Source organism: Hyla sarda, chromosome 6 (genome assembly GCF_029499605.1).
Source record: "Hyla sarda isolate aHylSar1 chromosome 6, aHylSar1.hap1, whole genome shotgun sequence".
Classification (NCBI taxonomy): Eukaryota; Metazoa; Chordata; class Amphibia; order Anura; family Hylidae; genus Hyla; species Hyla sarda.
Genome location: NC_079194.1, coordinates 272,093,025 through 272,216,227, shown reverse-complemented (window position 1 = coordinate 272,216,227; position 123,203 = coordinate 272,093,025). Strand labels below are relative to the sequence as shown.

Genomic DNA, 123,203 nt, shown 5'->3' with positions numbered 1-123,203 from the left:
AAAATTTGATTTTTAACACCACAATGATTGTGTTACTCCAAATTTTTCATTTTCACAGGGTGTAATAGGAGAAAATAGACTGCACAATTTGAAGCCCAATTTCTACCAGTTAAGAAAACACCCCATATGTGGATGTTAAGTGCTCTGCTGGCGCACTACAGGTCTCAGAACAGAAGGAGCGCTATTGGACTTTCGGAGATAGAATTTTGCTGGAATTGAAGTCGGGGGCCATAGACATTTACAAACCTCCCATGATGCCAGAACAGCAGAAACCCCCCACATGTGACCCCATTTTGGAAACTACACCCCTCACAGAATGTAATAAGGGGTGCAGTGAGCATTTACACCCCACTGGCGTTTGACAGATCTTTGGAACAGTGGGCTGTGCAAATGAAAAATTAAATTTTTAACGGGTGATAACGGGTTAAAAACGGCTATTAGAAAAATCCCATGGACTATGCTGGGATTTTTTAACGTGAAGTGAAGGAGTAACAGTGAAGGAGTTTAAGGCGTACCCGTCAGATCCAAAAAAAAAAAAAACTTTTTTAATACATCACTCACTACCTAATCCTGACCATGTACATCTAATTTGTTTATGTCTAGCACCTTTATTTTTTTATTACTTTTAATTTGGGGAGTAGTTGTTTGACTGGCTTTTTCTATATGAAATACTGAAAATTTTCAAATGAAAGCAATTGCAAAACCTTTTGGTTTTGCATGCTTTACAACATATCCAAAGTTTTTGTATCTGACAGTGCCAATTTAACCCCTTAAGGACGGAGCCTATTTTCACCTCTAGGACGAAGCCCTTTTTTTGCAAATCTGACCACTGTCACTTTAAACATTAATAACTCTGGAATGCTTTTAGTTATCATTCTGATTCTGAGACTGTTTTTTCGTGACATATTCTACTTTAACATAGTGGTAAATTTTTGTGGTATCTTGCATCCTTTCTTGGTGAAAAATCCCAAAATTTGATGAAAAAATTAAAAAGTTTGCATTTTTCTAACTTTGAAGCTCTCTGCTTGAAAGGAAAATGGATATTCCAAATAATTTTTTTTTTGGATTCACATATACAATATGTCTACTTTATGATTGCATCATAAAATTGACGAGTTTTTACTTTTGGAAGACACCAGAGGGCTTCAAAGTTCAGCAACAATTTTCCAATTTTTCACAAAATTTTCAAACTCGCAATTTTTCAGGGACCAGTTCAGGTTTGAAGTGGATTTGAAGGGTCTTCATATTAGAAATACCCCATAAATGACCCCATTATAAAAACTGCACCCCCAAAGTATTCAAAATGACATTCAGTAAATGTTTTAACCCTTTAGGTGTTTCACAGGAAAAGCAGCAAAGTGAAGGAGAAAATTCAAAATCTTCATTTTTTACACTCGCATGTTCTTGTCACCAAAGGTAAATATAACCCTACATATATAGTAGGTAAAGGTATGTAATGGTAATTATGACACCAAAAAGAGAACCATACCACAGAGTACACAGCAAAGTAATAGAATATACAAAATCAACTTTATTAATACAATTTAGTAATAAAAAAAAATTTCAAATATTAAAATTGGAAAAGAGAATAAATAGGCACTGGTGAACATACAAAGATGTAGGGAAATGGTAGGACACAAATACATCAAAATATGCAAATATCAGGAGTAAATGCCACAACAGCTGGTAGGATACAAGGGTGCTGCCAACCAAAACTATGCAATAAAGGGTGCCAAACCATACCTACACCTGAACCCCAAAGATAGTTTCGCTGTTATGCCGCTTCTTCCCCTGAAGAAGCGGCATAACAGCGAAACGATCGTTGGGGTTCAGGTGTAGGTATGATTTGGCACCCTTTATTGCATAGTTTTGGTTGGCAGCACCCTTGTATCCTACCAGCTATTGTGGCATTTACTCCTGATATTTGCATATTTTGATGTATTTGTGTCCTACCATTTCCCTACATCTTTGTATGTTCACCAGTGCCTATTTATTCTCTTTTCCAATTTTAATATTTTTTATTACTAAATTGTATTAATAAAGTTGATTTTGTATACTCGCATGTTCTTGTAGACCCAATTTTTTAATTTTTACAAGGGATAAAAGGAGAAAATGTATACTTATATTTGTAGCCCAATTTCTCTCGAGTTAGCACATGCCTCATATGTCTATGTTAAGTGTTCGGCGGGCGCAGTAGAGGGCTCAGAAGCGAAGGAGCAACAAGGGGATTTTAGAGAGTACGTTTTTCTGAAATGGTTTTTGGGGGCATGTCGCATTTAGGAAGCCCCTATGGTGCCAGAACAGCAAAAAAAAAATTAAAAAAAAAAAAAACACATGGCATACCATTTTGGAAACTAGACCCCAAATTTCAAATTTTTTAAATGGTTAATAGCAGAAAAGACCCCCACAAAATTTGTAACCCCATCTCTTCTGAGTATGGAGGTACCCCATAAGTGGACCTGAAGTGCACTGCGGACGAACTACAATGCTCAGAAGAGAAGGAGTCATATTTTGCTTTTTGAGAGCAAATTTTGCTCGGGGGGCATGTTGCATTTAGGAAGCCCCTATGGTGCCAGAACAGCAAAAAAAAAAAAAAAAAAAACACATGGCATACCATTTTGGAAACTAGACCCCTCACAGAATGTAATGAGGGATACAGTGAGCATTTACCCCCCACTGGTGTCTGACAGATCTTTGGAACAGTGGGCTGTGCAAAATTTTTCATTTTCACGGACCACTGTTCCAAAGATCCGTCAGACACCTGTGGGGTGTAAATTCTCACCGCACCCCTTATTACATTCCGTAAGGGGTGTAGTTTTCAAAATGGGGTCACATGTGGGTGTGTTTTTTTTGCGTTTGTCAGAACCACTGTAACAATCAGCCACCTATGTGCAAATCACCTCAAATGTACATGGCGCACTCTCCCTTCTGGGCCTTGTTGTGCGCCCCCAGAGCACTTTGCGCCCACATATGGGGTATCTCCGTACTCGGGAGAAATTGCGTTACAAATTTTGGGGGGCGTTTTTCCCTTTTACCTCTTGTGAAAATGAAAAGTATAGGGCAACACCAGCATGTTAGAGTAAAAAAATAAAAATTTTTACACTAACATGCTGGTGTAGACCCCAACTGTTCCTTTTCATAAGGGGTAAAAGGAGAAAAAGCCCCCCAAAATTTGTTAGGCAATTTCTCCCGAGTACGGCGATACCCCATATGTGACCCTATTCTGTTGCCTTGAAATACGACAGGGCTCCAAAGTGAGAGCGCCATGCACATTTGAGGCCTGAATTAGGGACTTGCATAGGGGTGGACATAGGGGTATTTTATGCCAGTGATTCCCAAACAGGGTGCCTCCAGCTGTTGCTAAACTCCCAGCATGCTTGGACAGTCAATTGCTGTCCAGAAATGCTGGGAGTTTTTGTTTTGCAACAGCTGGAGGCTCCATCTTAGAAACACTGCCATACAATACGTTTTTCATTTTTATTGGGGAGGGGGGTGGTAGGGGGGGCAGTGTACGTGTGTATATGTAGTGTTTTACTCTTTATTTTATGTTAGTGTAGTGTAGTGTTTTTAGGTTACATTCACACTGGCGGCAGATTACACTGACTCTCCCGCTAGGAGTTTGAGCTGCGGCGGAAAATTTGCCGCAGCTCAAATTTGTAGCGGGGAACTCACTGTAATCTGCCGCCAGTGTGAATGTAGCCTGTACATTCACACGGGAGGGGGGGGTCAAAACTACAACTCCCAGCATGCACTGACAGACCATGCATGATGGGAGTTGTAGTTTTGCAACAGCTGGAGGCACACTGGCTGGAAAACCTTGAGTTAGGTTCTATGACCTAACTCAGTATTTTCCAACCAGTGTGCCTCCAGCTGTTGCAAAACTCCCAGCATGTACTGATTGCGAAAGGGCATGCTGGGAGATGTAGTTATGCAATGGCTGGAGGCACGCAAGTACAACTCCCAGCATGCCAAGACAGCCTTATGCTGTTCCTGAATGCTGGGAGTTGTAGTTTTGCAAGATTTAGAGGGGTTCAAGTTGTAAATCACTGTCCAGTGGTCTCAAAACTGTGGCCCTCCAGATGTTGCAAAATTACAACTCGCAGCATGCCCAGACAGCAAACTGCTGTCTGGGCATGCTGAGAGTTGTAGTTTTGCAACATCTGGAGGGCTACAGTTTGAGACCACTTAGTGATCTACAACCTGAACCCCTCTAAATATTGCAAAACTACAAGTCCCAGCATGCCCACACAGCAAACAGCTGTCTGGGCATGCTGGGAGTTGTAGTTTTGCAAATCTGGAGGGCCACGGTTTAGAGACCACTGTAAACTGTGACCCTCCGGATGTTGCTAGTCAACAACTCACCTAGTAGAACCGGGAAGCCGCCGCCGCACGTGGGTGATCCCCGCATGGAGGATCGCGCTCCGGGATCCAGGTAGGGACCTTCGGCGCTGACCTTCCCTGGACGGTTCCCCCGTTTTGCCCGGACACCGATAGGTGGGTAAAGCGGGGGAACCAAACTTTAACCCCCCCCTCCCCCGGTATGCTATCGGTCGGTCGCTCGGCCGACCAATAGCAGGGATAGGAGGGGTGGCACCCCTGCCACCAAACTCCTATCCCTTTAGGGGGATCGAGGGTGTCTCTGACACCTACGATGCCTCTTATTTTCCGGGTTACCAGTGACCCGGAATCGCGCAGATCGCAGGTCTGAATTGACCTGTGATTTGCGCGCATCGCGGTCATGGGGGGGTCTCAGGACCCCCCTCGGCGATGTGCCGGGATGCCTGCTGTTAGATAACAGCAGTCATCCTGGCCCGATCACCGCTACCGGTGACGCGGCGCTCCCGGAAACCCGCGACGTACATGTACGTCGCCGCGCGCCAAGTCACACTTCCCGACGCCGTACATGTACGTCGCTCGTCGTGAAGGGGTTAAAGGGGTACTCCAGTGGAAAACAAAATGTTTTAAACCAGCTGGTGCCATAAAGTTAAACAGATTAATATACTTCTATTTAAAAAAGCTAATCCTTCTAGTACTTATCAGGTGCTGTATGCTCCAGAGGACGTAGTGTAGTTATTTCCAGTCTGAACACAGAACTTTCTGCAGCCACCTCTGTCTGTGTCAGGAACTGTCCAGATAAGGAGATATTTGCTATTGGGATTGCCTGATGGTCTGGAAAGCATGACACGGACAGAGGCAGCAACAGAAAGTACTGTGGTCACACAAGAAACAGCTACACAACTTCCTTGGGAGCATACAGCAGCTAATAAGTGCTGAAAGGATTAAGATTATTTTTTTTTTTTTTTTTTTTTTAAGAGAGAATTTACACATCTGTGTGACTTTCTGGCAGCAGTTTATTAGGAAAAAAAAATTTTCCTCCCCATTAAGCATGCATAAGCGTGTTCCCAACATTTTCACAAAAACCCAACATATTTACTAAGGTTTCCACATAAAATGTGGTGGATTTGAGATGAGGAAAACCAGACAGATCAGAGCATGTGTAAAAAAAGCAAAGTGTAGGAAAAGTGAAAAATGTAGGGAAACCTTAGTAAATACCATGGAAAATTAGTTGTTGGGAATGAAAACCCACAAAGAAACCTACACTCCACTCTTAGTAAATGAGGGCCATTGTGCGTGTTCATGTATTGTTTGGATCACCAAGGCAACAACGTGTGATGTCACATGTGAGACAGTCTACTACTTATCTTGTAGAACTACAGATTATGGACAGCTGTTGAGAAAGTCTTTGGGCAGGGCAGGATGCTTTGATGTTCACAGAGTGCTCTTAAACCCCTTTAAAGTCACCAGTTTTGCATCTGCAGCTATGCAAAAAAAAAATAAAAAATAAATATTATAATATATATATATATATATATATATATATATATATATATATATATACACACACACACATATATATATATATATATATATATATATATATATATATATACACACACATACATACATAGATATATAATTTTTTTTTTTTCATATTTATACTACCATCTGTAAACAAAAAAAGTGATGCCCATTTTTCTTTATTCAGTCCATTTTGTCACTACCTATAAAATGCAATGTTTAAAATGTACAGCACAAAATTAGCATGTAACATGTACACAACTGGCGATAGGTTATTTTTGCTAACAAGTATGGGGTCAATACGAAGGAGAAGTAATCCAAGTAGACTTACAAAAGTTGCACAAAAAGCAGATTTTTGTATATAGAGAGGAAAAAAAGAACAAGAGCAGCACTCGTATAGTGCGGTAAATGCAGGGGTTAGAGACAGCTGGATGTAGAGAGAAGGTATTAGAGGCTCGATGCCTGCTCACCTGGATTGGTTGTGCGGGCAGGCACAACACTGGAAGGTGCTTTATTATACTAGATATCGGGGTGCAGCCAGCCGTCTGTCCCGCTGTGGCGGTGGTGTGGAGACCATGAAGAGGTACTTGGCAGGAGGGTTGTCTGGCAGAGCTAGCCTCACTGGCAGGTGGAAAATACTACTTGGATGCTTTCCGGCGCAATGGACATGAGGAAGGAAGACACACCTCCAAAATGCATTGTCCTATACTGTACTGCCTTTATGCTGATAATAAAGACAATACTGAAAAATACATCAAGACTCCGTGGGATTGCACCGGCAAGGATCCAAGTCTGATTTTCCACCTGCCAGGCTACCCTCCTGCCAAGTACCTCTTCACTGTAAGCAGATTTTTGTGGGACATTGGGCTGTAGGCAAAAAGCTACAAACAATCTTACAAAAGTGATTTTCAGTTTTTACTTTGCAGTGGTCAGGGATTTATCAAGTGCGAAAGTCAAACAAAAAGGAGCAATCCCTCCAAAACACTATAAATGTAAGCCAGCCCAGACCTGGCTTACAAAAGGGCTTTGGAGAGTGGTATTTCATATTCCCCCATCGGCAGCAGTGATTGGCTCATATCACGGGACCCGGTGGGGAATATGAAATTACAGTAGGGGAACAATATATCAGTAGCGCCATGATCTGATAAAAGGAGTATGGGCTGGCATCACTCTGCAGCCACCCGGGCCTCCCGCAGCAGGGCCAGGGAATGTGCAGGAGCAGTGTCCCTGCCATCCCTCAGCACAGCAGTACATGATATGAGGAGTAGCCCACAGCGGTAAGGGATGGCAGGGACAGCTCCTGCACATTCCGCAGCCCTGCTGTGGGAGTCCTGGGCGGCTGCAGAGGGATACCAGCTCGGGCTCCTTTTTATTAGATCATGCTGATTTATTCTATCCTTTTATGCAAGTTCATATTTCACGCCAGGTCCCTTGATTGGCTGGGACCAACCGGCTAATCACAGCTGCCGGCGGGAAATTTTAACTTGACAGACATACTCTTCCCCGCTGGAAAACTGGCCGGCCAACAATGCACATTGCCGCTCACTTCCCTGGCTTGCTAGTTACCTGCCCATGCCGCACACCCTTACAGTGAGGCCATGCTGGTTTTAGTCTTGCGGAATGGGCAGATGGGAGATGTGCGGGCTTCCTTGGCTATACTGTACCTAAACTATAACTCCCATCATGGAAGTTGAAATTTAGGAACAGCAAGACTCCATCTGTTGCTACACTACAACTCCCATCATGGGAGCTGTAATTTTGGAACTGGGTGCCTCCAGCTGTTGCTAAACTACAACGCCCATCATGGGAGTTGTAGTTTAACAACAGCTGGAGTCTTGCTATTCCTAAAATACGGCTCCCATCATGGGCGTTGTAGTTTACCAACAGATGAAGTTTCGCTGTTCCTAAACTACAACTCCCATCATGGGAGCTGTAGTTTAGGAAAAGCGAGACACCAGCTGTTGCCAAACTGGAGGCTCACTGTTGCCAAGTTAATATTTCTTGACAGCCAAAGGCTGTCTTGAAATTATGAGGGTTGTAGTTTAGCAACAGCTGGAGGCTCCCTGTTTGGAAACAGTTTTTAGAGGCGTTCTGCTGAGGGGAGAGCGCCATATATGTACTAAGCTATTTTTTTGTGTTCTTACTTTAGATCCATGCATGCAGAGGACTACCTTGATAACCTGCAGTTTTTTTTTGTTTAATCTTAATAAAATGGTTAACGAGGGCTTGAGGGGGGAGTTTTTTAGAATAAAATTTTTTTTTTTTTTTTAAATGTGTTTTCTTATTTTATTCACTGTACAGCCTTAGAGGTGGAAGCTGGCTAATAGAGGGAGTCCATTACTAAGCCGGTGCTTAGTGTTAGCCCTAAAAACAGCTTGCACTAACCCCCAATTATTCTTCTTCAGGTAACCACCGCTACAGGGAAGAGCCAATACCAACAGGCATCAAAAATAACGCTTCTGGGTCTAGGCGGTAACAAGCTGGTCCTTGCCCACCCTGGTAACATCAGACTGTTGCTGTTTGGTTGGTATCTGGCAGAGAATTACAATGGGGGGGGGGGGGTGAACAACGCACTATATATTTATTATGATGATGTTCCCCCCAATGGTAGCTCAATTTGTTACTTTGCTTACTCTTCACTGAGAATGTGTTCACACTTTCTCTGTTTTTAAACTGCATTCATAGAATTTAAAGGCCAAAACAGCCTGAGTGTGTGAACATACCCTAATGGGTACGACTTCTCAGAAAAAAAAAAAGATGCACTCCCCACGTCCTATAGCAGGAAGAAACTTCTTTATTAGTTGCAGTGTAGTAACAAGCGAGACCCTGGCAGCCAGTGCGGGAGTGTGTGCAGGATGCTGCAGACTTCTCAAGTGTGACAGTTGTTTCCCCCGCGCATGCTGGCTTCGTCAGACCACACCTGTCAGTGACGTCGACCTTGGTAAAGAACTAAAGGTTATTTTGGACCATACGTTCCCTCAAGTCTTATAAGGAGTGTGGAAGGGTCCCAAGGGGGCTCCGAAATTACAAGGAGCTCTCACAGTTTCTAGATAACCCCAACTTTAATCGCCAAATAGGATAAGATTCACTAAGAATATTCATTAAATATGCTGAATTTGGTGTTTGAACAAAATGAAGTAGATTACATCACAGTAACAGAACAACTAGGGAAAGCCAAGTTGGAACTTCGCACCAGAATGACTGAACAGCAAAGACAAAGTTTAAAAAAAAATAAAATAAAAAACACGACAATAAGCCAATAACCTTACAGAGTACAATTAAAGAACAGAAAATTGATAAAATATCTCCGAGATAAAACCCACTTCGACGCTGGTAAAATTTTCAACAAAGGAAACACCCTCAATAACCCAAAATCCTCTAGAAAACCCTGGACACACTCCCGCACTGGCTGCCAGGGTATCGCTTGTTACTACACCGCAACTAATAAAAGAAGTTTCTTCCTGCTAGCGGACATGGTGAATGCATCTTTTTCTTTCTGAGAAGTCGTTTACATTGTGTTATGTGCACTACAAGATAGCACCACCAACAGCAGTTTAGACATCACCGTGTTTAAGTTGTCCACACCACGGCTCGGGGAACATTAAGCACAATTATAACCGGTGGTGCTCAGTATTGCTGTGCCTGTCCTACATTCATTTAAGATACCCTTATGGGTAATGATGATGTAGTTAAAAATTTATATACCAATAATGATAAAAAAATAAAAATACATAAACTTTACTTTGGGTGTCCTTGCAGTCACAGGAAGGTAAGTAGACATACAGGTTCATAAGGGGCTTCTAGTTTGTCATTGTGACTCCTATGAATGAATGCTTACACTGTTAAGAAATTAATATTTTGATTACCTGACTTTTATAATATTACGGCTATTGGTGTCAATTTCATACATTTGAAGATTGCATTAGTCGTTTATTAATGCTCTGCTAATCTCATAGAATGAAATGTTGTAGCTGAGCCTTTAAGAAAAATAAAAAGGTAAAATAAATATGATACATCAAGAGAACAAAATATACTGGTTTGTAACAAATCAGCACACAAACTAAAACATTTATAAAGAGATTTTTAGTGAGTATATAGAATATCATACATGCTGGTTTGTCCAAAATATATGACAAATGGTCATGGCTTCAAAAAACTTTGCATAAATCATAGTATAAGAGCATAAAAGACATTCTGCAAAGCGTTCCTTTCTCTTCTTATCAGACACTTCCCTTTGCTTATCTTTCATGAACTCAAAAATTAGCTCAATTCTAGGAGCTCACCAAGACACCAAGTTATATACTGCTCATACAATGGAGAGGGGTGATGAGTGGGTTCAGAGAGATGAGACAGACTGCAAAGAGATCTAACTATTAGATCTCACCAAAGGATCTACAGTTTAAACAGTTTACTACTGCTCTATAATGTCCTCCATGCTGCTGCTTCTTAGGGTGTACTGTATAGATATAGAAGAGCAGGATCTGTGTGTGTGTATACATATAAAAGTGTATAGACCGAGAAGCTAGTGTAGAAGACAGAGAGGCTAGTGTCAACCACTAGCTCAGGGACAACTGAAAACTAGAGTAGAATTAGCAGAGCAAAAAGCTGATGGAAGAGGTCATATACAAGTTATATAATGACAAGAAATAGTGCTACTCCTCATATAGACATAACTTTTACAGATAAGCTATCTAAAACAACAGGTAAGCTTTAGGCTAGGTTTCCACACAGGTCTTTCTGGCATTTTTGGAAAACTGCCACTCAAATTTGAGCCGAATTCAGAAGTGCATCCAGCAGAGTGTATTTCCGTTGTTTCCCTTTATATTTTCCTTTTGAATACACTTCTGGCTTTGCCTCAAGAACTGCAAAAAATTGTGTGGAAAAGTAAGGGGAAAAAAATCTTCACCAGAGTAGATCTGTATGGCTAATACAGATCTACTCCGGCGAATAATTTTTTTTCCCTTACTTTTCTCATGGTGAAGATAAACAAATGTCCTTCTCCTTGTATTACTAGGTGGCTTTCCTTGTTCCCCCAATGTACTCCCCAAAGTGACTAGTAGATTTACACAGAGATTGCTGCGTGGACCAGACTCACATTAAACATTTCATAGTAACAGACTGACTTTCAATCCACACAGCAAGCGCTGTTTTAAACAGCTACAGGCAACGGAAACAGCATCTTATCAGGGAGATAAACCCCATCAGTAAGAGGGGAAGAGTAGGGCAGATGGCTTGTCCTAACCATGGTAATGCCTGAACAGAGAAAAACTTTTCCTGGAGCAGTTCTTTCACAGAAGTACATACAGTAAAACCACCAAGGAATAGCAAACATAATAAAGACAAAAAGGAATTTGACAGTTCATTTAAAAGCCTGCATTCAAAAAGTAAACTCATGAATTTGGGTAGAACAGTGCAAAAAAAGAAAAGGTTGATGAAAACTTTGTCTCCTCTATAAAATGTATAAAGCCCAATTTCTGCAATCAGTTACAGACCCCATGGTAGTTTTTTTTAAAACCAAACTTCTTCTCAAACTGATGTTAATTCCACAATGACTGGGCCAGCACAATCTGAGTTCCAGTATGACCAAGATGACAGCAATACTATTGTGTTTCAGCAGACCTCTGCTCTCGATCCTCTTGATCCAGGCATGTGAATGTATGTAGCTCAGCTTTAATTCTGCTGTGTATAGTGCTTTCATACAAATACATTTCATTTCATGGAGCCCATGAAAGATGCAAAGTCAAGATCCAACATAGAGTTTAATGATTCTCCATGCTGCAAGTCAAAAATTCCATTCATTAGTGCACTGTCAAGCCTTTCTGAATTCTCATTTCCACCTGCCTCCTCACTGGGTCCAGTGGCCATTAGCCTAGTAATTGATTCAGGATAAGCCATAAGGGTATTCTGGCTAGTTCCACTCTCATGAAGACCTTGTGAAAGAACACTTGAAGACTGGGATTCACTGAGAAGTTGTCCAAAATCACTATTGTCAATAGAACTAAGACTTGTACAATGAGTGTCAGGGTCATTCTGCAGCATGTTAACTATATCAAGATTTCCATCATCTGTAAAGTGTGTATAGTCTAACACAGAGTCCAGACGTTCCTCTACTGATGCTGAAGGCTGTAGTACAGAAGGTAGAGGGGAGAATCCCAGGTTGCTGAAATCATTCACATTTACAGTGAAGAGAGGAGGTACAGAATTTCCAGTGTCAGTTTTCACCACAGGATTAGAGAATTGAGAGATTGATGGAGTCATCTGCATAGGCACCGGAGGGTCTCTCCGAATAGGTGTGGGTAACGGTTCTGAGAAAGAGAATATAATAATTACATTGGAACCTAGGTAAAAAGTAACAGTTCCCCCAAATGTCCGATCCCAGTGTATGATAGCTACTAGAGATTAGCGAACTTACAGTAAATTCGATTCGTCACAAACTTCTCGGCTCGGCAGTTGATGACTTTTCCTGCATAAATTAGTTCAGCCTTCAGGTGCTCCGGTGGGCTGGAAAAGGTGGATACAGTCCTAGGAGACTCTTTTCTAGGAATGTATCCACCTTTTCCAGCCCACCGGAGCACCTGAAGGCTGAACTAATTTACGCAGGATAAGACATCAACTGCTGAGCCGAGAAGTTTGTGACAAATCGAATTTACTGTAAGTTCGCTCATCTCTAATAGCTACCAGGCAATAGACTACTGCCAGCATCCTTGTCTCCAATTCTGCCTGACCCTTTCTGAAATCTTACTGACTCATGTAGGCCATCCTGCCAATTTGAACCTGTGCTGCTTACCTCAACCATCTGTATTGGACTAAGTCTTTACCTTATTCCCTGGGTACCATTCTCAGTCCCTTTTGTGTAAGGCTCGGACTGCTGACTATACAGTCATGGCTGTAAATGTTGGCACCACTGACATTTTTCAAGAAAATGAAGTATTTCTCACAGAAAAGGATTGCAGTAACATGTTTTGCTATTCACGTTTACTCCCTTTCTGTGTATTGGAACTAAACCAAAAAGGGGAGGAAAAAAAAGCAAATTGGACATAATGTCAAACCAAACTCCAAAAATGGGCTGGATAAAATTATTGGCACCCTTTCAAAATTATGGAAACATTTGATTGCTTCAAGCATGTGATGCTCCTTTAACCCCTTAACGACGCTGGACATAAATGTACGTCCTGGTGAGCTGGTACTTAAAGCACCAGGACGTACATTTATGTCCTATACATAACCAGGAGCATCGGAGCGATGCTTAGGTCATGCGTGGCAGGTCCCAACTGTTCATAGCAGCCAGGGACCCGCCATTAACCCCTCAGATGCCGTGATCCATACAGATCACGGCATCTGCAGCATTGCGGTCACTAAAATGGATGATCAGATCGCCCGCAGCGCTGCCGCGGCGATCTGATCATCCAGAACGGCAGACGGAGGTCCCCTCACCTGCCTCCACTGCCTTCCACGGGTCTTCTGCACTGGTCTGCGATCGAGCAGACCAGAGCAGAAGATGACCGATAATACTGATCAGTGCTATGTCCTATGCATAGCACTGAACAGTATTAGCAATCAAATGATTGTTATAAATAGTCCCCTATGGGGACTATTAAAGTGTAAAAGTAAAAAAAAAAAAGTAAAAAAAAAAAAAAGTGAAAAACGCCCTCCCAATAAAAATGTAAATTGTCCCATTTTCCCTACTTCACTCCCAAAAAGTGTAAAGATATTTTATATACATATTTGGTATCGCCGCGTGCGTACATATCCGAACTATTAAATTAAATGTTAATGATACCGAACGGTGTGAATGTAAAAAAATTTAATAAAAAAATTTTTACAAAATATCTGCTTTTTTATAAAAAAAATTCCCAAAAACATTTATAAAAAAAAAAATGTATTAAAAAAGTTTTATATAAGCAAATATGGTATCAATAAAAAAGTACAGATCACGGCGCAAAAAATGAGCCCTCATACCGCCGATTATACGGAAAATTGAAAAAGTTATAGGTCTTCAAAATAGGGGGATTTTAAACTTACTAATTTTATTAAGCAGATTGCGATTTTTTTAAGCGCAACAGTAATAGAAAAGTACGTTATCATGGGTATCATTTTAATCGTATTGACCCAAAGAAGAACGAACACATGTCATTTTTACCATAAATTGTATGGTGTGAAAATGAAATCTTCCAAAAATTGCAAAATTGCAGTTTTCTTTTTAATTTCCCCACACAAATAGTATCTTTTGGGTTGCACCATACATTTTATGATAAAGTGAGTGATGGCATTACAACGGACAACTGGTTGCGCGAAAAACAAGCCATCATACTAGTCTGTGGATGAAAATATAAGAGTTAGGATTTTTTGAAGGAGAGGAGGAAAAAAGTAAACGTAAAAATAAAATTGTCTGAGTCCTTAAAGCCCAAATAAGCCGAGTCCTTAAGGGGTTAAACTCACCTGGGGCAAGTAACAGGTGTGGTCAATATAAAAAAAATCACACCTGAAAGAAGATAAAAAGGAGAGACGTTCACTTAGTCTTTGCATTGTGCGTCTGTATGTGCCACACTAGACATGGACAACAGAAAGAGGAGAAGAGAACAGTCTGAGGACCTGAGAACCGAAATTGCGGAAAAATATCTCAATGTTCCAAAGATCTAGATTTGCCTTTGTCCACAGTGCCCAACATTATCAAGAAGTTTGCAACCCATGGCACTGTAGCTTATCTCCCTGGGCGTGGACTGAAGAGAAAAATTGATGAAAGGTGTCAACGCAGGATAGTCCAGATGGTGGATAAGCAGCCCCAAACAAGTTCCAAAGATATTCAAGCTGTCCTGCAGGCTCAGGAAGCATCAGTGTCAGCGCAAACTATCCGTCGAAATTTAAATGAAATTAAACGCTATGGCAGGAGACCCAGGACAACCCCACTGCTGACACAGACATAAAAAAAACAAGACTACATTTTGCCAAAATGAACCTGAGCAAGCCAAAATCCTTCTGGGAAAACGTCATGAGAACAGATGAGACCAAGATAGAGGTTTTTGGTAAAGCACATCATTCTACTGTTTACTGAAAAAGGAATGAGGCCTACAAAGAAAAGAACACAGCACCTAAAGTGAAATATGGTGGAGGTTCAATGATGTTTTGCTGCCTCTGGCACTGGGTGCCTTGAATGTGTGCAAGGCATCATGAAATCTGAGGATTACCAATGGACTTTGGGTCGCACTGTACAGCCCAGTGTCAGAAAGCTGGGTTTGCATCTGAGATCTTGGGTCTTCCAGCAGGACAATGACCCCAAACATACCTCAAAAAGCACCCAGAAATGGAGGGCAACAAAGTGCTGGAGAGTTCTGAAGTGGCCAGCAATGAGTCCAGATCTAAATCCCATTGAACACCTGTGGAGAGGTGTAAGAAGCTTATTGATGGTTATAGGAAGCAACTGATTTCAGTTAATTTTCCAAAGGGTGGGCAACCAAATATTAACAAGGGTGCCAATAATTTTGTCTAGCCCATTTTTGGAGTTTGGTGTGAAATTTGCTTTTTTTCCCTCCTTTTTTGGTTTAGTTGAATAAACATGTGTATAGCAAAACGTGTTACTGCAATCCTTTTCTGTGAGAAATACTTCATTTTCTTGAAAAATTTCAGGGGTGCCAACATTTACGGCCATGGCAGTATGCATACTTGCCTGACCCCCTGGTGCCCTGCATTGGAGCCATTTGGTCTGCTGGGACAGCTGCTACCCATACAGGGATCCTGTTTGAGATGCTTCTGGGTGTGGCTCCAGAGTGACAGCAGTCAGAGGCTCCTAGCTTTCAAATTTCTTGTTGTTACTGCTGTGGGATACTGTGATTTAACCCCTTAAGGACCACAAATTTTTTTTGCACATCTGACCACTGTTACTTTAACCCCTTAAAGACCGAGGGTTTTTCAGTTTTTGCATTTTCGTTATTTCCTCCTTGCCTTTAAAAAATCATAACTCTCAATTTTGCACCTAAAAATCCATATGATGGCTTATTTTTTGCGCCACCAATTCTACTTTGTAATGACATGTCAATTTGCCCAAAAATCTACGGCGAAACAGAAAAAAAAATCATTGTGAGACAAAATTGGAAAAAAAAACCCTGTTTTGTAACTTTTGGGGGCTTCCGTTTCTACGTAGTACATTTTCCGGTAAAAATGACACCTTATCTTTATTCTGTAGGTCCATATGATTAAAATGATACCCTACTTATATAGGTATGATTTTTTTCCAGAAGTACGATAAAATCAAAACTACATGCAGGAAAATTAATACGTTTAAAATAGTCATCTTACCCCTATAACTTTTATTTTTGCGCGTATGGGGCGGAATGAGGGCTAATTTTTTGCACCGTGATCTGAAGTTTTTAGCGGTACCATTTTTGCATTGATAGGACTTATTGATCGTTTTTATAAATTTTTTCATGATATAAAAAGTGACCAAAAATGCACCATTTTGGACTTTGAAATATTTTTTTTGCACGTACGCCATTGACCGTGCGGTTTAACGAACGATATATTTTTATAATTCAGACATTACCGCACGCGGCGATACCATATATGTTTATTTTTATTTACACTGTGTTTTGTTTTTTTATGGGAAAAGGGGGGGGGGGGGGTGATTCAAACTTTTAATAGGGAAGGGGTTAAATGATCTTTATTCACTTTTTTTCACTTTTTTTGCAGTGTTATAGCTCCCATATGGACCTATAACACTGCACACACTGATCTTTTACATTGATCACTGGTTTCTCATAGGAAACCAGTGATCGATGATTCTGCCGCTTGACTGCTCATGCCTGGATCTCAGGCACTGAGCAGTCATTCGGCAATCGGACAGCGAGGAGGAAGGTAGGGATTCTCCTTTTGTCCTGTAAGCTGTTCGGGATGCCGCGATTTCGCCACGGCTATCCCAAACCGCCCACTGAGCTAACCGGCATACTTTCACTTTCGACGCAGCGTTCAACTTTGAACGCCGCGTCTAAAGGGTTAACAGCGCGCGGCACCGCGATCAATGCCGCGCGCTATTAGCCATGGGTCCCGCGTTATAGATCGGGAGCGGACACATGACGTTCCAGTATGTCATGTGTCCTTAAGGGGTTAAAGCATTAATAACTCCCCATGGGATGCTTTTACTTATGAATTTGATTCAGAGACAGTTTTTTCGTGACATATTCTACTTTAACATAGTGGTACATTTTCATCAATACTTGCATCATTTCTTTGTTTCATGAAAAATTTCATGAAAAGTTAGAACATTTCGCATGTTTTCTAACTTTGAAGCTCTCTGCTTGAAAGGAAAATAGACATTCCAAATAAATTATATATTGATTTACATTTACAATATGTCTACTTTATGTTTGCATCATAAAGTTGACAAGTTTTTACTTTTGGAAGACAAAAGTTCAGCAGCAATTTTCACATTTTTCACAAAATTTTCAGAATCAGAATTTTTCAGGGACCAGTTCAGTTTTGAAGTGGATTTGAAGGGCCTTCATATTAGAAATACCCCATTATAGAAACTGCACCCCTCATAGTATTCAAAATGACATTCAGAAAATGTGTTAACCCTTTGGGTGTTTCACAGGAATAGCAGCAAAGTGAAGGAGAAAATTCAAAATCTTCATTTTTTTACACTCGCATGTTCTTGTAGACCAAGTTTTTGAATTTTTACATGGGGTAATAGGAGAAAAAGCCCCCCAAAAATGTGTAACCCAATCTCTCTCGAGTAAGGAAATACCTCATGTGTGGATGTAAAGTGCTCTGGGTGTGAGGGCTCAGAAGGGAAGGAGCGACAATGGGATTTTGGAGAATGAAATGGTTTTTGGGGCATATCGCATTTAGGAAGCCCTTATGGTGTCATAACAGCAAAAAATAAAAATAAAAACCCACATGGCATACTATTTTGGAAACTACACCCCTTAAGGCACATAACAAGGGGTCCAGTGAGCCTTAACACCCTACAGGTGTTTGACCACTTTTCGGTAAAGTCTGCTGTATAAATGAAAAAAAAAAAAAAAAAATGTTCACTAAAATCCTGGTTTTTCCCCAAATTTTACATTTTTTCAAGGGGTAATAGGAGAAAGTGCCCCCCCAATTTGCAACCCCATTTCTTCTGAGTAAGGAAATACCCCATGTGTGGAGGTCAATTGCTCTGCTGGCGCACTACAATGCTCAGGAGGGAAGGAGCGCCATTGAGCTTTTGGAGAGAGAATTTGTTTACAAAGCCCCCCCCCCCCGTGACATGGGGTCACATGTGGGGGAGGGGGGGGTCTTTTGTTCTGGCACCATGGGGGCTTTGGCAACACACGTGGCCTTCAATTCTCATAAAATTTTCTCTCTAAAAGCCCAATGGAGCTCCATCTCTTCTGAGCATTGTAGTTCGCCTGCACAGCACTTTACAAAATGGGGTCACACGTGGGTATTTATTTTTTTGCGTTTATGTCAGAACAGCTGTAAAATCAGCCACCCCTGTGCAAATCACCAATTTAGGCCTCAAATGTACATAGTGCTCTCACTCCTGAGCCTTGCTGTGCATCCGCAGAGCATTTTACGCCCACATATGGGGTATTTCCATACTCAGGAGAAATGGAGTTACCAATTTTGGGGGTCTTTTTTCCTTTTACCTCTTGTGAAAATAAAGTATGTGGCAACACCAGCATGTTAGTGTGGTTAAAAAAAAAAAAAAAAAAAAAATGTTACACTAACAGGCAGGTGTAGACCCCAACTTTACCCCATATGTGGCCCTACTTTTTTTCCTTGAAATAAGACAGTGCTCCGAAGTGAGAGCGCGCCATGCGCATTTGAGGACTAAGTTAGGGATTGCATAGGGGTGGACATAGGGGTATTCTATGCCAGTGATTCCCAAACAGGGTGCCTCCAGCCGTTGCTAAACTCCCAGCATACCTGGACAGTCAGTGGCTGTCGGGAATGCTGGCAGGAGTTGTTTTGTCAACAGCTGGAGGCTCCGTTTTTGAAACCCTGCCCTTCGATACGTTTATCAATTTTATTGGGGGGGGGGGGGGGGGGGGACAGTGTAATGGGGTGTATATGTAGTGTTATACCCTTTATTATGTGCTAGTGTAGTGTTTTTAGGGTACATTCGCAGTTGCGGTTGTTTACAGCGAGTTTCCTGCTAGGAGTTTGCGCTGCGGCAGAAAATTTGCTGCAGCTCAAACTTGAAGCAGGAAACTCACTGTAAACCCGCCCGTGTGAATGTACCCTGTACATTCACATGGGGGGGGGGAACCTCCAGCTGTTTCATAACTGCAAACCCAAGCATGCACTGACAGACGTGCATGCTGGGAGTTGTACTTTTGCAACAGCTGGAGGCACACTGGTTGGAAAATACTGAGTTAGGTAACAGAACCTAATGGAAGGTTTTCCAACCAGTGTGCCTCCAGCTGTTGCAAAACTATAACTTCCAGCATGTATTGATCGCCAAAGGGCATGATGGGAGATTTAGTTATGCAACGGCTGCAGGTACGCAACTACAATTCCCAGCATGCCGAGACAGCCATTTGCTGCTCATGAATGCTGAGAGTTGTAGTTTTGCAAGATTTAGAGGGCCACAGTTTAGGAAACACCGCACAGTGATCTCCAAACTGTAGCCCTCCAGATGTTGCTTGGCAACAACTCACCAGCTTCTGTAGTCAGCAGGATCGCTGCAGGCAAGGGACCTCCACCGCCAATCACACCACAGTTCCCCGTTCTGCCCTGACTACCATGGGTGGGCAGAACGGGGGAACAAAATCTTTAACACGCCATTTGGTATTTATTTTAGTAAACATATTTGGTATCGCCGCATGTGTAAATATCCGAACTAATATAATGTTAATTATCCCGTACGGTGAACAGTGTGAACGTAAAAATAAAAATGTAAAAAAGGCCAAAATTGCTGCTTATTTATAAAATTTTATTCCAAATAAAATTGCTAAAAAATTATTATAAGTTTTATATATGCAAATGTGATTTAAAAAAATGTTAGATTTTTTTAAAGCTATATAATAGAAAAGTATGTAAACATGGGTATCATTTTAATTGTATTGACCCACAGAATAAAGAAAACAGGTCTATTTTACCATAAAGTGTACAAAATTAGCAAAATTTTCCCCACTCAAAATGTTGCGCCATACATTTTATGGTAAAATGAGTGATGTAATTACAAAGGACAACTGGTCGTGCAAAAAAACAAGCGCTCATACTACTCTGTGGATGAAAATATAAGAGTTGTGATTTTTAGAAGGCAAGGAGAAAAAAAACGAAAACGTAAAAATAAAATTGTCCTTAAAGGAGTACTCCGGCGTGCACTTTTTTCCTTATATCCCATCCGGGCTGCAAAATAAAATCAAACACACTTTCTCTTACCTGCCAACGAGCCCCCGGAGCTCCGGTACACTCCGGCACAGGTGTTCGGTCCCCGGGCTGTATTCTTCTTACTTCCTGTTAGCCTGGCACGTCACACGGAGCTTCAGCCTATCACCGGTCGCAGCGATGTCCCGCCTCGGCCGGTGATAGGCTGAAGCTCCGTGTGACATGCCGGGCTAACAGGAAGTAAGAAGAATACAGCCCGGGGACCGAACACATGTACCGGAGCTCCAGGGGCTCGTTGGCAGGTAAGAGAAAGTGTGTTTTCTTTTATTTTGCAGCCTGGACGGGATAAAAGGAAAAAAGTGTGCGGCGGAGTACTCCTTTAAGGCCCAAACGGGCTGAGTCCTTAAGAAGTTAAGTACCATGATATTTGAGACAGATTTATTCACTGTATCCCAGCCTATTATGGGATAGCGTATCCAAACTTATTATGTAGGACAGTGTTCAGAACACAATAATATTAGTTTCCACTTAGTATGTAGGTCAGGCACTTTTCATGGTACACATGCTTAGCTTGGTAACACAATAGAGGCTTATCAATGACCTCTGCCCGTTCAGCAGTAATGGGGCTTAGCAGCAGGATTACAGTGTTGCCCAATTTGGGGAGATCACATACTATACACCCACAGACCTCCCCCTGCTGTCATCTCTAACACAGAGAGAAGAAAGTCTGAGGGATGACGTTGTCTGATAGGCAGCTAAACAGTAGGACATGTATGATGAAGACTTTAAGCAACTTTTTAATTTTGTATTTAGGAAAAATACTAAGGATGTATGTATCGTGTGTGTGTGTGTGTGTGTGTGTGTCAGCACAAAGTTGGCCATTGCCTTTAACTCTACATGTGACAATAGAATATTTACTTCAAAGAAATATTGTTTGTCAACATGTTGCCTTGTCATCTTCTGCTTGCCTGTTGAACTGAGTAAAGGCAGGAACTCAATTCATCAGGTGATTAGTACAAAAGGCTTGTGCCCTTGTACTAAAAGAGTTTTATTTTCCTATTTTAATTAAAACTATTTACCTTTTCTAAACTACCTTTTCTAAACTAACCTTTTCTAAACCAACTCAGATTACATTCCCTATCTACTCCTAACACCCCTCCTGCCCTTAAATTTTACCAATCTTAAAAGGACAAGTCTCACAGTAAAAAATTGTTCAGCTTTTAGTGCAGAATGTAAAGTTATATAGGTTTGTAAATCACTTCCATTACCAATGCTGCTTAGAAACAAGCTTTTTCTGCATTCTTCTGTCTGACAGGAAATTCAGCTGTTCCAGGTTTTCATGACTTGCGACCCCCTATTCAGGCTGTTATCAGCAGCATCCCGGGGGCCGTGACGTGACAATTACCCAGAAAACCCCTGTGCTGCAGAGAGCTCCCTGTGCAAACAGGCTGATTCTCTCCCCTCTCCTTGCTAATGTTTTTACACTGAGAACGGAGGAGAGGGGGGAGGGAGCTGCCAGCGTAGACCTGTCACACTGAGAATGGAGGGGAGGGAGAGAGTAGAGCTGTCACACTGAGAATGGAGGGGAGGGAGAGTAGAGCTGTCACACTGAGCACTGGGGAGAGAGGAGTGCAGGGCAGAGAAGGGGGGAGGTGATTGTGCCACTGTAAAGCTGTTTCACTGAGAGGAGGAGGGAGTGATTTTACAGTGTAAAACTGCAGCTTCAACTCCAGGGTCCCTCTCTCTGAGCACTGAGATTAGTTTGTTTCCTCGTGGCCACCCTGCTGTATAGGGCTATGATTGGAGCTCAGTGCTATGTGGGAGTGAGCTAGCAGAGCTGTGGGAGTGACTAACATAAGTTAGGGGTGGTAAGCTCTCTGCTCAGGCAGCTGAGAGCAGGAAATGTGAGCAGTGCATGCAGGGAAATGTAGTCTTTGAGATCACAGGCATAGCCACCATAACCAGGAAGTAACTGGAATTTATGAGCTGAATAGACGGTGAATGGGGGCCGGAAAAAAAAAAAATCACAAACATGTCAGAGAGGTGGTAGGTGAATATACTATGGAATGGCTAGGTATTTTATTTTCTTTGCTGCATGGGATATCTCCTTTAAAAAGCTCTATGTCATACCTTTCCCCTTGCTCACATTGTGTGAGCTCTGGGCAGGAGAAAGTGGGTGTCCCCCAGCAGGTGCGACGTCACTGAAGCCTGCTAGAGCTGTGCACCCACTTCCTGAGTTTGGTCTCCTGCCTAACAGAACAGTCACCTAAAAAAATAATAACGTATTGAGGTTTTCCACCTACAGATCGATATGAGGGCTTGTTTTACACGCTACCAATTTTACTTTGTAATGACAGTCATTTCACCACAAAATCTACAGCAAAACTTTGGGGAACAAAATTGAAAAAAAAAAAAATTTTTGTAAATTTTAGTGGCTTCCGTTTCTACGCAGTGCACTTTTTGGTAAAAATTACACCTTATCTTTATTCTGTAGGTCCATATGGTTACAACGATACCCAATTTATGTAGATTTTATTTCATTTGACAAAAAAAAAAAAGATTTATATATATTTAAAATAGTCATCTGACCCCTATACATTTTTTATTTTTCTTGTACATGGGGATGTATGCGGGCACATTTTTTGAACCGTGGTCTGTAGCTTTTATTGGTACCATTTTTTTTCATGGACTTTTTGATCGTTTTTTTACACTTTTTTTAGTGTACACAAAATTACCAAAAAGACGCAATTTTGGATTTTAGTATATTTTTTACTTATATGCCGCTGACTGTGCAGTTTAATTAACATTATATTTTTATAGTACGGACATTTACGCACGTGGTGATACTACATGTTTATTTTGCTTACATATTTTTATATGGAATTTGGGAAAAGGGGGGGGGGGCGATTTAAACTTTTAGTATGGAAGGCGTTACATCACATTTACCTTTTTTTAGTCCCCATAGGGGACTATAACAATCAGTCCATTGATTGCATACACTGTTCAATGCCATAGCATAGTATGGATCAGTGTCATCTATGCTTGATTGCTTCAGCCTGTAGTGCCTGGCTGGAGCATCAAGACACAGATCGGACGGTGAGGAGGCAGGTATGGGCCCTCCAGCTGTCCCCTCAGCCGATTGGGACCGCGGTGGTCTCAATCAGCTATGCTAAGCTGCTGGGAATGCTTTTTTTTTTTAAAGTTTTAGATGCCGCAATCAACTTTGATCGCAGAATTCCCGCAATCAGTGATGTCAGGCATTAGACACGGGTCCCAACCATTGATGATCCCAACCAAATATGATGTGGGGTCAGCTCATGACCTAGCGTCATGGCAGGGGAGCGGGTACAGGGCGTACATGTACGCCCTGCATCCTTAAGGGGTTAACAGCAAGTAAATTGCAAAGTTTCTTAAAATTACATAAGGAACAATATGATAAGTTTAGTTTTGTGACAGGTACTCTAACCAAAATCCTACAAAACACACCTGTTTTTGTAATGCTCCGCACTGGAACAGCAATTCTTCGTTGATTCTTTACTTCAGCCCCTAAAAATCAGAAATCAAATGTAAATTTTTTAAGTATGCATTCTCCCCTGTTGGTTTTAGTTCCAGTTGCTGCATTTTACATGTATTTTTACTATGGTCACTACACTGGTCAAAGTACTAAGATCACGCTTTTTTTGATACAAGGGGGGGGGGGGGGGGGGAGTGAGGATTTATGTAAAAGCAACTTTACAGACAACATCCCAAAAGGAAAGATTTATACAGGTGTACATCATGCGTGGTCTAGGTCTAAGGAAGTGTGGTTCTCCAAGCGAAACAGCTGTAAACCTACATTAATTTAATAGTTCTTAAGGTGGATAAAATAAGACCAGAGTCCATCAACTTCAACCTATATCCTTATTTTGTCCGTACTGTGTTGATCCAGAAGGCGGCAAAAAACCTTATGAGACTGATGCCAATTGCCTCATACCAAGGGGAAAAAATTCCAGACTCCAAATATGGCATCGGAATAAATCCCTGGATCAGCATTCTGTCCATATAGATCTAGTATCCATAATCTGTGATGTTATTACTCTCCTGAAACACGTCCAGGCCTCTAAAGGTTGTTCCACATGCCAGGTTTCACGTATTAATATTGTCTAAACTGACAATTTATCCTTATTAACAGATGTAAATGGCATGTATATAATCTAAACATATTTTGGTGACAGACACCAATTGCAGGAACAATCTTACCAGCAAAAGGGCTTTTTTTCACAATATGCTTGAAACTTTCCAAAGTTCTTTTTCTTTTTTCGTCAATATGATGTAGATCACCTGGATAACAACATACAAGACACAAAGCATTGCATAATTTCTACTTTGTGGTGAAGTGGTGAGGTAAAGTAAAATTTTATGTATTAAAAACATTGAAATAATCTTAGAGGTTAACCCCTGAAACATGTGAAAGATGGCATGTGGCCTACCCAAACAAATTGTAATTTTACTGCCATTTAATAGCTTAAAGTGTCCTGATCAAACTCCTTTTAAAGTTTCTTGATATGTCCTTTCGTTCCTGAGATATGAGGGTGATGGGCATGAACTTCCATTTTAAAAACGGGAGTGAATATTAGGAGATGGGTAGGATTTTACAGTCAGGGGGTGTGAATATTGTACATTGAGGGGTGCCTTATATACATACTATGACTGTATAATCGCGTCCATAACCTTATATGTACTTCCATTATAAAAATTAGGTTCACGCCCATTTGACCGATTCCCTGAACTGTCAGACAAACTATCAAACCTCATATCTCGGAACGGAAGGGTGTATCAAAAAGCTTTAAAAAAAAAAAAAAACAACAAAAAAACACACACACACACACGCAATCAGGGCTCCCATATATATTTAAGGATAATATAATCTACATTTTTTCCAGGGTTGGCCACAGGTCCTCTATAAGAAAAGATGTTAGGTGTTCTAAGGAATCTTACCTGTATGCCCATGCTGGGCAACATGAAAAAGCTGACCGGCTCCTTTCAAGAGACTATGTTCAGTGTTTTAGGTTACCTAATACAACATTTGTGGTGAAGACCATATATTGGGGGAGTTAAACAAAAACTGTAATAGTAAAACACTTTGCTGCCCATAGCACCCAATCACAGCTCAGTTTTTATATCTCAAACAGGTCTGGTAAAACAAAAGCTCAGCCGTGACTGGTTGTCATGGAAAGCAACACCAGTTTTTTTCTAGTCTGGTAACTACAGACTTAAAGGGGTACTCCGGTGGAAAACTTTATTATTTTTATTTTTTAAATCAACTGTTGCCAGAAAGTTAAACAGATATGAAAATAATTTCTATTAAATTCAAATTCTTCAATTTCCTCTGTAGCATACAGCAGCTGATGAGTATTGGAAGGGTAAAGATTTTTTAATACAAGTAATTTACAAATTCTGTTTAACTTTCTGGCACCAGTTGATTGATGGAAAACATTTTTTTTTTTTTTTTTTTTTTTTTTATAAGAGTACCCCTTTAATGGATTTTCGGGCCTAAGACTACTGATGGCATAACCAATTATGTAGTTTTAGGTAAAATTTATGCAGAAACACTAAAAAACCCTAAAGGGTTTACTTCCAGGCACCACTGTAAATATAGGGGGAGATTTATCAAAGCCTGCCCAGAGGAAAAATTGCCCAGTTGCCCATAGCAACCAGCTTCTTTAATTTTGCAGAGGCCTTGTTAAAAATGAAAGTAGCAATCTGATTGGCTGCTATGGGCAACTTTTCCTCTGGGCAGGTTTTGATAAATCTCCCCCATAGAGTTTAGCTGACTAAAAGATATTTTCTTTCAGAGCATAATAGACTCTAGTTGAGCGATTAACTTTGGCCAGAGTAATTTTATAAGTATAATCTAAATGCTAAATTGGCCTCACACAAAACATGGTTAAACAGTTAAGCAGAATAAGCATGTTTAAAACTGCATATTCAGACTCCATACGTTTTTTTCTCCCCCCATCTATGGGGCAGTTTAAGGGCCTATTTTCCGCACCATGTTCTATAGCATTTATTGGTACAGTTTTGATGTAAATTGGATTTTAATTTTTTTTGTTTTACATATTTTAGGAGACAAAAATAATCTCTCTTGTTTAGGCAGTTCGTAATTTTAAAAAGCAATTATTAGATTGCTTATACTTATCAATCATATCGATGCTCTGCTAGTAGAGCCTGCCAGCCATGCCGGAATTACCCCACTGAGCCACGATGGAACTCTGCCTCAGTGATTTCACGAAAATAGCAGTTTTTTTTATTTTTTTTTTCAAATCCCCCAGCCATGGAGAATTTATCTTTTTTGTTGTGGACAAATCCTTTATTATACACAAACTTCTATTTCTAATTGTTTGCTACCTAAACATTTTGGTGCTTTTACCATATATCACCAATATCAGATAATGATGGCCTGTCCTCAGCAGGGATGTGGAATTCTTATCGCCCGACGCCCGGGACAAGCAGTACCGGAACGCCGGGCAGGTGATTTCTACAGGCATTTAGCCCTGCTTCGGGCAAGCAGCGTTAAATGCCGGAAGAATTCACACGTCCGCTCACACTGTTACTGTACTTGCATCTCCCTGCAGCAGTCTATAACGAGACTTCCTTGCAGGGATGCGCACGATTGGTGACGTCATCACAAATGCAGCTCAGTACGTCGGGACGCTAACGTCCAGTGCGGCGCCTGTGATGACGTCACCTATCGCGCGCATCCCCGCAAGGAAGGCTCGTTATAGACTGCTGCAGGGAGATGCAAGTACAGTAAGTGTGAGCGCACCTGTGTGAATTCAGAGTGAGTGAGATAAACTTGCCCATTATGAGGACCTGCCTGATCACCAGGGTAAAACTATATTCCTAACGGTCTAGTAACAAAAGTGACAGCCGAGCCCCTGAGCCAGCCGGAGCACACATGGGGCCGGAGTACAGGTAGCAGGGGATTAGAGAGGAGGGGAGGTTTGGTAAATAATGTGGGAGAGGAGAGGGGGGGTTGGGCTGAAATATAATGACATGAGGGGCATCAGAAGGGAGGGGGGGTATAATGACACTGGGAGCATCAGAGAGGGGGGGGGGGGGAATATAATGACGCAGGGGGCATCAAGGGGGGGGGGGGAATATAATGGAGCAGGGGGCATCAAAGGGGGGGGGTAACATAATGGAGCAGGGGGCCCTACTTGATCCCTACCTGATAAGGGGACATACCTACCTGAAGGGGGACTACCTACTTAAAGGAATACTGTAGTGCAAAATAACTTATCCCCGTAAGTGATAGATCGCGGGGGTCTGACCGCTGGGACAACCCCCCCCCCCCCCCCCCATCTCTTGTATGAGACCCCAGCAGACAGCATGAGGCCCCAGCAGACGGCATGAAGGGAATGTTCCATCCCTGCATGACACTGCTGCTGAAATGCCCCCTCCATGTATCTATGGGATACATGGGGGGGGGGGGCATGTCGGTCGCTGCGTCATGTGGACAAGCCCCCATTCCTGCCGGGGTCCCTTACAAGAGATTGGGGTGGAAGGGTTTCCCAGCGGTCAGGATAAGTTATTTTGCACTGCAGTATTCCATTAATGGGACGGACTTCCTTATCAGGGACCCTATCCACCTAATGGGTTGACCTACTGGTCTGTCTTATATTTATTAATAAAAGACCTTATTTACATACTATTTGGGTTAAAATTATTTTGTACCAGGACAAGTGGATTGTTATGAGGGACAAATAGATTCTGCTCCGTTTTAATCCCTTGGACAAGTAGTTTAAAAAAAAAAATTCCACACCCCTGCCTCAGGTTAGGCAGATAATATCTGATTGACAGGGTGCTTACACTCGGCACCAAAGCCAAGTCCGCCGTTAAGGGGAGCTGCAGCACTCAGATATACGCTGTGTATCTTAGCCAGAAACTTCGTCTCTGTACGTTTTGCAATAGTGGCGCAGTGTAATGCAGATAGTTAAATTAAGCAGTTGTCTTTATAGAAAGTGTGTGTGTATATATATGTTGTGTGTAATACTAAAATATATATTATATATATTTATATTTTTTATAACAGGTTTTATTTGTGATGGTCAGAAGAGTGAAAATGAACAAAAATTTGCTAGTCTCTAATAATGTCCTCAACATACCTTCATATGGTAGATACTGAAATTCCATTGGTTCGCTCACTTCCTTGTCAGATGGCCTCCTCAACTGCATATGGACTTTTACAGGCTGTCGGATTTCTGGGTCTTGGTAAGGAGGTGTCTTGAAAACTATAGCTACCTGTCTGTGAACATCAGCTTGCGAAAATGATCCCCGTCCTTCCCAGTTTCCATGTACAAACACAACCTCAATGTCTTCTAGGAAATGAAAAATATGAAAGTTTTTGGGGGTTTTGAAAATTACACTTTACATTCATTTACATTTAATTTTTATCTCTTTTTAAAAAAGCAGGACTCGTACATAAAACCCTTTTGTTCTATAAAATTATACCCTTTTGTTCTATAGCACAAGCAGCCACATAGTGAAGTCTACATAAAAGGACTGAAAAAAGTAAAAAACATTTAGCAGATTCTGTTCCATGTTGGGGGTAGTAGTGACAAGCTGATTAAAATGATTCTGACTGCCGATCAATATACAGCAGCCCCTCAAGTTACAATATTAATTGGTTCCAGGATGACCATTGTATGTTGAAACATTGTATGTTAGACCAGAACTCTATGGAAAACTGGTAATTGGTTCTGAAGCCACCAAAACGTCATCCAAAAATAGAAAAAAAGTGAGGATTAAAGAAAAATAAGTAGATAACTAATATAGAGATAAAGCAAGTCTTTACATATAAATGTAAGAAGGAGCTGCTGGGAGCTTTAAATCACTGTCTATGTAGAGGACATGAGCTTCTTCAGGGTCCTATATAAGTACATACAGTGTCCCAAAAAAAAGGTAAAATGGAGCCGCCCTCAACTGGAGCAGCGATCACTGGCACAGGTAAAAAAAAAGTAGTACATAACATGCAGTACCTCCCTGTACTGTAGGGGGCAATACCAGGCAGCCAGTCAGTGCATGCGCTTCAGTAATACAGATGCCCATTCTGATTAGTTCTTCCAGCCATTGACATGTTTCACAGATCTGGACTGTCCGTAGCATTGTATGTTGAGTCTGGTTTCAAGTTACAATGACCAAAAAGACCATTGTATGTTGAAACTATTGTATGTTGAGGCCATTGTAAGTTGAGGGATCACTGTATATTAATACTTATATATTTATATATGCCATTTCTAATGCTGAGAAAAAAAAAAAAAAACATTTGTTACATATATATCCAGCTTGCTATTTGCTTGCAACTAAGATGAAGACCTTGGAATGATGCCAGGAAGCCTGAGATGAGACATCAGAGGACAAAACATTTGAAGAAGATACAGATTGTATAGAAGGGCAAAGATGTGGGGTTTTCCAGTTTCAGAGTGAAAGAGCCGCATAAATGAACTTTGGCCAAGAAAGAAATAAATGCTTAAATATGCTAATACATACCGAGACAAAGCTCAAATAACCAATCAAAATATAACATTATGATTTGAAGTGATAACCCTCCCCTTTTTTGTCAAATGTAAAAACAATGCACTCCCGTGTAATAAACAGAACTCCTTGGGGCAGCTCCTCAGCCAGTATGCTGAGAAGGAGATATTATACCAACATTCTGTCTGGTGTGTATTCCTTGTGTCGGCACTCAGCAGTATACAGCAGCAGTCACTCACATTTTAAAGGGGTAGTCCAGTGGTGAAAAACGTATCCCCTATCCTAAGGATAGGGGATAAGTTTGAGATCGCGGGGGGTCCAACCGCTGGGGCCCCCTGCGATCTCTCTGTACGGGGGCCAGGCTCTACGGCCAGATAGCGGGTGTCAACCCATGCACGAAGCGGCGGCCGACACGCCCCCTCAATACATCGCTATGGCAGAGCCGGAGATTGCCGAAGGCAGTGCTTCGGCTCTGCCATAGAGTTGTATTGAGGGGGCGTGTTGGCCGCCGCTTCGTGCGGAGGTCGACACGCCCCCTTACCGAGGGCTGTCGGGGCTCCGTACAGGAGATCGCAGGGGGCCCCAGAGGTCGGACCCCCCGCGATCTCAAACTTATCCCCTATCCTTAGGATAGGGGATAAGTTGTTCACCACTGGGTCACCACTGGACTACTTCTTTAAGGCCTTATCCGCACCCATCCTTGACAGCAGTACTGGGGCTGAGGGATTGATCGAACTGAGTCTCACTTCTGAGAGCTGATGCAATCAAAAGTTATTAACCAGGGGAGCGTGTTGTATTTTCAACTCCCCTGCAATGTATAGAGTGTGTTTTACTTTCATTTTCAAATACCCTACTGGGAGCCCTGAATGGCCAGCATAGAGAGGCCATTGAGGGCTCCGGGCGGGGTTTTTAAACTTCTACTGTGGATAATAAATTTATTCCCCCCTCCCCGACTTTGTATATACAATTTTTATTCTCACCCAATGTGCATATTTAACAATTCCCTCGCTGCCTGCTCCTCATCTTCTAATGCAATAACAGCGCACAGTGGGGACACGTCAGTCCATTCCCCGCTGCTCATCTCCGTTCCTGACAGATGATCAGCGGGGGGGAATGGAGGGACATGTCCCTGCTGTGCGCTGTTATTGCGCAATCAGAGCGCACAGCGGGAACATGTCAGTCTATTCCATGCTGCTTATCACCGTACCCGACAGATTAGCATACTACACTATGGCATAATAAATCTTCACTGTGCATTACTGGTCAGTCATGTATGAATCTCTCGCCCTATAAGAAGCAAGAAGTTAGAGCAGGTGCAGCGAAGGAAGGGCATAAAAACCTGAGCTGGGAATATCCCTTTAAAGCTAGGTTTTCACACAGGTTTTTTTCTGGTGTTTATTTTTATTTTTAAACTGTCACTGCAGTTTTTGAGCCTAAACCAGAAGTGTATTCAGAAGGAATTGGAAATATAAAAAGGAAGGACTTCTTCCTACAGGATCCACTTCTGGCTTTGGCTCAAAATCAGCAGTGGTAGGCTTTACAGCAAGTCACCATGGAAATAAGCATAATAGAATAGTCTGGATGAGACCCAATTTGTTTGTATGGGAGAGGTTTCTGTGTATGCTCCATGACCTGACCTGTGCAGTAATCATTGTGTAGGGAAAATGAGGCTGAGCTATAAACAATGGATATTGTAAATAGTATTAGTAACCCTATCTGCCATGAGGACACTGTAAATAATCTGTTACAAACTGTAAACTTTACAAAAGGATACACTCAATATCTTCTTTACTGGAATGCTAATTAGAATTATAGATTTTTTTATTTAATTTAACTGTGGATAGATGTTAAGAGGTGTTCATGGGAGAAAAAGCATCTAGTGGGTATTCCACTCATAGACAACTTATCCCCTATCCAAAGGATATGGGATATTATGTCTGATCGTGAGGGCTCCCTCCCCCTCCCATAGACCTGAATTGAGGGTGCGTGACGTCACGTCTCCAGTCCCAGAAACTCAGAGGTTTCCGAGACTGAAGCAGCAGCCAGGCACAGAATTGCGGGTGCTGCACCAAGATCACGGGTGGGTCCCAGCAGCGGGCCCCGAAAAGCAGATATCTTATCCCCCTATCCTTTGGATAGGGGATAAGATGTCTATGGGTGGAATACCCACTAGTTGCTGTTGTTTTACATGTGTGTTGGATATCCCATTAAGAGCCTCTGAGACCATTTCTATTAAAGGGGTATTGCAGAAATTTTTTTCATTTGACTGTGCTACAGGGGCTGTAAAGTTAATGTAGTTCGTTAATATAATGTTTGTACCTCTGTTTCAGGTGGTCTCGCCATTCATATTTTTTCCCCAAAGTTAATTTTCAACAGCAATGAAATTAGTGTTGTCTCAGGTTTTCCCAGGTTGCAGTGAGCCCCGAGACATTACATCACTAGTCAGGTGATGAAAGGGAACCTGTCTGCTTCAATGGATGGAGCGACCGCTGGGTTAGAAGGGAGATTATTCTGCAAGGAATTAGTTTTGTAACAGCTGGAGGCACTCTAGTAAGAAAACACTGGTCTATGGCATTGAAGGGACCACAGGTGTGTTTCACTGGGTGGGTGGCTGATCTGTGGAAGGGAGAAAAGGGACCACACACCTACAAACAAGTAATTATTGGACTTTTAGTTGAAGGGAGGAAACTCCAACAGGAAATAGCCAGCTCACAAAAAGACAGCCAAATCGTTATGGTAATAATAAAACTTAGCCCCAAGACAAGCACAGATCCTTCCTAAGCATGCCTAGCACTATTTGGTTTAGTAAAATGCTGGAACAAACTATTGTCAATTGAATCCATCAAATGCAGCTAGTCACAGTCATTTTCTTTGTTCTGCTCCTAAGATACAGCAGAAAAAGTTAAGTTCCTAACATAGATTTAAAGCAGCCCTTATAAGCTTAAATATGTACAACAGCAACACACAAATAGAAACATTAAATACATATATGAATATACAGTACCTTTCTGCACTTTATCACATAGCAAAAATATCTCATCCCCTCCCAAGCAACTTCCAGAATTCTTGTTTACTCTACAAATCTTCAGTTCAGCAGTGTTAGGTGCTCCTATAAGATCAAATAATAAAAATGCAAAACTAAGCAAATAAAAAAAAAAAGTTTAAAAAAATTGTTATACAATATCAATTATAGTTAATGGGGTATTCCAGAGTTTGGACAATGACATTTTTTATATTATTGCCATAAAATTTGCATTTTCTTAATATAATTTATTTAAAAATTGTTTGCTAAATATCAGTATACGACATAGTCCTCTAGGACATCAAAAGTAATGATTATCACAATTCATATTATCATTCTTATGTTCACTAAGCCAAAAATAAGTACTAAGTACTCTACTTGTAATCCTTGCTCACCAGAAAAGTGTAGAGCATACACTTCAATAAATGGATAAAATATTTTGTTAAACATTAAAACACGAGACTTCACAGACTGTATTTACCAACATACAATATGAAGCTTAGGGCCCAATATTAATACAGTAGTATGCACCATTATTTACACTACTATCATGTAGGGCTGGGCGGTATACCGGTTCATACCGAATACCGACATTTTTGTGCTGCACGATATGAATTTTAACCTATACCGCAATACCGGTTTGGCCCCTCCCCCTCAGGAATGAATGAATTAGCCCAGCGCTAGGCTATCCCCACATTGGGGAACTAATCATATGTTGCCCGCAAGCGCTGTTCTGCCCCCCAATTAATTATCAGCCCAGCGCTGTCCCCATCCCCATCCTCCTGTTTGTTGCAGCCGCCAGCGCTGACACTCTATACTAGTGGTCTTCAACCTGCAGACCTCCAGATGTTGCAAGACTACAACTCTCAGCATGCATGCTGGGAGTTGCAGTTTTGCAACATCTGGAGGTCGGCAGGTTGAAGCCCACTGCCCTATACTGTGCGGTATCCCTCTGCCCGGGCTGCAAAAAACAAAATAAGCTTTATCTTACCTCCCGTTGGTCAGGTACCGGCCTCATCTGCTTCCTAGGGAATGGAACGTTGGTCAGCCCATCACCGGCCGCAGCGACGTTCCGCCTCGGCCGCTGATAGGATGAGCCACACTGTCATGTAAGAAGCCGTCCAGAGCTCCTTACATGATAGTGGGCTCAGCCTATTAGCGGCCGAGGCGGAACATCGCTGCGGCCGGTGATAGGCTGACAGCTGTCCGACGTCGGAACATGTGTTAGTTTATTTTGTTTACCTTGTGTCAGCGCCGGCGGCTGCAACAAACAGCACGAGGTGGGCTGCGCTAGCGGGTGACGTGAGTATTTACCCCAATGTGGCTCGCTGGGCTGATAATTGGGGGGGGGGGGGGAAATACCGTTATATACTGTGGAACCGCCGAAAGTCACAAAAATACCACGATACACATATTTGGTCATACCGCCCAGCCCTACTATCATGTATGAAAAATGTCCAAAAAATATGATCTCACTATATTCACCATACCATAAATCAACCCGTTGCCCTACACTTTTGTGACAGTATGTATAATCATATATCAATCATGAATCTAATAAAAGTCACTAATGCTATATGGACAAATACTGGAATAGGATCATTAGAATAACCCAGAATAGTGTCCACCTACTTCACTGGACCTCTATCATAACATAAGAGTTAGTGCAATAATATGCATGGTGGCAAAATTACTCACATATTATATTGGTGCCCCACAACCCCAACAGTTACTGTTTCGGCGCCTTCCTCAGGTGGCTCTGATATGTCAGTCATCCCCTTCCCCTTATATGTAGCAGATATATTATTTGGGCAAAACTGTAATATCAACGTGCTAATGCTTGTTAAATAAATGATCTAAACTCCTGGAATTCATGATGATATAAAGCGCATGACACAAAACTGTGACAAATATAAAGTGACAGTGCATTACTATTGTATATTGGTACATACTGTCTGAAGTCTCATGGGTTTTAATGTTTAATAAAATTCTGTTTTATCCATCTATTGAAGTGTTTGCTAAATATGTAAAAACCTTTAAAAAGGAGTAGACTACAGAAAAGTATCTTGAGTCTGTTGTGCCCAGGCTGGAAAAAAAAAATTTTTTATATTAAAACTTTAACTCACCTTCCTCTGTTACGCCCTAGTGCCATTACAGCTGTTGGGTCTTTTTCCTTCTTCCGTGTGCATGGATCATCACACTGAGCTCAGCCTATCACCAGCCAAGGCGCGATATCTCTGCGATAGGTTGAGCGCAGTGTGACGATCCGTGCACACAGAAGGAGGAAGAAGACCAGAGGAATGAACAGCTGTAGTAGAGCTATTGGGGAACAGAGTAAAGTGAGTTAAAGTTTTTTTTTTCAGCCCGGGCACAACTGACTCAAAAAACCTTTTCAGTAGACTACTCATTTAATATTGAAATTGACAGCAGGTACACCCACACTAAACCCGATACACAGGGTTATAGTGCAGGTTGACCGATTACAATGAGGTATAAAATTACTCAGAACCATGGTTCAGTTCCAGAGATACTAGTTTAGCTTTGTGCATGGGAGGCGGAACACAGTATACCCGGCATTCCTGCCCCCATCACCTCAGTACAGATACAGTGGAGCAAAAAAATAATTTAGTCAGCCACCAATTGTGCAAGTTCTTCCCTTAAAAAGATGAGGGAGGCCTGTAATTTTCATTATAGGTATACCTCAACAAAATCACATTATCTGATTTTTATAGAATTTGCAAATTATGGTGGAAAATAAGTATTTGGTCAATAACAAGTTAATCTCAATACTTTGTTATATACCCTTTGTTGGCATTGACAGAGGTCAAACGTTCTCTGTAAGTCTTCACAAGGTTTTCACACACTGTTGCTGGTATTTTGGCCCATTCCTCCATGCAGAGTTCCTCTAGAGCAGTAATGCATTGGGTTGGTCTCTGGGCAACATAGACTTTCAACTCCCTCCAAAGGTTTTCTATGGGGTTAAAATCTGGAGACTGGCTAGGCCACTAGGCCACCTTGAAATGCTTCATACGAAGCCACTCCTTTGTTGCCCGGGCTGTGTGCTTTGGATCATGGTCATGCTGAAAGACCCAGCCACGTTTCATCTTCAATGACCTTGCTGACGGAAGGAGGTTTTCACTCAAAATCTCACGATACATTGCCCAAGTCATTCTTTCCATTCCTTTACACGGATCAGATGTCCTGGTCCCTTTGCATAAAACCAGCCCCAAAGCATGTTTCCACCCCCATGCATCTCAGCATTCTTTCTCCTACAAACACAAAGAGTTGAGTTTTTACCAAAATGTTCTACTTTGGTTTCATTTGACCATATGACATTCTCCCAATCTTCTTCTGGATCATCCAAATGCTCTCTAGCAAACTTCAGACGGGCCCGGACATGTACTGGCTTAAGCAGGGAGACATGTCTGGCACTGCATAATTTGAGTCCCTGGCGGCGTAGTGTGTTACTGATGGTAGCCTTTGTTACTTTGGTCCCAGCTCTCTGCAGGTCATTCACTAGATCCCCTGTGTGGTCCTGGGATTTTTGCTCACCACTCTAGTGATCATTTTGACACCACGGGGTGAGATCTTGCCTGGAGCCCCAGATCGAGGGAGATTATCAGTGGTCTTGCAGGTCCTCCATTTTCTAATAATTGCTTCCAGTTTATTTCTTCACACCAAGCAGCTTGCCTATTGCAGATTCAGTCTTCCCAGCTTGGTGCAGGTCTACAATTTTGTTTCTGGTGTCCTTCGACAGCTCTTTGGTCTTGGCAATAGTGGAGTTTGGAGCCTGACTGAACTTGTTATCAGTATAAAAGACACCTGTATACAAGCTCAAAACAGGTGGCATTAATACAGGTCACAAGAGGACAGAGGAGACTATTAAGCAAGATTTCTGGCTCTCACAGACCTGTAACTTCCTTGTTTGTAGGTTACCGAGGAATTTACCTATTAATTCATTAGAAATCCTACAATAAGCTTTCCTGTATTCTTTCCCCCCATTCTGTCTCATAGTTGAAGTGTACCTGTGATGAAAATTACAGGCCTCTCATCTTTTTATGTGGGAGAATGTGCACAATTTGTAGCTGACTAAATACTTTTTTGCCCCACTGCATGCCCAGAGGCTTATCAGTGCAAATGGTATAATACAACGGGTATTTCAAGAACAGGACTGGAAATTCAGTAAGCGATTACTCATTGTAATTCAGTTCACCTGCTCTAACCCTGTATATTGGATCTAGTGCCGCTGTAAGTTTTCCTTAATAGAAAAAAAAAAAGCCAGTAGGAGTAGTCTTTCATTTTGTCATCTGACCCTGGTCTGACCTAATAGTAGCAAATAATGGTTGGATTATTTCCCTGACAACACCAAAAAGTATGCACCTTTTCGCTCTTATCAAGAAAACGTGTCAAGGATAACGGTATCAATATTAAGTCTGTAATGATGGAAATAAGAATAAGATCAAGTTAGCACGTTACCTATCTGGTCAATACAAGACTCTGTCTTCCCTGTCCAAACAGTGGCTAGAGCCAAGCTACATGAATGGCTTGGCAAATCCATTTAGAAATGGAGTCAGTATAAAAATGTCCTAGATATTGCATCCCTTCTTAAATTCAGCATTTGAAACCACACACCTGACTAGGTGACCAATCTACATATTTCCATTCCGTGTAGGAAACAAATGTCATAAATCAGACCCCCTCAGTTACTGGATATAAAAAATAAAAGGGATTTCAAAAGATGTATCCTATAATAGAAAGTGACTTACTGTTATCATAAATGGGCTGAGAAACCACAAACTGAAGTGGAACGAGCACTCCGGTCTGATCACGAATGTAAACTTGAAAGCAAAGGCAGACTGTATTTAAGTCATAGTCAGACTTCAGCTCTTCAACAGAGACTAAAAAAAATAAAATAAAAAAAATAAATAAATAAAAAAAACAACATTATTATTATTATTATTATTATTATTATTATTATTATTATTATTAATAATATACTATTTAAAACAAAACTGTAAAATAAATAGGATCACAAGACAAGTGTATGTGGTACAATTATGCATTACCATTAAAAGGATTATTATTTGTCCGAATTCGTTGTGAGATAGCATCATCCACTTCCCTCTTTTTCACACATTGAATGCCCAAATTCTGAAAACTAATTAAAATACATTAACATACGGGAAAGAAGAATATGAAAAAAAAATCCATCTTGAAAGGATACAATATAACAGACTGTATTAAGGTCAAGTAAACCTAGCCTGTGATGGTGAGCAGAGATTAGATACCACAAGAGTGCATTCTATTTTACATTTAGTTTTCATTTTACATTTAAAAAAAATTAGTTGTTGGGTGAATTCAAAAAACAAAAAAAAACAACATTTGGGGCTTCTGCTTCTATGCAGTGTATTTTTCGGTAAAAATGACATTTCTAAAGAATGTTGTATTCTTGAAATTGTCCCTAAAAACACTTATTTTTCTGTATACAGTGATGTATGAGGGCCAATTTATTTTTTTTTTTTGCGCTGTGACCTGTAGTTTTTATTGGTACCATATTTGTTGTGATGGGATCAACCCCACTGAGGAGCGGGGATTTTTTTAAATTTTAGACACCACAATCAACATTGATCACTGCGTCAAAAGAGTTAATGCACGACATTGCCCGCATAGGTGATGGCCAGAATTAGCCAAAGGTCCTGGCAGCTGATAGACATGGACAATCCAGCTGTGACACACACTCAGCTCCTGAGCGTGCAACACGAACGGGAGCAGTCGCAGGGCATACATGTATGCCCTGTGTCCTTAAGGTGTTAAAAAGGCCTCTGAAAAATTAAAGAAGTATTCTGACTGGTGGGTTTAGGCAACTGCACAAATATTTCTCTACACAGGTATTTCCCTCATTCTGCGGGTAAACCTGATTAAGAAAAAGTCTGTGGTCTGGTTCCCAATTTATAACTCCTGTTGCCAATATGTAAATTTCCTGTTGTGCGCAATGGAGTCGAGAGCTGGCTTTCCATGTCTACTGGCCTCAGTCCCCTCTGCTGCATATTCTCTTCACTCTCCTGTCCGCATGACGGGAGAGCCTATTCCCACTTGAGCACTGCTGCCTCGCTACACCCAGACGTTGAGCTAGTTGTGCTAGCAGAGCACGGTGCTCACATAGGAATAGACTCTCTCCATCTTTCATCGTCCTGCGGCACCAGTCACATTGGTTGGCATTAAGTCACTAGTAATCCTAAGGCAACAAATGCAGTAGTTTGTTGGAAGTAGCTGACATAAACCTAGACACAACTACTGAATTCTCAGTTGTCATTTTGACCTGGTGCCTGGGATTTGTCGAGCCCTGCCCTATGGTATGTTCTAACATTATGGATGCTGCACCTGGAGAGACCCACAATATTAGAACATACCGTTGTTTGTGTCATTGGAGGATTGATAATTTAGAATGTCAATATTTACCTGTGAATATTACGATCGGGTGACAAGTCAGCCTCATAATAACCATCTTTGCAATCCTTTCCGACGAGTTCATGAGGATGTGGTTTATAGGGTGCATCTTTTGTAACCAAAGATATCCTTATACGGGCTGGTCCTTGGTAATTATTTATCTGTAAGTAAAAATTCATAAGAAAAAAATAAATAAAATCTATCATCTTTCTGCACTGATCACAGCACACATTACAACACATTTTAAGGAGGAGAATTTTGTTTTAAATGAATGTACAATGTTTATAATTTGGTTTAATCTACAGCCAGCATATTATAAAAAAGGACTCAAATTGATTTATATAGTTTAATAGGAAAAAGACCCTTCATAATAAATCTGAACCAGCATTCACTTTTAGCTTGAGTAGAGTGAGCAGTCCAGCTATCTCTGCGCACACACAGTGAAGAGAGAATATTTCATTTAACTCCTTAACGACCACGGACGTAATTGTACGTCCTGTTTGGCGGTACTTCGCGCACCAGGACCTACATTTACGTCCTGTGTATGACCGCGAGCATCAGAGAGGTGCTCGGGTCATACGCTGCATGTTCCGGCTGCTAGCAGCAGCCGGGGATCTGCCGGTAACTGAGGCATCTGCTGCAATGCACACGTTTAAATAGATGATCAGATCGCCTGCAGCGCTGCCGCGGCAATCCGATCATCTGTAATGACGGACGGAGGTCCCCTTACCTGCCTCTGTCCGTCTCCTGCTCTGGTGTGAGATCGAGCAGACCAGAGCAGAAGATAGCCGATAGCACTGAACAGTATTGGCAATCAAATGATTGCTATAGATGGTCCCCTATGGGGACATAAAAAGTGTAAAGAAAAAAAGGAAAAAAAAAAAATTGAAAAATGTGAAAAATCCCCTCCCAATAAAAGTGAAAATTGTCAGTTTTACCCATTTTACCCCCAAAAGCGTAAAATATAAACATATTTGGTATTGCCGAATGCGTAAATGTCCAAACTATCAAAATATAATTTTAATGATCCCGTACGGTGAACGGCGTAAACGTAAAAAGTCCAAAAATGCTGCTTTTTTTGTCACATTTTATTCCCAAAAAAATAAAAAAAATGATCTAAAAGTTTTATACATGCAAATGTAGAATCGATAAAAAGTACAGATGACGGCGCAAAAAATGAGCCCTCATACCGCCCTATACACGGAAAAATGAAAACGTTATAGGTGGTCAAAATAGGGCAATTTTAGATTACTGATTTTGTACAAAAAGTTAGATTTTTTTTAAGCGGTACAAAAATATAAAAGTATCTAGCCATGGGTATCATTTTAATCGTATTGACCCACAGAATAAAGAACACATGTAATTTTTACTGTAAATTGTACAGTGTGAAAATGAAACCCTCCAAAATGTGCAAAATTGTGGTTTTCATTTAAATTTCCTCCATAACAAAAAATATTTTTTGGGTTCGCTGTACATTTTATGTTAAAAATGAGAGGTTTCATTACAAACTACATTTGGTCCCGCAAAAAAAAAAAAAAAAAAAAACAAGATCTTATATGGGTCTGTAGATTGAAATATAAAAGTTTTGGATTTTAGAAGGAGAGGAGGAAAAAACGAAAACTCTAAAATAAAATTGGCCTAGTCCTTAAGGTTAAAACGGGCTTGGTCCTTAAGGGGTTAATAAGTTAGAAGTAACATTAAAACTATTTTTGAAAAATACTCAATCCATTTGGCTCTTCATATATAACATGCTGCAAAAAAAAAAAAAAATAAGGATCTTGGGTTGTCATGCCCTCTGTATGTAGTGGAGTGTTTACCAACCAGGGTGCGTCCAGCTGTTGCAAAACTACAATTCCCAGCATGCCTGGGGAGCAAAAGGCTGAGCATGGCAGCCAATATGCACAGAAACAGCAGACTACCACAGGTTAGGTAGACATGGTGCAGTTCGATTCTCTTTTTCCATCTATTTCTAGTACTGACATAGCCAAAGTTGTTAGTACCCTTTGGTTAAAGTCAGAAAAACCCACAATGCTCCATTAAATAACTTGAAATAAACAAAAGTTAAAAAAAAAAAAAAAAAAACACATACTGAAATGTAAGTGATGAAAATCAGACATTGCTATTGAATTGTGGGTCAACTGAAACATTTTGAAAAACGAAATAATTAAATGGTCCTGGACAAAAATGATGGTACCCCCCAAAAAAACATAGGAAATAAATTGACAGGGACAGGGACATAGGCCGGCCGACTGATACGTGTTTAGAGACACCTATTTAAATAGTCAAAAGTAGTCACTGTGCTGTCAGGTATTATGGCCTGTACCACACAGAACATGGACCAGAGAGTTGTCTCAGGAGATTACAAAGAAGATTATAGACAAAAGTTAAAAGAAAAGAATATAAACCCTTCTCCCAACACTTTGATGTTCCTGTGACTACAGCTGCAAATAATTTTCAAAAGTATAAGGGTCACTAGACTAAATAACCTTCCTGGACATGGACGCAAGATGAAAAGGCTAAGGCTGTTTCCTCTCAGTCAGTGATTAGGAGAGCGGCGCTGTGACATACATCCTGCAGAGGCTACTCTCTGCAGCACCTGGAAGAAGAAGACACATTGGCCTCCAGACAGAGCGCTTTGACAAGGGAGACCTGCGGGGAGCCACAAAAGGTACTGTGACAGTGTGGAAAGGAAAGGGTGTATTTCCTTAGCTAACCCTGGAGAAACCTCCACCTGTGGCCTAATTAATGAGTTAGCAGAAAGGGGAAGTGTGCTTAAAAAGGAAGACCGACAGAATAGTTGGGGATCTCACTAAAAAGACAGCAAGATGGTTGTAGGGGAGAGGCAGGGGTCCTGGTGAGGAACACACAGCCCGAGCTGTGAGTATCCCCAAAGACTGATGTGGACAAGTTACTCAGCAAGAGGTTGCAAATGCTGTGAACAGTGAGTAGAAGGTTGCAGGAGGCATACGTTTAACTGGCCAGGAAAAAAAAACACCAATTGCTAGGGCATGCTGGATTGTTTAGTTTGTGACTAGATGGTCTAGGGTTTTGTTTGGTTCCTGTCTTTGTTTTTATTTATCCTGCAACCTGTCTAATAAAGCTGGCAAGGGGCCAGACTTGCATAAAGTACTATGACGGTTTATTGTGATTGAAGTATAAAACGTGTCCTGTGGCTGTGTCAAGGACGATCCCAGAGCTATCCCCAGGGAGAAATCCTTGCAGTACGTATAAGCCGTTTTCAATTTTAATAGCAAGCCTCTGCCCATAGGTAGGGGGGAGAACCCCCCCCACCCCCCCCCCCCCCCAGACTGCAGGTTAACAGTAGCATTTCAGAAGCACTTCTTGCATGTGACTAAGCGCAAAAAGTTTTACCCTCAGAGGCTTACCCCACTCTAGTACCACATCTAACAAATGGGTAATGGCTACTCCTTTACCCACAAGTACTTAGAATCTTAAAGGGGTTATCCAGGAAAAGAACCTGAAAGTAAGCTATTTACACAACTACATGAACACTTGCCCGTCTCCAGCACTCCCATAAAGATGCATGGAGGGGTGTGTCGACCTTGCTCCATGCACAGGTAAAGTCGAGGCGCCGTTTGGGAGACCACTTATTAATTTATTTATTTATTTTTTACTATCAACTGGTGCCACAAAAGTTAAACTGATTTGTAAATTAAAAAACTTAAAATTAGGTGCAGCTCACAACAGAAGGACCGAGGCAGTCAAAGCTAAAGCCGGACCCCACCGGCAACAATAATAAATAACAATGAAAATCTATAGCTTATGCCTCTAGGACCTCACCAATGGTGCATAATGGTGTGGGCAATAATAGATATAACCGCGTTTGCTCAGAGATTGTTTTATAATTCAGATTATAAAAATTATGTAAAACAATGACAAATAACACATTGGCACTATCTAAAGAAAATCCCACTGGGCCCTAGTGGAATATCCAAAATAGAATATAAAAAAATAAATAAATTTAAAACTGTGTCAGATATTCCGTGTTCAATCCCTATTACCCTCTTTTCCCTTTTGTGCTATTATCTGTTTTCCACCATTGCACATTTTTTATATACATACTTTTGTACACAATTTTTATTTCATATATTTTATTTTTAATTTCATTTTTATTTATTTTCATTTATCTAATTTTATGTTATTTTTACATTTTTCCTACATTACATTCCTACTTTATTTTTATATTTTTTCTACATACCATTCTTTACCTTTTTTTCATTTCTATTACAAGCACTCATTTTTTTCATTTATCTATGTCCCTGAATGTGTCTATTTAGTATAACAGTTTTTTACTGTTCTGTTCACAGTGAATCCATGTTTATCAGTTGTAGTTAATTGATCTATCGTTTATTTTACATTGTTCCACTGTAAGCAACATGATCGATACCAGAGTTAATAGGGTGTGAATAACGTCCTATTTTATTATCCGATTTTTTAATTGTCAAAGAGCTGCTCCACTCCATTATTTTGCTAGACCTAAGAGTCAATCCATTATAATCCAAAGACCGTGCTTTCTTAATTGTCATTAACCACCATCAGGTGTAAATTTATTACAAAAACAGAGTTACTATTAAATTTTATCATATACACATTTCTACTGAGGAAGGGGTCGCAGGTTCATGTTTCCCACCACCCAGAAACGCGTTTAGGAATTTGGCACTGTTCACACAGCCATCATCAGTGTCCATCTGCAAACACATATGTTTTTGGCAACAGAAGAGTTAAACCAGTCTTATTCCGCCTTGCCTGGCTGCAACTTTACTATCTATTACATCGCACAGCCTCACCTCCTGCTTCCACGTGGGACGCCATCCCCGGACCTTCTACCGCTCCCGGCGTACCATCACCGCCAGACCCGTTGTCACTCCCGAGCAGACTGACACTCCTGCCGGAGTGCCAGACCAGTGCCATCTGTAGTAAGCCGGCCAGCGAACGAGGTCCCCAGCACTGAAATCTGCTGTATGCTCCTCCGCCATCGGAGCCCACGGTACGCAACATCTATTTGCGCCCCCCTGCCAACGGGGCTGCTAAGGGAGACGTATTAACCTGTGCCCCACTCCATCATATTGGGGCATATGAGGAACACAAGGCTGCGATTCATTCACCAAAATCTATCAAGCCAGAAGCAGTGGTGAGAGATACTCTGTATCATCCATTCATTTTTTGATCAATGACTTTTTGTTACATTTGACTTTGTTAAAAAATTATTTTGCCACAAAACCAGATATCCATCTACACCTTTTGCGGATTTTATTTTTATTATTTTTTTATCTGCAGACTCATGGACTCATTAGAACACTAATTCATTTTTATATTTATTATTTATTTTTTATATTCTATTTTGGATATCCCACTAGGGCCCAGTGGGATTTTCTTTAGATAGTGCCAATGTGTTATTTGTCATTGTTTTACATATTTTTATAATCTGAATTAAAAAAAACAATCTCTGAGCAAACGCTGTTATATCTATTATTGCCCACACCATTATGCACCATTGGTGAGGTCCTAGAGGCATAAGCTATAGATTTTCATTGATTTGTAAATTACTTCTATTTAAAAATCTTAATCCTTCCAGGGTTGTTGCAAGGATTTTTACCATCCTAGGCAAAAGCTAATCTTTCCACCCCCTTGACTCCGCCCATTGGCTACACCCATTACTACAACCTTACTACTGTGGTAACCCACCGTAACAAACCTTCTCATGTAATCTCCTTACTACTGGCGTGACACTTTATAACTAAACTCCTCCTCATGTAATTACCATACTATTCGGATGACAAGCTGTAACATACATACATACCGTATATACTCGAGTATAAGCCGAGTTTTTCAGCACGATTTTTCGTGCTGAAAACGCCCCCCCCCCCCCCCCCCCCCCTCGGCTTCTACTCGAGTGAACTCTCCGCCTGTCAATCTCTTGTCAGCGGTCTTCAACCTGCGGACCTCCAGATGTTGCAAAACTACAACTGGCAGCATGACCGGACAGCCATCGGCTGTCCGGGCATGCTGGGTGTTGTAGTTTTGAAACCTCTGGAGGGCCACAGGTTGAAGACCACTGCGGCCTTAGTCTTCATCCAGGCCCCCCCTTCCCCCTTTTGTTTTGTACTCCCCTCCCCTCTCAGTTAGGGTGAGCTGGTCCGGGCCATCTATGCTGCAGGGACCGTCGGGTGGGGATGGTTAGTAGTTTGCGGGCTGTCCATTTTCACTGGGGGGGGGGGGGGGCCCTCTTCTCCGCTCTGGGCCCAGCCCCGGACTAGTGACATTGCCTTGGCAACGCAAGCAAACGTCACGTCGTCGTCAAGCCAAAGTGTGTCGTCGTCAAGCCAACCTCACAAAGCGCGGAGAAGAGGGCCCGAAGCGCTGAAAAGAGGGCCCCCAGGTGAAAATGGACAGCCCGCAATGACTAACCATCCCCACCGGACGGTCCCTGCAGCACAGATGGCCCAGACCAGCTCACCCTAACTTCCCGCCGAGGGGAGGAGAGTACAAAACAAAAAGGGGGAGGGGGGGGGGGGCTGGATTATGACTAGGGCTGCAGTGGTCTTCAACCTGCGGACCTCCAGAGGTTTCAAAACTATAACTTCCAGCAATACAAGGCAGTGATGGCTTTCTTTAATAATGGTGACTAGCTAGCCTCCATGAAGGCTGGGCAAATGCCATCAGTTGTCTAGAGAAAATAGAATCCACTAGTTTAATGATTGCTTGACAAATCTACTTGGGCAGCTCTAATTTGATGTTACACTGAGTTCACAGAGCCATCAGCAGAAAGTAACAGGCTGGCATTTAACGGTGTGGGGTAAGTGCATGGGTAAACTGCTTTAAGCCACATATTAACACAGTAAACACCAGCATGGAACCACTACACAATATCAGCTATGTAACACTATATTGCCCTTGTAGTAGTGTCTCCAGAGGATCCACTAGTTGGACCCTACTTTTAAGTGCATAATAAGATTTGAGAAGTAATAAAAATTAGTACTGACCTTAATAGTGGGATGTGTTTTAGTTGTGTCTGTACTCCGCTCTCCAGGAATGCTTCCAGCAGAACGCCCCTCACACTTGTATCGAAATCTCATACCACGCTGCTTTGGCTGTTCAATGATCTCCACATAGGGAACGGAAGGAGGCACACTTTGGCCTGCATAGAGATTAAAGAAAAAAAAAAAAAAAGACATAAGGACCCTTCATATTTAAAGAGAAGACACACAAATGTATGAGGGAGGATAAGAAAACCAAGATAAAGAGAGAGAAAAACTAAACACTTCAAGACGAATAATATTTACTTACTTGAAACAATCCAGTCTTTTGTAAAAGAATTTAACAGATCTAAAAGAAAAAAAAAAAAAAAAAGTGTGAAAACCACTGAATTAAATAAATACTGTATGACAGACAGCACACAACAGTACAGAAATACAACGTTTTAAAATGTCAAGTACACATTATCTTTTCCAGGACCAAGCTTTATTTAAAAAAGATGGTAAATTAATTTTTTCTTTTTTTTGGGGGGGCACACATGTGGTACCAAATCAGAACCATTTAACCTGTATATTACAAATCCAAACGTGTACTTTGAATCTTAACAAAAGGTCTATTTTTTTTCTTTCTACTTCATCTCCTGGATTTAGGTCAAATCACCCCTGTATGGAATTTTATTGTAGGCATAAGGTCTGATTAGGAAAGGACTATGGAGACAAGCAAGTGACAGGTAGCTGGGATAATGATATATGAAGGAAACTTACTGTATTTGTATCCCAGGGCTAAACTCATCATTCAATTTGAATTAATTTAACCCCTTAACGACCGTGGACGTAAATGTATGTCCAGGAGCGGCGGTACTTCGCGCACCAGGATGTACATTTGCGTCATGTACATGATCGCGAGCATTGGAGCGATGCTCGGGTCATGTGTGGCAGGTCCCGGCTGCTGATAGCAGCCAGGGACCCGTCAGTAATGGCCAACATCCGCGGTTGCGTGTATAACCCCTCAGATGCCGCGATCAATACAGATCACTGCATCTGCGGCAGCATGGCTACATTTTCAGCTAATCTGATCAGCCGCAGGGATCAGATCAGTTAACATGGAGGCCGGAGGTCCTCATCTGCCTCCTCTGCCTTCCCAGCTTCTTCTGCTCTGGTGCGAGATCGAGCAGAAGATAGCCCATAACACTGGTCAGTGCTATGCCCTATGCATAGCACTGAATAGTATTAGCAATCAACTGATTGCTATAAATAGTCCCATATGGGGACTATTAAAGAGTTAAAATTAAATCCCCTCCCCCAATAAAAAAAGTGTAAAATGTCCCTCCCCCCCCCCCCCATTTTACCCCCAAAAAGAATAAAAAAATTATTAAACATTTGGTATTGCAGTGTGCGTAAAGGTCTGAACTATTAAAATATAATGTTAATGATCCTGTAAGCTGAACTGCATGAAGTATAAAAAAAAGTTTTATACACACAGATATGGTATCAATAAACAGTACAGATCACAGTGCAAAAAATGAGCCCTCATACCACCGCTTATACGGAAAAATGAAAACGTTATAGGTCTTCAAAATAGAGGGATTTTAACCCCTTAAGGACCCTTGACGTACGCGTACTTCATGACACCCTGGTACTTAAGGACTCATGATGTACGCGTACGTCATGGACAATTCCGGCCCCCGCTGCGCACCGGGTGGGGATCGGACTGGGATGCCTGCTGAAATCATTCAGCAGGCATCCCGTGCAAAGGCCCAGGGGGGGGTCATCACCCCCCCCCCCATGTCGGCTATCGCGGCAAATGGCAAGTAAATTCACACTTGCGATTTGCACGATTACGAGTCTATGGTGACCCGGAATAGAAGGGGGATCGCGGATGTCCATGACACCAACAACCCCCTGAAGAGATAGGAGTGAGGTGGCAGGGGTGCCACCCCTCCTATCCCTGCTATTTGTGGTCTAGACGCGACCACCAATAGCAGATCGGGGGCGGGGGTTTACTTTAGTTTTCCCCGTCCTGCCCACCCACAATAGGCGGGGCAGGACGGGGAAATCCGACAGGGATCGGCGCCGAAGATCCACTTACCGATCCGGAGGCTGCGGGCGACGGAGATTGGCGGGCGGCGACGTCGTGAGGCTGGATCCGACAGAAGCCGGTGAGTTGCCTAGCAACATCTGGAGGGTACAGTCTGAGACCAGTAGATAGTGGTCTCTAACTGTAGCCCTCCAGATGTTGCAAAACTACAACTCCCAGCATGCCCAGACAGCTGTTTGGGCATGCTGGAATATGTAGTTTTGCAACAGCTGGAGGGCTACAGTTTGAAACCACTATATAGTGGTCCCTAAACTGTAGCCCTCCAGATCTTGCAAAACTACAACTCCTAGCATGCCCAAACAGCTTTTTGCTGTCCGGGCATACTGGGATTTGTAGTTTTGCAACAGCTGGAGGACCACAGTTTGGAGATCACTTTGCAGTGGTCTCTAAAACTGTAGCCCTCCAGATGTTGCAAAACTGCAAATCTCAGAATGCCCAAACAGCTGTCTCGGCATGCTGGGAGTTGTAGTTGCGTACCTCCAGCTGTTGCATAACTACATCTCCAAGCATGCCCTTTGGTGATCAGTACATGCTGGGAGTTGTAGTTTTGCAACAGCTGGAAGCACACTAGTTGGAAAATACCGAGTTAGATAACAGAACCTAACTGAAGGTTTTCCAACCAGTGTGCCTTCAGCTGTTGCAAAACTACAACTCCCAGCATGCACGGTCTGTCAGTATATGCTGGGAGTTGTAGTTTTGAAACAGCTGGAGGTTTGCCCCCCCAGGTGAACGTACAGGGTACGTTCACACGGGCAGGTTTACAGTAAGTTTTTTTTGCTTCGTTTGGGCTGCGGCAAATTTTTTGCCGCAGCGCAAACTCCTAGCGGGAAACTTACTGTAACCCGCCAGTGCAAATGTACCCTAAAAACACTACACTACACATAATAAAGGGTAAAACACAACATATACACCCCTTACACTGTCCCCCCAATAAAAATTAAAAACGTATTGTACGGCAGTGTTTCCAAAACGGAGCCTCTAGCTGTTGCAAAACAACAACTACCAGCATTTCTGGACAGCCAATGAATGTCCAGGCATGCTGGGAGTTTAGCAACAGCTGGAGGCACCCTGTTTGGGAATCACTGGCGTAGAATATCCCTATGCAATCCCCAATTTAGTCCTCAAATGCGCATGGCGCTCTCACTTCAGAGCCCTGTTGTATTTCAAGGAAACAGGCTAGGGCCACATATGGGGGTATCTTCGTGCTCGGGAGAAATTGCACTACAAATTTTGGGGGGGGCTTTTTCTCATTTTACCCCTTATGAAAAGGAAAAGTTGGGGGCTACACCAGCTGGTTAGTGTAAAAAAATAAAAAAAAAATTACACTAACATGCTGGTGTTGCCCCATACTTTTTATTTTCACAAGCGTTAAAAGGAAAAAAAAAAAAAAGACCCCCAAAATATGTAACGCAATTTCTCCTGAGTACGGAAATACCCCATATGTAGGCGTAAAATGCTCTGCGGGCGCACAACAAGGCTCAGGAGTGAGAGCACACCATGTACATTTGAGGCCTAAATTGGTGATTTGCACAGGGGTGGCCGATTTTACAGCGGTTCTGACAAACGCAAAAAAATATCCACATGTAACCCCATTTTGGAAACTACACCCCTTACAGAATGTAATAAGGGGTACAGTGAGCATTTACGCCCCACAGGTATCTTACATTTTTCATTTTCACATACCACTGTTCCTAAAATCTGTCATTTTTCATTTGCACAGCCCACTGTTCCAAAGATCTGTCAAACGCCAGTGGGGTGTAAATACTCACTGCACCCCTTATTAAATTCTGTGAGGGGTGTAGTTTCCAAAATAGGGTCACATGTGGGGGGGTCCACTGTTCTGGCACCACGGGGGGCTTTGTAAACGCACATGGCCCCTGACTTCCATTCCAAACTATTTTTTCCCAAAAGTTTAATGGCGCTCCTTCTCTTATGAGCATTGTAGTGCGCCAGCAGAGCACTTGACGTCCACATATGGGGTATTTCCATACTCAGAAGAGATGGGGTTTCACATTATGGGGGGCATGTTGTCCTATTACCCCTTGTAAAAATTGTAAATTTGAGGGAAAACTAGCATTTTAGTGGAAAAAAAATAAAATCATTTACACATCAAACTTTCACGAAAAGTCGTCAAACACCTGTGGGGTGTTTAAGGCTCACTGGACCCCTTGTTATGTGCCTTGAGGGGTGTAGTTTCCAAAATAGTATGCCATGTGGGTTTTTTTTTTTTTTTTGCTGTTCTGGCACCATAGGGGCTTCCTAAATGTGACATGCCCCCCAAAAACCATTTCAGAAAAACTCACTCTCCAAAATCCCACTGTCGCTCCTTCCCTTTTGAGCCCTCTACTGCGCCCGCCGAACACTTGACATACACATGAGGTATTTCCTTACTCGAGAGAAATTGGGTTACACATTTTAGGAAGATTTCTCTCCTTTTACCCCTTGTAAAAATTCAATAACTGGGTCTACAAGAACATGAGAGTGTAAAAAAATGAAGATTTTGAATTTTCTCCTTCAATTTGCTGCTATTCCTGTGAAACACCTAAAGGGTTAAACCTTTTGAATGTCATTTTGAATACTTTGAGGAGTGCAGTTTTTATAATGGGGTCATGTGTGAGGTATTTCTAATAAGAAGGCCCTTCAAATCCACTTCAAAACAGAACTGGTCCCTGAAAAATTTCGATTTTGTAAATTTTGTGAAAAATTGGAAAATTGCTGTTATACTTTGAAGCCCTCTGATGTCTTCCAAAAGTAACAACATGTCAAATTTATGATGGAAAAATAAAGTAGACATATTGTATATGTGAATCAATATATAATTTATTTGGAATATTCATTGTCCTTATTAGCAGAGAGCTTCAAAGCTAAAAATTTCAATTTTTTCATAAAATTTAGGAATTCTTCACTAAGAAATGATGCAAGTATCGACAAAATTTTACCACTAACATAAAGTAGAATATGTCACGAAAAAACAATCTTGGAATCAGAATGAAAGGTAAAAGCATCCCAGAGTTATTAATGTTTTAAAGGACAGTGGTCAGATGTGCAAAAAATGGCCGTGTACTACAGTGAAAATTGGCTGGGTCCTTAACCTCTTAAGGACGCAGGGCGTATGGATACGCCCTGCATCCCGAGTCCTTAAGGACGCAGGGCGTATCCATACGCCCGTGGGAATTCCTGTCCCCACCGCTAGCCGGTTGGGGACCGGAGCCGGATGCCTGCTGAAATTGTTCAGCAGGCATCCCGGCATATCGCCCAGGGGGGTCATTATGCCCCCCCATGTCGGCGATCGCCGCAGATCGCTGGACAATTCAGTCCAGCGATCTGCGGCGATTCCGGGTCAATCGGGTCTCCAGTGACCCGGAATTACTGGCTGTTCGGGGCCGTCTCCGACGGCCCCGAACAGCCAGAGCCAGCAGGGGTGAGGTGGCACTGGTGCCACCTCACGATCGCCCTGATTCGTCGGCCGGATTACCGGCCGACCAATCAGGGCGCCTGCTGCGGGTGTCACTCCCGCACCCGCTCCGCCCCTCTTCCGGAGAGCGGGTGCGGGAAGACGACCCCCGGTGCTGGGGACCCCGATCCCCGGCGTCAATGTTGGGATCGGGGCCCCAGGAGAGACGGCGGCGGCGAGGGACAGCCTGCGATGGAGCAGCAGCAGGAGGTGAGTTACAGCCTCCTGCTGTTGCTTAGCAACAGCTCCCAGCATGCAAAAAGGGCATGCTGGGAGCTGTAGTTATGCAACAGCAGGAGGCAGACCACCACATCTCCCAGCATTCCCTTATGGGCATGCTGGGACTTATGGTTTTGCAACAGCTGCAGGCACATTTTTTTCTATGGAAAAGTGTACCTTCAGCTGTTGTATAACTACAACTCCCAGCTTGCACAAACAGCTAAAGTGCATGCTGGGAGTTGTAGTGGTGCATCTGCTGGTTGCATAACTACAACTCCCAGCATGCCCGTTGGCTGTCAGTGACTGCTGAGAGTTGTAGTTTTGCAACAGCTGAAGGCACACTGGTTTTGAAACACAGTAAGGTCACAAATTCCGTGATACATAACCAGTGTGCCTACAGCTGTTGCAAAACTAAAACTCTCAGCATGTACAGTCTGTCAGCGCATGCTGGGAGTTGTAGTTTTGCAACAGCTGGATGTCCCCCCCAATGTGAATGTACAGGGTACACTCACATGGGCGGAGGATTACAGTAAGTATCGGGCTGCAAGTTTGAGCTGCAGCAAATTTTCTGCAACAGCTCAAACTGCCAGCGAGAAACTACTGTGAACCCCCGCCCGTGTGACTGTACCCTAAAAACACTACAGTACACTACCACAAAAAAATAATAAAAAGTAAAAAAACACTACATATACACATACCCCTACACAGCCCCCCTCCCCTCCCCAATAAAAATTAAAGCGTCTGGTACGCCACTGTTTCCAAAACGGAGCCTCCAGCTGTTGCAAAACAACAACTCCCAGTATTGTCGGACAGCCGTTGACTGTCCAGGCATGCTGGGAGTTTTGCAACAGCTGGAGGCACCCTGTTTGGGAATCACTGGCGTAGAATACCCCTATGTCCACCCCTATGCAATCCCTAATTTAGGCCTCAAATGCGCATGGCGCTCTCACTTTGGAGCCCTGTCGTATTTCAAGGCAACAGTTAAGGGTCACATATGGGGTATCGCCGTACTCGGGAGAAATTGGGCTTCAAATTTTGGGGGGTATTTTCTGCTTCTACCCTTTTTAAAAATGTAAAGTTTTTGGGAAAAGAAGCATTTTAGGTAAAAAATTTTTATTTTTTTTACATATGCAATAGTCGTGAAACGCCTGTGGGGTATTAAGGTTCACTTAACCCCTTGTTACATTTCCCGAGGGCTCTAGTTTCCAAAATGGTATGCCATGTGGGCTTTTTTTGCGGTCCTGGCACCATAGGGGCTTCCTAAATGCGGCATGCCCCCAGAGCAAAATTTGCTTTCAAAAAGCCAAATGTGACTCCTTCTCTTCTGAGACCTGTAGTACGCCAGCAGAGCACTTTTCACCCCCATATGGGGTGTTTTCTGAATCGGGAGAAATTGGGCTTCAAATTTTGGGGGGTATTTTCTGCTATTACCCTTTTTAAAAATGTAAAACTTTAGGGAAACCAAGCATTTTAGGTAAAATTTTTTTTTTTTTTTTTTTTTACATATGCAAAAGTCGTGAATCACCTGTGGGGTATTAAGGTTCACATTACCCCTTGTTACGTTCCCCGAGGGGTCTAGTTTCCAAAATGGTATGCCATGTGGGGTTTTTTGCTGTTCTGGCACCATAGGGGCTTCCTAAAGGTGACATGCCCCCCAAAAACCATTTGACGCTCCTTCCCTTCTGAGCCCTCTACTGCGCCCGCCGAACACTTTACATAGACATATGAAGTATGTGCTTACTCGAGAAAAATTGGGTTTCAAATACAAGTAAAAATTTTCTCCTTTTTACCCCTTGCAAAAATTCAAAAATTGGGTCTACAAGAACATGCGAGTGTAAAAAATGAAGATTGTGAATTTTCTCCTTCACTTTGCTGCTATTCCTGTGAAACCCGTAAAGGGTTAAAACGCTTACTGAATGTCATTTTGAATACTTTCGGGGGTGCAGTTTTTATAATGGGGTCATTTGTGGGGTATTTCTAATATGAAGACCCTTCAAATCCACTTCAAACCTGAACTGGTCCCTGAAAAAAAGCAAGTTTCAAAATTTTGTGAAAAATTGGAAAATTGCTGCGGAACTTTGAAGCCCTCTGGTGTCTTCCAAAAGTAAAAACTCATCAATTTTATGATGCAAATATAAAGTAGACATATTGTATATGTGAATAAAAAAAAAATTTATTTAGAATATCCATTTTCCTTACAAGCAGAGAGCTTCAAAGTTAGAAAAATGCAAAATTTTCAAATTTTTCATCAAATTTTGGGATTTTTTACCAAGAAAGGATGCAAGTTAGCAAAAAATTTTACCACTACGTTAAAGTAGAATATGTCACGAAAAAACAATCTCGGAATCAGAATGATAACTAAAAGCATTCCAGAGTTATTAATGTTTAAAGTGACAGTGGTCAGATTTGCAAAAAATGGCCGAGTCCTTAAGGTGAAAAAGGGCTCAGTCCTTAAGGGGTTAAGGGGGTTAAACGTACTAATTTGGTTAAAAAGTTTGCAATTTTTGCAACATTAGAAAAGTATATAATCATGGATATCATCATTTTAATCGAATTGACCCACAGAATAAGTCATTTTTACTGTAAATTGTACGGTATGAAAACGAAACCTTCCAAAATTAGCAAAATTGTGGTTTTTAATTTCCCCCACACAAATAGTATTTTTTTGGTTGTGCCATAAATTTTATGGTAAAATGAGTGATGTCATTACAAAGGACAACTGGTCTTGCAAAATCAAGCCCTCATACTAGTCTGTGGATGAAAATATAAAAAAAAAGTGTTACGATTTTTAGAAGGTGAGGAGGAAAAAACGAAAATGCTAAAAAAAAAAAAAAAAAAAAAAATTAAAAAAAAAAAAAAATGGCCTGGCCCTTAACCCCTTCAGGACTCAGCCCATTTTGGTCTACAGGTCTCAGACAATTTTATTTTTAAGTTTTCGTTTTTTCCTCCTCGCCTTCAAAAAATCATAACTTTTATATTTTCATCCACAGACTAGTATGAGGGCTTGTTTTTTGAACGACCAGTTGTCCTTTGTAATGACATCACTCACTCAATTGTATGGCGCAACCACACACAAAAAATAAAAAATAAAAATAAAACAAATAAAAAAAAAATACTATTTGTGTGGAGAAATAGAAAAAATGAAAACCGCAATTTTGCTAATTTTGGAAGGATTTTTTTTTTTTAAATAGAAGCAACTTTCTGGCACCAGTTGAAAAAATAAAAATAAAAATAAAACATTTCCCACAGGAGTACCCCTTTAACCCCTTAATGACCAAGCCCATTTTCACCTTAAAGGAGTACTCTAGTGCAGAGTATTCCTGCTCCGTCCTGCCCGGGCTGCAAAAAAATGAAAATGAACCATCTCTCACCTTCCTGGGTTCCCGCGGAGCGCCACTACAGCTGATCGGTCCTCCGGCCCATCTTCTTCATACTTCCGTGTGTAACGAAGCGTCACATGGCGCTCAGCCTATTGCTGGCCGCCGCAATGTTCTGCCTCGGCCCATAATAGGCTGAGCGCCATGTGACACTTCGTTACACACGGAAGTATGAAGAAGATGGATCGGAGGACCGATCAGTTGTAGTGGTGCTCCGCAGGAACCCAGGAAGGTGAGAGATTGTTAATTTTAATTTTTTTTTGCAGCCCGGAGCAGGAATACTCTGCACCAGAGTATTCCTTTAAGGACCAGGCCAATTTTATTTTTGCGTTTTTCGTTTTTTCCCCTCCTCGCCTTCTAAAATCCATAACTCTTATTTTTCCATCTACAGACCCATATAAGGGCTTATTTTTTTTTGCGTGACCAATTGTACTTTGTAATGAAACCGCTCACTTTGCCATAAAAAAAATTTGTTAGGGAGGAAATTTAAATGAAAACCAAAATTTTGCAAATTTTGGAGGGGTTCGTTTTCACACTGTACAATTTACGGTAAATTATATGTGTTCTTTATTCTATGGTTCAATACGATTAAAATGATACCCATGGCTAGATACTTTTATATTTTTGTACCACAAAAAAAAAAAATTCAAAAAAATCTAAAAACTTTGTACAAAATCAGTAATCTAAAAATCGTCCTATTTTGACCACCTATAACTTTCATTTTTCCGTATATAGGGTGGTATGAGGGCTCATTTTAGATACCACATTTGCATATATAAAACTTTTAGATAATTTTTAATAAAATGTGACAAAAAAAAGCAGCATTTCTGAACTTTGTTTCATTGTTTACGCCATTCACCATACGGGATCATTAACATTAATGACATTAACATTTTGATAGTTTTGATAGTTTGGACATTTACACCCGCGGCGATACCAAATATGTTTATTAAAAAAAAAGTTTACGCTTTTTGGGGGTAAAATGGGAAAAACGGACAATTTTCTTTTTTATTGGGGGAGGGGATGTTTCACTTTTTTTCAACTTTTATTTATTTTTTTTAACACCTTTTTATGTCCCCATAGGGGACTATCTATAGCAATCCTTTGATTGCTAATACTGTGCAGTGCTATGCATAGGACACAGCACTGCTCAGTATTATCGGTGATCTTCTGCTCTGCTCGATGGCCGGAGCCAGGTGAGGGGACCTCCGGCCGCCATGCTGGATGATCGGATCGCTGCGGCAGCGCTGCGGGCGATCAGATCATCCAATCAAAGTACCGCAATGCCGCGACCTGTACTGATCACGGCATCTGAGGGGTTAATGGCAGACATCCGCGCGATCGCAGATGTCGGCCATTACGGGCGGGTCCCCGGCTGCTGCAAGCAGCCGGAACCGGTCGTGTATGACGCACCCTTCCGATGCTCGCGGTCATACACAGGACGTAGATGTACGTCCTGGTGCGGGAAGTCCCGCCAAACCAGGACGTACATTTAAGTCCATGGTCGTTAAGGGGTTAAATATTACCTCACCAGGACGTACATTTACGTCCTGTGTCGTTAATGGGTTAAAAGGTGAAAATGAGCTTGAAAGCCGTCAGCTGAAGTCTCGTTCAGCCAACTCCCATTCCCCCCATACACATGCATATTTGGCCAAGTACATATCTGCAGATCTGCAGTGTAAGACATAAGTGTCCAATTGCGGGGGGTCCGAACGCTGAGACCCCCTGCAACCACCTGTACGGGGCCCCTTCTTCTGTACAGAAGGCATGTCGGCAACAGAATGACGCTGAGGCTGACATGCTCCCTTCATGTATGTCTAAGGGGCAGTCGGAGATGCAGTGTTCGTGCATAGCCCTTTGGGTGGCGGGGCGTCAGTGAGGTCAACGACACACGCATTAGCCATGGCAATGCCGGGTCCCCATACGGGAGGTTGCAGGGGGTCCCTGCGGAAAGGGGATAAGTGTCTAACACCACAGTACTCCTTTAAGTGGGATGGTTAAGAAAGTATCTACTAGACACCCCTGGCGGCATATTTACCATTTTATCACATCTTGCATCCTCCCAAATGCACCAAAATGATCAAATCGTCATGTACCCCAAAACTATAACAAAAAAACAAGCCCTTACATAGCTCCATTGACTTAAAAAAAAAAAAAAAAAAAAAAAAAAAAAAAAATTACGACTGGCAGAATATGGCAACACAAAAACATAACAGTTACAGGGTTATACAAAAGGTAATTTATAACATCCACAGGTAAATGATAATAGGTGCAGCAAAACTAAGGGGGGGGGGGGATCATTTATATTTAAAAAAACATTAAACTTTTTCTTCTTTTCACACTTTAATGGACATGTATGAGCAATCTTTTGATTACTTATACAGTGAATTGAAGCAGTATTTCAGTGCACTATTAAATTAGTGACATTATACAATACAAATTATGGACATGCAATGATGGATCTTAGTGAAGACATGAAAATCACTGTAATAAGAAGTGGTTAAAGTATCTGCTTTAGTTCAGCAGTGAAGCCAGTTCCCTTCTCAGTCTTGGAATCAAACATGATATGACAGGTTTAGCTTCATATTTCACTCTACTACATCTTGACATGCATGTATGTGATATGTCAGGGAGGGGTTAAGCCTCTTTATCTTAATGATGCACTTATTTTTTCCCCATTGTTGTCTTTCTGCGTTTCAGCAGTATTACACTGCTCAAAAAAATTAAGGGAACACTAAAATAACACATCCTAGATCTGAATGAATGAACTAATCGTATGAAATACTTTTGTCTTTACATAGTTGAATGTGCTGACAACAAAATCACACAAAATTATCAATGGAAATCAAATTTATCAACCCATGGAGGTCTGGATATGGAGTCACATTCAAAATCAAAGTGGAAAACCATACTACAGGCTGATTGTGTGTGTGTGTGTGTGTGTGTGTGTCCTCCACGTGCCCGTATGACCTCCCTACAATGCCTGGGCATGCTCCTGATGAGATGGCGGATGGTATCCTGAGGGATGTCCTTCCAGACCTGGAATAAATGGAGAGAGACAGGATGTCCCAGATGTGCTCAATTGGATTCAGGTCTGGGGAACGGGCGGGCCAGTCCATAGCACCAATGCCTTCCTCTTGCAGAAACTGCTGACACACTCCAGCCACATGAGGTCTAGCATTGTCTTGCATTAGGAGGAACCCAGGGCCAACCGCACCAGCGTATGGTCTCACAAGGGGTCAGAGGATCTTATCTTGGTACCTAATGGCAGTCAGGCTACTTATGGCAAGCACATGGAGGGCTGTGCGGCACCCCCAAAGAAATGTCACCACACACAATTGCTGACCCACCGCCAAACCGGTCATGCTGGAGGATATTGCAGGCAGCAGGACATTCTCCACGGTGTCTCCAGACTGTCACATGTGCTCAGTGTGAACCTGCTTTCATCTGTGAAGAGCACAGGGCGCCAGTGGCCAATTTGTCAATCTTGATGTTCTCTGGCAAATGCCAAACGGTGTTTGGCTGTAAGCACAACCCCCACATGTTGACATCGGACCCTCACACCATCCTCATGGAGCCTGTTTCTGACCATTTGAGTGGAAACATGCACATTTGTGGCCTGCTGGAGGTCATTTTTCAGGGCTCTGGCAGTGCTCCTCCTTGCACAAAGGCAGAGGTAGTGGTCCTGCTTGCCCTCCTATGGCCTCCTCTACGTTTCCTGATTTACTGGCCTGTCTTCTGGCAGCGCCTACATGCTCTGGATACTGCGCTGACAGACACAGCAAATCGCTCACATTGATGCGCCATCCTGGATGAGCTGTACTGAGCCACTTGTGTGGGTTGTAGACTCCGTCTCATGCTACCACTAGCGTGAAAGCACCGCCAGCATTCAAAAGTGACCAAATCATTAGCCAGGAAGCATAAGAGCTGAGAAGTGGTCTGTGGTCACCTGCCGAACCACTCCTTTATTGGAGGTGTCTGGCTAATTGCCTATAATTTCCACCTGTTGTCTGTTCCATTTGCACAACAGCAACAGTGTGATTTCACAGAAGTGTGAATGACTTGGAGTTACATTGTTGTTTAAGTGTTCCCTTTTTTTTTTGAGCAGTGTATTTTTTTTAACTGACATAACTACGAGAGGCATTGTTTTAGGAAAAACAAATTTTTAGATTTTTTTTTTTGGGGGGGGGGGGGGGGGGGGGGGTCGTTGAGTCTATTTATCCAGAGAATTATATTTGCCCTCAAAATGAATCCACTAGTTTTCCAGTTCCCAATCTTGTCACTAGAAAATTGACAAGATCGAAGGGCTATCCTTGACCAGGATAGTAAGGCTAGGTTCACACTGCAGAATCTCCAGGCAGTGCGGCCAGTGCCAACTGATTCAGTCGGCGCTAGGACAGTGCGGACACTGCAGTCTCCAATAGACTGCAATGTGTTCTGCGAGTATTTCCGCCTGAAGAATGAGTAACGCCATTCTTCAGGCAGAAATTTCCGAAGTGTGAATTTGTGAAAGGAAACCTATTCACTACAAAGTACATTTTAGCAAGCGGAATTTCTGCCTGCAATTTCAAAACGGAATTGCAGGCAGAAATTCTGTAGTGTGAACCTAGCCTAAAAGTACTAAAGGAGCAAGCCTTGTCCATGACAAAGAACTAATCAAAGTGAGGTTCCTCCTATTGAGAAAGAGCAACAGCTACGTTGCCATTTAACAAAGCACCTGGCTCCTGGATGACGTGATATATTAATTAGCGCAAGTCCTGTTCTAAAGTGGTGTTAAAAAACACTGCACACTAAAACAGAGCCTCTTATATAGGCAGTCATCTTAACAGGGCTGTGGAGTCTGTAGATAAATGTTCCGACTCCGCAGTTTTTTTGTACTCCCGACTCCTCTGTATTAATATGCGAATGTATTTTATACATTCCTTGAAGGAAAGAAAGGCAACATACATGTCATTACCACAGGACTACTGGCTAGGAAGCCAACAGTCTACTGTATTGAACAGTTTAAAGGGGTACTCCGTTACCTTGCTGTTGGAGCTCAGCTTTCCAGCGTCCGGAAGTTATTGTTCCGAACAATGTGTGTGCGGGCTTCTGTGTTCAGGGCTGCCCCTCGTGACGTCACGCCCGCCCCCTCAACGAAAGCCTATGGGAAGGGGGCACGACGGCACTAGGGGGAGGGCGTGACGTCACGAGGGGCAGCCCTGAACACAGAAGCCTGCACACACATTGTTCGGAACAATAACTTCTGGACGCTGGAAAGCTGAGCTCCAACAGCAAGGTAACTGAGTACCCCTATAAGCAAAAGACAAACCCAATGAAAACAAAGTTTTATTAATTTTTTTTTATTAATTTAATTTTAAGTTTTTCCAATGGTATACAGCTTCTGTCTTGAACTATTGACCCTCCATTCCCTTCACTTACACAAGTGTCTCTAGTTCTGCAAAAAACATATTTACTTAATCCCTTATCAGTGAGAGGCTAGGTTACCCATGGGTTCCCTGTAACAGCAGAACACAACACTTTTGCCTCTCCTAATTGTGCGTTGCGTGCCATATAGTGAAGCACATGAAAAGCATGCTTCTTCACGGTCACGTGTTCGTTTTGCGGTTACGTGAGGTACTGCATGCATTGTTCATTATTCTTATAGTAGAGAAGTCATTAATTATAACTTTTTGTGAATTGGGACATTTAAGCTTGCTTTTTTTTTTTATTCCAATTTAAATTTAGTAGGAGTCTGAGCAGTTTGCCGACTCAGACTCCAGGTACCCAAAATTTTGTCCGACTCCTCGACTCCGACTCCACAGCCCTGCATCTTAATCTTAACAACCTTCATATAAATAAATTGTACATGTGACTGTAATAAACTACTGTAATAATGTATCGTACTGAAAAAGTACCTCTTTCCTCTCATCAGGCTTCCTTTCTGAACACAAGCATGCTAAATGATCGGACAGCGCTAGCACAAGATTTTGTTAGGCTAGGCTACCAGAGGTCAGTCAACAAATACAGGATGTGATCAAGAAGGCACCAAGGGGTTGAACGGGACATGGGCTTTTGGGCCTAATAACGCCACCTGGGCTTTTGGGCCCAATTAGCATGTGAAGAAAAATGCTTATATCTGGCACATAAATGGGGTATAAAAATAAGATATCGGCTTACGCCTTATCCTTATCCTAATCTTATCACACCATTGGCTTCCATTGACCCCTAAAATCAGTGACAGGACAGCTTTAAAAGATGGATTATCAGCTCACTGAGGGATGAGTTACATACTGCTTAAACAAGTCTATGGAGAGGGACGAAGGGGGAGAGACACAGAAATAAAATAGACTCCAGATAGTACACCAACCTTAATGTCCTCTAATACAAAAGCAAGATGGCCCTCGCTGTGTGATCAGTGTATGGGAGCTATCATAGCAGATCGCTACTAAGTCAAATCTGATGAAAAGGGTCAAATATAAAAGTGTGAAAAATAAAAATGTGCTACTCCTAACGTAAATATTGTACATGCCAAAAAAGTGAAAATTATCATGGCTACATTAATGTCCAAAACACCAGGCACGGAAAGGATAAGAGGGGCTCATTCAGCCTTAGGCTGGTTTTACATGGCAATATTTTGACCAGTATATTGCATCTGTTTTCGTAATCCAAAACCAGCAGTGTCTCCAAAACATGGGAAAAGTTTTATTTCTCTGTAGGTTCCACTTTTGATTTTAGCTTAAACACTGCTGAAAAATACTGAAGCAGAGTGGCCACAGACAATTGTTCAAAGGAGCATTCCAAGTTTTATTTTTTTTATTTTTTTTTTAAACCCCTTAACCCGTTGGCAACATTGGACATACAGGTACACCCTTGCCACCTGGGACTTAGTGCACCAGGACCTACATGTACGCCCTGGGGCATTCATTAACTTTCAAGATTCATATCGGTGAGCATTAGCTACTATCAGTGTACCATCATGTCAATAACTGTTCAGACATCATGATCACTGCATCTAAATTAAATCCTACATCCCAGCTAGCTCAGGTGACTCACTGTGATTGCTTATAATAGTCCTCTATAGGGACTTAACCCCTTAACGACGCAGGATGTAAATGTACGTCCTGGTGAGCTGGTCCTTAATGAACCAGGACGTACATTTACGTCCTATACATTACCGCGAGCATCGGAGCGATGCCCGGATCATGCGCGGCAGGTCCCGGCTGCTGATAGCAGCCAGGGACCCACCAGTAATGGCGGACCTCCACGATCGACCGGATGTCTGCCATTAACCCCTCAGATGCCGTGATCAATACAGATCACGGCATCTGCAGCACTGCGGACACTAAAATGGATGATCGGTGGACACTAAAATGGATGACAGCATGGCAGCCGGAGGTCCCCTCACGTGCCTCCGCTGCCTTCCACGGATCTTCTGCTCTGGTCTGAGATCGAGCAGACCAGAGCAGAAAATGACCGATAATACTGATCAGTGCTATGTCCTATGCATAGCACTGAGCAGTGTTAGCAATCGAATGATTTCTATAAATAGTCCACTATGAGGACTATTAAAGTGTAAAAATAAAAGTAAAAAAAAAAGTTTTAAAAAAAATTTTGAAAAACCCCACCCCCAATAAAAACGTAAATTGTTCCATTTTCCACCCCCAAAAAGTGTAAAAAAAACGCAGCCTATACGGAAAAATGAAGAAGTTATAGGTCTTCAAAGTAGGGGGATTTTAAAACTTACTAATTTGGTTAAACAGTTTGCGATTTTTTTTAAGTGCAACAGTAATAGAAAAGTATGTTACCATGGGTATCATTTTAATTGTATTGACCCAAAGAATAAAGAACACGTAATTTTTACCGCAAATTGTATCGTGTGAAAACGAAACTTTCCAAAATTTGCAAGTGTGCAGTTTTCTTTTTAATTTCCCCACACAAATAGTATTTTGTTTGGTTGCGCCATACATTTAATGATAAAGTGAGTGATGGCATTACAACGGACAACTGGTCGCGCAAAAAACAAGCCCTCATACTAGTCTGTGGATGAAAATATAAAAGTTATGATTTTTTTGAAGGCGAGGAATAAAAAAAGGAAAACGTAAAAATAAAATTGCCAAATTTTGCCAAATAAGTTTCTAATAATCTCCACTACAGACAGCGCACTGTGAGCCCACCTCTTCTGAACTCGCATTGGGAAACACACTGCCAGTTTGAAACAAAATCTGCTTGTGTGAACGCACCCTTAGGGCAATTTCACACAAGGGTTATGGTTGCATTTTTATCACATTTGGTGTTCTGGCCCTACCACGAGCCATGAACTCAGGACGGGACAGGACTTGTGGCCATAATGTAGAAGCCGAAATTAACATATAAGATTGAACGGCGCTCGATCAATTCACACAGCTCAGTTACTATGCAGACCGATCACGCAAACAATCGCTAGAGTCATCATTCATCCCTTGAATTCGATCATTGTTGACATTAAAAAAAAAAATTAATAAAAATCGATCAAAAAAACAAAAAATGGTACCGATGAAGCTTCAGATCCCGGAACAAAATATGAGCCCTCATACAGCCCCGTACGCAAAAATAAAAAAGTTATAGGGGTAAGAAGATGACAATTTTAAATGTATTATTTTTGTGCATGTAGTTATGGATTTTTTTCCTGAAGTACGACAAAATCAAACCTATATAAGTAGGGTATCAATTTAACCCCTTAAGGACCCATGACGTACATGTACGTCATGAGTCCGCTCCTGTTCTATAACACGGGGCCACAAGATCATTTAACCCCTTCCCTAATAAAAGTTTGAATCACCCCCCTTTTCCCATTAAAAAAACAAACAAAAAAAACGTGTAAATAAAAATAAATATGTGGTATCGCTGCGTGAAGAAATGTCTGAAAATATATCATTAATTAAACCACACAGTCAATGGTGTACTCGCAAAAAAAATTCCAAAGTCCAAAATAGTGTATTTTTGGTCACTTTTTATATCATGAAAAGAACAAAAAAAAAATGAATAAAAAGCGATCAATAAGTCCGATCAATTCAAAAATAAAAAACTTCAGATCACGGCGCAAAAAATGAGCCCACATACCGCCCCGTACGCAGAAAAATAAAAATTATAGGGGTCGGAAGATGACCATTTTAAACGTATACATTTTCCTGCATGTAGTTATGATTTTTTTTCCACAAGTCTGACAAAATCAAACCTATATAAGTAGGGTATCATTTTAACCGTATGGACCTACAGAATAATGATAAGGTGTCCTTTTTACAAAAAAAAAAAAAAATGTACTGTATAGAAATGGGAGGCCCAAAAAGTTACAAAATAGCATTATTTTGTTTGTTTTTTTCAATTTTGTCTCACAATGATTTCGGGTTTAGCCAGTGTTTTCCAACCTGGGGTTCTCAAGCTGTCAGAAAACTACAACTCCCAGAATGCCCTGACAGCCCAAGGCTTCTAGCAATTGTACTTTGGTAGCAATTGGGGAGAGAACACTGCATTCGGCTCTTAACAAACCAGGGTGTCTTCAGCTGTTTAAAAACTACAACTCCCAGCATGCCCGGACAGCCAAAGGCTGTCCGGGCATGCTGGGAGTTGTAGTTTTGAACAGACGGAGGCGACTTGGTTGGGAAACAATACACAGTAGGTGAGAAACATAATAAAACAATACTCACCCACAACACTACAAAATAAAGCAAATAACTATATACATGACCAGAATAACACGATGCTCAGACGATCAGCCCGTACTTCAGGCCGTACTCTCTACCTGCTCCCACTTCCCGAATGCCTCTTACCGTCCATATCTAGAACAGGCAGCCCTCCGTGGCCAGGCCAGTGAGCTCCACAGGGCACGTAACACAACTTTTCCACAACTATTTTATTCCGCTTTCTCGATACCACTTCTCCGCCTTCACTCCACTTTACTCTTCTTGAAGCCCACGCCCCCTTACGCACACACATTGACGGACAATCCCTTGAAGTACTGCGGAAATACCCAAATGACGTAATTAATGGAACGCCCTGATCACTGCGCATGCTCTTGTCACTCATGGCCCCGCCTACTTCTTAGATGGCGGCCAATCAGCGTCCCGAGCGCCGCATTCCCTCGTTGATTAGTTCGAACAGTTATGCGTGTTCCGGGAAGTCACCAGGGATGGGAGGCAAATTAACAACTCGTTTCCAAAACGTAAAAAAAAAAAAAAAAAAATGTTTGTTCCGTTCTGGTTTTGAATAGTGTTCTGGGAGTGACGCGGTTGTTTTGGTGGCCATGTTGGGTTCAGGCACACGTTCCTATGGGGCCTGTATTTCACAATTTACTATTAAACTACTGTCAGAAAAATTGCCAAATGAGACAGTATCAGTGAGACAGTACAGTATCTGTGGTAAAAAAAAAAAATAATAATAATAATTTAGTTATTTGTATTATTTGTTCTCGAAATGTATTTTTAAATTATAAATCTTCATAAAAAGAATAATTCTTCATATAAAGTGCCATAATGCCACACAATGTGTTCCAACTAGTCAATTATGTGGACATACGGTTTCTTGTTAAAGCGCACTCTGGGAAATTATTACTATTAATATTATTATTGCTTATGTAGTGCAGTATAAGCTATTATAAGAGAAGAATGTAGAGCAGTGGGCTCTAAACTGTGAACCTCCAGCTGTTGCAAAACTACAACTACCAGCATGCTGGGAGTTTTAGTGTTGCAACATCTAAGTCTAGGTTCAGACTACGGAATCTCCGGGCAGAAAATTTCCGTCCGGAGATTCCGAGTGCGGCCAGCGCTGACTGAATCAGCCGGCGCTAGGACCGCGCGGACACTGCAGTCTCCAATAGACTGCAATGAGTTCCGCGAGTATTTCCGCCTGAAGAAAGAGCAACGGCATTCTTCAGGCGGAAATTTCCAAGCGGATTTTCCGTTCACAAATTCCGAAGTGTGAATTTGTGAACGGAAACCCATTCACTACACTATACATTGTACAAACGCAATTTCCAGCTGCAATTTCAAAGAGGAATTGCAGGCGGAAATTCCGTAGTCTGAACCTAGCCTTAAGGTCCACAGTTTGGAGACCACTGATATCGAGGTTCTTGCTTATGCCTTAGCTTACCTGTTTTAGTTGATGTGGCAGGCATAGATAGGTTAGGCTCCATATTGGATACAGATCCATCACTAAACTTCATAATGCTGCCTACATTTCCCATGAATCCTCTGGCTAAGGATGTGGTATTTGATCACTGCACCTGGCCATCTAATCAGAATGCTAGTACTGGAGGTCACTAGGTGAACTCTTTAGAGTTTGCGTTTATGTGAGTTTTTATAAAACAAATTTCAAATGTGATGTGACCATAAAGCAGCGATTTAGAACTCTTTTTTTTTCATGTTCATGTGAACGCACCACACAGGATCATTAACATTATATTTTGATAGTTCACGCACTCGCCGATACCAAATATATTCATTTACAATTTTTTTAACACTTTTTGGGGTAAAATAGGAAAAAAGGGGCAATTAAATTTTTTATTGGGGGAGCGGCTTTTTCACAAGTTTTTTAACTTTTTTTTTTACAGTTTTCCTTACACTTTTTATGTCTCCACAGGGGACTATTTATAGCATTTATTAGATCGCTAATACTGTTCAGTGCTATGTAGATTCCACAAGGCGCAATAGGTGAATAGCAGCACTAGCCACAAGGGCACTCAGGCAAAAGCGAGATATAAGTAATATAATTTATTATAGAACAACGCGTTTCAACGGCAGAACCGGCGTTTTCCTCAGGTTCACCTTGGTGAACCTGAGGAAGACGCCAGTTCTGGCGTTGAAACGCGTTGTTCTATAATAAATTATATTACTTATATCTCGCTTTTGCCTGAGTGCCCTTGTGGCTAGTGCTGCTATTCACCTATTGCGCCTTGTGGAATCCCTGTGTGGTTGGAGGCTGAAGTATTGCAATATTGGACACCAAGTAATGGTGGAGGGACGGCTGCATGGTGGTGATACCTTACAAGTTTACATCAATGTTGTGACTGACTGGGAGCGCAACCTACGAGGTGAGCAATTTTCATATCAACCTTTGTGATATTTTTCTCACCCCGACTTTATTACACTACGGAGCGCTTTGTGGTTTCTGTTTGCAGTGCTATGTAGAGGCAGAGCACTGATCAGTATTACCCCTTTAAAAACCTTAGATACTTAAAGTTTTAGATCATGGGGCTCCGACCTCTGGGACCCCCCTGCAATCTCCTACACAAAGCGGTGGCAAACATGCCCCATCCATGTAACTCTGTGGGAGAGCCGGAGATTGCTAAACAGCTCTCCTATAGAGATATATGGATGGGACGTGTCGTCTGCTGCTTTGTGCGTGGGTCGACATGCCCTCTTCCCGAGGAGAACCAGGGTCCAATTAAGGAGATCACGGGGTGTCCCAGTGGTTGGACCCCCCACGATCTAAAACTTATCCCCTAGCCTTAATTTTTTTTGCATGATATACCACATTTATCGGCGTATAACACGCACTTTTTAGCTAACATTTTTAGCCTAAAATCTATGTGCGTGTTATACGCCGATAAGCCGCTGCAGTTCAATGATTTAAAGCGGGCACTTTAAATCAATGAACTGCAGCGGCTTTGCAGGTGCAGAGACAGCCAGCGCTGCCGGCTTCTCTTCCCCCTGCCTGCCCTGGGGTCTAGAGCCCTGTTGCCGGCCCTTCTCTCCCCCTGGCTATCGGCGCCGCTGCCCGTTCTCTCCCCCTGACTATCGGTGCCGGCGCCGATAGCCAGGGGGAGAGAAGCGGCGTCGGCAATGGGGCAGCGGCACCGACAGACAGGGGGAGAGAAGGGGCAGCGGTACCCTTTGCCAGCGCCGCTGCCCCGTTGCCTCCCCCCATCCCCGGTTGCATAATTACCTGTTGCTGGGGTCGGGTCCGTGCTGCTTCAGGCCTCCGGTGTGCATCCCCTGCGTCGTTGCTATGTGCTGCACGGCGCGGCGCATGACGTCAGTGCGCCGCACCGTGCAGTGCATAGCAACGACGCAGGGGACGCACACCAGAGGCCTGAAGCAGCGCGGACCCGACCCCGGCAACAGGTAATTACGCAACCGGGGATGGGGGGACGCAACGGGGCAGTGGCGCCGCTGTCCCTTCTCTCCCCCTGGCTGTCGGCGCCGCTTCTCTCCCCTGGCTATCGGTGCCGGCAATGGGGCGCCGGCACCGATAGTCAGGGGGAGAGAACGGGCAGCGGCGCAGATAGCCAGCGGGAGAGAAGCGGCGGCAGCAGGGCTCTAGACCCCAGGAAAGGCAGGGGGAGAGAAGCGGGCAGCGACGGCCTCTCTCCCCCTGCCTTTCCTGGGGGTGTAGCGGGGTATACACGCGCACACACGCACGCTCATTTTAATGAATTTTCTGCATGAAACATTATACCCACTAGATTAGACATCAATTGAATTTTGCTTCTTTTCTCTGATTCCTCCCGAACCCCCTAAGTATATCTCCCAATATGAGGGCATTCCTCTAATTTGAGTATTTGGACAGTTATTATCGGTACGATTTCTTCTGCTTCCTCTTAGACTGATTTATTATTTCCCCCTTTTTATATCATTTTCTTTTTTTTACATCACTTTCTCATCTATGCATTTCATCAGAAATTATTGAATACTCTTTGGATATTGTTTGTACATGTCTTGAGGATCATCACACCTCCCTGTTCTGTGCATTAAACAAGGCAGGGTTAATCCTTGTGTATTGTTTGTAAAATTGTAAAATGAATACAGATAAGCCATAGTTTTTTTTCCTCTAATAGCTATACTGAGTCTATTGTCTCGGTTAGGCTGACACTCTCATTTCATCCAATGCTGGCTTAAAGGGGTTATCCAGGAATTTTTTTTTCATATATATATATCAACTGGTGCCAGAAAGTTAAACAGATTTGTAAATTACTTCTATTAAATCTTAAATCTTAATCATTTCAGTACTTATGAGCTGCTGAAGTTGAGTTATTTTCTGTGAACGGAACCTCCGCTCGCTGAATTCAGCGAGCGGAGATTCAGACTGGCGATTCAGACACCATTGACGGCTATACAGTGCTCGCGGACTTCCGCGCAAAGAATGAACAAGTTCTTTCTCTGCGCGGAACAATTTCAGCGGCGGAATTGTCCACCGCTGAAATTCCGCAGTGTGAACAGGTCTCGCGGAGACCCATTCACACTAATGTTAAGTTCACACCACGGAATTCCACGGGAATTCCGTAGTGTGAACATACCCTAAGTGCTCTCTGATGACACCTGTCTCGGGAACTGTCCAGAGTAGAAGCAAATCCCCATAGCAAACCTCTTCTACTCTGTGCAGTTCGCGAGACAAGCAGAGATGTCAGCAGAGAGCACTGTTGTCAGACAGAAAAGAACAACTGAACTTCAGAAGCTGATAATTATTAGAAGGATTAAGATTTTTTTATAGAAGTAATTTACAAATCTGCAGCCAGTTGATATATAAAAAGAAATTTTTTCCTGGAATACCCTTTTAAAATTTGCCATTATTTTATTTATCCTTTTCTTTGTCTTCATTGTATTGTTAATTCAAGGGATATTATCAGGCCAACCTGACCTGGATATCATCTTGCAATGACCTCTAATGCCTTCTGGGTATAAAAAAACATGATCAGAGTCTATAACACTATGTAATAGATTTCACTATCCCCGCTGCTTTTTACATCTACCATCTTTTGTATTCTCTGAAACCCATATGTTGTGTTTACATGCTGCCTAAAGTAAGATGGTGCACAAACCTCTGCACAGACAGGTCATCAGATGAAAAGAATGGCACGTAGCAATTCCTTCTGGACCGCGAGTGAAATGGCACATCACATACCAAGCATAGGGCATCAAACAGTGCCTGCACAAACCACCAGAAGGTGCTTGCATGACTTTGGGCTATAAGGCAGACTTTCAGCTACAGGTGTTCTATTGACCTAACACCACCGCTCTCTTCTTTCCCCATCTTTTCTCAGATGTTCTTGCCCACAGTCATAAATCCAACCTCTACATGTATGTTAAGTGGCACTCCGACCCCTGCCACCTGTGTTCCTACCACTACTAGTGCTACTACTAAAAGCATGACTACCAGTGCCCCTTCTTACATCCCTGCCACTATTAAAGCTACTAGTGCTCCTATTTACACCTCCAATACCTGGTTTACCAGTGCAAATACAACTACAGCCAACACTGCAAGACGGTTTAGTCATCATGTCAGTCATGTCAACATGCTGCTCCTCCTGTTGTCATCCAACATAACAACAGTAACCTTAGATCCAATATCTTTCTTAGCACATAGGGTGCTGTGAAAGTCTCTTTGGAAAATAATTTCACTGAAGCACCGGAACTAAAACTTAACCTTTAATTATTAACAGTTGAAACTTAACACTACCCCTCGTTATATAAAATGCATGATATGCAACAAACATAGTAAAGATGGGTTCAAAGAATGATACTATATTCAGTATAAGTGTATCTTAGTAACAAGGTGGTCAGGGTTCTTATAATTGTTACTCCCACTAAATTAACCTAGCAACAAATATTATTCAACAGCCCAGCTCCACAGAAAATAAACCATAAAATATCAAGAATCCCATTTATTTTCATGCCCAACGTGTTTCACCCGGCTGGTAATCGGGATCCTCAGGAGACATGCTGGAACAAACAAGTATATATACAAATGTATTTTGAACCCAAAAAACAACAAAAAAGTTAATGCTGGACCAAATACTGGGACAATACCCTATAGATATGAAACATAATGATGTAGTCCAGCAGACAGATAATGAAAGACGGATAGCACCCTATGGGAGCACTTACAGCACCCCGTACCCGTGATGTTTGGAGGATGCCAACTCACCCCTGTGCACTGATAATTTATAAAGGATATTGGCGCCAAAAAGGGTTTAACATGGGCGTCACTTACCATGTATATGCCCCCAAAGCGCAGATTTCACAGAGAAGCCTCCGGTGATACGGGGCACCGGAAGTCGCAATGACAACTTCAGGTTATTGTGTATCTACCCCTACTGCGTCTGCGCAGACTCCATAATGAAGTTTCCAATGATACGAAATACCGGAAGTCGAAATATTGACTTGCGGTTACTGTGATCTCCGAACGGTGCGTGCGCCCTCACTGTGTGACAACGGGCACCGCGCCTGCCGTATCTGTTATAAGTTTAGTGCATGCGCCAGTTATATCCCGATTTCGGCCATAATATAACTATGCGTGGAGTAAATATCCAATATTGAGCTTGCACAAAAACAAAATCATGGGCAATAATAAACCAATGTCCATATTAGTAAACTATTATTATTAGGTATCACCAGCATTATATACAGACCCATTAAATAAGATAGTATAGCTAGTTTCTCTTAACATAGGGGTGAATGTAAATAAAAGAACTTATATGATACACATAGCACAAGTGCCTCCATATGGAATTCTGCGCAGATACTGTGGGGGCATATACATGGTAAGTGACGCACATGTTAAACCCTCTTTTGGCGCCAATATTCTTTGTATATCAATGCACAGGGGTGAGTTGGCGTCCTCCAAACATCACGGGCACAAGGTGCTGTAAGTGCTCCCAGAGGAAGTTATCAGTCTTTCATTATCTGTCTGCTGGACTCAGGGCCGGACTAACATAGGGGCGGATGGAGCTGCCGCTCCAGGCCCCTATGTTAAAATAGGCCCAGCGATCAGCACAATCGGCCGGCAAAGGCCGCCCGCAACAGCTAGATTTACAGTAAAAGAGGGCCAGTGTAGTGAAGAAAACTGAGCGCAAGGATGAAGAGGACCTGATTGTTGACTCCGCCCCCAGCACAGGAAGAGGAGGGGCTGAGAACGGACAGGCCTCCCAGGAACACAGAGCGGCCTCATGTGAGGTGAATGATGTCCCTATGTGCTGCCCCTCTCCCCTCTGATCAGCAGGGCCGGATCATCATTGGTGCTCATGGAGCACCTTCTCCGAGCCCCGTGCCCGCAGGGGTCCCCGTCACATTCGGGACATCCCTGCAGACTGCTCAGTGGCGGATCGGGCCCCCCCCCCCCCCCCGATAGCCCGGCCGCGGCCACTTTAAAACAGTGACCAGCGGCGGCTCCTGTGGGCCCGCCCCGGACTCCTCCTGCTTTTTCTATATTTCATATTTCCTTACCTGGCCGCGTTCGGCAGGCTCAGGTGATGCGTCGGGTCATGTGGGCTGTGACGAGTGAAGTCTCCTGCGGCTCCTCTGCACAGCGTCAGGGGCGTCACTCATCATTTCCTGCAGGGCACAGTTTTCTTCATTACACCCCAGCGCTGCAGGAAATGACGAGTGACGTCCCTGACACTGTGCAGAGGAGCCGCAGGAGACGTCACAGCCCACAAGACCCGACGCATCACCTGAGCCTGCCGAGCGCGGCCAAGTAAGGAAATATGGAAAATAGAAAAAGGAGGAAGAGGGGGGAGCAATGATGGGTGGAATGATTGGCAGGGGGGGAAATGATGAGCGGGGGGGGGGGGGGGGGTTGGAGGGGGTAATGATGAGCAGGGGGGGGGTTAATGATGAGCAGGGGGGTTAATGATGAGCGGGGGGGTTAATGATGAGCGGGGGGGGTTTAATGATGAGCAGGGGGGTTAATGATGAGCAGGGGGGGTTAATGATGAGCGGGGGGGGTTTAATGATGAGCAGGGGGGTTAATGATGAGCAGGGGGGGAATAATGAGCAGGGGGGAATAATGATGAGCAGGGGGGTTAATGATGAGCAGGGGGGGTAATAATGAGCAGTGGGGGGATGATGAGAAGGGGGGAATGATGAGCAGGGGGGAATGATGAGCAGGGGGGAATGATGAGCAGGGGGGAATGATGAGCAGGGGGGGAGAATGATGAGCAGGGGGGGAGAATGATGAGCAGGGGGGGAGAATGATGAGCAGGGGGGGATGATGAGCAGGGGGGAGAATGATGAGCAGGCGGGGAATGATGAGTAGGGGGGGGGGAGAATGATAAGCAGGGGAAAACATGGTAAAGGAGGCGTGGCTAAATTTGGCACAGAGGCTGATAAAAGGGGGAGGAAGGAGGGGGGGGCAAACTGAGGATCAAGGGGAATCAAAGTTGGGGGGATGATGAGGCATATAGTTCAGAGCTATAGTCATTTATTTTACATTAATTTTTTTCCCCTCAAATTCTCCTGTGAAAATGAGGGTACGAGTTATATTCCAGTGCGTGTTATACGCAGATAAATACTGTAATTCTACCTTTCCCCCCCCCACATTCAGCAGGACATCCCTGTGTCCTGAAAGATCTTTTCGGGACACAAGCATGTCCCGGTTACATTTCTGTGGCCCCGCAATAACTTTAAAAACGCAGGGGCCGCCGGGAGGTAGCGCACGCAGGGACATCACTGACGTCCCGTGCGTGCGCCCATAGGAGCGGAGAAAAGAGGATGCACGCATGGTAAGTTACCTACACGTCATCTTCAGTGCTCCGACCACCGCTCCTCCGGTCCCGGGACCTACTGCTATGGCCCCTAGGCCATAGCAGTAGATCATGACCCCGGACCAGAGGAGCGGTGGTCGGAGCACTGAAGTGGGGCAGTAAACAGACATACAGTTCTCCAGCCATACACTGTATATGGCTGGAAGCTGTATGTCTGTGGGGGACACTGCCAACGTAATGTGGGGGGACTACAGCCTAATGCGGGGGAACTGCAACCTACTGTGGGGGAACTACAACCTAATGTGGGGGAACTACAACCTAATGTGGGGGAACTGGGGCTGGGGTTGGTGGAGAAAAGTGTAGTGGAGAAGGACCAGGAGGGCATGGGGGGCTGAAGTGAGGTTGTTTGGGGGGGGGGGGGTGGTGGGTGAGGTAAGGTAAGTGTGGGTTTGGTAAAGGGGGCAGAGGAGTGTGAAGGGGACCGGGGGGGGGGGGGGGGGTGCAGAAAAGTGGAATAGTGGAGAAGGACCAGGAGTGTTGAAGGGGGGGGGCTTAAAGGGGTACTCCACCCCTAGACATCTTATCCCCTATCCTTTGGAAGAAAAAAAAAATGCCAGAAAATTACCATAACACAGGAAAAAGCAGTAGCAGTTTTTCTGTTTTTTTTTGCAGGCAAAAAAAGGGGGAAACCTAGCCATAGGGGTCTCTGGGAGCAGGAGTCTGGAGGAAGAATTAGGGGTCTGGGGGAATTAGGGCTCGTCTACACTACGAACTTCCGCCAGCAGAATTTAGCTTGTTTTCAATGGGATGCTGCTGCTCTGTGCACACTACAGAAGACACAGTGTGTGGTAGTATTATTTTTAGAGGGCATGATGTTTGGCAGTATTATATACAGAGTACACAGGGTTTGGCAGTATTATATTTAGGAAGCACAGTCTCTTGAAGGGTCATAATGAGTGTTGTCAGTGCAAAGATTTCTGCATACACAAGCGAAGCTCCATTTTGGTGCTCCCCCCCCCCCCAAACTTGCAGTCCACCCTGCGCCCCACCTCCCTTGCATATATGTTTCTTTAAATTATTTCCTATGCAACACCACAGATAACAGTGATAACTCTGAGTACAGATAATGTATAGATGTGACCTGCAGTCCTATGTAACACCACAGATAACACAGTGATAACTCTCTGAGTACAGATAATGTAGTAGATGTGACCTGCAGTCCTATGTAACACCACAGATAACAGTGATAAAAACTCTGAGTACAGATAATGTAGTAGATTTGACCTGCAGTCCCATGTAACACCACAGATAACGCAGTGATATCTCTCTGAGTACAGATAATGTAGTAGATGTGACCTGCAGTCCTATGTAACACCACAGATAACACAGTGATATCTCTATACTTTCGGTTCGAGGCACACCGCGGGGAAAAAAATTTCGCCGGGCACCCGTACCGAAGTTGACAAGAAAAAAAAAAAAGATTACACAATGCACAACGGGGGAGATTTATCAAAATCTGTCAGGAGGAAAAGTTTCTGAGTTGCCCACAGCAACCAATCAGATCGCTTCTTTCATTTTTCAGAGGCCTTGTTAAAAATGAAAGAAGCGATCTGATTAGTTGCTGTGGGCAACTTTTCCTCTGGACAGGTTTTGTAAATCTCCTCCAATATCTATTTATCTGTGGGTATGTAGTTATGTAGTTTACAGTGCTGCTTTATGCAGCAACTCACAAATGACATCTTCTCTAATCAGTGTCGTTCTCTTCTCCATCTGGTCCGGCCATCATCACAGTTTCTTCCAGCCACAATTCTTCACCGTTAAACCTGCAAAACAAATCTATTAGGCTCCGCACTTTATCAGCATCAGTCTCCAGATTCCCCTTTTAGTGGAGAGGAATACAGGGGCGTATAGGTGTAAAGGGGTGTAGAAAAGTGTACATGGGTGACAGAGGGGTGTAGAGAAGTGTACATGGGTGACAGAGGGGTGTAGAGGAGTGTACATGGGTGACAGAGAGGTGTAGAGGAGTGTACATGGGTGGCAGAGAGGTGTAGAGAAGTGTACATGGGTGACAGAGGGGTGTAGAGGAGTGTACATGGGTGACAGAGAGGTGTAGAGGAGTGTACATGGGTGGCAGAGAGGTGTAGAGGAGTGTACATGGGTGACAGAGGGGTGTAGAGGAGTGTACATGGGTGACAGAGAGGTGTAGAGGAGTGTACATGGGTGACAGAGGGGTGTAGAGGGGTATAGAGGAGTGTAAATGGGTGACAGAGGGGTGTAGAGGAGTGTACATGGGTGGCAGAGAGGTGTAGAGAAGTGTACATGGGTGGCAGAGAGGTGTAGAGGAGTGTACATGGGTGACAGAGGGGTGTAGAGGAGTGTACATGGGTGACAGAGGGGTATAGAGGAGTGTACATGGGTGACAGAGGGGTGTAGAGGAGTGTACATGGGTGACAGAGGGGTGTAGAGGAGTGTACATGGGTGACAGAGGGGTATAGAGGAGTGTACATGGGTGACAGAGGGGTGTAGAGGAGTGTACATGGGTGACAGGGGGGTGTAGAGGAGTGTACATGGGTGACAGGGGGGTGTAGAGGAGTGTACATGGGTGGCAGAGGGGTGTAGAGGAGTGTACATGGGTGACAGGTGTGTAGAGGAGTGTACATGGGTGACAGAGGGGTGTAAAGGAGTGTACATGGGTGACAGGTGTGTAGAAGAGTGTACATGGGTGGCAGAGGGGTGTACATGGGTGACAGGGGGGTGTAGAGGAGTGTACATGGGTGACAGAGGGGTGTAGAGGAGTGTACATGGGTGACAGAGGGGTATAGAGGAGTGTACATGGGTGACAGAGGGGTGTAGAGGAGTGTACATGGGTGACAGGGGGGTGTAGAGGAGTGTACATGGGTGACAGGGGGGTGTAGAGGAGTGTACATGGGTGGCAGAGGGGTGTAGAGGAGTGTACATGGGTGACAGGTGTGTAGAGGAGTGTACATGGGTGACAGAGGGGTGTAAAGGAGTGTACATGGGTGACAGGTGTGTAGAAGAGTGTACATGGGTGGCAGAGGGGTGTACATGGGTGACAGGGGGGTGTAGAGGAGTGTACATGGGTGACAGAGGGGTATAGAGGAGTGTACATGGGTGACAGAGGGGTATAGAGGAGTGTACATGGGTGACAGAGGGGTGTAGAGGAGTGTACATGGGTGACAGAGAGGTGTAGAGGAGTGTACATGGGTGACAGGGGGGTGTAGAGGAGTGTACATGGGTGGCAGAGGGGTGTAGAGGAGTGTACATGGGTGACAGGTGTGTAGAGGAGTGTACATGAGTGACAGGTGTGTAGAGGAGTGTACATGGGTGGCAGAGGGGTGTACATGGGTGACAGGGGGGTGTAGAGGAGTGTACATGGGTGACAGAGGGGTATAGAGGAGTGTACATGGGTGACAGAGGGGTGAAGAAGAGTGTGCATGGGTGACAGAGGGGTGTACATGGGTGACAGAGGGGTGTAGAGGAGTGTACATGGGTGACAGAGGGGTATAGAGAAGTGTACATGGGTGGGTGGCAGAGGGGTATAGAGGAGTGTACATGGGTGACAGAGGGGTATAGAGGAGTGTACATGGGTGACAGAGGGGTGTAGAGGAGTGTACATGGGTGACGGGGGTGTAGAGGAGTGTACATGGGTGGCAGAGGGGTGTAGAGGAGTGTACATGGGTGACAGGTGTGTACATGGGTGACAGAGGGGTGTAAACTGCGCAATTTTTGCCACGATTTTTCCAAAAATTGTTCTAGTAATGTGACCTGTTGATGACCTGTGGACACTGGAGAAGGGAAAGTGACCCCACTGGGGCGACAACATGTGAACACACTGCTTGTTTATGTGGTGTCCCGGTACCGTATCCTATCCGGTACCTGCGTATGAGGGTCCCCTTAGCCAGAGTCCCTAGGACGTCGGGGGTCCCCATTGTCTAGTTCACCCCTGGTCACCTCTCATCTAGATAGTTATTGAGCTAATGGTTTATTTAGGGTGCATGTAAATATGATTGTATAAATGTCTATAAATAATTTCCTGAAGTTAAAAAAAAAATGACCACTGGATGACCACTGGGGATGTGCCCATAATCCACCCGAACGCTAAGGACGGGTACACTTCACAATCTCTCCAAAGGAAACAGCAACAATCGCCAGGTCCAGTATAATAGCAAACTGATATTTATTGCATCAATAACATTTTTAATTACCTGTATACAACGTAGCAGGACCTGCGGGTCACGTGGTCAGGAAAACTCTATGGTTTTTGCTTTAGGACATTTGGAGGTCCCTATGACGTATTCTACCCATCACTCCTTGTAACGGTGAGTGACAGTTACTGGGACCAATCCAAAATGGCCCTGCCCCTGCCCATATAAGGGAGCGGCGGCCATTGCTCTCTCTCTTTGCTCCTGTGCTCCTGACGAGGAAGGAGCTGTACAGCTATCTCCCACAGTGAGTTAGGCCCGAGCCTTGCGTCAACAGCTGATCAAGTCTAAATTGAGAGTGTATCAATCCCTAAGCACTCTGCATGATCACCGGACCTTATCTATCCCCTAAATCCGGACGGATCTGCAAATATTACTCTAAATTCAGAGACTGTATCTAAAAGTCAAGGTCCGCAACAACTGTCAGTCATTGCACTATATAGAGACTGTATTCCTGAGACTGTTATTGTGCATTGGATGTACCGCAAGCCTTTCAGTAAAATTTGTTCAAGTTCATGCTCAAGTACCTTGTGGACCTTCAGTCATTTTGTATATGCACCTATCGTTACTGGGAAGGGCGGCGATAGGCCGGAGAACTACCTCAGCATACTAGCCCTCAGCCTGGCGTCACGAACTATAGGGTTAACATTAACCCCTCATTTACCAAAACACCCCAACTACCATACACCCCCCAAGGGCTACCACAAAGCCTTTTTGGCGTTGCACGAACAGGATACGGGTGTGTGCCTACTACAGTTGCCACTAGTGAAAGTGTACTTCCCCCAGAAAACAAACTTTATTCATGTACTGTGACTTATACTCCGGAGTAAGGGGTTGCGCACACGGTGCTGTGTGGAGGAAGTGCGCATGTAAAGTAAGGGGGGGAGGCGAACAGCACAGCGGAGCTACAAGCTGTGAAAGAAAGTACTGAAGTTAGCGCGGGGCCTCCCTGCGCACGTGATCCAGAGACCCCGCCCACCGAAGCCCTCGGTGCTGCGGCGGCCATTTTGTTGGAGTCTAGTGCTGGAAACCAAAAAAGAGAGGAAGAGAGGAAAAGGCGCAGAGTGCGACAAAGGGTTGGAAGCTGTAAAGAGCCGGAACAGTACGGGACTTTGAGACACCAGATTGCTGAATTGAAGTCCTATATAGAATCACTTCAGCTACCGATCAACGCACTCAAATTTCAATTAAAAGCTGTTGAGTTTCAAGTCACCTCACTCAAATTTGAAATCTACGCTCTCAAGCTCCAGATCAGAGAACAACTGCGTATCTTCTGGAGACCTGGGAATTCGAGATCTATTTAAAGGACCAGCATACCAAATACAGAAATGTCGGAACCAGCAGCCCCACAGTCCCCATCTGAACAGCAAGGGGGCGATGCTCCAGTGGCTCCACCAATGGGGTCTCCACCCCAAGGCAGAAGGATGTTGCCGCCTTCACCAACACCTTCTACTTCACAAAGACGTACTCTACCTGTGATTCCAGCAAGACCTCCGTCACCGGCGGAGCAGGACCCAGCAAGTCCACCTTCAGTCTCTCCGTATGTGTTGGGAGCCCCTGTTGCTGCGCCTGTCTTCTTGGGGAATCCTGTGCTTCCCACCTACAATGGTGACCCTTTTACATTAAGAGACTTTAAAGAAAAATTCTACAGTCTCTTTGGATTTTATGCACTCCTCAATCATCAACAGATACAGCTGCTTCTGGGACAGCTCCAGGGACCCGCCTTGGAAGAACTTCGCACCTGGCCAGCGGCTGATAAAGCTACAGTGGGACAGATTTTTTAAGGACTTTCTCAAGTGTTTGAATCTCATTCTCCCTCGGAGGTACGCCTCCGACTCTATGAATGGCGCCAGAAGCCAAGTGAGACTCTCCGAGCATATGCAGTAGCTTTGCAGAGCGCATTAGAGGCAGTACAGAAGTTGGACGGCATCACGCCCGATCAGGGCAATGGAGTACTGATGGACCGTTTTATAGAAGGGGCACTGAACAAATGGGACAAGGCCCAACTTAGGATGCTGCCGTGCAAAATCCCGACATGGCTTTCCCAGCTTTTAAGAGACTCGCGGTCAAAGTAATAGAGTCGGGACCTCAGACAGAAGAGACTAGTGTCCCCGCTACAGAATTTCCGGGGCCCGCGCCCCAGCCGCCTGTCCCTTCTCAATCTGCCCCGCCAACACCTTCTTTTAGCCCTTGGACAGCTGACTTACAAGACATTAAACAGGACATTGAACAGTTAGCCAAGGCCTTTAAAGAAATGGCTGTACTGCCAAATCCTTCTAGATCTGCAACACCACCACCGAAGAAGGCTGACCCTTGCCCTGTTGGTCCACCTGGTACCCCCTCCTGTGAGACCACCTGGGAGTCAGAGACCCGTCTGTAGCTATTGTAACAAGAGTGGACACTGGAAGAGCCAATGCTGGGCTTTAAACGGGTGTCCCCTGGGGTCGAGGACCGCACCCCAGGAGTAGAGGCTGAAGGTCCAGAATCAACTAGCGACAAGAAGGGACGGTCTATGTATGTAGCTTCTTGTCCTTATGTACAGGTGATGACTGAAGGTATCCGGTTACAAGCTCTGATAGATACGGGGTCTCAGGTATCCACTATTCCGCAGGGGTTTTTCTATAAGTACTGGGGCCCAGAAAGGTTGTGTGACCCTCAGGAGGTGGAGTTTAGAGTAATTGCAGGGAACGGGAAACCAGTACCCAGGCATGGTTACTGGGAGCCCATGGTGCAGGTGGGAAAACGTGTCAGGAAGGCGGGGTGTGATTGTCACCAATGTTAGGGATCAAGGGGCAGCTGATTTCATTTTAGGCATGAATATTATGAGGCACTGTTTTGATGACATTGTCTGTGCCCTGCATGCATCTCTCCCTCACCTGTCACCCCCAGGCTGGCGAGCTGCCCAACACCACCTCAAAATCCTCCAAGCAGATCAGAAGTTCGTGAATCATCAAGGAGAAATCTGTCGAGTAAGGATTCAAGATATCCGAGCCGTTAGTCTACAGCCACAGACAGAGACAGTTATTTGGTGCCGTGCCCGACCCAGGGTGAAAAATCAAGATTACCAAGCGCTCTTGGAACCCCTTCTATTGGAAGATTGTCCCTTGGTGCGAGCCGCTAGAAGCCTGGTAACCGTACATAATGGGAAGGTTCCAGTGAGACTTATTAACCTCTCTCAAGTTGCGGTCCAACTACCCAAGTATACCCCAGTGGCTACTCTACACCATTTAGATGTCAGAGATGTGGTCTCGAAGTCACAAGTGGTTCAACGAGGACCTGACCAGAATCCTGCGGAACCTTGGTGGAGCCAACTACGGATAGGAGGCGAAGATACCACCAAGGAATAGGTGGAAGGAGTCATCCAAGAAATATCAAGAAGCTTTCAGCAAGTTCTCCACAGACTTTGGCAGGACCACCATGATCAAACATAGGATTCTCACTGGAGGCAATCCACCCATTAAAGAGAGACATCGCCCTGTGGCTCCTTGGATGTATCAGACCATAAAGAAAATGCTCGTGGAGATGAAAGAGGCCGATGTCATCCAGGAAAGCCAGAGTCCTTGGGCTGCACCTTTTGGTTCTGGTGAAGAAAAAAGATGGAACTATCCGCTTTTGCATGGATTACCGGAAGTTGAACAACATAACTCATAAGGATGCCTATCCTCTCCCTTGCATCGAAGAATCCTTGACTGCGTTGGGGTCGGCCGCCTACTTTTCCACGCTGGATCTGACGAGCGGCTACTGGCAGGTGCCAATGGCAGAAGAGGATAGAGAGAAGACCGCATTTGTGACCCCTATGGGTCTCGAGTTCAGAAGTATGCCCTTTGGACTGTGCAATGCACCAGCTACTTTCCAACGCCTAATGGAGCGATGCTTGGGGAATCTTAACTTCCAGAGTGTTCTGTTGTATTTAGATGACGTCATTGTCTATACTCGGACATATCAGGAACACCTGGATCACCTGAAAGAAGTTTTCCAAGTCCTTATCCAACATGGACTCAAGGTTAAGCCTTCCAAATGTCACTTGCTAAAGCCACAAGTGCACTATCTGGGACATGTCGTCAGTGCTCAAGGAGTCCAGCCTGATCCAGACAAAGTGAGCACTGTGAAAGAGTAGCCTACACCCAGGACGGTGCAAGACGTCTGAAGTTTACTGGGGGGGTTTGCTGGATATTACCGGCGCTTCATCCCCCATTTTGCTCAAATTGCTGGACCTTTGACCAAATTACTGAGAGGGACTGCCCGGGATAATTATAATGGGAGGCTTCCCATACAGTGGGCCGAAGAACAAGAAGATGCCTTTCGAGCCCTGAAGTACCTCCTCACGGAACCCCCCATTTTGGCGTATCCTGACTACAGCTTGCCATTCCGTTTATAAACAGACGCTAGCTTTGAAGGTCTGGGGGCGGTCTTATCTCAAGTGCAAGATGGCAAAGAGAGGGTGATTGCCTATGCCAGCCGGCATCTTCGAGGTGCTGAGAAGAATGATGCCAACTATAGCTCCTTCAAGCTGGAGCTTCTGGCCCTGGTCTGGGCCATTACTGAGAAGTTTAAGGACAATCTGGCTGCTACTCCCTTCACGGTCTACACTGATAACAACCCCTTGGCCCATTTGAACACTGCTAAGTTGGGAGCTCTTGAACAGCGTTGGGCCTCTCGGATGGCCAACTATGATTTCAACATTGAGTATTGCAGCGGAAAAAACAATGTTAATGCGGATGTACTTTCTCACATGGCCTCGGGAGAAGCACCTCCTCCTGAAGATGTGTGGTAAGATGTGGAAATGCCTCCCTTCTCCCGAAGGTTCGTGAGCCAGAGTGCTCTAACTGCCCAGGCGGGTGACGGACCTGAATCTCCCAAAGTCCCTGAAGATCTGTCCACCTGGAAGACACTTCAGGATGAAAGCCGGGTTATCGGGGACCTCCTAGACTATTGCCTCCACAAGAAAGTGCCCACTCGGATGCGCAGGGCCCACGGGGACTTCGAATTGAAGCGGTTGTGGCGGCAGAGGAATCGCCTGTTCCTGCACAAGGGGCTGGTTTACCGAAATTCCCTAGACCCAGTTTCCAGAGACCTCATAATCCAGATTGTGGTTCCCAGAAGATATGCAACCATGGTCCTGAATGCCTATCATGATCAATCCGGACACTTCGGGGTCCATAAGACAGAAATCACCGTCAGAAGGAAATTTTACTGGATTGGGATGTGGGGAGACATCGAGAAATGGTGTGCCGAGTGCTCCGTGTGCAACGTGATAAAGAACCCCCGGAGGGACGCAAGAGCCCCTTTGCATCCCATCTGTACAGAAAGGCCAAATCAGATTGTTGCCTTGGATCATGTGAAGCTGGCCCCCACTCGATCTGGATATTGTCATGCTCTAACTATGGTGGATCATTATTCCAAGTGGGTGGTCGTGGTCCCTGTCAAGGATCTTACCGCCAAGACTGCTGCTCAGCTCTTCTATCGACATTGGATCCAACCTCTGGGGTGTCCCGAATCGGTCCTCACGGATCGGGGAACCGCCTTTGAAGCCCAGTTGTTCCAGGAACTTTGCCGGTTGCATGACTGCAAGAAGCTCCGGACAACTGCCTACCATCCCCAAGGGAATTGGCTCTGTGAAAGGATCAATCAAGTGTTCATCCAGATGCTCAGAGCTGCCTCTGTCTCAAAGCACGAAGAGTGGCCTCAGCTGTTGCCTGAACTCCTGGAAATTTACAACAACACTGTCCACTGCTCTACGGGGTATACGCCCTTTTTCCTGATGATGGGCCGACACGGCCAATTGCCAAAGGATCGAACCTTCGGGCTACAGGCACCTTTCAACAATTCTCCTCATGCTTCCCAAGGTTGGGTGTCAGAGCATCAATGAAGAATTGATTAAGCCAAGGACATTGTTGAGAAGAAAATGGGTGAAGTTCATGAACGCCAGCAGAAAAATTATAATCGACATGCTTCGGCTCAGCCCTTGCAGCTTGGAGATAAAGTGTGGCTCAGAAAATATCCTACAACCCGTAAATTGGACTCCTTGTGGGAAACTGAGCAATACACCATTACTGCGGTTCCTTATCCTGAAACGGACGTGTATGAGATACAAAAAGACGGGTTCGAGCCACAGGTGGTTCACCGGAATAGGATAAAAGTGTGCCTGAAAGAAGATATGCTTGGCCCATCTCCTCCTGCTACTTCTACTCCACCTCCACCAAGGCCAATGAGAGAATATGTGCCAGGAGAAGGAATTCATCCCACTATGGATGTTCCTTTGTTCCCATCTCAGCAGCCTACCATGTATTGGCGTATACCGTTCCCAGCCAGCCGCCACTGGTTGTCAGTTGCCCGTAGCTGTTGCTCCCTGTCAACCACCATTGGTTGCTACACCAAACATCAGTCCTGCTCCAGTGACTGCTCCAGATATTGATGCCACTACTTCACTCGTCTTAAGAGAACCCCTCAGTTCAACCGAAGATGTTGCTTCCTTTTCCAGCCCTTCAGCTGGTCCCTCAGGGACTGAAGTTCTTGAAGAATCCTCAAGTGAAGGAACTCCTGATGACTCGGAGGTGGTGTTGCGGCAGTCTCAAAGGACTACACAGGGCAAACTACCCATAAGGTACCAGGACTCACATATAGTACCTGCACACAAAGTACCTTTGATAACCCACTTCAATGCTCTGCCAATCACTTTCCAGTACCCTAGATTACTAACTTAAATGTACTACCTCAAGTTTCTCTAGTACATACATCAAAATAAATATCTCACTTAAGAAAACACTTAGGAATTGTAGCATATTGATACCCAATTCCTGCCACTGTTAGGTACACTTCTTCTTCTCTTTCATTGCGTGTGTGAGATGCTCTGCCTGGCCAGTAGGTGCTCTAGCTAATACAGAATTAAACACGTAATTCTAAGAATAACCTAGTTAGATTGTTTTGAAAGTGCTCTAGGGGTAAGTAGCGTGTAGCCGATAGACCCTAGCAGCCACCCTTACTGTGACCTAGCTTCCGGCTAGCCAGTATAACCTTATGCGTACTTACAGGTAACGTATTGTTGGCAAAGAAATAAAATGTGTGAGATAAAAAAATTGTCTAGTCAGCTTGACGCTAAAGGTATATAGAGCTAAACTAATGTCTAGATAGTCTCATGTATAGAGAGTTATACTAATGTTCAGTTTAGCCCCCAAGAATGTGTAGAGAGCTACTAAAATGTCTTAGGAGCTAGAAACTACATGTCAGATAGCTGCCTAATTGTCTAATAAGCTTAGAATGTATAGTAAGCTTAATGAAAATGTCTAAGAAGCTAGAAATGAAAGGATAGATAGCTTCGTTAATGTCTAGATAGCATTTATGTCTAGATAGCACCAATTTCTAGATAGATTTCTATTGTCTAGTCCAAATACTAGTAAGAGTATCAGAGAATGTAAATGTGTTCAATGTTTACTTAGGATGTATAGCAAATTTATAGATCATCCTGTCCTAGTCCCTCTGTCTTAGGGGACAGGCGTCGAGGTCGACTTATCTTAAGTAAGGGGGTTTGTGGTGCGGCGATAGGCCAGAGAACTACCTCACCATACTAGCCCTAAGCCTGGTGTCACAAACTATAGGGTTAACATTAACCCCTCATTTACCGAAACAACACTCCAACTACCATACACCCCCCAAGGGCTACCACATTTATTTGTCATTAACCCCTTAAGGGTAAATTCACAGGATCTGCTGCATATTTTTGCTGCATACTTTGCAACCCATTAGCTTCAATAGGTAGAAAAAGCAGCTGCAGAAAATATACAGTAGATCCTGCATGTGTGAACGTACCCTAAGTGCTTATTCACATGGACAGATCCGCAGTGTAGTTTACGCTGCGGATCCACGGGCAATGGACCCTACAGTGCTGCCTCCATCTGTGTCTGCTCATAGTGGCAATCCACCGCTACGAGCAGACACGCTTCAAGGTGCATGTTCGCCGTGCGCATGCGCAGTATACTCGCACACATCGCTGCCACTCCTCCTGTTCCCTGAGATAGGCTGAGAGCAGCTGCGATGTCTGCGAGTATACTGCGCATGTGTGAGTCGAACATGCACATCAAAGCATGTCTGTTCATAGCAACGGATTGCTGCTATGAGCAAACACAAATGGAGGCAGCACTGTAGGGTCCATTGTCGGCGGATCCGCACCGTAAAATACGCTGCGGATCCGTCCGTGTAAATGAGCCCTAAAGACATAAGGCATACATGTACGCAAAGTGCCTGCTCCCACTTCCACTCCCTCGGCTAATGCCAGACATCACCAATCATGCTGATGTCCGAATAGGGGTGGGGCAAAGGTGTGGCCAGGGGCCTACTGGAGGCCCTTGCTTTATTTGGTCCGGGGGCCCTGAGTGTTGTCAGTCCGCCCCTGGCTGCATTTTAGTTCAGCCCGCGCACGCTAAGATTGAAGTGTTACCCCACAGTTTCTGCCACCTCCCTGAGGTCCCGCCGGTGGTCTCTGCCTCTGGAGTCTCCCCCAAAGGTACCACCAGTCCACCAGACATGAACTTACTTGCCATTCAGGTACACAGAAAAGCTAGGTGACAATTTCTCATCGAGCTTTTCCATGTTCCTTAAGCAGGCATGCCACTCAGGAGCATGGAAAAGCTAGGTGAGAAATTGTCACCTAGCTTTTCTGGGCTCCTGAATAGCATATCTGCTTACCATAGCTCAGCCTATAGATAGATTTAACTATAACTTTTAGTCAAATCTGTCTATAATAGCTGAGCTATTATAAGCAGATATGCCATTCAGAAGCCATGAAAAGCTAGGTGAAAATTTCTAACCTAGCTTTTTTCATGCTCCTGAATGGCATTTCTGCTTATAAAAGCTCAACTATTATTAGCAGACATGTCATTTAGGAGCATAGACAAACTAGGTGAGAAATTGTCACTTAGCTTTTCTGGGCTTCTGAATGACATATCTGCTTATCATAGCTCAGCTATTATAAATAGATTTACCTATAACTTTTAGTCAAATCTGTATATAATAGCTGAGCTATGATAAGCAGATATGCCATTCAGGAGCTAGGTGACTAGCTTTTTTATGCTCCTGAATGGTATATCTGCTTATAATACAGGGTGGGCCATTTATATGTATACACCTTAATAAAATGGGAATGGTTGGTGATATTAACTTCCTGTTTGTGGCACATTAGTATATGTGAGGGGGGAAACTTTTCAAGATGGGTGGTGACCATAGCGGCCATTTTGAAGTCGGCCATTTTGAATCCAACTTTTGTTTTTTCAAGAGGAAGAGGGTCATGTGACACATCAAACTTATTGGGAATTTCACAAGAAAAACAATGATGTGCTTGGTTTTAACATACCTTTATTATTTCATGAGTTATTTACAAGTTTCTGACCACTTATAGAATGTGTTCAATGTGCTGCCCATTGGGTTGGATTGTCAATGCAACCCTCTTCTCCCACTCTTCACACACTGATAGCAATACCGCAGGAGAAATGCTAGCACAGGCTTCCAGTATCCGTAGTTTCAGGTGCTGCAGAATGGGAAAAAAAACAAAAATTGAAACAGGACCCTCAGTTTACGCAGAAGATTTTGTTCAGTGATGATGAGGCAAACTTTTATGTGAATGGTGAAGTTAACAAACAAAACCACCGCTATTGGTCTGACACTAACCCATATTGGATAGATCCCTCCAAGACTGTTGGGACACAAAAATTGATGGTATGGTGTGGTATATGGTGTACAAAGATAGTGGGGCCATTCTTCATCAATGGAAACCTCAAGGCCACTGGATATGCGAAATTGCTACATGATGATGTGTTTCCCTCTTTATGCACTGAAGCTGGCACGTTCCCTGAGTTTTTCCAGCAAGATGGTGCACCACCACATTATGGGTGTCAGGTCTGAGAATTCCTAGATGAACAGTTTCCTGGAAAGTGGATTGGTCGTCGTGGGCCAGTTGAATGGCCCCCAAGGTCTCCCGATCTAACCCCTTTAGACTTTTATCGTTGGGGTCATCTGAAGGCAATTGTCTATGCTGTGAAGATACGAGATGTGCAGCACCTGAAACTACGGATACTGGAAGCCTGTGCTAGCATTTCTCCTGCGGTGTTGCTATCAGTGTGTGAAGAGTGGGAGAAGAGGGTTGCATTGACAATCCAACACAATGGACAGCACATTGAACACATTTTATAAGTGGTCAGAAACTTTTAAATAACTCATGAAAGAATAACGTTACGTTAAAACCAAGCACATCATTGTTTTTCTTGTGAAATTCCCAATAAGTTTGATGTGTCACATGACCCTCTTCCTATTGAAAAAAACAAAAGTTGGATTCACCACCCATCTTGAAAAGTTTCCCCCTCACATATACTAATGTGCCATTCCCATTTTATTAAGGTGTATCCATATAAATGGCCCACCCTGTACATCAGCTATTATCGACAGCTTTGACTATATGTTATAGGCAAATCTGTCTATAAAAGTTGAGCTATTATAAGCAGATATGCCATTCAGGAGCATGAAAAAAGCTAGGTCAGAAATTGTCACCCAGCTTTTCTCTGCTCCTTATTGCCATTTCTTCTTATATTAGTTAAGCTATTATAGTAATCCGAATATTATACATGGATGACAAAGAGCCTGCACACGACTTACCTCCCGGCTTGAGAAGAGACCATAGAAAAACTAATTATATTGCTAAAATTTCAGGGGGAGTGCCATGGACATGGTCCCTTGAAATGTTTGGGTGCTGATGCTCCAGTTCAAAGTCACACTCACTGTTTATGCAAACTGCTTCAGGTACCTAGAGAAAAAACATAACAGTATGCTGTTTTTAATCAATCCAGGGTACCTGAAAAAAAGAGCTAGGCAAGTCCCGCTAATGGGCTACTTACAATTCCGCCGTTCATCTGAGAGTCTCTGGTGTAGCGCCAACCCGCAGTGGTGGGGTGCTGTCTATGTCTGACTGCTCTCAGCGCTCACTGCCGAAGACTTCCGGCGTCCCACGTCATATACCGGAAGCTCGGCGCTGCGTCACTGGGGCACGCCCGCCTATGACGTCACAGCGGGCGGGTCCTGGTTGTGAGCGCGGTGCACAATTGGACCACGGTAGAGATGAATAGATACAAAGTAATTTCGGCCAGAGGGTAAAAACGGTTACCAAGTATATAAGTAGATACACCCTATTGATGCTTTTATCCTAGGTTATACACTATGAAGGAGACAAATACCTGTCGATAGCTCTGGCAAGAAAACGGGGAAAGGTGCCAGGTGCCTTATTACTATCAGAAGGCACAGGGTCCCTGGATGTCAATTGCACTCTATATTAACCCCGAGAGGTTGCCACTAGCAACGCTGTGAATAACAATAATGTATGTCAAGTTGTTATCCCACACATCCATATAACAAAAAGATTAGTTAATATAAGGAGCTAGGGGAACTTGCATATCGATACAGACCCCAAAAAATAGGATTCATCAGGTAGGTTACGGACTAGACACATGTACCAATCATTGCATATCTGGATGGCGATTGACCTCCAGATATGCTATTAGATGACAAATACTATTCCGTTGCCACTAGCAACAGTAAAAAAATGAATAAATAAATGGAATACCGGTAGTTTAACTATTGTTTTGTTTCTTAATTGTTTCAAAAATGCAAAAAGGACTATTTCACTCTACAGGTTCCTCCTCTCCCCGTTATTCATCCATCTGCGGTGAGTGTGAGGTAGTGAGTGGAGATCCTAGTGGATCTAAAGGCAGTCTCACCGCTAGCAGAGGGTCCACTAGGACAAGTAGGAGGTACGAGAGCGGGCCCGTCCTTTTTAGGACGGCTACCCCCGCCTAGGGACGCAAGTTAGAAATAGGTTAAGATAGGCTCCCTAGGAGCTTACTTACTTACTACTTACTCCCCTCCCCTTCTTCATCATTTAGGGTAGGGGAGAGGTGGACATGATTTTGCACAACCATGTTTGTGTATCCAAAATCCTCAGAACTATATCCCGGTAGGTGTGTCTGGGACAAATTTAAGCAATAGTGTCAACAAACTGGGTCTCCCATTTTTTGCATTTTTGAAACAATTAAGAAAGAAAACAATAGTTACTGTTGCTAGTGGCAACGGAATAGTATTTGTCATCTAATAGCATATCTGGAGGTCAATCGCCATCCAGATATGCAATGATTGGTACATGTGTCTAGTCCGTAACCTACCTGATGAATCCTATTTTTTGGGGTCTGTATCTATATGCAAGTCCCCCTAGCTCCTTATATTAACTAATCTTTTTGTTATATGGATGTGTGGGATAACAACTTGACATACATTATTGTTATTCAAAGCGTTGCTAGTGGCAACCTCTCAGGGTTAATATAGAGTGCGATTGATATCCAGGGACCCTGTGCCTTCTGATAGTAATAAGGCATCTGCCACCTTTCCCTGTTTTCTTGCCAGAGCTATCGACAGGTATTTGTCTCCTTCATAGTGTATAACCTAGGATAAAAGCATCAATAGGGTGTTTCTATTCATATACTTGGTAACCGTTTTTACCCTCTGGACGAAATTACTTTGTATCTATTCATCTCTACCGTGGTCCAATTGTGCGCTGCGCTCACAACCAGGACCTGCCTGCTGTGACGTCATAGGCGGGCGTGCCCCAGTGACGCGGCGCCGGGCTTCCGGTATATGACGTGGGACGCCGGAAGTCTTCGGCAGTGAGCGCTGAGAGCAGTCAGACATAGCTCCCCGCCACTGCGGGTTGGCGCTACACCGGAGACTCTCGGATGAACGGCGGAATTGTAAGTAGCCCATTAGCGGCACTTGCCTAGCTCTTTTTTCAGGTACCCTGGATAGATTAAAAACAGCATACTGTTATATGTTTTCTCTCTAGGTACCTGGAGCAGTTTGCATAAACAGTGAGTGTGACTCTTTGAACTGGAGCATCAGCACCCAAACATTTCAAGGGACCATGTACATGTGTAATGTATTTATTGTGCTGTATTTTCTTTTTAGGTACGCTGTGCTCTGCTGTCCGCCGTCCATTGGAATAGAGGGAGAGCACTAGTATCGGGTGCCCCTCTTATACTTAGAGTATGTGCAGTAGCATATGAGTAAATCCACTCAAATGTGGTGCTTGTTAGTGCTAACCAACTAATTTTAGATTTTGTTGGTGGTGGTATTTATTACACATCACTTTTATTGGTATGTATTAAGATACACCAAAAATTTTAAGTTTTAATGGCACTCCCCCTGAAATTTTAGCAATATAATTCGTTAGTTTTTCTATGGTCTAAGCTATTATAGACAGATTTGCCTATAATTTAATGGAAGTTATCCTTATAGGCTATAAGCAGCAATAGCATCCAGGAACACAGAAAAGCTAGGTGATAATTTCTCACCTAGCTTTTTCATGCTCCTGAATGGCTTATCTGCTTATAATAGCTCAGTTATTTAGCAAAACCTGTGTCAAGGAAGCGTGGTGCAGTTGCCCATAGGCCTCTGAAAAACTAAAGAAATTATCTGATTGGTTGCTATGGGCAACTGCACCAGTGCAATGTGCACAAGTGCAATGTGTAGAAAACCACCAAAAATTGCAAAATTGCATTATTATTTTTTTTTAATTTTCGCCCACTAATATTTTTTTGTGTGTTTCACTGCAGATTTCATGGTAAAATAAGTGATGTCATTGCAAAGTTTAATTGTTGATGCAGCAAACAAGCCCTTGTATGAGTCTGTAGGTGGAAAAACAGCAATGGCATTCAGGAGCATGAAAAAGCTTGGTGACAATTTTTCACCTGGCTTTTCCATGCTCCTGATTGGCATATCTGCTCATAATAGATCTGCTATAAGGCCGATGTGCCTATAAGCAGAAATGCAATTCAGGAACACAGAAAAACTAGGTGACAATTTCCCATTTAGCTTTTTCATGCTCCTCAATGGCGTATCTGCTTATATCAGCTCAGCTATTATAAACAGATATGCCATTCAGGAGCATGAAAAAGCTAGGTGTGAAGACCTTTTCCTTGTTTCTGAATGACATATCTTCTTATAGCTGTACTACTTTATGTGGTGCTGGGTAATTGCTGCACCTAAAATGTTTCCCTACTAATTCTGCAGAAACGATATACATCTGGAAGGAATCGTCACAGCGAAGATATTGCCTGTGAGTCCCACAAAGATATGGCATTATAACCATTTGGGCACTATAGATAGGCGAACAATGGAAAACAAGTTTGGACATTCCGCACATTTGACTAACCGGAGGGCACTAGGACTGCTTGGGAAGTATCGTCTCATAGAAGGCAATGCATTTCCATGTGGTATCCGCAAAAAGAATACGAGTATTCTTTCTGCGGATGCCAGAATCTGAATGTTTGCACAAGAAACATGCCGTGTGAACAGTGCAGCAGCTTCTCATTTAAATCAATGGGACTCTGGCTGCTGTGGGATATTAATGTGGAATTCCCAACGGACATTCTTTGTCATGTGAACATACCCATATAGTGTTTGTATAGAGGGGCCAAGGGTGCCGGATAATTGCAGAAATCTATATATATAAAACTCAACGTGTGTGTGTGTGTGTGTGGGTGTGTATGTATGTATGTATGTATGTATGTATGTATGCGTGTATGTTCCACAAAAACTTCCAAACGACTAAAGATATTAACATGAAACTTGGCACACATGTTACTTATATGTCAACAGCAAACATAGGATAGGTAATTTAACCCTTAGTCACCCATATTTGCCAGGGGCGGGGTTTATGTTTAAAGTCCTATACAAGTCTATGGGAAATATATGCATAACTTCCAAACGGCTAGAGATATTTCGATAATACTTAGTCACATGTTACTTGGTTATATGTCCACTTAAAATATAGGATAGTTAATTTAACCCTTAACTACCCCCATTTTTTGAGGGTCGGGGTTTTTGTTTAAAGTCCCATGCAAATCAATGGAAAATGTATGTTCTCTCATAACTTCTGTACGGCTGGAGATATTTCAATACCTGGTACACATATTACAGGTCGGGATATGAGGACGGGATGGGAGGTCGAGATAGGAGGTTAAGATAGGAGGACAGGATGGTAGGGATAGGAGATCGAGTTAGGAGGTCGGGATATGAGGACGGTATATGAGGTGGAGATAGGAGGACGGGATAAGAGGTTGAGATAGGAGGACGGGATAGAGTTGAGATAGGAGGTTGGGATAGGAGGACGGGATAGGAGGTCGGGATAGGAGGTCGAGATAGGAGGACGGGATAGGAGGTCGAGATAGGAGGACGGGATAGGAGGTCGGGATAGGAGGTCAGGATAGGAGGTCGAGATAGGAGGTCAGGATAGGAGGTCAGGCTACGAGGTCGAGATAGGAGGTCGAGATAGGAGGATGGGATAGGAGGACGGGATAGGAGGTCGACATAGGAGGACGGGATGGGAGGTTGAGATAGGAGGACGGGATAGGAGGTCGGGATAGGAGGTCGTGATAGAAGGTCGAGATAGAAGGTCAAGATAGGAGAACAGGATGGGCGGGATAGGAGGTCGGGATATGAGGACGGGATAGGAGGACGGCATAGGAGGTGGAGATAGGAGGTGGAGATAGGAGATCGGGATAGGAGGCTGGGATAGGAGGTCAAGATAGGAGGACGGGATAGGAGGTTGAGATGGGAGGTCGGGATAGGAGGTCGGCATAGGAGGTGGAGATAGGAGGACGGGATAGGGGGTTTAGATAGGACGGGATAGGGGGTTTAGATAGGAGGACGGGATAGGAGGTCGAGATAGGAGGACGAGATAAGAGGATGGGATAGGAGGTCGAGATAGGAAGACGGGATAGAAGGATGGGATAGGAGGTCGAGATAGGAGGTGGGGATAGGAGGTCGAGATAGGAGGACGGGATAGGAGGTCGGGGTATGAGGACGGGATATGAGGACGGGATATGAGGACGGGATATGGGGTTGGGATATGACAACAATATATGGGGATGGGATTTTAAGTCAAAAGCTTCCTCCTTTGATTTTCCTCCCCAACAAGGATGAGGAAGGAAAAACCGGGCAACGCCGGGTACTCAGCTAGTCTTTTCTATAAAGTTTCTTTTATGGCACTTTATTGGTAATTAAAATTGTTTAAAGTGCATCTGTCATACGTTTTATGAATATGAAATTGCTAGCATAGCCAAAAAAGATGTTCGATACTTTGCATATCTTCATAGATGTTGTTTGATCCTTTATTTTGCTAAACGAAAACATTTTTGTAGGGGTGCATTAAGTGTCAAAGAGGTGTGGCTAGGGTGTGCTGTGCTACAGGGACACAACACTTCTCTGCACCTTCTTTGACACATGCATCCCCTATGCACTGTGAATGGGGATTGTGATGGATGAGCAGTCTGACAGGTTTGAATTCAGACTTGCAGCTTGTGAACCCCAATCCCCATTCACATCACATGCCCTGGTGTTAACCAAAGAAGCAGTGGGCGGGACTTTACATCAGATAGATGTTACAGTCTGGGAGTATAGCAGACCCTCTGCCACGCCTCTGACACTCTGGGCCCCCATAAAAGTGAGTTTTTTTTTTTTTTTATAGCTGAAGAACAGATTCTATAAAGATATGCAAAGTTTTCATACACTATCATATATTCATTTATCCTGGTAAGTTAATGTGCTTAAAACATGTGACGAATGCCCTTTATTTGTGTTAAACAACATTTCTTTCTGTTGCGTTTTTGTTGCATTTTATATATTTCTATAAAAAGGCCCATCAAAATCTTCAGCACCAGGCCCATGATGCTCTCCATCCGGCCTTGGCTGGACTACATCATTATGTTTCATATCTATAAGATATTGTCCCAGGATTTGGTCCAGCATTAACTTTTTGTTGATCTTTGGGTTCGGAATACATTTGTATATATACTTGTTTGTCCCAGCATGTCTCCTGAGGATCCCGATTACCAGCCAGGTAAAACACGTTCGGCATGAAAATTAATCTGATTCTTGATATTTTATAGTTTATTTTCTGTGGAGCTGGGCTGTTGAATAATAAATGTTGCTGGGTGGATTTAGTGGGTGTAACAATTATAAGAACCCTGACCACCTAGTTAATAAGATACACTTATACTGAATATAGTGTTTCTATGGTATCATTCTTTGAACCCATCTTTACTATGTTTGTTGCATATCATGCATTTTATATTACGAGGGGTAATGATAAGTTTTAACTGTTTATAATTAAAGGTTAAGTTTTAGTTACGGTGCTTCAGTGAAATTATTTTTTTGCACTGGGAGCACAGATTGAGATCAGAAAGTTGCCAGGGAATGTTGCAAAGACATTTTTGAAAAGGCTATTCAACCGTGGAGGCAGAGGAACTCCCTGAACAATGGCTCAAAGTCACGTTAGAGGTAACCTCATCTTGCTGTGACTGAGATGACTCCAGTTGCTATCCAGTCCACATTTTCGGCCAAAAAATGCTGTGGCCAGATGTTAGCTGTAAATTAATGAGAAATCGCAAAATTCTTTTTCCACTTGCCGTTTTTCAGTTTGGCATTTTTTTTCTTCCTTTTGGCGTTTTTTCGCCCTTTTTTGGCGTTTTTCCGCTCCTTGGCTGTTTTGCAAAATCCCAGCATGTTGAGCCTATGGCATTTTTTTCCCTGAAATCATGGGGTTTTTCTCCCATAGAAGTTTATGGGAGTAAAAAAAACGCCAAGAAAAACGCCATGTGGGTTTTAACTTTGGTGTTTTTTTTTAGGGATCGCCCGATTATCGGTTTGGCCGATATTATCGGCTGATAATCACGATTTTGGGCATTATCGGTATCGGCAATTACCTTGCCGATATGCCGAAAATGCCCCTCCCCCCCCACCGCACCGCCCCACCTCGCCCCCCCCACCGCACCGCCCCGGCCCCATTGCCTCCCCCGTTCCTGGTTTTATAATTACCTGTTCCCGGGGCCCGGGGTCAACGCTACTTCTGGCTCCTGCTGCGTCCTGCGTTACGATGTGCGAAATGACGAGTGACATGACGCGACATCAACGTCAATGACAGCTCAGGAGGACGCCACCGGAGCCAAATGTAGAGTGGACCCCGGGCCCCGGGAACAGGTAATTATAAAACCGGGAATGGGGGAGGCAATGGGGCCTGGGCAGTGCAGTGCGGTGAGGCGGTAAGGGGCGCGGAGCGGTGCGGCGGTGGGGGGGGGGCGGTGGCGGTGATAGGACTCAGGACCCCCGGAGAGGCAGGGGGAGAGAAGCGGGTGGCGGCGGCGATCTATGGCACCGCAAAAGCCGCTGCAGTTCATTGATTTAAAGCGCCCGCTTTAAATCAATGATCTGCAGCGGTGTGGGGGGGGGGGGGGGGTAAATAGCCGATAACTTATACCGGAATATCGGTATAAGTTATCGGCTATCGGCCATAACCTCCACAGATTATCGGTATCGGCCCTAAAAAAAACGATATCGGTCGATCCCTAGTTTTTTATTTTCTTTTGGACTTTAGCGATCCAAAAAAGTGATGGAGATACCCTTTTTAATAAAATTTCGTAGGGTACCATTAACAAAAAATAATAAAAAAGATGCAGTAGTGATGGAAAAAATTGTATTTAACGAAATGTATCTTTTTTATACCAAAATGTATGTGTGCAAGCATAAATTTTGGTATAAAAAAGATGCATTTAGTTAAATACAATTTTCATTAAATACAATTTTTTCCATCACTACTGTATCTTTTTTATTATTTTAGCCGACAATAACAAAAATGTAGTGTGTGTGTGTGTGTGTGTGTGTGTGTGTTTTTCACTTTTTTTCTTAATTTTTTAGGTGGTACTACTACTCCCAGCATGGAACACACTGTTCCATGGTGGGAGTAGTAGCACCTATATTAATTGACATATTGCTGTGTTTCGATCCTTCTGTATAATGTATAGATGCGGGCGGCCGCTCTTCTATGGTCCCCTGCACTGCCGTATATATACACCTATTCATATTTCTCACAGAGAGCTGTGATTGGCCAGATGATTCGAGCCAATCACAACTCTGTGTGGGAAATATGAATAGGTGTATATATATGTCAGTGCAGGGGACCATAGAAGAGCGGAGCATCTATACAGGAGGATCACAGCGGGTGTAAGGATGACGTCCGCTGTGATCGTTCCTTAACTGCAGGTACTACAGCCCCCAATATGGAGCAGAGTGTGCTCCATGATGGGAGTAGTAGTACCTGCAGTTAAGGAAAGATCGCAGCAAGTGTCACTCCTGACATCCGCTGTGATCGTTCTTTCTATTGTAGAGATGTGGAGCGGCTTTCTCCTGCGCTCCGCATCGCTGCACTATACTCCGACCAGTGATATGAATAGAACATCACTCAATCAAATTTCCCTCAGAGCTGTGATTGGCTGCAACCATCCGGCCAGTCACCACTCTGGGCGGAAAAATACGAATGAGTGATGTTCTATTCACATCACTGGCCGGCCCAGGGTATTGAGAGGAGATGCGAGCGCTGTATAGAGCCGCTCCGCATCCCTGCTATATTATGGAAAATCGCATCGGGTGTCAGGCGATATGTCTATTAGTACAGGTACTACTACTCCCATAATGGAACAGTCTGTTCCATGCTGGGAGTAGTAGTATTACCTAAAAAATGTAAAAAAAAATTGAGAAAAAAAAGTTAAACATACATACACATTTTATTAAAAATAAATTAAAAGTTCATTCTAAAAAATAAAAAATTCCTTAAATACATTTTTTTCCCATCCCTACTACATTAATTATTATTATTTTATTTTTTTTGGCACCCAACACATTTTGAAGAAAACGCCAAAGGGGCCAAAAATACAATTTCAACTCAAATGCAAAAATGCCAGAAATATGTCAGATGCAGGAAATTGCAATTTTTTACTGGCATTTTTTTCAGTGAAAAGTGGAATCCTAGCCTAACACCTGAAACAGACAGAGCAACTGCTGTTACTGCTAAAACCTACATCTTTACTGGCAGATACAGTGATCCCTCAACTTACAATGGCCTCAGCATACAATAGTTTCAAGATACAATGGTCTTTTCTGGACCATTGTTGTCACGATGCCGGCTGGCAGGTAGTGGATCCTCTGTGCCAGAGAGGGATTGGCGTGGACCGTGCTAGAGGATCGGTTCTAAGTCACTACTGGTTTTCACCAGAGCCCGCCGCAAGGCGGGATGGTCTTGCTGCGGCGGTAGTGACCAGGTCGTATCCCCTAGCAACGGCTCAACCTCTCTGGCTGCTGAAGATAGGCGCGGTACAAGGGAGTAGACAGAAGCAAGGTCGGACGTAGCAGAAGGTCGGGGCAGGCAGCAAGGATCGTAGTCAGGGGCAACGGCAGGAGGTCTGGAACACAGGCTAGGAACACACAAGGAACGCTTTCACTGGCACTAAGGCAACAAGATCCGGCGAGGGAGTGAAGGGGAAGTGAGGTGATATAGGGAAGTGCACAGGTGTAAACACTAATTGGAACCACTGCGCCAATCAGCGGCGCAGTGGCCCTTTAAATCGCAGAGACCCGGCGCGCGCGCGCCCTAGGGAGCGGGGCCGCGCGCGCCGGGACAGAACTGACGGAGAGCGAGTCAGGTACGGGAGCCGGGGTGCGCATCGCGAGCGGGCGCTACCCGCATCGCGAATCGCATCCCGGCCAGAGGCGGTATCGCAGCGCCCCGGGCCCGGAGCGCTGCAGTGAGAGGAGTGTAGCGAGCGCTCCGGGGAGGAGCGGGGACCCGGAGCGCTCGGCGTAACAGTACCCCCCCCCTTGGGTCTCCCCCTCTTCTTGGAGCCTGAGAACCTGAGGACCAGACTTTTGTCCAGGATATTGTCCTCAGGTTCCCAGGACCTCTCTTCAGGACCACAACCCTCCCAATCCACTAAAAAGAAGGTTTTCCCTCTGACCTTTTTAGATGCCAAAATTTCCTTGACGGAGAAGATGTCCGAGGAGCCGGAGACAGGAGTGGGGGGAACAGATTTGGGAGAGAAACGGTTAATGATAAGTGGTTTAAGAAGAGAAACATGAAAGGCATTAGGAATACGAAGAGAAGGAGGAAGAAGAAGTTTGTAAGAGACAGGATTAATCTGGCGCAAAATCTTGAAAGGACCAAGATAGCGTGGTCCCAACTTATAGCTAGGGACACGGAAGCGGACATATTTGGCGGAGAGCCATACCTTGTCTCCAGGGGAAAAAATGGGAGGAGCTCTTCTTTTCTTATCCGCGAATCTCTTCATGCGTGAAGAAGCCTGTAAGAGAGAATTTTGGGTCTCTCTCCATATGATGGAGAGATCACGAGAAATTTCATCCACAGCGGGCAGACCAGAGGGCAAGGGGGTAGGGAGGGGGGGAAGAGGGTGACGGCCGTACACCACGAAAAACGGGGATTTGGAGGAAGATTCAGAGATTCTGAAATTATACGAGAATTCGGCCCAAGGTAGAAGATCTGCCCAGTCATCCTGGCGGGAGGAAACAAAATGTCGTAAATAGTCACCCAAGATCTGGTTAATTCTTTCTACTTGTCCATTGGATTGAGGATGGTATGCAGAAGAAAAATTTAATTTAATCTTGAGTTGTTTACAGAGAGCCCTCCAGAATTTAGACACAAATTGGACGCCTCTATCCGAGACGATCTGCGTAGGCAACCCGTGAAGACGAAAAATGTGTACAAAAAATTGTTTAGCCAACTGAGGCGCTGAAGGAAGGCCAGGAAGAGGGATGAAATGTGCCATTTTGGAGAATCGATCAACGACCACCCAAATAACAGTGTTGCCATGGGATGGGGGTAAGTCAGTAATAAAATCCATACCAATCAGAGACCAAGGTTGTTCGGGAACAGGCAGAGGAAGAAGAAAACCAGCGGGCTTCTGGCGAGGAGTCTTATCCCGGGCACAGATAGTGCAGGCTCGCACAAAGTCCACCACATCAGTCTCTAGAGTCGGCCACCAATAGAAGCGAGAGATGAGTTGCACAGATTTCTTGATGCCCGCATGACCTGCGAGATGGGAGGAGTGACCCCATTTGAGGATTCCGAGGCGTTGGCGTGGAGAAACAAAGGTCTTTCCTGGTGGAGTTTGCCTGATGGAGGCTGGAGAAGTGGAAATCAGGCAGTCAGGAGGAATGATGTGTTGAGGAGAGAGTTCAATTTCAGAAGCATCTGAGGAACGAGAGAGAGCATCGGCCCTAATGTTCTTATCAGCAGGCCGAAAGTGAATTTCAAAATTAAATCGGGCAAAGAACAGAGACCACCTGGCCTGACGAGGATTCAGCCGTTGGGCAGACTCGAGGTATGAGAGGTTCTTGTGATCGGTGTAAATAATAACTGGAAATCTTGATCCCTCCAGCAGATGCCTCCATTCCTCAAGTGCTAATTTAATGGCTAGAAGCTCTCGATCCCCGATGGAGTAGTTCCTCTCCGCCGGAGAGAAGGTCCTAGAAAAAAACCCACAAGTAACAGCATGCCCGGAAGAGTTTTTTTGTAGAAGGACAGCTCCAGCTCCCACTGAGGAGGCATCAACCTCCAATAGGAAGGGTTTAGATGGGTCAGGTCTGGAGAGCACGGGAGCCGAAGAGAAGGCGGACTTGAGTCGTTTAAAGGCGTCTTCCGCTTGAGGAGGCCAAGACTTGGGATCGGCATTTTTTTTGGTTAAAGCCACAATAGGAGCCACAATGGTAGAAAAATGTGGAATAAATTGCCTGTAATAATTGGCGAACCCCAAAAAACGTTGGATGGCACGGAGTCCGGAGGGGCGTGGCCAATCTAAGACGGCAGAGAGTTTATCTGGATCCATTTGTAGTCCCTGGCCAGAGACCAAGTATCCTAGAAAAGGAAGAGATTGGCATTCAAACAGACATTTCTCAATTTTAGCATAGAGTTGATTGTCACGAAGTCTCTGAAGAACCATACGGACATGCTGGCGGTGTTCTTCTAGATTGGCCGAAAAAATTAGGATATCATCAAGATATACAACAACACAGGAGTATAACAGATCACGAAAAATTTCATTAACAAAGTCTTGGAAGACAGCAGGGGCGTTGCACAGGCCAAAGGGCATGACTAGATACTCAAAGTGTCCATCTCTGGTGTTAAATGCTGTTTTCCACTCATCCCCCTCTCTGATGCGGATGAGGTTATAGGCGCCTCTTAAGTCCAATTTAGTAAAGATGTGGGCACCTTGGAGGCGATCAAAGAGTTCAGAGATGAGGGGTAAGGGGTAGCGGTTCTTAACCGTGATTTTATTAAGTCCGCGGTAGTCAATGCAAGGACGTAGAGAGCCATCTTTTTTGGACACAAAGAAAAATCCGGCTCCGGCAGGAGAGGAGGATTTACGGATAAAGCCCTTTTTTAGATTCTCCTGGACGTATTCAGACATGGCAAGAGTCTCTGGGACAGAGAGAGGATAAATTCTGCCCCGGGGTGGAGTAGTGCCCGGGAGGAGGTCGATAGGACAATCATAAGGCCTGTGAGGAGGTAGAGTCTCCGCTTGTTTTTTGCAGAAAACATCCGCGAAGTCCATATAGGCCTTAGGGAGACCGGTTACTGGAGGAAGCACAGAGTTACGGCAAGGGTTACTGGGAACCGGTTTTAGACAGTCCTTGGAACAAGAGGGCCCCCAACTCTTGATCTCCCCAGTGGACCAATCCAGGGTTGGGGAATGAAGTTGAAGCCAGGGAAGTCCAAGGAGAATTTCCGAGGTGCAATTGGGGAGGACCAACAGTTCAATCCTCTCGTGATGAGATCCGATGCTCATTAGAAGGGGCTCCGTGCGGAAACGTATGGAACAGTCCAATCTTTCATTGTTTATACAATTGATGTAAAGGGGTCTGGTGAGACTGGTCACTGGGATGTTGAACCTGTTGACGAGAGAGGCCAAAATAAAATTTCCTGCAGATCCGGAGTCTAAGAAGGCCACAGAAGAGAAGGAGAAGGCAGAGGCAGACATCCGCACAGGCACAGTAAGACGTGGAGAAGCAGAGTGGACATCAAGGATTGTCTCACCTTTGTGCGGAGTCAGGGTACGTCTTTCCAGGCGGGGAGGGCGGATAGGACAATCCCTCAGGAAGTGTTCGGTACTAGCACAGTACAGGCAGAGGTTCTCCATGCGGCGTCGTGTCCTCTCTTGAGATGTCAGGCGAGACCGGTCGACCTGCATAGCCTCCACGGCGGGAGGCACAGGAACAGATTGCAGGGAACCAGAGGAGAGAGGAGCCGAGGAGAAGAAACGCCTCGTGCGAACAGAGTCCATATCTTGGCGGAGCTCCTGACGCCTTTCGGAAAAACGCATGTCAATGCGAGTGGCTAGGTGAATAAGTTCATGAAGATTAGCAGGCATTTCTCGTGCGGCCAGAACATCTTTAATGTTGCTGGATAGGCCTTTTTTAAAGGTCGCGCAGAGGGCCTCATTGTTCCAGGATAATTCAGAAGCAAGAGTACGGAATTGTACGGCATACTCGCCAACGGAAGAATTACCCTGGACCAGGTTCAACAGGGCAGTCTCAGCAGAAGAGGCTCGGGCAGGTTCCTCAAAGACACTTCGAATTTCCGAGAAGAAGGAGTGTACAGAGGCAGTGACGGGGTCATTGCGGTCCCAGAGCGGTGTGGCCCAAGCTAGGGCTTTTCCAGACAGCAGGCTGACTACGAAAGCCACCTTAGACCTTTCAGTGGGGAACTGGTCCGACATCATCTCCAAGTGTAATGAACATTGGGAAAGGAAGCCACGGCAAAGCTTAGAGTCCCCATCAAATTTATCCGGCAAGGATAGTCGTAGTCCAGAAGCGGCCACTCGCTGCGGAGGAGGTACAGGAGCTGGCGGAGGAGATGGTTGCTGGAGCTGTGGTAGTAACTGTTGTAGCATAACAGTCAGTTGAGACAGCTGTTGGCCTTGTTGCGCAATCTGTTGTGACTGCTGGGCGACCACCGTGGTGAGGTCAGCGACAACTGGCAGAGGAACTTCAGCGGGATCCATGGCCGGATCTACTGTCACGATGCCGGCTGGCAGGTAGTGGATCCTCTGTGCCAGAGAGGGATTGGCGTGGACCGTGCTAGAGGATCGGTTCTAAGTCACTACTGGTTTTCACCAGAGCCCGCCGCAAGGCGGGATGGTCTTGCTGCGGCGGTAGTGACCAGGTCGTATCCCCTAGCAAAGGCTCAACCTCTCTGGCTGCTGAAGATAGGCGCGGTACAAGGGAGTAGACAGAAGCAAGGTCGGACGTAGCAGAAGGTCGGGGCAGGCAGCAAGGATCGTAGTCAGGGGCAACGGCAGGAGGTCTGGAACACAGGCTAGGAACACACAAGGAACGCTTTCACTGGCACTAAGGCAACAAGATCCGGCGAGGGAGTGAAGGGGAAGTGAGGTGATATAGGGAAGTGCACAGGTGTAAACACTAATTGGAACCACTGCGCCAATCAGCGGCGCAGTGGCCCTTTAAATCGCAGAGACCCGGCGCGCGCGCGCCCTAGGGAGCGGGGCCGCGCGCGCCGGGACAGAACTGACGGAGAGCGAGTCAGGTACGGGAGCCGGGGTGCGCATCGCGAGCGGGCGCTACCCGCATCGCGAATCGCATCCCGGCCAGAGGCGGTATCGCAGCGCCCCGGGCCCGGAGCGCTGCAGTGAGAGGAGTGTAGCGAGCGCTCCGGGGAGGAGCGGGGACCCGGAGCGCTCGGCGTAACAATTGTAAGTTGAAACCAGACTCAACATACAATGCTATGGACAGTCCAGTTCTGTGAAACATGTCAATGAACTGACCAATCAGAATGGGCATTCACTGGTAAAACTCCTGTATTACTGAAGTGTATGCACTGACTGGTGTCTGGTAGCGCCCCCTACAGTACAGGGAGGTATTACATGTTCTGTACTCGTTACCTTTATTACTGAAGTGTATGCACTGACTGGTGTCTGGTAGCGCCCCCTACAGTACAGGGAGGTATTACATGTTCTGTACTCTTTACCTGTATTACTGAAGCGTATGCACTGCCTGGTGTCTGGTAGTGCCCCCTACAGTACAGGGAGGTATTACATGTTCTGTACTCTTTACCTGTATTACTGAAGCGTATGCACTGCCTGGTGTCTGGTAGCGCCCCCTACAGTACAGGGAGGTATTACATGTTCTGTACTCTTTACCTGTACCAGGATTAGCTGCTCTTTTGGACACCAGGTGAGGGCGGCTCCACGTTACTTTTTTAGGACACTGTGTGTACTGTACAGGACCCCGAAGAAGCTCCTATCCTCTACATAGACCAGTGCTTCCCAAGCAGGGTGCCCCCAGCTGTTGCAAAACTACAACTCCCAGCATGCCCAGACAGCCAAAGGCTGTCCGGGCATGCTGGGAGTTGTAGTTTTGCAACAGCTGGAGGCTCCCTGCTTGGGAAACACTGACAAACAGTGATTTGCAGCTCCCAGCAGATCTTTCTTACTTTTATATGTACGATCTTGCTTTATCTGTATTAGTTATCTACTTATTTTTATTTAATTCTCACTTTTTCCTATTTTTGGAAGACGTTTTGGTGCCTTTAGAACCAATTACCAGGTTTCCATAGAGTTCTGGTCTCAACATACAATGGTTTCAACATACAATGGTCGTCCCGGAACCAATTAATATTGTAACTTGAGGGAACACTGTAATGTAAAACAGGTTTTACCTGTTACACCTTAATGCCTTGTCCTTTCGCATTTTGTCTTTTACTTGCCATATTTTTTTTCTGGCTGTTTAAGATAATCTTAAACCCTAGGTAGGGCCCAAGCAACAGTATCAGAAATTTCAACAGATTTCCATAACTAGAGGGAAGTTTTATAACAAATCACTCTGTTGTGACAAGAATGTTGTTTAATCCCTTTAGGACCAGGCCAATTTTCACTGCAGGATCAGAGCGTTTTTTTGCACATCTGACCACTGTCCCTTTAAGCATTAATAACTCTGAGATGCTTTTACCTATCATTCTGATTCCGAGATTGTTTTTTCGCGACATATTCTACTTTATGATAGTGGTAAAATTTTGTCGATACTTGCATCACTTCTTGAAAAATTCCCAAATTTGTTGAAAAAATTTAAAATGTAGCATTTTTCTAAATTTGAAGCTCTCTGCTAGTAAAGAAAATAGACAATATAAATTATATTTTGATTCACAAATACAATATGTCTACTTTATGTTTGCATCATAAAGTTGACATGTTTTTACTTTTGGAAGACATCAGAGGGCTTCAAATTTCAGCAGCAATTTTCCAATTTTTCACAAAATTTTCAAAATTGGAATTTTTCATGGACCATTTCAGGTTTGAAGTGGATTTGAAGGGCCTTCTTATTAGAAATACCCCATAAATGACCCCATTATAAAAACTGCACCCCCGAAAGTATTCAAAATTACATTCATAAGGTTTGTTAACCCTTTAGGTGTTTCACAGGAATAGCAGCAAAGTGAAGGAGAAAATTCAAAATCTTCATTTTTTACACTCGCATGTTCTTGTAGACCCTGTTTTTGAATTTCTACAAGGGGTGAAAGGAGAAAAAGTAACCCAATTTCTCTCGAGTAAAGAAATACCTCATATGTGTATGTCAAGTGCAGAGCTGTGGAATCGGAGTCTGAGTCGGACGAAATTTTGGGTACCTGGAGTCGGAGTCGGCAAACAATGCACCGACTCTGACTCCTACTAAATTTAGATTGGAATAAAAAAAAATACAAAGCAAGTTTAAATGTCCCAATTCACAAAAAGTTATAATTAATGACTTCTCTACTTTAAGAATAAAGACCAATGCATGCAGTGCCTCACGTAACCGCAAAACAAACACGTTAAGCGACCGTGAAGAAGCATGCTTTTCATGTGCTTTACTATATGGCACACAACGTACAATTAGGAGCGGCAATACTTATACTTTCCATAGTGTTGTGTTCTGCTGTTACAGGGAACCCATGGGTAACCTAGCCTCTCACTGATAAGGGGTTAAGGAAATATGTTTTTGCAGGACTAGAGACACTTGTATAAGTGAAGGGAATGTCCAGTTCAAAGGCACGGCCATGGGGTCCAATATGGCCCCCACCTATGCCAATATGGTTATGACCGAGATGGAGGAGGTTTCGATCTATATGTCCCACCACTTCGGCCATGTGCTGAAGTGGTGGAGATATATAGATGAAATCTTCGCCATTTGGTGTGGAGATGAAACACAATTGATGGAGTTTTTGAACTTTTTCAATGAGATAGATCAGGACATTAAATTCACCATGGTCCATTCTAAAACAGTGGTCCAATTTTTGGACACCTGGGTTTATCTAGCGGACCATAAACTCAGAACTGATCTGTATATCAAGGATACGGACAGGAACAACCTGTTACACTTTGACAGTTTGCATCCAAAGAAGATGGTCCGTTCCTTGCCATATAGCCAGTTCCTCAGGGTCAGGAAAATTGTTGATGACCCTGAACACCTTGATAGGAGACTCTCGCACATGAACAAGAAATTGATCTCCAGGGGCTATCCCAAGAAACTTGGGAGTGAACAGAAAGACAGGGCCATGGGGATCAGCAAGTCCCAATTGTTACAACCAATATCTCGTGATAACAAATCCAATAGAATACCATTCATATCCACATACAACACATCCAGTAAGGACATTGCTGAAATCATACATAAACACTGGTCGGTACTGTCACATACATATACTAACATACCAGAATTCACAAACCCACCCCTTCTCTCATACAGAAGGTTGACTAATCTAAGAGACAGATTGATCAAGTCTGACATCTCCCCTAGGAAACTGGATCTGGCCTCACAACTCAAATCAGGCTTTTACCCGTGTTTGAATTGTGACAATTGTAGTCTCATGAATAAAGGAGAGAGTTTTTTATTCATCCACAAACACTACAGAAATTCAAGATTGTCAACATGTTACATGTAAAACTGATCATGTCATATGTCATTTCATGTCCCTGCAAATTGATTTATGTGGGGGAGACTAGTACGGAGTGCAAATTGAGACTTAACAACCATAAATCCTCCATTTGAACCAAAAAAGTGGAATTTCCTATCCCGAGACACTTTATTCATGTTGGACACACCATTAATCAGTTGAGATTCTCCATAGTGGAACATGTCCCAATACCTAAACATGGGGGTAACAGGATTAGGCTTTTGAAACAAAAAGAGGTCATGTGTATACATAAATTAGGTTTATTACATCCAGGAGGGTTAAATATGGATTTCCCAATTCGAGCATTTAATTAACTGATGTGTTATGATGTGTTTCTGGGGGGATAACGTATACCGTTGTTGACTACTGGTTTTGTACAAATGGTCTACATTAACCCCAGTTATACACTCAGCAGATCGATGTTATCTAATCCATTGTAGGGTCATTATCATTTCTTCAATACATCATGTATGATGTATACATTTTTTATGTCATTTTATATATTATTAATTATAGATGTATTCTCTTTTTCTTTTAGATTTTGTATATATGGTTCGGACACAAGAGGGCGTCTCACCGTTGACTGAATGAACATACCATATCCTCTGGAAGCTCTCTCTGAAGTCCCAAGGCAGGTTTTCATTTTTTTGTTGATTATTTGAAGACATAGAATGACACATTGGACGACCTAGACAGATATATGTTTAGTTGGAGGCAGAATCTATTCATATGTGATTGTGTGTGGGAGCTATATTCGTCCCTAGGGGGTGATGCATGTCCCTGATAGACAGTTTGAAAATATGGGCACGGAGGACACCACTAGTGTCTGATAAACCCAGGATTGGGATGGGGACAGTGTGGCGTGGTGTTCCTCAAATGTCCTGAAAATATTTAGCTTGAGGCAAGCCATGAATTGCCAAAAGGTTTAACCCCTTAACGACGCAGGACGTAAATGTACGTCCTGGTGATGTGGTACTTAACGCACCAGGACGTACATTTACGTCCTGAGCATAACCGCGGGCATCGGAGCGATGCCGGCATCATGCGCGGCAGGTCCGGTGGATGTCCGCCATTAACCCCTCAGATGCCGTGATCAATACAGATCACGGCATCTGCAGCATCACGGTAACTTAACAGGATGATCGGATAGCCCGCAGCGCTGCCGCGGCGATCCGATCATCCTGCACGGCAGACGGAGGTCCCCTCACCTGCCTCCGCAGTCTTCTGCTCTGATCTGCCTTCCCGCAGACCAGAGCAGAAGATGACCAATAACCCTGATCAGTGCTATGTCCTATACATAGCACTGAACAGGATTAGCAATCGAATTGGGACTATGGGGACTATAAGAGTGTAAAAATAAAAGTAAAAAAAGTAAAAAATAAAAGTAAAAAAAAATGTGAAAAGCCCCCTCCCCCAATAAAAACGTAAATTGTCCCATTTTCCCTATTTTACCCCCAAAAAGTGTAAAAAAAATTATTTTATATACATATTTGGTATCGCCGCGTGCGTAAATATGCAAACTATTAAAATAAAATGTAAATTATCCCATACGGTGAACGGCGTGAACGTAAAATAAAAAAAGTCCAAAATAGCTGCTTTTTTTATAACATTTTATTCCCAAAAAAATTTATAAAAAATGTAATAAAATTTTGTATAAGCAAATATGGTATTAATAAAAAGTACAGATCACGGCGCAAAAAAAGAGCCCTCATACCACCGCTTATACGGAAAAATGAAAAAGTTATAGGTCTTCAAATTAGGGGGATTTTAAACCTACTGTTACGCCGAGCGCTCCGGGTCCCCGCTCCTCCCCGGAGCGCTCGCTTCACTCCCTCCGCTGCAGCGCTCCGGTCACGTCCTCTGACCCGGGGCGCTGCGATCCCGCTGCCAGCCGGGATGCGATTCGCGATGCGGGTAGCGCCCGCTCGCGATGCGCACCCCGGCTCCCCTACCTGACTCGCTCCCCGTCTGTTCTGTCCCGGCGCGCGCGGCCCCGCTCCCTAGGGCGCGCGCGCGCCGGGTCTCTGCGATTTAAAGGGCCACTGCGCCGCTGATTGGCGCAGTGGTTCCAATTAGGGTTATCACCTGTGCACTTCCCTATATTACCTCACTTCCCTTGCACTCCCTTGCCGGATCTTGTTGCCTTAGTGCCAGTGAAAGCGTTCCTTGTGTGTTCCTTGCCTGTGTTTCCAGACCTTCTGCCGTTGCCCCTGACTACGATCCTTGCTGCCTGCCCCGACCTTCTGCTACGTCCGACCTTGCTTCTGCCTACTCCCTTGTACCGCGCCTATCTTCAGCAGCCAGAGAGGTGAGCCGTTGCTAGTGGATACGACCTGGTCACTACCGCCGCAGCAAGACCATCCCGCTTTGCGGCGGGCTCTGGTGAAAACCAGTAGTGGCTTAGAACCGGTCCACTAGCACGGTCCACGCCAATCCCTCTCTGGCACAGAGGATCCACTACCTGCCAGCCGGCATCGTGACAGTAGATCCGGCCATGGATCCCGCTGAAGTTCCTCTGCCAGTTGTCGCTGACCTCACCACGGTGGTCGCCCAGCAGTCACAACAGATAGCGCATCAAGGCCAACAGCTGTCTCAACTGACCGTTATGCTACAACAGTTACTACCACAGCTTCAGCAGTCATCTCCGCCGCCAGCTCCTGCACCTCCTCCGCAGCGAGTGGCCGCTCCTGGGCTACGCCTATCCTTGCCGGATAAATTTGATGGGGACTCTAAGTTTTGCCGTGGCTTTCTTTCCCAGTGTTCCCTGCATCTGGAGATGATGTCGGACCTGTTTCCCACTGAAAGGTCTAAAGTGGCTTTCGTAGTCAGCCTTCTGTCCGGAAAAGCCCTGTCATGGGCCACACCGCTCTGGGACCGCAATGACCCCGTCACTGCCTCTGTACACTCCTTCTTCTCGGAAATCCGAAGTGTCTTTGAGGAACCTGCCCGAGCCTCTTCTGCTGAGACTGCCCTGTTGAACCTGGTCCAGGGTAATTCTTCCGTTGGCGAGTATGCCGTACAATTCCGTACTCTTGCTTCAGAATTGTCCTGGAATAATGAGGCCCTCTGCGCGACCTTCAAAAAAGGCCTATCCAGCAACATTAAAGATGTTCTGGCCGCACGAGAAATTCCTGCTAATCTACATGAACTTATTCACCTAGCCACTCGCATTGACATGCGTTTTTCCGAAAGGCGTCAGGAACTCCGCCAAGATATGGACTCTGTTCGCACGAGGCGTTTCTCCTCCTCGGCTCCTCTCTCCTCTGGTCCCCTGCAATCTGTTCTTGTGCCTTCCGCCGTGGAGGCTATGCAGGTCGACCGGTCTCGCCTGACACCTCAAGAGAGGACACGACGCCGTATGGAGAACCTCTGCCTGTACTGTGCTAGTACCGAACACTTCCTGAGGGATTGTCCTATCCGTCCTCCCCGCCTGGAAAGACGTACGCTGACTCCGCACAAAGGTGAGACAGTCCTTGATGTCTACTCTGCTTCTCCACGTCTTACAGTGCCTGTGCGGATGTCTGCCTCTGCCTTCTCCTTCCCTGCTGTGGCCTTCTTGGACTCTGGATCTGCAGGAAATTTTATTTTGGCCTCTTTCGTCAACAGGTTCAACATCCCGGTGACCAGTCTCGCCAGACCCCTCTACATCAATTGTGTAAATAATGAAAGATTGGACTGTACCATACGTTTCCGCACGGAGCCCCTTCTTATGAGCATCGGATCTCATCATGAGAGGATTGAACTTTTGGTCCTCCCCAATTGCACCTCAGAAATTCTCCTTGGACTTCCCTGGCTTCAACTTCATTCCCCAACCCTGGATTGGTCCACTGGGGAGATCAAGAGTTGGGGGCCCTCTTGTTCCAAGAACTGTCTAAAACCGGTTCCCAGTAACCCTTGCCGTAACTCTGTGGTTCCTCCAGTAACCGGTCTCCCTAAGGCCTATATGGACTTCGCGGATGTTTTCTGCAAAAAACAAGCTGAGACTCTACCTCCTCACAGGCCTTATGATTGCCCTATCGACCTCCTCCCGGGCACTACTCCACCCCGGGGCAGAATTTATCCTCTCTCTGCCCCAGAGACTCTTGCCATGTCCGAATACGTCCAGGAGAATCTAAAAAAGGGCTTTATCCGTAAATCCTCCTCTCCTGCCGGAGCCGGATTTTTCTTTGTGTCCAAAAAAGATGGCTCCCTACGTCCTTGCATTGACTACCGCGGTCTTAATAAAATCACGGTTAAGAACCGCTACCCCTTACCCCTCATCTCTGAACTCTTTGATCGCCTCCAAGGTGCCCACATCTTCACTAAATTGGACTTAAGAGGCGCCTATAACCTCATCCGCATCAGAGAGGGGGACGAGTGGAAAACGGCATTTAACACCAGAGATGGACACTTTGAGTATCTGGTCATGCCCTTTGGACTGTGCAATGCCCCTGCCGTCTTCCAAGACTTTGTCAATGAAATTTTTCGTGATCTGTTATACTCCTGTGTTGTTGTATATCTGGACGATATCCTAATTTTTTCTGCCAATCTAGAAGAACACCGCCAGCATGTCCGTATGGTTCTTCAGAGACTTCGTGACAACCAACTCTATGCCAAAATTGAGAAATGTCTGTTTGAATGCCAATCTCTTCCTTTTCTAGGATATTTGGTCTCTGGCCAGGGACTACAGATGGATCCAGACAAACTCTCTGCCGTCTTAGATTGGCCACGCCCCTCCGGACTCCGTGCTATCCAACGCTTTTTGGGGTTCGCCAATTATTACAGGCAATTTATTCCACATTTTTCTACCATTGTGGCTCCTATCGTGGCTTTAACCAAAAAAAATGCTGATCCCAAGTCCTGGCCTCCTCAAGCAGAAGACTCCTTTAAACGACTCAAGTCTGCCTTTTCTTCGGCTCCCGTGCTCTCCAGACCTGACCCTTCCAAACCCTTCCTATTGGAGGTTGATGCCTCCTCAGTGGGAGCTGGAGCTGTTCTTCTACAAAAAAATTCTTCCGGGCATGCTGTCACTTGTGGTTTTTTCTCTAGGACCTTCTCTCCAGCGGAGAGGAACTACTCCATCGGGGATCGAGAGCTTCTAGCCATTAAATTAGCACTTGAGGAATGGAGGCATCTGCTGGAGGGATCAAGATTTCCTGTTATTATCTACACCGACCACAAGAACCTCTCCTACCTCCAGTCTGCCCAACGGCTGAATCCTCGCCAGGCCCGGTGGTCTCTGTTCTTTGCCCGATTTAATTTTGAGATTCACTTTCGTCCTGCCGATAAGAACATTAGGGCCGATGCTCTCTCTCGTTCCTCGGATGCCTCAGAAGTTGATCTCCCTCCGCAACACATCATTCCACCTGACTGCCTGATCTCCACTTCTCCTGCCTCCATCAGGCAGACTCCTCCAGGAAAGACCTTTGTTTCTCCACGCCAACGCCTCGGAATCCTCAAATGGGGTCACTCCTCCCATCTCGCAGGTCATGCGGGCATCAAGAAATCTGTGCAACTCATCTCCCGCTTCTATTGGTGGCCGACTCTGGAGACGGATGTTGTGGACTTTGTGCGAGCCTGCACTATCTGTGCCCGGGATAAGACTCCTCGCCAGAAGCCCGCTGGTTTTCTTCATCCTCTGCCTGTCCCCGAACAGCCTTGGTCTCTGATTGGTATGGATTTTATTACTGATTTACCCCCTTCCCGTGGCAACACCGTTATTTGGGTGGTCGTTGATCGATTCTCCAAAATGGCACATTTCATCCCTCTTCCTGGTCTTCCTTCTGCGCCTCAGTTGGCTAAACAATTTTTTGTACACATTTTTCGTCTTCACGGGTTGCCTACGCAGATTGTCTCGGATAGAGGGGTCCAATTCGTGTCTAAATTCTGGAGGGCTCTCTGTAAACAACTCAAGATTAAATTAAATTTTTCCTCTGCATATCATCCCCAGTCCAATGGACAAGTAGAAAGAATTAACCAGATCCTGGGTGATTATTTGCGACATTTTGTTTCCTCCCGCCAGGATGACTGGGCAGATCTCCTTCCATGGGCCGAATTCTCGTATAACTTCAGGGTCTCTGAATCTTCCTCCAAATCCCCATTTTTCGTGGTGTACGGCCGTCACCCTCTTCCCCCCCTCCCTACCCCCTTGCCCTCTGGTCTGCCCGCTGTGGATGAAATTTCTCGTGACCTTTCCATTATATGGAGAGAGACCCAAAATTCTCTCTTACAGGCTTCTTCACGCATGAAGAGGTTCGCGGATAAGAAAAGAAGAGCTCCCCCCGTTTTTTCCCCTGGAGACAAGGTATGGCTCTCCGCTAAATATGTCCGCTTCCGTGTCCCTAGCTACAAGTTGGGACCACGCTATCTTGGTCCTTTCAAAATTTTGTGTCAAATTAATCCTGTCTCTTATAAACTTCTTCTTCCTCCTTCTCTTCGTATCCCTAATGCCTTTCACGTCTCTCTTCTCAAACCACTTGTTACGCCTAGCGCTCCGGGTCCCCGCTCCTCCCCGGAGCGCTCACGGCGCCTTTCTCCCTGCAGCTCCCCGGTCAGCGCTGACCGGGAGCGCTGCCCTGTCATGGCCGTTGGGGATGCGATTCGCACAGCGGGACGCGCCCGCTCGCGAATCGCATCCCAGGTCACTTACCCGTTCCCGTCTCCGGCGGTCATGTGCTGGCGCGCGCGGCTCCGCTCTCTAGGGCGCGCGCGCGCCAGCTCCCTGAGACTTAAAGGGCCAGTGCACCAATGATTGGTGCCTGGCCCAATTAGCTTAATTGGTTCCCATCTGTTTCCTGGCTATATCTAGTCTCCTCCCTTGCACTTCCTTGCCGGATCTTGTTGCCCTAGAGCCTAGTGAAAGCGTTTTTGTGTGTTTATACCCTGTGTACCAGAACTTTGCTATCTCCCCTGACTACGAACCTTGCCGCCTGCCCCCGACCTTCTGCTACGTCCGACTTTGCTTCTGCCTACTCCCTTGTACCTCGCCTATCTTCAGCAGCCAGAGAGGTGAGCCGTTGCTAGTGGATACGACCTGGTCACTACCGCCGCAGCAAGACCATCCCGCTTTGCGGCGGGCTCTGGTGAAAACCTGTAGTGTCTTAGAACCGGTCCACTAGCACGGTCCTCGCTATCCCTCTCTGGCACAGAGGATCCACCTCCTGCCAGCCGGCATCGTGACAGTAGATCCGGCCATGGATCCCGCTGAAGTTCCTCTGCCTGTTGTCGCCGACCTCCCCACACTGGTCGCCCAGCAAGCCCGACAGATTGCCCAACAAGATCACCAGCTGTCGTACTTGACCACCATGACTCAGCAACTCCAGTCGCAGCTACAGCAGATTCAGTCTCAGCTACAGCAGCAGCAACCATCTCCTCCGCCAGCTCCTGCACCTCTTCCGCAGCGAGTGGCCACTCCTAGCCTCCGCCTGTCTTTGCCGGACAAATTTAATGGGGACTCTAAGTTTTGCCGTGGCTTTCTTTCCCAATGTTCCCTGCATCTGGAGATGATGTCGGATCAGTTTCCTACTGAAAGGTCTAAGGTGGCTTTCGTAGTCAGCCTTCTGTCTGGAAAAGCCCTGTCATGGGCCACACCGCTCTGGGACCGTGATGACCCCGTCACTGCCTCTGTACACTCCTTCTTCTCGGAAATTCGAAGTGTCTTTGAGGAACCTGCCCGAGCCTCTTCTGCTGAGACTGCCCTGCTGAACCTGGTCCAGGGTAATTCCTCCGTTGGCGAGTACGCCATACAATTCCGTACTCTTGCTTCTGAACTTTCCTGGAATAATGAGGCTCTCTGCGCGACCTTTAAAAAAGGCCTATCCAGCAACATTAAAGATGTTCTGGCCGCACGAGAGACTCCTGCTAGCCTGCATGAACTCATTCATCTAGCCACTCGCATTGACATGCGTTTTTCTGAGAGGCATCAAGAGCTCCGCCAGGAAAAAGACTTAGATCTCTGGCCACCTCTCCCACAGTCTCCACTGCAATCTGCGCCTAGGCCTCCCGCCGAGGAGGCCATGCAAGTGGATCGGTCTCGCCTGACCCTGGAAGAGAGGAATCGCCGTAAGGAAGAGAATCTTTGTTTGTACTGTGCCAGTACTGAACATTTTCTGGTGGATTGCCCAATCCGTCCTCCACGTCTGGGAAACGCACGCTCACACTCAGCTCTCGTGGGTGTGGCGTCTCTTGATGCCAAGTCGGCTTCTCCACGTCTCACGGTACCTGTTCAGATTTCCACTTCAGCCAGCTCTCCCCTCTCAGCCGTGGCCTGTCTGGACTCTGGAGCTTCTGGGAATTTTATTCGGGAGTCCTTTGTGAATAAATTCCATATTCCGGTGACCCGTCTTGTCAAGCCACTCCGCATCTCCGCGGTCAACGGAGCCAGGTTGGACTGTACCATACGTTTCCGCACGGAGCCCCTTCTTATGAGCATCGGATCTCATCACGAGAGGATTGAACTTTTGGTCCTCCCCAATTGCACCTCGGAAATTCTCCTTGGACTTCCCTGGCTTCAACTTCATTCCCCAACCCTGGATTGGTCCACTGGGGAGATCAAGAGTTGGGGGTCCTCTTGTGCCAAGAACTGTCTAAAACCGGTTCCCAGTAACCCTTGCCGTAACTCTGTGGTTCCTCCTGTATCCGGTCCCCCTAAGGTCATTAAGGACTCTGCCTGCCACAGGAAATGCCCCTCCCAGGCAAGCTTCTGTGTCCCCTCATGGCCCTCGTCCTGGTGTCACACTGCCCCGTGCCAGGTCTCGCCCTCTGCCCTCTCTCCCCATTCCTACTCCTGCGGTTCTGCCTGCCGTTGAGGAATCCCTCCTTCCTTTCCCGGTGTCCTCATCCCAGGGGAGGCAGTTACCCGATAAAGAGAAGGGGAGACCTAAGGGGGGGGGTACTGTTACGCCTAGCGCTCCGGGTCCCCGCTCCTCCCCGGAGCGCTCACGGCGCCTTTCTCCCTGCAGCTCCCCGGTCAGCGCTGACCGGGAGCGCTGCCCTGTCATGGCCGTTGGGGATGCGATTCGCACAGCGGGACGCGCCCGCTCGCGAATCGCATCCCAGGTCACTTACCCGTTCCCGTCTCCGGCGGTCATGTGCTGGCGCGCGCGGCTCCGCTCTCTAGGGCGCGCGCGCGCCAGCTCCCTGAGACTTAAAGGGCCAGTGCACCAATGATTGGTGCCTGGCCCAATTAGCTTAATTGGTTCCCATCTGTTTCCTGGCTATATCTAGTCTCCTCCCTTGCACTTCCTTGCCGGATCTTGTTGCCCTAGAGCCTAGTGAAAGCGTTTTTGTGTGTTTATACCCTGTGTACCAGAACTTTGCTATCTCCCCTGACTACGAACCTTGCCGCCTGCCCCCGACCTTCTGCTACGTCCGACTTTGCTTCTGCCTACTCCCTTGTACCTCGCCTATCTTCAGCAGCCAGAGAGGTGAGCCGTTGCTAGTGGATACGACCTGGTCACTACCGCCGCAGCAAGACCATCCCGCTTTGCGGCGGGCTCTGGTGAAAACCTGTAGTGTCTTAGAACCGGTCCACTAGCACGGTCCTCGCTATCCCTCTCTGGCACAGAGGATCCACCTCCTGCCAGCCGGCATCGTGACACCACTCATCCTCAACCGTTTTTCTCCCAAATCTGTTCCTCCCACTCCTGTTTCCGGCTCCTCGGACGTCTTCTCGGTCAAGGAAATTTTGGCTGCCAAAAAGGTCAGAGGGAAAAATTTTTTTTTAGTAGACTGGGAGGGTTGTGGTCCTGAAGAGAGATCCTGGGAACCTGAGGACAACATCCTTGACAAAAGTCTGCTCCTCAGGTTCTCAGGCTCCAAGAAGAGGGGGAGACCCAAGGGGGGGGGTACTGTTACGCCGAGCGCTCCGGGTCCCCGCTCCTCCCCGGAGCGCTCGCTTCACTCCCTCCGCTGCAGCGCTCCGGTCACGTCCTCTGACCCGGGGCGCTGCGATCCCGCTGCCAGCCGGGATGCGATTCGCGATGCGGGTAGCGCCCGCTCGCGATGCGCACCCCGGCTCCCCTACCTGACTCGCTCCCCGTCTGTTCTGTCCCGGCGCGCGCGGCCCCGCTCCCTAGGGCGCGCGCGCGCCGGGTCTCTGCGATTTAAAGGGCCACTGCGCCGCTGATTGGCGCAGTGGTTCCAATTAGGGTTATCACCTGTGCACTTCCCTATATTACCTCACTTCCCTTGCACTCCCTTGCCGGATCTTGTTGCCTTAGTGCCAGTGAAAGCGTTCCTTGTGTGTTCCTTGCCTGTGTTTCCAGACCTTCTGCCGTTGCCCCTGACTACGATCCTTGCTGCCTGCCCCGACCTTCTGCTACGTCCGACCTTGCTTCTGCCTACTCCCTTGTACCGCGCCTATCTTCAGCAGCCAGAGAGGTGAGCCGTTGCTAGTGGATACGACCTGGTCACTACCGCCGCAGCAAGACCATCCCGCTTTGCGGCGGGCTCTGGTGAAAACCAGTAGTGGCTTAGAACCGGTCCACTAGCACGGTCCACGCCAATCCCTCTCTGGCACAGAGGATCCACTACCTGCCAGCCGGCATCGTGACACCTACTAATTTGGTTAAAAAGTTAGCGATTTTTATTAAGCACAACAGTAATAGAAAAGTGTATAATCATGGGTATCATTTTAATCGTATTGACCCAGAGAATAAAAAACACATGTTATTTCTACCACAAATTGTACGGTATGCAAACAAAACCTTCCAAAATTTGCAAAATAGCGGTTTTCTTTTTAATTTCCCCACACAAATAGTATTTTTTTTGTTGCGCCATACATTTTATGGTAAAGTGAGTGATGGCATTACAACGGACAACTGGTCGCACAAAAAACAAGCCCTCATACTAGTCTGTGGATGAAAATATAAAAGAGTTATGATTTTTTGAAGGGGAGGAGGAAAAAACGAAAGTGTAAAAATGGGCCTTAAGGGGTTAAAGGGACCTTTGTCCATGGATGAAGCCTCTTACAATGGGACTCAGTTGAAGCATACCGCACACAATCTGATACAGTTTGGATATTATTCATATGTATCTTATTAGTTGGAGTTGATCTGCCTTCATTTTATGTTAATAGTATGGCCGTCCAGTGTTCCATATATGTCCCATTCTATATTGCCCTCACATATGCCAATACCCATGATGGCGGATGCAGCCTCGTAAACATGGCCCTTATATCTCATATGCCAAGATTTAAGATGGCGGATACATACTCAGGCCAGTGAACAACGCATGCGCAGAGGATAAGTTTGGTTTAATGCACACGTGAACCCCATGTTCACTGACGACTTCTGTCCGGAACCGGATACAGTGATCGGGAACATGCGCAAATGAACTGTTTACAAACATTTCATCTGAGATGAGCGTTTGACTTACATTGGACCAAGGTGTTCACGTCAACAGGTGAGCACCGCCCTTGATGCCGGACCAGACACTAACTATGGGACTGTATGTACACTATTCACAAGCACTGTATACGATTGCACCAAGTATGATTCTATATTGTATATGGGTCTGCTATGCTTCATTTGTTATGTTTGTTTATATGACCGATGGCGGTCATATGTTATTTTGATAACACAGCCCCCTGATTTACATGTGTAATTAGGGGTTGGATATATATACACTGTTTTGCACTGTTTTCTCATAAGCCAAAATGTCGCTTTACACAGATGAGTGAATAAACCACGTTTATGTTCTATTTAGGAGTGCCGCTTCTACCTCATTCTTTGAATATGACATTGGGAGTAGGTCTGCTCCTTAAGCTGAGCACCCATACGGATCTTGAATCCTGCTGCACGGTGCTTCTCCTCTTCCTCCTTTATACATATATATATATATATATATATATATATATATATTTCTTTTTTTTTATTTTTATCTTTTTCACTATAAAACATTTTTTTCACATTGTATCCTATGCTACTCATTGCAATTATTTGCAATATATGTAGGTACATTCCAGAATAATATATTTCCCAATATAAACTATATGCTTTGTTTACTTTCAATAGTTAACACTTGAATGGGTACTATAGTAATTTGTCTACCCTATTATAGTGCTGCACTTATTATTTTTATATATCATGGGGAAGATTTATCAAAACTTGTGTAGAGGAAGAGTGGTACAGTTTCCCATGGCAACCAATCAGATCACTTCTTTCATTTTTAATAGGTCTCCTTAAAAATGAAAGAAGCAATCTGATTGGTTGCCATGGGCAACTGCACCATTCTTCCTCTACACATTTTTTGATAAATCTCTCTCCACGCTCTGCTCCATGCTGGGAGCTGTAGTACCTGCATTAATAGACAGATCGCAGCGAGTTTAACTTCTGACACCTGTTGCGATCTGTCTATTAATGCAGGTACTACAGCTCCCAGCATTGAGCAGAGTGTGCTCCTTGGTGGGAGTAGTAGTACCTGCAGTTAAGGAAAGATCACAGCGAATGTCACTTCTAACACCCGATGCAATCGTCCTGTATAACGTATAGATGCGAGCGGCCGTTCTGTTATGGTCCACTGCACTGACATATATTTACCCCTAATCATATTTCCCACAGTGAGATGGGATTGGCTGGAACCATCTGGCCAATCACAGCTCTCTGCGGGGAATATTAATAGGTGTATATATACGGCAGTATAGGCACCACAGAAGAGCGGCCGGTCGCATCTATAAATTATAAAGAAGGATCGCACTGGAACCTGGGCGATCTGTAAATTAGTACGGGAACTTCTACTCCTATCATGGAACAGAAAAACACCACGATTTCAGGGGGGAAAATGCCATAGGCTAAACATGCTGCAATTTTGCAAAACCGTCAAGGAGCTGAAAAATGCCAAAAGGATTAAAAAATGCCAAGTGGAAAAAGAATTTTGCGATTTCTCATTGATTTACAGCTAACATTTGGCCACAGCATTTTTTGGCCCAAAAAACGCCATGCAGTAGAATTGGCATTTCTCTTGCCGTTATACCCCCAAAAAAACAAGTGGAATTCCAGCCTAAATAACGCCAGCCTATTACCGCCTAGGCCCAGGAGCGCCTTTTTTGACACTCTGGGCCTGTTGGTACCTGTTGGTGGGTATCGGGGTAATAATTGGGGCTTAGCGCTAGCTGTTATTGGGGCTAATGCTAAGCCCCGGCTTAGTAATGGATTCCGTCAATAATATGAATAGGTGTATATATACGGCAGTGCAGGGGACCATAGAAGAGTGGCCGGCCGCATCTATACATTATACAGTCGGATCGCAAAGGAAACCGGGCGATCTGTCAATTAGTACAGGTACTACTACTCCCATCTGGAACAGTGTGTTCCATGCTGGGAGTAGTAGTACTACCTAAAAAATTTGAAAAAACACACACACACTACATTTTTATTATTGTCGGCTACATTTTTAGTGCCCTACCCGCCCACATAAATTTATCCCTGTTCAAAAATTTATAAAAATTTTGTTATAAAAAAAGTAGATTTTGTTAACTACAATTTTTTCCATCACTACTGTATCTTTTTAAAATAAAATTTTAATGGTACCCTACGAAATTTTAATAACAAAAGGCAACTCCATCACTTTGGATTGCTAAAGTACAAAAAAAGAATAAAAAAAACTCCTGCAAAATGCCAAAGTTAAAACCCACATGGTGATTTTCTTGGCGTTTTCCCGACAAGTAGGGAGACACCTAATGGCAGCTTTTTTTATTAACCACTTAAGGACTCAGCGTTTTTCCGCTTTTTCATTTTCATTTTTTCCTCATCACCTTCTAAAAATAATAACGCTTTAAATTTTGAACATAAAATTCCATATGATGGCTTATTTTTTTGCGCCACCAATTCTACTTTGCAGTTACATTAGTAATTTTACTAAAAAATCCACGGCGAAACAGAAAAAAAATTCATTCTGTAAATTTTGGGGGCTTCCGTTTCTACACAGTGCATTTTTTTGTAAGAATGACACCTTATCTTTATTCTGTAGGTCCATACGGTTAAAATGATACCCTACTTATATAGGTTTGACTTCTAAAAAAAATGGAGCAATCAAACGCTGATCGGTCGCTGATCAGTGCCGCGCGCTGTTAGAGGCGGGTCCCGGCTTCACTATGACGCCGGGCCCGCCGTGATATGATGCGGGGTCACCGTGGGACCCCGCGTTATATCACGGGAGCGGGACCAAGGACGTACTCATACGTCCTTGGTCCTTAAGGGGTTAAATGGGCTTTGTCAGATACAAAAACTTTTGATATGTTTTAATGCATGTAAAACCAATAGGTTTTGCAATTGCTTTCATAAATTTTTTTTCAGTATTTCATACTGAAAAAGCCATTCAAACAACTGCCAGCTTGTGTCCCGCTACGGTCAGTGAGGACAAGCTGGGAGTTGTAGTTTTGCTAATGCTAGTGGAGATGTGCGCAGACAGCATACTGAGGGAGGGGGCGGAGACCTGCACAGTGAGGCCACGCCCCCTCCCTTTGAGAGGAATTCAGACTAGTGAGCTAAATTATAAATGTAATAAAAAAAATAAATAAAGGTGCTAAAAATTATAAAAAATTTGATGTACATAGTCAGGATTAGGTACTGAGTGATATATTTAAAACAAAAAAATGTTTTTGTGTGATCTGAAGGGTAAAGCTAGGTTTCCACACTGGCTTTTTTCAGGAATTTTTCTTGCCACTACAGTCTTTTGAGCCAATGTCAGAAGTGGATTCATTAGGATGAAGAAGTATAATTCCTTATTCACATTTCCTATTTCTTTTGAAAACACTTCTGGCTTTGGCTCAAAAACTGCATTGGCAGTATTAAAAAAAAAAGAAAAAGTTCTGAAAGCCACGTGTGTGGAAATCTAGTCTTAAATGGTTAAAAGTAATAAATAAAATGAAACAAAAACTGGGTATTTTGTTATCATACTGACTTACAGAATAAGAAGAACATGTCATATTTACCATGAAGTACACTACATAAAAACGAAACACCCCTAATTGTTGGAAAAATTGTGGGTGGTTTTTAAATTTTACCCTAAAATTTTATTGTAGATGTTGTGGTTAAATGAGCTTTATTATTGCAATTGATCCCACAAAGAACAAACTATCCTATGGCCCTGTATTTGAAAAGGTTAAGAGTTATGGCTTTTAAAAGACAAGAAAGAAAAAAAAATAAACTGCCAAAATGAAAATTGGCTACGTAATGAAGGGTTTATTCAAAAGTAAAAAGGTGTTGGTGGTTAATATACTAATGCTTGTCCTTAGAGTGACAGCAACATAAGGTAGGTGAAAGATTTACAAGTCTCTTAATCTTCCTGGAGCTAAGAGGCAGCTTTTAAGCATTAGATTGCAATGACTGAAAAAAGGAAGAAGGAAACCAGACAAGACATTTTCACAACGTAATAAAGGTGCCTATATGCCTTAACAGAGAAAAAAATATATTTTTATTTCTGCCAATATGTCTCAAACAGAAGCAAATCTGCAGAGCATACAGAGGACAGTCAAGAGACTAAAGCAGATGAGGTAAGATTATTATACTTAATGTTTGTTTTACTTAAAGCTATATTAGTATACTTAGGTAGCCATTTTTTCACTGTGCTTTTTAAACATTCCAGTTCAAGGGTAGGGTCATACTTAGCTTAAAAGTATTTGACGCAAATATAACAAAGTATATAAGTGTTTATTATTACTCCCATAGACTTTGCTACCACAGAAATACACAGGTGCACCCAGATATGCAAGTGCATCAAATACGCAGCCTTAACCCCTTAAGGATGCAGCCCATTTGGGCCTTAAGGACGCAGACAATTTTATTGTTACGTTTTCGTTTCTTCCTCCTCGCCTTAAAAAAATCCTAACTCTCTTATATTTTCATCCACAGACTAGTATGAGGGCTTGTTTTTTGCACAACCAGTTGTCCATTGTAATGCCATCACTCCCTTTGCCATTAAATGTATGGCGCAACCAAAAAATACTATTTGTGTGGTGAAATTAAAAAGGAAACCGCAATTTTGCTAACTTTGGAAGGTTTTGTTTTCACGCCGTACAATTTACGGTAAAAATGACATGTCTTCTTTATTCTTTGGGTTAATGCGATTAAAATGATACCCATAATAACATACTTTTCTATTACTGTTGTGCTTAAAAAAATTGCAAACTTTTTAACCAAATTAGTACGTTTAAAATCCCACTATTTTGAAGACCTATAACTTTTTCATTTTTCCATATAAGCGGCGGTATGAGGGTTCATTTTTCCGTATAAGCGGCGGTATGAGGGCTCATTTTTTGCGCCGTGATCTTTACTTTTTATTGATACCATATTTGCTTATATAGAACTTTTAATCCATTTTTTATAAATTTTTTGGGGAATAAAATGTTATAAATAAGCATCTATTTTGGATTTTTTTTTTTTACGTTCACGCCGT

At 44.2% G+C, this 123,203-nt stretch overlaps 1 protein-coding gene across 2 annotated transcripts; it reads right to left on the bottom strand.

Moving 5' to 3' along the window:
* Positions 1-9,339: 9,339 nt before the first annotated feature.
* On the bottom strand, positions 9,340-65,304 carry RELA (RELA proto-oncogene, NF-kB subunit). 2 transcript variants are annotated; one of them, XM_056527307.1, is made up of 11 exons: positions 65,086-65,304; positions 46,463-46,501; positions 46,159-46,313; positions 39,167-39,315; positions 37,774-37,865; positions 37,474-37,605; positions 32,690-32,794; positions 28,317-28,526; positions 24,409-24,489; positions 23,656-23,715; positions 9,340-12,164 (listed from the first exon to the last, which is right to left on the bottom strand). In XM_056527307.1, the coding sequence occupies exons 1-11, from the start codon at positions 65,249-65,251 to the stop codon at positions 11,569-11,571; spliced, it is 1,785 nt and encodes a 594-aa protein (XP_056383282.1). In that variant the 5' UTR covers positions 65,252-65,304; the 3' UTR covers positions 9,340-11,568. The 2 variants fall into 2 exon arrangements, with proteins under 2 accessions (XP_056383282.1, XP_056383281.1); XM_056527306.1 differs by having other exon boundaries at positions 9,341-12,164; positions 28,317-28,529; positions 65,086-65,303.
* Between the last annotated feature and the right edge of the window lie 57,899 nt (positions 65,305-123,203).

Coding starts and splice junctions, on each gene's coding strand:
- RELA (XM_056527306.1), bottom strand. CDS start 65,251: ATGTGTGTGCGTAAGGGGGCGTGGGCTTCAAGAAGAGTAAAGTGGAGT. Junction 39,316..46,158: donor AAACACATCCCACTATTAAG/GTCAGTACTAAT, acceptor TTTTACTTACAG/ATAAATAATTACCAAGGACC. Junction 12,165..23,655: donor GCGGAGCATTACAAAAACAG/GTGTGTTTTGTA, acceptor TCTCTTTCTCAG/AACCGTTACCCACACCTATT.